Genomic DNA, 144,179 nt, shown 5'->3' with positions numbered 1-144,179 from the left:
CTTAAAACCACCTCGTAGGCCCTCAGTGGAGGGGGCCCGGGAAGATGACTTGATGGTTAGAAGCATTGGCTGCTTTTCCAGAGCACCCACATGACAGCTAACAACCATTTATAGCTCTAGTTCCAGGGGACCTGAAGCCTTCTTCTGGCCTCTGCAAGCAGTGAACACCCCCTTTGCATGGACATACACGAAGGCCAAACACATAAAATAAAATAATAAACCTTCAGGGGCTCTAGAGCACTTCCTTCCCAAGGCATGCTCTGCGGACTTCTTTCTTGGAGATAGTCCAAGGCCTCACCTTTGAAAGGGATGGCTACCTCTAAATATCACCACTGTGGAGACCCAGGGTACACTATATGAACGCTCACAGAGACACAAACTCTATTAAGAGTTTCTATTATTAGAAATAAACTTTTATCCAAGATGTGGAAATTACAATGGTCACCATTTTTCGTATAAGAATTTTAGCTCTATCATTACTGAGGAAATTATGAACAGCTGGAGTGTGCTACTAGCGTGTGTAGGACATAGAGTCCAGGGGCCTGTGTCCACATTGCAGTTACTCTAATATCCAGTGGCATTTTATTTGTCTTTTGCTAAAATGCCTTTTTAATGTACACATTTGCATTTTGTCCCAGAGGGCACTTGGGCCAATCCACAGGAAATGTCATCTCCTGTCTGCCAGTTTTAAATTTTATTCCAAGGAAGGGCTGCCATTATAGAGGTAAGCCAATAGCCACTAATCGCCATACACCAGGACTTTGAATTGAGCCTGGGAATTTGTGTGCAAGCGTGAATCTTCCCAGAAATTAACCCAGTGACAAGGTTGCGAGTTAGAGATGGCATTTCCCATCTCGTCCCAGAAGCAGTTATATCAGGGGAAGCTGAGTTCTGCCTGCTGCCGTTTGTCTTTTGTTTTGTTTTGTCCAACAGTGGACTATCATCTAAGTTAAACGACCTAACCTTTTTTTTTTAAATTTAGAGAATACTTTATTAGTTTTTGTAATCAAACCCACGTAGATAAGACCTTACATATTTAATACAGTGTGTTACCCCTGTACAAATGGAAAAAACTTAAGTTCAACATTTCTAGACCAATATGGCTGTTAATTTCTGTACAGTGCCAACTCAACACAGTAAATGGGGATACTTTTTTCCAAAGTTGACAGCACAGCTAAAGTTTCAAAAAATTCAAATTATATATCTGTATATATATATTTATATTTATATAAAAAGACCAATAATAGCAGTGTGTTATGCATCAACAGCAGCAACAGCTTTTCCAGGTTCTGCAGTCATCTGAACAAAACTGTAGAGACATCCAGCACACTCCTTTAAAAAAAAAAAAGTAAAAAAACAAAACCCGAGAAAACAGCACAGTTCTGTTACTCTTGTGGTACCTGGCACCATTTTTTTTAAAATTAGCTTCTCAATCATCATCTGGAAAGAAAACATTCTGAGCAACATCATTAAAAACAGCTCTGATAAAGCACGGTCACTACTACGTATCATAAAGCAGGTACAAGCTATTTTACATCCACAGAGGTATGATACAGTACTGTCCTACATCTATAATACTAGAGGATACAATTTAAAAGGCATTATTTGAGACTTGATTCTACTTTTCCAGCAGAGGGCCCAAAGGATGGTGTGACACAGCTTTGTAAAGAAACATACTCTAGACAGGATTTCCTTTCACTAGTGGCACAGTTCTAAGGATTCATTCTCTCCATGAATGTCAGCTAAAACCGTTATTAAAAAAATGAAATATCCCTAGAACAAAACCGTATAACCACCGGATTCACATGAAGATGACCTAGTGGAGACAAGCTGGACCTCACCTTACCAACAAGCTATCAAATCTGTTATGTTTAAACAGTGAGACCTCCAAGGAAGGAGATGCCAAGTAGTGCTTCAAAGCTTCGGACCACAATCAAACACAGCATCCTTTTCAACAGAAGCAGAAGCTCATCTGAATATGCTCAAGGATGCTGACATCAACATTTAATCATCTCCTCACTCATCCAGGAAGAAGGGGAGATCAGTTACTACTGTACTTCATTGTGTTCAACCAAATCACCATGTTACAAAAATAGCAAGCTGCCATAATAAAAAATAAGGCTCCTCTATCCAGCACCAGATAGCATCATTTTACTTTCAAGCCTAGAAATTGCACACTTGTATATAAACCAACCGAAGATGAGGATTGAGAGTTCATCTTGGTGGATTTTTCCTTTGATGAATATGAAGTGTCCTTCCTTATCTTTTTTGATGATTTTTAATTGAAAATTGATTTTATTTGATATTAGAATGGCTACTCCAGCTTGCTTCTTCTGACCATTTGCTTGGAAAGTTGTTTTCCAGCCTTTCACTCTGAGGTAGTGTCTGTCTTTGTCTCTGAGGTGTGTTTCCTGTAGGCAGCAGAATGCAGGGTCCTCATTGTGTATCCAGTTTGTTAATCTATGTCTTTTTATTGGGGAGTTGAGGCCATTGATGTTGAGAGATATTAAGGAATAGTGATTATTGCTTCCTGTTATATTCATATTTGGATGTGAGGTTATGTTTGTGTGCTTTTCTTCTCTTTGTTTTGTTGCCAAGATGATTAGTTTCTTGCTTCTTCTAGGGTATAGCTTGCCTCCTTATGTTGGGCTTTACCCTTTATTATCCTTTGTAGTGCTGGATTTGTAGAAAGATATTGTGTAAATTTGGTTTTGTCATGGAATATCTTGGTTTCTCCATCTATGTTAATTGAGAGTTTTGCAGGATACAGTAACCTGGGCTGGCATTTGTGTTCTCTTAGGGTCTGTATGACATCTGTCCAGGATCTTCTGGCCTTCATAGTTTCTGGCGAAAAGTCTGGTGTGATTCTGATAGGTCTCCCTTTATATGTTACTTGACCTTTTTCCCTTACTGCTTTTAATATTCTTTCTTTATTTTGTGCGTTTGGTGTTTTGACTATTATGTGACGGGAGGTGTTTCTTTTCTGGTCCAATCTATTTGGAGTTCTGTAGGCTTCTTGTATGCCTATGGGTATCTCTTTTTTTAGGTTAGGGAAGTTTTCTTCTATGATTTTGTTGAAGATATTTACTGGTCCTTTGAGCTGGGAGTCTTCACTCTCTTCTATACCTATTATCCTTAGGTTTGATCTTCTCATTGAGTCCTGGATTTCCTGTATGTTTTGGACCAGTAGCTTTTTCTGCTTTACATTATCTTTGACAGTTGAGTCAATGATTTCTATGGAATCTTCTGCTCCCGAGATTCTCTCTTCCATTTCTTGTATTCTGTTGGTGAAGCTTGTATCTACAGCTCCTTGTCTTTTCTTCTGATTTTCTATGTCCAGGGTTGTTTCCATGTGTTCTTTCTTGATTGCTTCTATTTCCATTTTTAATTCCTTCAACTGTTTGATTGTGTTTTCCTGGAATTCTTTCAGGGATTTTTGCGATTCCTCTCTGTAGGCTTCTACTTGTTCTCTAAGGGAGTTCTTTATGTCTTTCTTGAAGTCCTCCAGCATCATGATCAAATATGATTTTGAAACTAGATCTTGCTTTTCTGGTGTGTTTGGATATTCAGTGTTTGCTTTGGTGGGAGAATTGGGCTCCGATGATGCCATGTAGTCTTGGTTTCTGTTGCTTGGGTTCCTGCGCTTGCCTCTCGCCATCAGATTATCTCTAGTGTTACTTTGTTCTGCTATTTCTGACCGTGGCTAGACTGTCCTATAAGCCTGTGTGTCAGGAGTGCTGTAGACCTGTTTTCCTGTTTTCTTTCAGCCAGTTATGGGGACAGAGTGTTTTGCTTTCGGGCGTGTAGTTTTTCCTTTCTACAGGTCTTCAGCTGTTCCTGTGGGCCTGTGTCTTGAGTTCACCAGGCAGGTTTCCTGCAGGGGAAAAGTTGGTCCCACCTGTGGTTCCAAGGCTCAAGTCTGCTCTCGGGGCACTGCCCAAGTTCTCTCCGCGGCGGCAGCAACCGGGAAGATCTGCGCCGCTCTTTCCGGGAGCCTCCGCACACCAGGGCTCCAGATGACGCTTGGTGTTCTCCTCTGGCGTCTGGACGTGCACAGAGTGCAGCCTCCTCTGGTCTCCCAGGCGTGTCTGCCTCTCTGAAGGTTCAGCTCTCCCTCCCACGGGATTTGGGTGCAGAGAACTATTTATCCGGTCTGTTTCCTTCAGGTTCCGGCGGTGTCTCAGGTGCAGGGGTCCTGCCGCTCCTGGGCCCTCCCCTACGGGAACCCAGAGGCCTTATACAGTTGCCTCTTAGGCCAGGGATGTGGGCAGGGGTGGGCAGTGTTGGTGGTCTCCTCCGCTCTGCAGCCTCAGGAGTGCCCACCTGATCAGGCGGTGAGGTCTCTCTCCCACGGGGTTTGGGAGCAGAGAGCTGCTGCGGGCTGGGATCCGCGGGTCAACAGCCCGTTTTAAACAGTAACCAGAACTCTGCAGGTGCAGTCCTGGCTTTCACAAGCTGATGCTGATGAAGGGGAAGGGTCTGTCCTCAACCACCTTCAAGGCTGCTAACATCTAATTAGCTCTGTAAATACTCTGGGAAGTGTGTGAAAAGGTTGGAGATGGGTTAATGGTACTTTGGATTGGATAAATGAAGAGGTGGTGAGGTAGCCTCCTTGGAAGTGACCATCAGTCAGGAGGCCAAGAATGTAGCATGTTTGGCAGTGAGAAGAGGTTTATTGTAGGACTGGGTGGTCAACAGCTCTGTTGTCCTTGTTTGAGACAGGATCTTAACTATGTAGCTGTGGCCAGCCTGGAATGTGCTATCTAGATCAGGCTGGCCTTAAACCACTGCTGCTTAAATGTATTTCCTTCTTGAGGATACAAAGGAGAAGAAGCTATGCTGTTACCACTTGGGGTAGGCACACACATCTCTTGATTTGAATGTAATGAGTACTCACACTTGTGTTGCCTAACACAAATGCTACTCTTCTCATTGGTGGCCAAATGGCTGAGCGAGCGCCTGGCACATGCTGCTTGGGACCAGCCCAGCTCTCCTACTGATTGGAGACTTTAGCTGTTCTCATCGTATGTGGGACTCAGGGTCATCAGCTGCAGAACATATAAATTACATAACCTTCAGAACAGGATCCCCAACACAGGGCAACATCATCATCCCATGCTACCTGATTTTAATAAGCAATGCATTGACATGGGCCAAAAATAACTCAAATGTGCAGAACCAAGTCTCTGTTCTTTGTCCCACAGTCATCCAGTTTTGCATTTGACTGGTGGTAAGTTTCTGTTACCATTAGGGGTGTATTCCCCTCAGATGCTGACAGGGCTCTTCTGTGATAACAGCCGTGGCTGTCCTGAAACTCACTCTGTAGACCAGGCTGGCTTTGAACTCAGAGAGATCTGCCCCTGCCTCTCAAGTGCTGGGATTAAAGGCGTGTGTCACCATGCTGGGCTTCTGTGCTTACCTTTATACTTAATGTGTCACTGAAGTCATGCGCATGCGCATACCTACTAACTTTAGCCGCGCCATAGTCGACGGTGTAAATTTACCGTAACTTATTTTACTTCCGCTAAAGGGCATTAAGGTTCTTGTAAGTTTTGGGTCGTATTTATTACACCCTGGCCATGTGCTGTTTGCATACATCTGAGGATACATTTCTAAAAGGGGAACTGAGTCAAAGGCTGTGTGCATTGTTAGATTTTGTAGCCGTTGCCAAATGGCCTTCCACAAGCTTCTATTTACAGTTTTCACAACCTCTGAAAGCTGCGTTTGGTCCTAAAATAGTATGTTATCTAACTTTAGAGTATTTACCACATGGAGTGAAAAGTGGTCACTACGTAGCTTCGGTTTTACGTTTCTTTTTCCGTGAATGAAAAGATTGAACATTAAAAAGTATGTGAGCCAGGCAGAGTGGCCCAGGCGTTTAATTCCAGAGCTTGTGAGGCAGAGGCAGGAGGATCAGTATGAGTTCGAGGCCGGCCTGTTTGAGAAGCATTCTTATAAACTTCTGAAAACTAGTCTTTCGTACGCTTTGCTCATTTTGATGCTTTCGCTTTCATATTAATTTGTTGTTTGCTTTCTTTTTTTTTTTTTTTTTTTTTTTTTGGTTCTTTTTTTCGTAGCTGGGGACCGAACCCAGGGCCTTGTGCTTCCTAGGCAAGCACTCTACCACTGAGCTAAATCCCCAACCTGTTGTTTGCTTTCTTGAACATACAAAGTGTGGCTATGAAAATGGAAGCACGTACATGCGAAATTCAAGTTATGGATAAACTGAACAAGCTTATGTCTCTCACATTCTGACTCTTTAGGTATCACAATCCTGTTTTATTTATTTAATTTTTTTTGGCATTTTTTGGTATGTAATGCACATGCAGATGCCCCTTAGAGAGAATGGGTAGGTTTGCCATTCAGTTTCTGTTTATATGGATATCACCAGCCATATATCCATATATATATATATATATATATATATCCATTTTAATAACTGCATATATACACAGTAATGTCTTTGCAATTTATCTCAAGAGATCATAGGAGATGAGGAACGTTCAGATCACCTTTCACCCATATTTATCTTTAAAACTTAAACACCCCACACTTCTTTAGCATGCATTATATTGATCAAGTAAATATACATACAATTAAAATCTTCTTATGAGCATGCATGTGGCTGCCCCAGACCAAGGGAAGGAGCACACCATAAAAGTCTTCGGGGACAACAGCCATACTTCATTTAATCAGCTCTTCGTGAAGATGTATTTAAGCTTTCTCCTGGGGTGACTTGTAAGTATGTCCACAAGTGCTTTGGCGTTTGTCTTTTCAAAAGGTGGACAGAGCCTAATTTCCCCTGAGGGTGGGTCAGATGTGGTGACTGGCTTCTGAAGAGCAGCAGGTGGTAGAAGTGGAAGCTTGTGACTTTTGGGTAATACAATAAAAGGCATAAAACTGTGGTTTCAGCCTTGATCTCTTGGGTCACGTTTGATGGTTGCCATGTTTCAAATCATCCCCATGGAGAGCAGTGCAGGCTGTCATCAAAAACCGAGGCCAGGGCATGGGGACAGAGTCTTGTAATCCTAGCACTTGGATTACTAAGGCAGGATTGCAAATTTAAGGTCTACAGAAAAAAAAAACACATCAAAACCAAATAATAGACAGACCAGGAATAGGTCACTGGCAGAGAACTTACCTATGCATGAGGCTCTGGGTTCAGCCCCAGAGCAGCGTAGTTGAATTGTGCTCAGCACACAGAGGGGGCATCTTGGATGCAGGTCCTTCAGCATCTTTAATAAAGCCACCAAAGCACTGTAGCTCCAGATGGTACCTCCATTGCAAGTTCCTGAAAGACGGTACTTTAAGTCGCTCTCCTAAAGGCCTATGATGAAACCACAGCACGTTTTCCATGTTATCATTTACAGAACTGAATCACTGACAACTGATGCTTATCAAGTTTTTTAGCTCAGTGAGGGCACCACAGAAAACAGAGCCTCAGAGCTGGTGGCAGTGAGGAAGGATGGCTCTCTGCAGATGGTATTCTCAGTGACTTAACAAAGCCCCATGCATGATGGGCTCTGAAAAGAACAGTTGTACTGAATCAGAGGAAGGGGCTAGGGTCCACTGAGAGAGCCAAGGTGAGCAAGGCTTGGAACAAGATCATGGTAACACTGAATTTAGATTGAATAAAATAAACTCATTTCATTTGTAATTCATTGTAAATGCAATGATTTCCTCCTTGATACATATATACACATATGCATGTATGCACATATACACATATGCATACATGCACATATATACACATGCACATATACATATATGCACATATACAAATATGTACTTATACACATATACATATATACAAATATGTACTTATACACATATACCTATATACATATATGCATACGTGCACATACATATATACACATATACATGTATGCACATATACACATATGCATACATGCACATATATACACATGCACATATACATATATACATATATGCACATATACAAATATGTATTTATACACATACATATATGTACTTATACACATATACACATATACATATATGCATACATGCATATATACATGTGCACATATACATATATACACATATAATATATGCACATACACATAGATACATATATGCACATATACATATATGCATATATACATATACAGACATGCATATATATACATATACACATATACACATACACACACATACACACATACACACACATAATATTTAGAGCCGTTAACTGAATTTACATGTTATTTTTCATAAAACAAGGTATGAACAAGTATTGTCTTTGAAACCTTTGAGTCTTTTAAAGTTGCCTCAGTGATTTTTATTTTTCTATGAGAAAAATGCTATAATAGTGTGATGTACTTGATGTTTCCTTTGTGAGAAACTATTTCTATACCCATCGAGTGGAAGAGTATAAAAGGAGAGTCCTTTGGCCCGTGCCACATTCCCATGTAAAAGTAAGGCTTGATCCCTGTAGGTGACATCTGCCATACCTGGTACCCTTCCCCAAACCATATACGTACACACAAATCCAAGATGTCTCATCTTTATTTCCTTCAGCATATGAAGAATAAGAGAGCTTTTCAGTTGATTTCAGGTTCTTGTAATATCTGTTCAGATAACTAGGAAAGCGAGATTCCTATTGGCTCTGAAGGCCGATGAAACAAAACCAGGAAACGCTTCTGTGTGTAGGTCTAGTTTTCTTATCATGGGGTAGTCAGGAAGCTGAGAAACCTTTCTGATTGCTTTTACAGTATGGTGTGTGGTGAACCAAGTATATCTTCCCCAGTTTCAAAACTTCACAGCCCATGCTCTGAAAATGCAAGTGGGCAGTCCTTGTAATGCAGGGTATTTTTTTTTCTGGACTAGTTCTATTGAAAGCAGACTTTTCTCTGTCCTCAAAAGTATCATACTTAAGTTTATAAACTAAAATTTCTATTATAAACACAATCTCTGTGTTTTTCTACTTTCCGCAGCCATATAAACACTACCACTGGAACTGCCTTGTGAGTGAAGCCATAGGCTTTGAATAACTCCTGTGTTTCTCCAAATAGAAGGGTTTTTCTTTTTCTTTTTCTCTTCCTTTTCAGTTAGTATGAAGCACAGGTACAGTTTTGGCCAAGGAGTGTATTCAAAAGTCAAAGTCTTCTAGCTGCAGCCTTTTTCTTCAAGGTGTAAGGAAACCTTTTCCTCTGAGGGCTCCTGAACTGACGTTGCTTTGCATAAGAAATTGGAAGAGCTCTTCATGTTTCTGCAGTCAAAAAAATATATTCTGCATTCTACAAGACATGGGAATCCTCTGGGTATAACCCTGGCACCCAACAACCCTGTGCTTGACATACAAATTAGAGTTATTAAAGAAGAGGACCTCTGTTGAGAAAATGCCTCCATAAGATCCAGCTGTAAGGCATTTTCTTAGTGATTGGTGAAGAGGGCCCAGCCCGTTGTGGGTGGTGCCATCCCTAGGATGGTGTCCTGGGTTCCATGAGAAAGTAGTCTGAGCAAGCCAGGGGAAGCAAGCCAGTAAGCAACAGTCCTCCACAGCCCCTGCCTCAGCTCTTACCTCCAGCATCCTGCTCTGTTTGAATTCCTGTCCTGGAGGAGAATCTCATGAAATCCTTTCCTCCTTAACCTGCTTTTTGGTCATGGTGGTTCATGACAACAATAGAAACCCCAACTAAGACAACCCTCAAAATGTTTAACGCACCTCTCTGATTTTCCCGGACCTGTTTTATTCTTCATGCACTCAAATTTGTTTCCTAGTACAGAAGAATCCATCCAGGGAAGAGTCAGTCGCAGGATTTATTCATGGCTGGGAGGATCTTTGAATTCCTCAGGACAGAGCACACATGGGGATTGTATTAGGACTGGCTACAGTGTATTTGAGATCCAGCTAGACATTAAGAGCTTTGGGAACTAAAAGAGGGCTAGGGTGCAAAGACAGTGTGGGGACTGAGAAAACAAGAGAGATTTTGAATCGGATGTTGTAGAATTTATGCTTGTGACAGAAACTTGGTATATTATTTCACGCCTCTTTCCTTTGTCCTTTCCGTCTAGCCCTTTAGCCATGCCCCCTCTCTGTCTTTCTTTCTTTGCCTCACCTACCCCAGGCTGTTCTCAAACTTACTATGAAGTCAAGGATGACGCTGAATTTCCAATCCCCCTGCTTCTGACTTTAGGCATTCTTCATACTTGTTTTACATAGTGTTGGGGATCGAACCCAAGGCTTGGTGCACGCTAGGCAAGCACTTTGATCGAGCTACATCTGTAGCCCTACAACATGGCTTCTTACGAGGATTCTTTGGGCTTTACCAGTCAGATTTTTCTATATACAACCTAATAGCCTGTGTAACCTGTAACCTATAGCCTATATGTAACCTGTGAGTTACACATCATTTTCAAAAGGAAGCTTTAAAAAAAGTCCAGTCTGCATTTAGGATATTAGACAAGAAAGGAGATTTTGCTGGGAACGTAGACCAGTGGTTAAGAACTCGCCTGACTCCCACAAGGCCCTGCTTTCCATCGATAGGTGAAGGGAACGGCTCTTCGAATATCTTAGAAGGGATATTTAAAGGCTTGTGAGCAAGCAAGAGAAACAGAGCATACTGTTCACAGGAACGTGGCTAAGAGAGTCTCATGCTCTTTACTGTGAATATCAAGAAATTATGTTTCACTGAAGGTTCAATAAACTTTTCCATATACTCAAAATAAAAGACTTGGTACAGCATCTAAATATAGCATTCTTACTTATCCGGAACTGCCTTTTGATCACAACTGTGAAATTACGCATAGCCAGATGGTATCCTGAGTTTTATTTTTTCCTTTTTATTTTCTTCAGTGATGGTTCTCCATCTTCACCTCTTCCCTTGTTTTTTTTTTTACATTAAATTCTAATTAGTCTGATACAAGCATGCTCTCCTTTAAATTCTAAAATTATTAATTAGTCCCAGCTCCTGTTGGACAGCATCTAGTCTCATGGTCTCTACAGTCCACTAGATGCCAGCACTGTACAGAGCTACTAGGTAAACCTGAAGCCCTAACACTAACTTGTGTTATTTTAAGAGTCAATACAGTTAATTTCCGGATATCGTTTATCAATTTCTTGGTCAGTTGATTCTCATTTCTACTTCTAAGTTTCTTCCCCTTGCTGGCAGTAGCATCACTAATGAAGGTCTGTAGATAGGAAAACATTTCTCTTTTGAGCCTTTCTGAGTCTGAAATGTGTTATTTTTGTCTTCACTTTATAATGTCAGCTGCTTCACAGTTCTTTCCTTGGTGGAAATACTCCATTAACTTCTGCGGCTGATATTTCCCCCTGTTGTTGATATTCTAAGATGTGTATGGCCACGCCTGTGGTTATTCTCTTGGTGAAGCCTCTTCTCATTGAAAGCACGTAAGGATTTTGAAATCGGGAACGTGTTCTAGATCCTCTCCTCTCTCCCAAGTTGGAGGCAGTGTGTAGTAGCAGTCCAGTAAGAGCTGTGACCTCAAAGAAACATTGTCGTTGGCGTGGCCATGTGCTGGAGCATGAGAATTAATTGTGAGGGCTCAGCCATTTTGCCTCATTAACAATGTACCAGAGTATGGACTTTTAAAAGACATCGATTCTTCCTGGCACTCAGGCAGAACTTCGATCTTATGACTCGCATCTTTCTTAATTTTATGTGGCTCTCTGTGATTATCTTTTTATTTAGATTATATTTTTGAGAATTTATACATAAGTACTGTTCCATTCATATCGATTCTATTCCTCTCTGTCCTTCCTTCAACACCTCCCATGTCCCTACCCCACTCCCTGTAAAATCTATGACCTCTTTTTTATAATTACATATAAAGATATGTGTGTATGTATGTATGTATGTATACATCTTTTATCCTCTATCTATCCTCCTATCTATAACCCCCTGAGTTCATTCAGCATTACTCACATGTACATGTGTTTAGGGTGGACCATCTGGGACCCAATACTATCAGGGGCTTATCCATGTGGAAACTGGTTCTCCACCTCTCAGCAGCTGTTGACTGAATGCAGCATTCTCTCCAGGGTTGGACTGTATGAAAGTTGTCCTGTCCACATTGGTTATGTCATCTGGTGTTATCATGATGCCGATCTTATTTAGGCAGGCATATGGTTTGGATTTCATAGGTAAAAGCTTTTCTGTCATATCTAGAAGGTACTGTGTAGCCACAGGCATCCTCCTGGTCCCTGGGATCTTACAATCTTTGCATCCTTCTGTAACAGTTTCTGACTTTCAGGTGTAGCGTAATGCTGTAGGTATGTTCATTAGGCTAGTCATCTCATGTCACCTTTTCTCTGCATTTCGACCACTTGTGGATCTCTGTAGTAGCCTCCATCTGCTGGAGAATGAAGCTTTATTGATGAGAGCTACATTGATCTGTAGGCGTGAGTATTTAGAATACGGTTAGCCATTGGTTGAGGAAAATGGCGGTATAACGTTCTTTAGGGTCTATGGCCTCTTCATGCTTATGAGTTTGGCTAAGTTTCTGGTACCGGGATGAGTTTCCTCTTACGAAGTGAGCATTGAAGTCCCATTAGACAGTTGTTAAAAGTGTCACTGCTGAGCCATTGGTGAGAGCCTCCCGGACTGGTTAGTGTGGTCTGCCAGCTTTACAGCTGGGGGGATAACTGATTGCTTTCCTCCCTGGCAGGTTGTATCGTCTTCGGATATCCTGTGAGCCAGTCCTCAGGGAGGCATCTAGGTCAGTTCCAGCTTGATTCCTCCAAGCCTTGAGTCCCAGGAATGTGATAGCTTCAGAACAGGGTCTTGCCTTTGAGTTTTAGCAGGTAACCAATGGCAGTGACATTAGCCTATATTGATTTGTAGGTCTCTTGAACTTGCCTGACCAACAGACTCAAAGGGAGGTTTTATTTTATGACTGGTAATGAGGTTTTGTTTGATAGTCTATGACTTTCTGGGGGCACATTATCACCCCATGTAGCATAACTCCACTTAAAAAATATACATGCATACATACACACATATGTGTATATATATATATACACACATACAGGCATTTATTTATATTATATATGTGTGTATATATATTTTAAGAAAGCTTATAAAATAATGTTTCTCTATGGCTTTTACAAACATCTCTAATGTTATTTATTTTTCCTTCTCCCCCTCTCTATTGTTCTCCTTCCCCACTTCCTAGTTAAAATTCCTTCCCCGGTTATCACCTTCCTCACCCACTCAGCATTTGCATCTTACTATCCACCATTTTTTATTTTATTTATTTATTTATTTTTTGGTTCTTTTTTTCGGAGCTGGGGACCGAACCCAGGGCCTTGTGCTTCCTAGGCAAGCGCTCTACCACTGAGCTAAATCCCCAACCCCAAGATTTATTTATTATATACAAATATATATACAGACTGTAGCTGTTTTCAGACACACCAGAAGAGGGCATCAGATCTCATTACAAATGAGTTGTGAGCCACTATATGGTTGCTGGGATTTGAACTCAGTACCTCTGTAAAAGTAGTCAGTGCTCTTAACCACTGAGCCATCTCTCCAGCTCACCTACCCTCTACAATGTTTTCCACTCACCTTCCTGACTTCTTCATTCACTTCAGGTTATATACTGAAATCTAAAGATTTGAGGTTAGGATCGGTGAATGAGAGAACATGTGATGCTTGTTTTTCTGGGGCTGAGTTACCTCAGCATAACATTTTCTAGTCCCATCCATTTATATGCAGATTGCATGATTTCATTTTTCTTTACAGCTGAATAGAATTCCATCGTGAGCATGCACCACGTTTTCATTATCCATTGGTCAGCTGAGGGACATTTACGTTGTTTCCATTGCTTACCCTTTGTGACTAGGGTGGCAACGATTATGGCTGAATGAATACCTCTTTAATACAGAGTCCCTTGGATATACACCAAGTATAACTATGTGCTTGTTGCGTGTATGTGGACATGTATTTACCATGGCGCATGTAGAGGTCAGAGAACCTCTGTGTTGAATCACCTTCTACCTTGTTTGAGACAAAGTCTTGTTGTTCATCACGGCGTATGCCAGGCCGCCTGGACCATGAGCTTTTGGGGATTCTTCTGCCTCTGCTGCCTATCTCACAGTAGGATGATGGACGTGAGGTCCTACACACGGCTTTACCTGGGTGCTACCGATCTGAACTCTGTTCCTCATGCTTGTGTGGCAAATGCTTTATCTATTGGACCCTCTCTCCTGTCCTTGCACATTTTAATGGAATCTTTAAATATACGTTAAGACTTCTTCATTAATTTTTTAATTTACTTTCTTATTGTTTTTTTCATACAATATATTTTAATCATGCTTTCTCCTCCCAACTCCTTCCAGATCCCCCATCTCCATTCAACTTTATGCTCTCTCTCTCTCTTTTACTCTCTCTCTTAAACCCTCCCCACAAACCCCAAAAATGAAAATGAAAAATATATAAAGAACCAGCAAGACAAAAAAAAAGCTAAAACAAAATAAAATGAAGCAACAAGGACCCTTCCCTCAAATAAATACCCTAAAACTCATGAGTTTTGTTTTGTGTTGGCCAGCCACTGGGTATGAAGCCTGCCCTAGAGTATGGTTGATAAACCCAGTAACACTCCATTGGAGAAAGCTGATTTGACTCTTGCAAGTGGGAATCAGTTGCAAGTAACTTCTTGGTTAGGGGTACCCCATGTCTACGTCTCCTCTCAGTGTTGGAACTCTGTCAGGTTTAAACCTGTGCAGGTCTTGTGCATGCTGGGAGTTCCTATATACATCAGTCTGTTGTGTCAAAGACACTATTTTCTTTGAGTCATGCATTGTCTTTGTCACTTACAATCTTGTCTCTTTCTTTTATATAAATCCCAGAGCCTTAAGGGGAGGAGTTCGATGAAGATATTCCTCTTAGGACTGAGTGCTATGAAGTCTGGCGCTCTCTGTTAGCTGCTCAATTGTGGGTGTTAGCGTTAAATCTCCATCTACTATGAGAGAAAGCTTCTCTGATTGAGATTGAGTAACATACCGATCTATGGTTATAGCAGTGTCATTAGGAGTCATTTTATTGCTATGTTCCTTTAATAGAATAATAGTAGTAACTTTTCCTTTAGGACTATGATCTATTTAGTGTCCAGTTCTTGATGACTTTAGCAATATCATGTATGGCTTTCATCTCATGGAATGGGTCTTAAATCCAAGAAAAGAGTGGCTGGTTATTACTATAACATTTGTGCCACTATTATACCAGTATCTTGTAGGCAGGCTGCTATTGTGAGTTGGCAATGTTTGTAGCTGAGTGACCTTGATGACTAACTTTCTCCTTTGGTAGTATGAAGAATCCCTTCTTGCACCATGAATGTGCAAGTGGGGGTGAAGCCTCTAGTCAGGTACCAGCTTGATTTCTCTGTTTGGTGGCATAAGTAAATGTTGCCTTCAACAGTAGGCCATCACCACTGGGCTATGGAGAAGAACCAATAGCTTTGGCAATAGTATGTGATGTTCAGTGGTGATGGTGAGGTCTCTCAGACCCCTTTGGCCAACAATTCAACAAGACATAATCCATTTCACTGGAGGTTTTACTTGGTGGCCTAAAATGTTGAGTCGGGGCATTTTCTTCCCCCTTATATGGTGACTCTATTTATATTACCTACATTTACATTAAAGGAAGCCTCTTCTGTAGTAGGTTGTCATTTGATCTTTCAAAAGGTCTTTAGTGTTAGTTGCCCCTCCTCTTATTCTCACCTTTACCCTACTTTCCCATCCCCTTCCCATTTAGCCCTCCTATTTTACTTTCCCCTTTTATCTTTCTATCATACTATGTTCTATTTTCCTTCACTTGGGAGACCTTCTCACCCCACTGGTCCCTTAGTAGGTACCTCACCTCTGTGATTACTCAAATTTAGCATACCTATCAAACTCTTAAATGCTAATATGCATATATGAAAAATACAATACTTGTCTCTTTGGGTCTAGGTTACCTTCCTCAGAATGATTTTTTTCTCGAACTGTCTATTTACCTGAAAATTTCATTTTTCTTAACAGCGAAATGATCATATATTGGTTAATGCACCACACTTCCACTATCCATCCAGCAGTTGTCGAACATCTAGATTATTTCCTATTCCTGGCTGTTATGCATAGAGAGAACAGCTATAAACATGGATAAGAAAGCCTTTCCGTCGCAGGAGATAGAGTGCTTTGGGTGTATGCCAAGAGTTTATCTCCTTCTCTCATGGTGTGCTTGATATTTCCTCAGTTCTACCTTTCACTTTAGCAATTTTCTGTTTGACTAAGTCTACAGAATCATCTATGAAATCTTAACTTTCAGTTATTGAAATAGTCTCTCTTAGATAGAGTTTCTATTGTTGTGGTTAAACACCATAGCCAAAAGCAACTTGGTAAGGAAGGGGTTTATTTGACTTACACTTTCACAGCTCTGTTCATCATCAAAGGAAGTCAGGACAGGAACTCAAACAGTGCAAAAACCTGGAGACAGGAGCTGACCACAGCCCATAGGGGAGTGCTGCTTACTGGCTTGCTTTTATGGCTTTGCTCAGCCTGTTTTCTTATAGAACGCAGGACCACCACCAGCCCAGGGGTAGCACTACCTGCAATGGGCTGTGCCCTCTCCCATTGATCACTAAGAAAATCTCTTATAGCTGGATCTTTCGGAGACATTTTCTCAATTGAGGTTCCTTCCTTTCAGGTGACTCTAGCTTGTATCAAGTTGACATAAAACTACCAAGGATGTAGTCTCATTAGAAATTTGTTCTTAACTGATGGCTTTTTGGGTTTTAATTTATGAGCTTGTAATTTCATCTTTAAGCATTTTTTCTAATGATTTTATTCTTAGAGGATTTCATAACATACATAACATGTATTTTGATCATATTCATTCTCTATTTCTACTGTGCCGTAATTCTTCTTGGATCTCCTCAACCTCCTTCTCCTCCTCCTAACTTCATGCTTGCCTCCCCCAGATAACCCACGGTGTCTACTTCATGCTGCTTATGTATGCATGGGTGTGGGGCAACCCACCACGATCAACCTATTGGGGGCCATACCTTAAAGCAAACTGTCTTTCCTCTAGCAGGCATTAATTGTTGATAACTTCTCAGTTGTGAGTAGGGGCTCGTAAGTGCTTTCCCTAATCATCTTCACATCTTTTAAAGATATTTATTTTAATCTTCAGTCCTTTAGAAAAACGTATTTTTAGTTTAGTAGGCAAGTAGTTTATTTTGCCTGAAATAAATTTTCCTCATTGTAAAATAATGGTGGATTATTTTGGACCATCAGGTAAATGTTGAAAACATTGAATCCCCTTATAATCTTTCTATACAGTTTCTTGTATTTATAGATGGAGTTGTTCTTTTGCTGATACTTGTTAAGACTTACGGTCTTTTATCAAAATTATAACTTTAAAATGTTATAACTAAAATATGATGAGTTAGGAGTTTCATAAGAAATTCTCTTTCTGGTGCTGGGTGGGGTGTCTTAATTAGTAAAGTACTGGTCACGGCATGAGTTCTTAGGAGCAGTGGGCCTAGCGAAGTCAAAATGCTGGTTGCCAGAAGCTGGGTTTGTCACAAAACCTATGTGACCCCACGGAGACCCTTCCAGAAATCTCGTCTCCACCAGGAGCTAAAGTTGATTGGAGAGTATGGACTATGGAACAAACATGAGGTGTGGAGGGTCAAATTTACCCTGGCGAAGATCTGTAAGGATGCCCTGGAGCCATTGACGCTGGACGAGAAAGATCCTTGGCACCTGTTTGGAGGCAACGCTCTGCTGAGGTAACTTGTTCACCTTGGGGTGCTGGATGAGGGCAAGATGAAGCTGGATTACATCCTGGGCCTGAAGATTGAGGAGAGCCTGGAGAGACTGCTGCAGACCCAGGTCTTTAAGCAGGGCCTGATCAAATCTATTCACCATGACCGTGTGCTCATCCACCAGCGTCAGGGTCGGCAAGCAGGTGGTGAACATCACATCCTTCACTGTTCATCTGGATTCTCAGAAGCACATTGTCTTCTCCCTCCATTTTCCTTATGGTGGTGGCCGCCCAGGCAGAGTGAAGAGGAAGAATGCCAAGAAAGGTCAGGGTGGTGCTGGAGCTGGTGACGACGAGGAAGAGGATTAATTCATACCTTGCTACACTAGAAGATTGGTTTTCTAGTTGACAAATAAAACAGAATTGATACTTGGAAAAAAATTAGTAAGGTACTTACCAGAAACATATGAGAACTTGAGTTTGGGTTCTACCACCTCCGTAAATATCAAGTCCAGCACCTTTATTCTCAGCATTCTGGTGAGTCACGGACAAGAGGATCCTTGGAGTTTGCTCTCCAGCCAATCCAGCCAAATCAATGAACTCTAGGCTCAGTTAGAGACTCTGTCTCAAAAACGGAGGTATGGAGTTGAGGTGGAAGACATGTGATGTCAACCCGTAACCTTCATAAGGCCATGATGTGTGCACATAAATGTGTTCAGACCCACACAAACATGTACATATGTATGTATACATCACACACATGCCAGAAAATAAAAAGGACAGAAAAAGAAAAAAGTTCTTTTCTCTAACAATGGCTCCAGCTTGGTCTTACTGACAGCATGCATAGTCGTGCTTGTGGACATGCTTCCCATGAGGACATACGTAACACGAGTTGTCACAAGCTATTACTTCTGCCTTGTGATAGAATGAGGGAATACTGTCCCATTCTGAAACCGTGTCTTGTATGCAAGGTCCTCTGTCCCAATTGTACATACATGCGTACTTTAGTATCTGAAGCAAAAGGCATTTCACCAGCAGATGGCTAAACCAAGTAGTTAGTGGGTAACGCTAGAATCTTATTGAAATGTTACTTAATGATGGAGATCAAAGGACAGATGAATTGATTTCAGATTGGTCCTTTGGTTTCCCTGTGTTGTCTTTTTATCTTCTAATTTGATTTTGTTTAACAGAATCAAAATTAGATTACATATGACTCACGGAAGAGAAGCACCTTAGATATTGTCTGTCCAAACCCTTGTCATCTCAGCCCCATGGCATGAGGTTTGTTTCCCATATCTTATGTGAACATGGCTTCTAAAATCTACACAGGCCAGGACTGGGTTCTACGTCTTGTGGGAGTATTTCTTCCCCAGCCATAACTGAGGATTTATAGGAAGAAGTAACTCAGATCCACCTGCTAGCTTTAATTACACACCCCTACTTTTGTGGAGATTTGATAGTGTCTTATCATATCACTGAGGCCCTAGTCTCAACACCCATGGCTATACCCAAAGTCCTCAGAGTGCACACACAGCTCCCATTTCATGGTGGTCTTGTCGTCTTGACTTTAATGAAATTATATATGTATACATTGTACCCTTATCAAATTTATTCATTTTACCTTCTTAAGTGCTAGCTGCCAGAAGCAGGGGTGTTAATGTGCTGTCAGTATACTATTGTGGTACTCAATTAATGTTGGTAAACCACGTTCCATTTTCCTACAGCGAAGTTTGCTAGTTTTAAAAAGGTTTTGCTATACAGTTGACCTCTTGGGAGGCATAGAATTTAAATTTGGATGATAGACCTATTTTTCCCCACAGAATACTCTGGACCATATGTTCTTCTAATATTGACATTTTACTTGGCCATAACTGCTGACTTTAGTTGACCATTAGCTGGTTGTTTCCCTATTTGAGGCAAGGGATTACTTGTGGCTCCAAGTCCAACCATGCATATCCCTATCACAAGATAGTCCCTGGGGAGGTGAGTATTAGGACAGGGTATTTGTATTTTTATTAGAGGGCAACTGTTTAATCCATTGGGAGTGAAACCAATTTCCATTTTACTCATTATGTAAAGTTTCTTGTGGAAACACGAGTTAATTGGCTCCATATTTCTGATGCGTTTCCACTGTGTTGAGGGACCCTTTATAGACCAGATCCCTTGTAGCCGCCCTATGACCTATCTTTTAAATTCAGATCCACTTTCTTCTTTGAGTTTTCAAGTCATTTTGCTGTGAAGCCTACAGTTTAATGAAAGGAAAATACCATCAGTAGCTTCTGCTAAAACGGATGAGACAAGTCTTTGAGCTGGTGGACTGTCCTTGTAGTCTTCTCTTGGTAGCCGTTGATGTAATGTGATCTTTTCATTCTATTAATAATATGTTATGCACGGTCACATTCCTGGTTAATTAGACTTACAGTTTTCAATTAACAACATTTTTTGATGATACATTATTATCCTTATTAGTGAGGTCATAGACTATATTATAACAAAGACTGAAGACCCTATTGTCAGCATAATCTTGAAAGAGCCATTTAACTTTATAAAATGTATCTGGTGAAGGGACTTCATGCTTGGCTTGATGTATAATTTGACCCCTGTAAAGAACCAAGGCATTCCTTTCCCTTCCTCATCTCAAAGTGCCCAGTACTTGAGAGAATATGATTTTTTTTCAGTACAGATCCATAATGCTGTCAGAAAGTGAAATCCAAATTTTAAAAATTTGAGCAGATGAACAGTCAGATATTCATATTCAACAATTTATCGTGTCTTTGGATGAAATTTATAGTTCTATATGAAACTGATTAACTCCATTAAATTTTAATTATTGTTCTAAAATCAATACTCCTCCAGGCTTCAGGCAATTCCATTCACTCACCTGAATAAAGAGGTAGATTTGGGGTGCAAACACTTTTTTAGTTGACATTAAAAATCTCTGGTATGTGATTCCTACCTTGGTGATAATGGACTGAAGCTCTGAACCTGTAAGGCAGCCCCAATTAAATGTTGCCTTTTATAAAACAAATAATCTCTGCTATGAATTATTGTTATATAATTAAATCTTATTTTTTCTTTGGATAGAAAAAAGTTAAAGCCTATGGTAGGTATTGTGATAGCTATATTTTTTTTAAGTAATCAAAAGTCAAAGACATTTATTAAGAAACAGTTTTAGGGGTGGAAAGAGGGCTTATCATTTAAGAACACTGACTGCTCTCCCAGAGGACGCAGGCTCAATTCCCAGCACCCACATTGGGCAGCTCACGACCACCTGTAGCCTCAGCTCAGGGGATCAGACTCTTTTGCTTCCTGCTCACCCATGTACATACACATGAATAATCAAACAAGTGCACGTTCAAGGGCTGACATGCGCAGATCAGGGAAAGCTTAAACATTCAAATGGTGATGCTGTACAATGTGGATTCTGTACACGGGCTTTTTATGTTACTGGATAACACTGGCTTTCAGTGTCTCAGGAGTCATAGCGTCACCTTTGGTCATTCTGAAGAGCCTCTGTACCCATGCCAGTGGCTCCTGCCAGTTCTAGTTGGCCTCTGCTAGGTTTCGAGCCTTTCTCTTTTCCAGTCCGTTTTTATAGGCTGAAGTCTCAGCTTGTGCGTAAGGCCTTTCAGACCTCACTTGCTGCCGCCTTTCTTCCCTGCTACACAGATCTGCTGAGATCCGTGGTCCCAGAAATCTTCTTAGAAGCTGGACGATGATCTGCCTTCTTAAAACTCCTGCTATTGAGTTGTACTCTCTGCCCAAGAGTGAGAAACTATCTTTCATATTCTATCAAATGCCTGGGAAGGAGGCTCTGCGTCCCTTGCAGCAGGAAGTGATTAGAATCCCTGAATCAGAGTTTCCTCTGTAGCTGGTCAATCTGCCTACCTGGTTCAACTGGTGTCAGGAGATGCTGGCGTCCTGTGACACCCACCTGACGCTCCTGTCCCTGAATGAGGAATTTCACAGACAAATGGATAGTGGCGGGCAAAGAGAGGGAATTTATTAAGGAAGAATACACTTCCAAAGAAGGAAGAAAGCAGGCCAGACTTGAGAGAAAGTTTGGAAGCTCGAATGGCCTTGTAATTTGTATCTGAACTTACTGAAGTGTTCCAGCTTACTGAATGGGTGATCTAAGCCATCGTGAGAACTAATGCAGACTTCAGAGATCTCAGACTGAAATACAAACTCACTTAAAAGTACTATATTAAATGTATAGGTGTTTCACCTGCACATATGTCTGTGTACCATGTATACATGTCTGGTACTCATAGAGGTCAGATGAAGAGTGTGGATCTCCTGGAACTGGAGTTACGGACAGTTATGAGCTGCTATGTGGGTGCTAAGAATGGATCTGGGTCCTCAGGAGGGGCAGCCAGTACTTTAAACAGCTGAGTCATCTCTCCAGTCTCCAAACCTCTTTGCATTTAGTAAATAGCAAACAAGTATAGATCGTTTGGAAACCTCTATTTCGCTGGGTTCTATTTCTTACTGTATATTATATAAGATGGTAGGTTTCAGTATGCTGTAGAAGGAACTTAGCCAAGCAGGCCCAGCCGCTGATACTCCCTGCGACAACCGAGAATCTGCTGGCATGGCTAGAGACTGCTGAAGCTGGATCGGGCAATGGAGCGAGCCAATGAGAAAGAGACAGTGAGACATCTGGCTACTTGAGAGCCAATGAGATGCTGGGAGGGGAGTATAAAGTTTTGCGCAATTCCTGCATCAAAGGAGTCTGTTTTTGCCACTTGCCTGACTCCCGGAGTCTCTGTCATTGACTTTGCACCTTCTTATCCTATCCCCATGGGTCTTGATTGGGGTCGCAAGTAACAGTATGTCATTTTCATACATGTATATAAGGTACCTCCATTTTACCCCTCCCCCTTCCTCACAGCCACAATCTCCCTTCCACAATGTATTTTGTGGTGTATATGGACTGGTAGGTTTCTGATTCTGTCATATAAACTATATTTAGCTCATAAAATTATCTCCATGTTAGTCTGAACTTTTTCTTGTTTTACTGGGTGTGCTTAAGCAATACACAAATTTTTTTAATTTAGACTACCATGTTCAGTGTTTGTGGCAAAGGACTCCTTCACAAGCTGATAGAAGCTAGAGTTGATGGCATGTAAATCTTGCAATTTCTCTTAGAATAGGGCAGGGTGCACACATGCGTTGCAACGGAGGGGGCAGATTTGACCATATATAGTAGATGCCTTCTGTTTGTATGCTGGTACATGTCCTAGGGTTTTACTCCTGTGTAAAGACACCATTACCAAGGCAACTCTTATAAGGACAACATTTAGTCGGGGCTGGCTTACAGTATAAGAGGTTCTGTCCATTATCATCAAGGCAGGATCATGGCAACATCCAGGTAAGCATAGCATAGGAGGAGCTGAGAACTCAACATCTTGTTCTGAAGGCAAACAGGAGAAGACTGGTTCCCATGTGGCTAGGAGGGTCTCAAAGCCCACCTCCACAGTGACATCCTTACTTCGACAAAGCCGTACCTACTCCTACAAGGCCACAACTCCTCATAGTGCCACTCCCTGGGCCAAGCATATTCAAACTACCCCAGTACACTTGTGATTTCCTCACTATCTCACTGCTGTGTACAAAGGTGTATCTGTAAGATTGCATAGGTTGTCATTGTGGCTTAATTACATCCTTTAATTCTGTTATTGTCACTGGCTTTACACTATCCTTATTAATTCCTAACTGTGTTTTCAGTGTCCATTATAAAATTCTGAATGTAAGTTTGGCTCCAGTGAATGGCAAATAGTAATAAAGTGCAAAAAAGTATTAGTCAGGTGTTAGGCCAGTTTTCCTTCTTGAGTCTTGAGTTAAAATAGCAGTTGTATCATAAACAGCCAGATTGGGTAGTTGTTGGGGCACTCAGGACCTATAGAGGAGGTCACTTGGGACTGGGCTTGATGTCACGACAAGACAATGCGATCACCTGTGATTTACTTTTGTTCCAACGGGGTGGTATTACCTAAGAATTTTGCATGCCCAGAGGAGGGCTCTAGTTGGGATTTAGTTGGGCCTATATGCTTTAAATGGTGTGTCTGAGAACATGGGCCTTAGGGTTTAAGTCCCTCCCTGCCCCTTGGTAGATTTAATTATCAACTTGACACAATATAAAATCACCTGGGGGAAGAATGTCAGTGTAGGGCTGTCTATGTTGGGTTAGTCTTGGAGAGATGATCTTAGTTAATTGATGTGGCAAGACCTGGCCCACTGTGGCTGACACTGTTTTAAGGGCTGGTCCCCAAACTATGTACAAATGAAAAGCTAATTAAGCTTTCTTCACGGGTGCATTTATTCTCTGCTTTGAGATACGAAGCTGCCTCGTGTTCCCACCTTACCTTTTCTGCAGTGGCAGATCGTAACTTGGAACTGTGAGCGGAACAAACCTTTCCTCCCATACATTGCCTTTTGTTTGGGTGTTTTAGTACAGTAACAGAAATGATGTTAGGACAGTGGTGTGTAAGTGTACTTGTGTGCTTGTGTGTGTGTGTAGGCACACATGCTTGTATGTATGTGTGTACACCTAAGGAGTACTTGGAGTGCTTTCCTTTTTTTAATTTTTTACTTTGTCTGTATGTATGCTTACATGTAGATATATGTACCATGTGCATGCCTGGACCCTTGAAAACCAGAAGAGGGAGTCAGATTTCCAAGAATTGGAGTTTCTATGTGAGTGCTGGAGAGATGAACTCAGGTTTTCATGCTTGTGCACAAGCACTCTTACTCACTGAGGCCATCATCCCAGTCTCTAGGGTTTTAAGTCTTGACTCAATCAATGAATGGCTTCTCATCCTTCCTGAATTAAATAACTCCACTTGGCCACAATTTCCACATCTGTAAATGGAGGGCTGATAACAGTAGCTGCATCCATTTGGTTGCCTATGGTTACAAGACAGGTTAAAACTCTCATTCAGCTTTGGCTCTGGCAGTTAAACATTGTTCAATAAATGCTACTGATACTATTTTTTTTATCTTTCCTAAGTCTGTTGGCTCTCCAGTCATTTATCTCCCATGGAAGAGATGTAGCAATTTTCAAGAGCTAAGTCACCAAGGGCTGGCTCTACCTTAGACATGCGGTATAAGGCTTGGGTGATCTTTCTAAGAGCTGAAACCTTCACATGTGATAGAGGGGCACAAGGGAGGTACAATTCTACGTCTCTCAATTAGAAGTCAAGGCTGTTCTGATGTGAGCAGAAATGATAACCTATATGAGGATGAAATGACACAGATTCAGCACAGACACGTCAAGCTACTAAATGCAAATCTAGACACTATCTCATGCAATTCAGTCCTCTAGGGCAGCATTTTAATGACACTACTTTCCTACAAGTAACTCCTGTTTTAAGGTCCGGCCTGCTGTTCTTGAATGAGCCCAAGACTTTTTACATTCCTCACCTTTCCTGATATTTTCCTATATCAGGAAAACCTGATATAGAAGCACTGAAACAGAACCATATTTCATACATCTGTACCTACTTCTGTGTTTAATTGCTTCTAAAATGTACACGCTCACACATATGCTAAGTCACTTTGGCCTGCATGGGGCGAGTGTGCAGTGTGCAGTGTGTGTGTGTGTGTGTGTGTGTGTGTGTGTGTGTGTGTGTGTATCTTAGTTATAGTTCCCATTGCTGTGAAGAGACACCATGACCAAAGCAACACTTAGAAAGGACATTTATTATAAAGGGGCTAGCTTACGGATTCAGAGTTTCTGTCTATTATCAGTGTGTGGCAGCATCCAGGCAGGCATGGTGCTGGAGAAGGAGCTGAGAGTTCTTCATGTTGGTCCAAAGGCAAACAGGAGAAAAGTGGCTCCCATATGGCTAGGAGGAGGGTCTCAAAGCCCACCCCCACAGTGACACACTTCCTCTAACAAGCCCATGCCTACTTCAACAAGGCCACACTTCCTAACACTGCCACTCCCTGGGGCAAGTATGTTCAAACCACCACAGTGTGTGTGTGTGTGTGTGTGTGTGTGTGTGTGTGTGTGTGTGTGTGTGTTCTAGTACACATATCATGACATATGTGGTATTGGCCAGAAGACAACCTGATATAGAATGTTAGTCCTTAACTTCGATTTATTTGAGACATGATTGCGTCTTCACTTTGGAGTACATCAGGCTGGTCTGGTCTATGGGCTTCTGTGGAGTCTCCAGTCTCTGCTCCCATCTTGTAATAGGAGTACTTGGATTACAGAAGAATGCTAACAGTTCCAATCTTATCTGGGTCTGGGGGATTCAAACTGATATTTTTCACACTTGTGTGATGAAGACTCTCCCCTTCATCCCGTCTCTAACCCTAAAAATTTCATTTAGAGGGAACTACTCCTGAGGCCATAATAGCAGTGCTAATTTCTAAGCAGAACATGGATTTTTTGTTTGATTTATTTTATTCAATGGAGAGATGGTGACAGTTGAGTTGAAATAAAAGCTATTCTTATTTAGTTTTGGCTCTGTGGTATAACAATTCTCCTAATCTTATCTAGGCATCAGAAATTAGAGCATACACATGCGAGTTTGCATTTGAGGCAGGAGGTTTGGTTACCAGTGAATATCATGTCTCCTTCATTATTGCTAAAAGAAAATTTGTTTGAATTTAACATCAAGCAGAAGCACATACTGACAGCTCACAACCCCAGCACAAATATGTTCCCCAGTTATGAAAATATCTATTATCTTCGGCTTCTTGAAACACAACCAATTGTTTTAGCCCAGAATTCTGTAATCTAAAGACCAATCTGAAGGTCTTTAAAATTGTCTTTAAAATTTTGTAAACAACTTTAGATAGTGTGAGCTTTTTTCTTCTTCTTCATTGGACATAGGTAAATGTTTTGATTCAGAGGTCGGCCCTCCTGTAACATAAATAATCTGTCGTGGTGGGAGAAAAACAAGGAGAGCTTTGTGTTTCTTACATGGGACTTAGGGCAGGTGTGAAACATTTCTTGAAGTATTATCCTGGGCAGAGGAAATTAGTGCCTGAATACTCAAGGTGATACCTCATCTCAAAGAAAAACATTTCTACCCTTTTAGACGGAACTTATGTGAGGTCACTCTCTTAACCTTGATGAACTCCAGCATATCAGGGGGGAATGTTATAATTAAAATCTCATTTCACAGCAGCTGATTAGGCTTTGATTCACAATTATCCCGTCTTTCAAAAGCCTCGTCTATCTGAGCATTTGGAAAATGTGATAGCTTCATTATTTGTTATATTTCCAAAGTTAGAGCTTCGGAGGAGCGGCACAAACTTTCCTAATCATGCAGGAAGTCATGAATAAAACATGCATATCCAGAATTTTAAATTAAAGTAATTAGACCATATTAGAATCCCCCCCCAAAAAGATTTAACATTCATGTCAATGTGGAGAAAGATGCCCTTCATTAAACCCTCTCTTCCTGCCCAACATTTTAAACTGTCACTTTTAATGTAGAATAAGGAAAATAATTACTATGATCATGATGACTTTTTTAAAAAAGTAAATGTTAGAAAATTCAGTCCATAACATTTTTAGACTCGAGAGATTTTTTTTCCTGTAAATTATTTGAAATTGGATAAGCAATGTATTGAAATTGACACCAACATTCCAGGACTCTCAAAAGTAGATGGCGTTCTTCATCATTGTCTTTAATGCCACTAAATAAAGGTGTGTGTGTGTGTGTGTGTGTGTGTGTGTGTGTGTGTGTGTGCATGTGTGATGACATTGTCTTACCCTTGATGAATGATAACACACACATATATGCAAACATGGCTAACTGGTGCCTGGCTTGGGGGAATCTTCTCAGGATACAGCCCTCTTTGGCTGTACAACGCTTCCATCTACCCCAGTGGCACGGAATACATGGCTGTATCCATCTCCTCCACAGTGGCAGCCCTAGGCTATTGATTTCTTCTTACCACACAGTCTAGAAGAGGGTCCCCATTGCTCACCATGCCAATTCAGCCTTACAAAGTAGAGCTTTCTGTGTCTGTGCCAGATCTTGAAGAAATAAGATTCAAAAGTAAGGTGTGTGTGTGTGTGTGTGTGTGTGTGTGTGTGTGTGTGTACTCATGTTCACACACCTTTGAGTACATGATTACGGATGGCAGTGCTCTTGCATGAGTGTGAACAAGACCGTGGAGGCCAGGGGACAACCTTGGCTGCCATTCTTCATAAGCCATCTATAGTTTCAAACAATTTTTTTTTAAAAGACAGGGCCTCTTGCTGCCTGGCATGCACCATTTAGGCTAGGGTGGCCAGCTCAGTGAGCTCTAGGAAGCTGCTGGGATCATACATGAACCATTAAGTCCATTTTTTAAAAGTAAGTTATGGGAGATGGAACGCAAATCCTCATGCTCCCAAGGAGAACACTGGACTGACTTAGCTCTGCGCCTAGGCTGGGAAAAGTGAGTCGATGATTATACCCTCTGCAGTGTACACTGGCAGAAAGGAGTGCGGTAAAGAGTTTATTAACCAATGGCTGACAGTTTTGGAGAGCCAGTTGGCATCAAAGGGATGATGACTTCTTTGAATGCACAGAATTGGCAGCACTCGTCCTATCTGTGTTTGGAGTCATCAGAGTTCCCAGAGAGATCATCTCTTGGGCTGAGATGACCTGGCCAATAGAGGCTTAAGTGAAATGTTATTATCGCCAGTGTCTCTTGCACCTCTGAGAAGCCATGCATGCTCTGTTTCACATGTCGTTTTGAGTAGAAGGATGAAGCTGGTAATTATTCGTTCATCAAACCACTCAACATTTGAGTGTCTGGCTTCAGACAGATGCCAGCCTAAGTCCAGGGGGTGGGTACTCTGAAGTAGAGTTGGGAACAGGCCTAGAAGTTAGGATGGCTGCTTCTTACTCAATCTCAGCACCCCTTCCCCCAAGCTCACTTAGATACAGCAAGGACAGGGGTGGGAATGCTGGGTAAACTTAGAGCATGGAGGTAGGGTAGTTCCTGGGGGTGGGAACACCAAGCCATCCTCAACTATCTTTGTTGTGAGAGGTAGACAAAGGGTTCACCCTCTTAAAATATACTTGATCTTCATGAACTTGCACTTGGAATTGCCCAAAATGAGTGGCAAGGGAGTTCCTATGATGGAGAGTCCTGAACTACCCTGAAGTGGGGCAAGTTGGGATTTTAAAGAAAGTGTAATAGTACCCTTAACATTGTCAGGGATTGGTGCTTGCCCATGGGATGGGTCTCCAGCTAGGCTTCTTATTGCTTAGCTATTGCTTCAGTCTCTGTTCCACTCCCTCCCCGACTTTCTTGTAGACAGAATAAATTTTGGGTGGAAGCTTTGTGGGTTGGTTAGTGTTCCTGTTGCTCTACTGAGGCTCCTGCTTGGCCACAGGAAGTGGCCTCTTCAGGTTCTATATCCCCAATGCTATGAGTCACATCTAAGGTCACCCCATTAATTCTTGGCTCCATCCTCTATTCCACGTTTCTGGCATATCCTCAAGATGGTCCCCCACTTAACCACTACCACCAGCTGCAGATTTTCATTCATTCTCCTGGCCCTCTGGTTATCTCTCCTGTCCCTCTCACACCCGATCCTAACCTCCTCCCATCCTCCTCCCCTCCCTTCTCCCACCCTGTTCACTCCCCCCATCTGCTTTCTAGACTATTTGATTATCCCTTCTAAGTGATATTCAAGTATTCTCCCTTGGGCCTCCCTTCTTGTTTAGCTTCTTTGGGTCTGTAGAGTGTAATGTGGCTATCCTATAGTTCATGGCTAATATGAATGAGTACATACCATGCATGTTCTTTTGGGTCTGAGACAGGAGTCTAGCATGGCTGGCCTCTTAGAGGCTCTACCCAGAAGCTGACTCAAATAGATACACTCACAGACAAATAGTGGATGGAGTTTGGGAACTCTTATGGAAGAGCTGGGGGAAGGATAGAGAGCCCTAAAGGGCATAGGTATGCCACAGGAAGGCCAACAGAGTCAACTGACCTGGACCCTTGGGGCTCTCAGAAACAAAACTACCAACCAAAGAAAGCATATATGGTCTGTACCTAGGTGCTTTCCCACCCCACATGTAACAGATATGCAGTTTGGTCTTCATGAGTGTCCTGAACAACTGGAGGGGGGTGGCTATCCCAAAAGCTGTTGCTTGTCTGTGGGATGTGTTCTTCTGTCTGGGCTGCCTTGTCTGATCTCAGTGGGAGAGGATGAGCCTAGACCCACAGAACTTCATGTGCCAGGGTAGGGGTATACCTAGGGGGTCCTCTACCTTCTTAGAGGAGAAGGGGAGAGGGTTAGGAGAAGGATTGTGTAAGGGAGTGATTAGGAGTATGGCAGTGCAGTGAGTGGAATGTAAAGTGAATTTAAAAAAAGAAAGAAAGAAAAGCAGTAAATTCTAGGATGACCAGCCTGCAGCAATGTTTGCAGGGCGGGGGACTTGGAGAGTGCTATAGCAAATCTGTGATAGAAAGTGAGATAAAAGGTCTGTACCTAGATCTGCCTTCCACAAGCGAGTCAGGGCATGGAGTTTGGCAGCTTAAAGAATTCTGACACATGGGCTGAAGAAATGAATTTGCAACTAAGAGAGCTTGCTGCTTTTGCAGAAGACTGGTGTTTGGTTTCTAGTACCCAAGTTTTAGTTGAAGACACATGCACACATGTGTACACACATGCACATACAATATATGAATACACATACATACACACATATGTAAAATAAAACAAATCTTTAAACAATTTTTGGGTCACAGCAAGAGTCAGTTTCTTTCAGGATTTTAGGCAACAGCCTAAACATGTTTTTCAGTATCTAGAAATGTTACATCCCGTCTTGGGCCCAAGGCTGCTGGGAAAACCCTGCAGTTGCAAAGTTACACAGCAGTGGAGGCACCCTGAGATTTGGGATGGGGCTTATCACAGCATGGATGTTAGATTAATTTGCAACTCTGTGTGTGTGTGTGTGTGTGTGTGTGTGTGTGTGTGTGTGTGTGTGCAACTGCTCCAGTTTTTCTACCAGAGGTCCAGCAGCTCAGGATACTGTGTGTGGTGGTTTAAATAAAAATGACCCCTATAGAATCATAGGGAGTAGCACTATTGGGAGTTATGGCTTTGTTGGAGGAAGTGTGGCTTTGGGGTTTCAGATCCTATACAGGCCCAACCACTCTCTTCCTGTTGTTTGGCCATCTAGATGTAGAACTTCAGCACCACGTCTGCCTGTGAACCACCTTGCTTCCTGCCATGACGATAATGGACTAAACCTCTGAACCAGTAAGCTAGCCCCAGTGAACTGTTTTCCTTTATAAGAGTTGCTGAGGTCATGGTGTCTCTTCACAGGGACAGAACATTGGCTCTGTGAATCCTAGGCAAATCAGGCCAGTTGGGCATCCTTTATGTAAGCCCCAGTCAGAGTTACCATCCAGCACTTAACCCTCCTTCTTAAAGGAAGAGCGGTGTGGTTTGCCATGCATGAGAGCTCTAGAGAAACTAGTACTTCCAGGCACGTTTGCCCTGTAAAACATGACGTCGTCTTTTGCCGTGCCGTTTAAAATACTCTTCAACATTTTACATAGGGAAGTCAAGAGTCCCAAGAAACTGCAGAACATTAAGGAGACTGAATAGTGGATGAGTTCATATCCCATTTGGGAAAATGATGGATGATGAAGTCTGTGGGAGGTGTTTTCAAAGATAAACAAAAGGCAAGATGAAATAGAGTCCAGGGAACCCGAATTGTCACAGGCTGTGGACTTTGGGGCATTTGGCAGAAACAAACAGTTACAGCAGCAGACCAATGGAGGAGGGATAATGGGGAGGCCATGGAGTCAAGGTGAAGGGTGGGCTGATTTAACACAGGTGCCAATTGCAAAACTGTGGGGGTAGATTTGTTTTTAATGGCAGCTTAATGGATCCATACAAAACCACAAAGCAGAGAACTTATTAGCATTTTCCATTCAAATGAAATATGGATTGCAAAAAACAGGTGCCAAATATTTTCCAAGTGATTTTCCAAGTGAAGAGGGATGCCCTTGAGAGGTCGTCTTATTAAATGTGTACCTACAAATACCAGGAAGCAAGGATACACTCTCCTTCTCTCCTTCCCATCACTGGAAGGGCTTATTCTCCAAAAATAGCTTCAAGTCGGGAGGTGTCAGTCAATCGTTCAGATTCAATTCTGTTCCGACTTGGTGCCCAGGGGGCTCGGCATGCATTAAAGATATGCAATGATGTATAAAGGGTAACACTTCCTGTCCCCGAGTAACCTCGTCTAGTTGGAGGGAGAAAGACTGATGTCAGTGCAGAGATTATCAAGTGGATCTCAGCAGATCGATACATGGCCAACTGAATTAGAAATTACGAACCTGGTATATCGCGGCTCTCAGACTGCTGTCTTTATTACCCAGCCTTGGCTGTGTACATAATAGTCACCTAACATGTAAAATGGAATGCAAATTGCTCTTGCAGAAATGCTTCACACTGTCTTTATTTTGATCACAAATGCATAAATCACAGGTTGCCTCTTAAATGTTCATCTTGGGGGACAGTGTAACACAGCCCATTGAGCAATTCAGAATGGTTTGAAATCTCACCTAAAAACACATCTACTTTAAGGCAAGGGAAAATTCCTTTGGGAAGACTGAAATTGATTTGTTTTCTATATTTTGTTTATTAATTAATTAATTAATCAATTAATTAATTTAAAGACTCAAATGTTTCTTCCCTGTGTTTGAAAACTGCTGTTTTGCCCATAAACTTCAAGAAGTTTTAACTGAGCATGTGAGACTCAGCTTACATAAAACTTTGAAGAAAAGAAAGAGATAATACTTTTCAACTTGGAACCAGAGAACATTTTTCGGGCTTTGAAGAACATTGAAAACAACTTCCAGAAGGCATTTTTTTTGAGCTCCAGAAGGCATTATTTTTGAGCTCCAGAGCCCACAAAAGCAAAGGCAGGCGCAGGTTGCTTCCCATTCAGTATTGGCAAATGTCCTCAGGAAAAGCGCTCTCTGTATCCTCAAGGACTTTTCAGTAAGGGGATGTTGATCTACACGGATCAACATAGCAAGTGACCTGGAGGGTACAGTCAATGCATCATGAAGAGAGTGAGTGTCCTAAGAATGCTTCTTGGTGCATAATTCTAAACATTGCATTCCAGTGACCCATTTAGCTGTAACAGAACCATCTCAGCTCCGACTTGGGAAGAGTTAATTGCACGTCTGGACCAGGAGCAGCTTGGTCACACAGTGGATGGAAATGTTGGGTGAAAATGAGAGAAGGGCATTTCAGTTAGCAAAGCTGCTTCCCAGCAGAATGAAGCAGCCTCTGCCACACCCTTTAGAACACAGAAGGGCTGTTCTCCTTATGATTTGTCCACCATCAGGGGTCCAAAGAGAAGCAGGCTGAGGAGGCATGCTGGGGGTACCATTGGAAACTCAGGGGTCTACAGCTGCACTCCTTCCTTCATGGTTGATCACACCTCTGGATGCCATTAGATGTCAGAAGGAAGGAGAGAGGTTGGAGAACCTCAGGCTGAGAACTCAAGGACTTGCCACATGACCTTGTTGAAAAGCTTTAAAGTTGGTTTTTAGATTTACTTATTTACAATTACATTACTGAATAGTGTTTGTGTCCATTTGTATGGTGCCTTAGGAAGCCCAAAGAGGCCGCTGGATCCCATGTAATTGACGTTATAGGTGGTTATTAGTAGTATGACCAGGGCACTGGGGGCGGAACTCCAGTTCTCTGCAAGAACCATATGAACTCTTAACTGCTGAGCTATTTCCTCAGCTTTCTAAATGGCTGCACCCAGCCAAGTCAGCTTGGAGAGCATTGGCTTAGAACCAGGTTGTGTGGCCACCTATATAAGGGGGAGAGTAGAAAGCATTGAGACAAGCCGTCTGTAAAACCCAGGCAACGAAAGGAGCTTTGGCCTAGAATGGTTCTTGTATAGCCGGGTCACCAGGTCTTGATTTGCCTAGGGACTTTTTAGTCTTTCTAAGTTTGGAAGAACATGTTCTCATTTTCCCAGAATGAGCCAGTTTTATACCTTACCTCCCAGCACTCTATTTAGTATTTATCATATATTTCTCTTTTCACTTGATCATTTTAGCTTTTAGATGAACAGCATTAAGTAGGCCTCCATTTTGCGGTGTATGGCACATGCAAGTATCAGCTTAACAATGGATCTGGTGTCTGGCCTTTGAGAAGAGCATGTTTGGTTAAAATAGGTGCTCTCTTCAAAATAAGGTGTCTTTGCTCGTTAGTGACCAGGAACAGTCCTCTGCTATTTTGGGTGCTGGCGCAGAAACTGTTGCACCTTTGACTTGACATAATTAGTAAGCTAGGCCGTGACCAGTGATTGGTCTGGGACACCATGGAGCCACTAGACATTGGTCAGCAGGAAATTATGAATTTGGTACCTGTGAAACTGGTGCTGGGAAGACAGGAAGTGCATTTGTTCAGCATTCTGGATGGTCTTTTCCAGGGAGTTAGTTGTTCATTTTATGATATAAATCCAAACCTGATCATCTGATGGCACAAGCAACTGTGTAGCCAACTCCAGGGAGTGGATTGAGGAGCTCCAGGAATGGGAGTCTAGGTGTAATAAAAACTAAGTACTACAATTTTCTTAAGAAACTAATGTCTGGGTGGCAAATGCCCCACGAAGCTATAGTGGTACCATTGACCACTAGAAAACCAGACAGTATTGCCTGGGAAGAGACAGTCACAGCCCTGCTCATTGGTGGTTTTGGAAGGTTGTACCCATAGACGTGTGTAGCCATGGGGTTGTTGTTACTCTAAGGAGGATGAATTTGCTCAGATCAAATGAGTGGTCTGAACTTAACTTGCAATTTTTCAATCGCAATTTTTAATTCTTTTTGTGTGTGTGTACATAGAAAAGTCAACCAACGAACAGCTTTTAAAGTACTGACTCCATTAGCAGAAGAATTTTGCCAATGGCTTTGCTAAATTAATATTTTCTAAGTGTCACCATATGCTGCAAATAGAAATCTATTAGCTACTCAATTTTTTTTCATCTGTAGATTCAAGGTCAGTGGTACTTCTTTGCCACTTTAAGAAAATGAAATAGGTGATGTCGTTGGTAATGGTGTTGTATGATTCAACTAGAAAGTTGGACAGTGAAGAAAACGTTCCTATTTGCACTCATGATTTGAAAGAGAGTGTTATCATGGTACACAGATTGACGTAAAATGCTTTTACAAACTTAGGGATCCCATGAGGCTGCAATGAGTGAAGAAATAAGTGTGTACACATATCAAATTCATAATGCCAATAAAAAATCAGCCAGTGTTCTTCACATGTTTATGTAATGGAAATATATGTTGTGTGTACCAGTAGACATGTTGGTTCTTGTTCATAGCAGAATAGTCCCTAAGAGCTGAAGACTGGTAAAGCTCAGATCAAATACCCATCAGTAGTAGGACAGACACCATAATTTCAAGGCATTGATCCAATAGAATACCGCATAGGGAGATGGAGGGAGAGAACAACTGAGACAGCAGTCCGAGGAGTCATACAGCTGACATGTGGTAAGCAGAGATTCCATTCATAGGAACCCTTGAAACTGGTAAAGCTTGCCCAAGGTATCCACGGTTAGAGTGGTTACTCTGGTTGTGGGAGAGGGAAGGAAAGAACACAAATCCTGGAGGAAGGGTGTAGAGTGGCTTGAGAAGAGCTCCCAATGTTCTGGTTCCCAATGTGGGAATTCCATAAGTACGGTTACTTTGTGAGTATCTGTTAAGCTATGTGATAGTTACATGTGTTATGGTTTGCACACTTAGATGCATTCTATGTGTCAGTAAAGTGTTACTTTGAAAAACAGTTACCACAAAAGATTTGTTTGAAACAAATATCAGTTAGGAAAGGATCTTAGTGAGAAGACAGAGAAAGAGGCCGTTTTCATTAATAAAAAAATCCCAGAGACAAAGAAAACAACAACAACAATAACAACCCCCAACCCCAAACAAACAAACAAAAAACAAAACACTAAAAACCAAACCCAAACCCAACCATCCAAACAAAACAACAACAAAAGACCCTCAAAGTAAAAGTCTTCGTCACATATTTTGTGTTTAGCAGTATTACTTTTTAATTGCCAGAAAACTCAATGTTGTATTTCTTGACCAATTTTCATGCAAAGTAATGAACTTAACATCTGTGTATGGCACACAAAGATACAGAAAAACAAAATTTCCTGGGAGGGTGTGTGAGGGTTGATAAATGGTGGCGTAAGCATATAATTTCCTGCACTTGAGAGGTGGGGGCAGGAGGGTTGGAAGTTCAAGGTCACTTCCGGTTACATACAGTGCTAGAATTGGAAGATAGATGTGAGACCTTGTCTCAACAACCAGAACCAGAACTACAACCACTACAACAATTAACCAGGTAAGTAAGTGGTAGGCAGAGAAACTTGATATGTACAAAATAGAACCAGCACAATCCCTGAGCACACTTTTTCTTTTTACTGTCCATTACATTACATGTGTTTGAGCCTTTGAACGTCTACTTTTAAATAAACTTGACTATTTTTGTTAAAATAGCTTTAAAAAGAAAGAGGTGTACCTTTTATTTTATGTGTAAGAATGTTTGCCTGTATGTATTTGCACCGCCACCAGCAGGCAGTTCCACCAGAGGCCACAAGAGGGTGTTTGCTTCCTTGTATTTGGAGTTGGAGAGCCTTGTACGCTGCCTTGTGGATTCTGGAAACTGAATTAGGATCCTGGGCAAGACCAGCCGACGCTCTTAACTGCCAAGCCATCTCTCCAGCCCCGGACCTGAGTATTTTATAAGGAATTCAACATTTAAAGCATCTTCCTGGTATTCGCAAAGCATCTCTAAGTCTCAGCAGTTGAGAGTTGGAGCAGAGGATCTGCAGCTAAAAGCTACCCTCAGCCTTGAGCTGTAGGCTCGTCCAAGATTCATGAGGCCCTATGGATACACGAGACGCTATCTCAAAACAAACAAACAAACAAACAAACAAACAAACAAACAAACAAACACAAACAAACAACCCCACCAGGGGTTGGCATCCATGGTGGTGTCTCTGAGCACTTCCACTCTTCCTCCAGAGCGAGCCCGCTGACATCTGGAAGTGTCTCAGGTTTTCGCATGTTGGCGGCTTTTGTCTCATTTCACTTAGCCTTCAGCAGGGACTCATCTCTGCATGGCTAGGCTGCCTTGATTCCAAGAGCCCTACACTTCCATTCTTCCCTTTAGAAAACTAGCTAACTCCCCAGCGTTTTCCTTACATCTATAAGAGCTTCCTGGTCTTTCCACTGCTGCCAGAGATGAAACACTAAGTGGGGTTGTTTTTTCTTCCAGAAGCTTGGCCTGGGTATTGGTATTAGCTCATTAATTTGCCTAGCAACCTACCCATGAACTAAATGATTATATTTATTTAGCTTGCTCTCATCCACCCAAGACTTGGTGCATTAAATAGGAAACAAATCTTGGCTCTGTGCACCAAATTCTGCCCAGCTGTTTCTACAGATACAGTTGATACCTAATATCATATAAAGTCATTTATTTTAATTAGTCATGAGATTTTTTTGGGGGGTCACTTTAGTTTTTCATGTTATATAAACAACCTTGTATGTACTAATAATCGTTAGATGCATAGGTGTTTTGAGGGATTACATTTTTGTTTTGTTTTTTCTTTTTTTCTTTTTTCTTTTTTTCGGAGCTGGGGACCGAACCCAAGGCCTTGCACTTGCTAGTCAAGCGCTCTACCACTGAGCTAAATCCCCAACCCCGAGGGATTACATTTTTATTAGCGTATGTTACTTACACATAGTAGTAGGTCTCCTTACATACTTTATTCAGGCACACATTGTATTTAATCATAGTCTCATACTCGACTTACTACTCTTGTCCTTCCCCAGCCATTACCAGTCTTGTCCGTCTTCTTCCTGTCAAGCCTGTTTCTGTTGTAGAAAACCAAGTGGTTATGTCAGAGGCCATATGGCCTACAAAGCAAAAAATAGTATCTGGCTTTTCGTAGGAAACTTCTGCTGGCCTTTATTGCACAGTATTGGCAGGAGTTGAATAGCATCCCTTGATGCTATTAAATTTAAGTTACATTTTGAATAACACAGTGGTACTTCTTGGTGGGAATAAAGCAATGACCTTCTGAGTTCCCTGTAGCCACTTCACTTTTTTTAAATGATTAACCAGACTTTTGCATATGGCTAATTATTTGGTAAATCTTGGGTCTTGTTTGTAAAATGCTCTATATGCTGAAGAAGAAGAAGTAGGAGGAGGGGGGAGGAAGAAGAAGAGGAGGAGGAGGAGGAGGAGGAGGAAGAGGAAGAGTGTTCTGTTGTAGACCTTCTGATCTTGACTTGTCTTCCTAGTAACAGTGTGTTTTTCATTTAGCGTGAACTCTTTCTCCTTCCACTCCTAGTGACCAAGGCCTCTTATTACCCCTGTGACTTCTTAGCTAGGTCTGTTAGTGAACGTGAAATTAAGATTAGAATAATTTCTGATCATTTTAGGCATCATTACCAGCAGGATAAAATAGTGTAGCAGTCACTGAGATTTACATTTTGGTAATTGTAATATCATCTGGAAATATTTTAAGAAAAAAAATCACAAATAGTCATCCTTGTTTCAACATTTAATATAACTTTCACCTAGTTTAAAAAAAATGTAGCTGGTTGTGGTGGCGCACACCGGTAGGATTTGCTGAAGGAGGCAGAGGCAGGAGGATCATGAGTTCGAGGCCAGCCTGGGCTACACATTTTTGGGGTTGGGGATTTAGCTCAGTGGTAGAGCGCTTGCCTAGGAAGCGCAAGGCCCTGGGTTCAGTCCCCAGCTCCGAAAAAAAAAAGAAAAAAAAAAGAATAAAAAAAATGTAATTGGAGCTGGAGAGATGGCTCCATGGGTAAGAGTGCTTGTTATGCAAGTGTGAAGACCTAAAGTCAAAACCCACAGCACTCACAGCAAAAGACTGATGCTTGTCACCTCAGTAGAGTGGGAGGCAGAAATAAGAGGATCCGTATAGCTTGCTTGTCCTCAGCCAACCTTCACATACAAGGAGAGACCCTGTCTCAAGGGAGTACAGTGTATCTCTATATCTACCTATAGCTATACTTATACCTACATAGAACCTATATATTCCTTATATGTACCTATAGCTATAAGCTATACTTATATACTTATACCTATATAGAACAGGATACCTGACATCCTTCTCTGACCTGTGTGCACATCCTTGCAAACACAAGTGCTCACACATTTCCCCCAACACACAAATATGTAACTTCATGTAATTGAGGGCGCATTGTATTTCTTGTGCCTGATTTTATTCACACAGCAATGCATTATATTTTCCCATACTATTAAAATTCCATGGTCTCTCTACATTCCATATTATGATTTATAAGATGTAATTCATTACAACTATCATGGCATTTTTCCCAATTTTTAATGATGAGTACTACTGCCATGATAAACATCTTCCTGGTATTAGTATATATTTTGCTTTAATCTTTATAGCTTCTGAAAATTCTATTAGAATCTGGATAAAAAACAAAAAGCTATGCTATATAAAATTTTATGCCAATATATGTTTTCATATACACACCAGATTCATATATATTTAAAAAAATCTAGTGTTTATTTGGATATATGAGGTTTTTTTTTTGTTTTGTTTTTTGTTTTTGTTTTTTTTTTTTTAGCACAGTGGTTTGTATATAAAAGAGATGCAAAATTAAACACAGTTGAATTTGTCGTTTGTGGGTAACTTTTGGATGCTTTTGTACTTTAAAACATTTTTAGTTTTTTAAATGGTAAGTTTCTTACCTACATATCTGAATTGGTAGCTTATAAGCTAATTCGATGGCTTTGGGCTGACACTTCTTCAGGGCAAATGTCTGTTATGATTCGCAGTGGCTGCCCCTTTTATACAGGTCATGCTCCCCAATTTTCTAGGCCTTACAAGCTCTACTCCGAGGACCTTGCTTGGACCATGTAAGGATTCCGGTCTCTAATTTCTGACGTGGGATGAGTGTTTAGATGATGAGGGGCTCCCCGCAGATGTCACAGAAATAGGATACGTGAGGAGGTGAGACTGAAGGTTCCGTTCATCCTAACATAGTTGGCCAGGCTGGACCAAACGTCTAGAGAGTCCGACGTCAGGCGGTTCATTGCCAGAATATTAAACACGATATAATTTGGAAAGAAGTGTCCTGGGGTAATACAATCCCCTCTGTGTACAAGGAAGCAATATTTACATAGAAATTTAATTCAAAGCACATATCTTTTTTCAAGAAGATGGGTTACTCTAGAGGTAGGTTACCTGTACTAGCTTAAGGGTCTGGCCTTGCTACAGTCATATATATATATATATATATATATATATATATATATATATATATATATATATATATGCTATTAGCCATCTCTGGTTCTGGTTGTGGGAGCTTGGGGGAACCATTGTAACAATAATATAAGGGTCATTTTGATTACTAACCCCCCTTTGGTCCTGGTTATAAGGAGCTTGATATGGCCTAGCACAACAGGTAACGGAGATTACAAGGCTATTAATCACTTCCAGTTCCCAGCCTTCTGGGAAAACAGGTTATATGTCTTTCCCTTTCAAAGGACAATTGGGGGGGCTTAACATTCATGGTTTCCCAGAAGGTCTGTGCGCTAAAGCACCTTTGCGTTCCCAACAAGACAACACAGAAAAGCTTTTGATTCAGGAACTCATATTTCAGTTTAATTGTTTCTTTCTGGAATTCAGAGCCAGCTCAGGCTTAGGCTGTGTTTGGAAACAACCACAAAAGAAGCCACTGACAACTCACTTTTTAAATGAGTCAGCATAAACAACTCCAGAATGATGTGCCAATTACCTTGTGTAGAAAGGCCAATAGAGAGGGAACTGTTCCCTTCTTGAAAACGTGGACACTATTCTGGTATAAGAGAAATAAGAAGTTGGTAGAGAAGAATTATTTCTATGGTATTGGACAGAAATGAAGTCCTTGTGGTTTCAAGTATTCAAATACATTTGAATTGAAAACATATGGAAATACCTTTTTTTAATTTAAATAATGCCCCCTTTATGTTCTGAGCACGCTGAGATAAGTTAATACTGCTAGCCTTTTCCAGTTGATCATGCTCCCTGTAATTACTGAAGGGTAAGTGTAAGTCCGTCCACTTTAATGTCTTGCTTAGGACAGGGCTCACGTTGTACAATTCACCCCTGGAAAGAATGCAGTTCACAGTTGATCATGGTTTCAGACCTGTGCAACCTTCACCATCATCATGCCTGTGTTTGAGGCATTTCTTCACCAAGCACCTCACCTCCAAGAAATCCAATAATCCATCAGCAGTTAATCTTTCTTCTTTCTTACTCTCTACCTCCAAGATACCACTAGCCTCCTTTCTGCACTGTTTAATGTGTCTGAGTTAGTCAATTTTCTGTCATAAAAATATTTGAGATAATAACTAACCAAGTATGGGAATGATTCTTTTTAAAGGTTGGAGTCCATGACTGGTTGACTGTGTTGTTTAGGGCCTGTGGTAGTAGTAGGCAATAGACAACCAGGGAGAGAAAGGAAGGAGAAAGGATTGAGTCTCTGTCCCCTTCAAGGCCACATATCCAATGACCTGAAAACATCCCTTCAGGTCCGGGATGGCTAATCTTGTCAACTAGCCATCCTTGGAAAAGGAATCTCAAAGATCTGCTTCCAGCAGATTCCATGCACATGTGGGCATGTCTATGGGGCGTTTTCTTGATTGCTAATTGATGCAGGAGTACTCAGCCCACTATGGGCGCACAGGCCTGGGCCATACGAAAGAGGAAGTTACGTAAATGTGAGTGTAAACAAGCCAGTAAGCAGCCTCCCTCCATGGTCTCTGCTCCCGTTTCTGTCTTCAGGTTCTTGCTTGAGATCGTGACCTGCTTTCCCTCTGTGGTGAATGGTAACCTGTAAGCTGAAGTAAGTGTTCCACGGCCTTTGCTCATGTTTATCACAGCAACAGAAAACAAACCACAGAAAGGCCCTGCCTCTTGATGTTTTCAGCATTTTCCAGTGGGATAGTCCAGATGCAAACTCTAGGAGCATCTCATTTAGCATAATGTCTTCACACTTTGCCCATATCACAGCACGCTAGCTCACTTCTTTCCTACCTAGTAATATTCCACAATATGGATATACCAAGTTTGATTTATATAGTCCTCAATCAGGCAGCCACGTGTGCTATTTCTATCTTTGCACTTATATATGTATAACACTACAGTGAACATTCATGTACAATTTTTTTATGGTCTTAGACATTCACTTTCTGCTAGAAGAAGAGGAGCTGGAACACATGATACCTGCATAGTTGGCATTTTAAGAACCTGACAAACTATTGTCCATACTGACTGTGGTACTTCTCAGCAATGTTTCTTGACTTGCTCTGTAAAACTGGCTATTGTTTTAGATTGTAGCTATTCCTGTGGTTTTTTTTTTTTTGTGCCTATTTTCCCTGATAGCTAACAATGTTGGGCCTCCTGCTATGACTTATTTATTTATTTATTTATTTATTTATTTATTTATTTATTTATTTATTTATTCATTCATTCATTCACTCATTCATTCATGCCATGTCTTTGTTGGGTATTTGCGTATTTTCTTTGAGGAAATTCCTATTCAAGTCTTTTGTTTCCCTTCCTGGTCCATCTCTCACTGGGTCTCTCCCCCCATGCTCCCTCCCCTTCTCTGAGAGAATTGGACACCCCGTTACACATATATTCCCCAACCCTGGCACATTAACTCTCTGCCAAATGAGGCTCATCCTCTCCCACTGAGGCCAGACAGGGCACTCTTGAAGACTGAGCTACCTGCCTGCTACATATGTGCCAGAGGGCCTCGTTCCATCCAGTCTGAGTTGGTGGCTCAGATTCTGAGAACTAACAGGGGTCCAGGTTTGTTGGCTCTGTTGGTCTTCGTGTGGAGTTCCCATCTACTTCTAGGCCTTCAGTCCTTCCTCCAACTCTTCCATAAGTGTCCCTGACCTCTGTCTAATGTGTGGCTGTGGGTATCTACTTCTGATTCTGTCCATGGCTGGGTAGAGCCTCTCAGAGGACAGTTATGCTAAGCTCCTGTCTGCAAACATAACAGAGTATCGCTAACAATGTCAGGGATAGGTGTTTGCCCATGGGGTGGGTTTTGAGTTGGGCCAGTTATTGGTTGGCTTTTCCTTCAGTCTCTGCTCTCCATCCTTGCATTTCTTTTAGACAGGACAAATTTGGGGTTGAAAGTTTAGTAGGTGGATTGGTGTCCTGCCTGGCTACAGGAGGTGGCCTCTTCAGGCTCTGTATCTCCAGTTAGGATACTCAGCGGAGGTCACCTACATTGACTACTGGAAGCCTCCCCTTCAGATTTCTATTTATTCTCCTAGCCCACTGAACCTCTCTCTGGTGTCCTCTCCCACCCACATCCTCTCTTTCCCTCTGCTTCCTTTGACTATTTTATTTCACTTTCTAAGTAAGATTCAAGCATCCTTGCCTGAATTTAATCCTTCTTATTTAATTTCTTTAGCTCTGTGGGGTGTATCATGGGTATTCTGTACTTTATGGCTAATATCCACTTATTAGTGAGTACATACCATGCCTGTCCTTTTAGGACTGGGATAACTCACTCACAATGATATTTTGCAGTTCCATCCATTTGCTTGCAAAATTTATGATGTCCTTGTTTTAATAGCTGCATAGTATTCCATGGTGTAAATGAAACACATTTTCAGTATCCATTCTTTGGTTGAGGGATATCTGGGTTGTTTCCAGTTTCTGGCCATGACAAATAAGGCTTTTATGAACATAGTGGAGCACCTGTCCTTGTGGTGTGGTGGAGCATCTTTTCTATATATTCCCAGGAGTGGTATAGCTGGGTCTTGAGGTTGAACTACTCCAATGTTCTGAGAAATTGCCAGATTGATTTCCAGAGTGACTGTACAAGTTTGCATCCCAAACAGCAATGGAGGAGTGTCCCCCTGCTCCACACCCTCCTCAACATGTACTATTGATTGTGTTTTTGATTTTAGCCATTCTGATTGATGTACGGTGGAAACTCAGGGTTGTTTTGATTTGCATTTCCCTGATGACTAAGGATGTTGAACTTTTCTTTAAGTTCTTCTTGGCACTTTGAGTTTCCTTTGTTGAGAATTCTCTGTTTAGTTCTGAGCCCCTTTTGTAATTGGGTTATTTGGTTTGTGGGAGTTTAACTTCTTGAGTTTTTCATATATTTTGGATATTAGCCCTCTGTCTTATTTAGGGTTTTTTACTGCTGTGAGCAGATACCATGACCAAAGCTACTCTTATAAGGCCAATATTTAGTTGGGGCTGGCTTACAGGTTCAGAGGTTCAATCTATTGTCAAGGCAGAAACCTGGCAGCATCCACGAAGCCATGGTGCAGGAGGAGCTGAGAGTTCTACATCTTTATCTAAAGGCTGCTAGCAGAATACTGACTTCCAGGCAGCTAGTGTGAGGGTCTTAAGCCCACGTGCACAGTGACACACCTATTCCCATAAGGTCACACTTCCTAATAGTGCCACTGCCTGAGTGCGGCATATACAAACCATCACACACTGTGTTGGATGTAGGGTTAGTGAAGATCGTTTCCCAATCTGTAGGCTGCCGTTGTGACCTGTTAACAGTGTCCTTTGCCTTACAGAAGCTTTGCAGTTTCATGAAGTTTCATTTATCAATTGTTGAACATCTTAGGGCCTGAGCTACTGGTGTTCTGTTCAGGACCTTGTCTCTTGCACCAATTAATTCAAGGCTCTTTCCCACTTTCTCTTTTATTAGGTTTAGTGTATCCAGTTTTATGTTGAGGTCCTTGATTCACATGGACTTGAGGTTTGGGGCAGGGTGAAAAAAATGGATTTATTTACATTTTTCTCATGCAGGCATCCAGTTAAACCAGCACCATTTGTTGAAGATGCTTTCTTTTCTCCCGTTGAAAATCAAGTGTCCATAGGTGTGTGGGTTTATTTCTGGGTCTTTGATTCTGTCCATTGATCAACCTGTCTGTTTCTGTATCAATACCATGCTACCATACAGTTTTCTTTTTCTTTTTCTTTTCTTTTTGTTTGTTTGTTTTTACTCACTATTGCTCTGTAGTACAGCTTGATGTCTGAGATAGTGATTCCTCCAGAGGTGTTTTTTTTTTCAGGATTGTTTTTGGCTATCCTGGTTGTTTTGTTTTTTCATATGAAGTTGAGAATTGTTCTTTCAAGGTCTGTAAAAAAATGTGTTTGAATTTTGATAGGGATCACATTGAATCTGTAGACTGCTTTTGGTAAGATGGCCATTTTCACCAAGTTAATCCTACAAATTCACGAGCCTGGGAGATCTTTCCATCTGATATCTTCTTCAGTTTCTTTCTTCAGGACCTTGAAGTTCTTGTAGTACAGATCTTTTACTTGCTTGGTTAGAGTTACACCTAGCTATTTTATATTATTTGTGGCTATAGTGAAAGCTGTTGTTTCCCTGATTTCTTTCTCTGCCCATTTATCATTTGTATAAAGGAGGGCTAAATATTTATTAGAGTTAATTTTATATCTGCCATGTTGCCAAAGTTGTTTATCAGTTGTAGGAGTTCTCTGGTAGATTTTTGGAGACCACTTATGTATACTACCATATTGTCCTTGAATAATGATATCTTGATTTCTTCTTTTCCAATTTCTATTCTCTTGATCTTCTTTTGTTGTCTTATTGCTCTTGCTAGAACTTTAAGAACTATATTGAGTAGATACAGAGAGAGTGGGCAGCCTTGTTTTACCTGGGATTTTAATGGAATTGCTTTAAGTTTCTCTCCATTTAATTTGATGTTGGCTATTGGCTTGATGTGCATTGCGTGGCTTAGGTATCAGGATAACTGTTGCCTCATAGTATGTTTTGGGTAGTGTTCCTTCTGTTTCTAGTTTGTGGAATGGTTTGAGGAGTATTGGTATTAGCTTTTCTTTGAAGGTCTGGTAGAATTTGGCACTAAAACCATCTGGCTCTGGGCTTTTTTTGATTGGGAGACTTTTAAAAACTGTTTCTATTTGCTTAGGGGTTATGGGACTGTTTTGATAGTTTACCTATTCTTGATTTAAATTTGGTGTATAGTATCTGTCTAGAAATTCATCATTTGGTTTAGATTTTCCAGTTTTGTAGAGTACAGACTTTTGAAGTAAGACCTATTATCTTCCCCAGTTTCTGGTGTTATGTCTCCATTTTTATTTCTGATTTTTTTATCTGTGTCTTTTTATTAGTTTTGCTAAGGGTTTGTCTATCTTGTTTATTTTCTCAAAGAACCAGCTCTCATTTTGTTAATTCTTTGTATTGTTCTCTTTGTTTCTATTTGATTGATTTCAGCCCAGAGTTTGACTATTATTGTGTGTAATTAAAAAAATACTACCTCCTTCCAGGGAGCTCAGTCTCTCCCAATTCAAAACCATCTCCCAAATCAAGAAATTCAGGAGCTGCTGGCCACACTCCACGGGCCCCTCTTGGCTAGTTTCCCCAAGCTGCCAACAACTGTCCTGACTGCTCTCTTTCTCTTGCCTTCAGTGGAAGAACAACACTAGACAGTTTTATTGTTTTAAAACTAGCCAGATAACACAAATGCTGAGCCAACAATTTCCTGCCCTAACATTATCACCTAACCTATTTCAACCATCTGCAGGTGGCAGAGGCTGTCGTTTCTGGTAGCCCTAAGATCTTATATGGTTGTTGCATTCTATTCATTCCAAAGTCTGGTCTGAAGCCCCTCCTCTCTCCCTGTGTCTCTCTTCCTCCTCCTCCTGGGACCTGGAAATTCCACTTTTTCCTTTTGCCCAGCAGTTGACTTCTGCCATTTTTATTGATACAATCAAGAACCAATTAGGGAATCAGCACCTCCCTCTATAATTTCCCGCTGTTTACTCCTCTTAAGTGTGTTTGCTTTTGGTGTCCTGTTGTAAGTATGAGATCTCTCCAATATCTTTATGCTGGCACTCAATGCTATGAATGTTCCATTTAGCATTGCTTTTGTTTATTCTATAAGGTTTGTTGTATTCCATAAAGTTGGGTATGTTGTGCCTTCATTTACATTGAATTCTATAACATCTTTAATTTCTTTATTTCCTTCCTGACTGTCTAGTAGAGAGTTGTACAGTTTCCATGAGTATGTGGTCCTTCTATTGTTATTGAAGTCTAGTCTTAGTCTGTGGTGATCTGATAGGACGAAAGGGGTTATTTCAATCCTCTTGTTTTTGTTGAGGCTTGCTTTGTGTCCATATATATGGTCAGTTTTGAAAAAGGTTCCATGACCTGCTGAGAAAAAAGTATTTTCTTTTGTTTTAGGGTGAAAAGTTCTGTAGATATCTGTTAAACCCATTTGGTTTCACTGTTACTCTGTTTTGATGACCTGTCCATTGAAGTCTACCACTATTACTATGTGGGGTTCAATGTGTGACTTGAGGTTCAGTAAATTTTTTTTTTGGATAAATGTGGTTGCCCTTGCCTTTGGGACATAGATGTTCAGAATTGAGATGTCATTGTGGTGGGTTTTTCTTTTGAGGGGTATATGAAGTGTCCTGCCCCATCTTTAGATAAGTTTTGGTTGAAAGTCTATTTTATTAGCTATTAGAATGACTACTCTAGCTTGTTTCTTGGATCTATTTGCTTGGAAAACATTTTTCCACCTCTTTACTCTGAGGTAGTGTCTATCATTGTTGCTGAAGTGTGTTTCTTTTCTTTCTTTTTTTTTAAAGGTTTATTTATTTATTTTATATCAGTACACTGTCGCTGTCTTCAGATACACCAGAAGAGGGCATCAGATCTCATTACGGATGGCTGTGAGCCACCATGTGGTTGCTGGGAATTGAACTCAGGACCTCTGGAAGAGCAATCAGTGCTCTCAACCACTGAGCCATCTCTCCAGCCCCTGAAGTGTGTTTCTTGTATGCAGCAGAATGATGGATTCTGTTTATATATCCAGTCTGACAGCCTGTGTCTTTTTACTGGTGAATTGAGCCTGTTGATGTTGAGAGATATTAATGACAAATGATTGTTAGTTCTTGTTATTTTGATGTTGGAGCTGTTACTTAATGTGTATGATTCTCTTGGTTTTCTTGTAAGTTGATTAATTTTGTGTGTTTTCTTGGGTTTAGTTACCCTTTTTTGTGTTGGAGTTTTCCTTCTGTCATTCTCTGTAGAGCTGGATTAGTTGAAAGATATTGTTTAAATTTAGTTTTGTCATGGATTTTGGTTTCTCCATCTATCGTAATTGAAAGTTTTGCTGGATATAATAGTCTGGACTGACATCAGTGGTCTCTTAGGGTCTATAAGACATCTATCCAGGATCCTCTGGCTTTTAGTATCTCTGTTGAGAAGTCAGGTTTAATTCTGATAGGTCTGTCTTTATATGTTACTGGCCTTTTTCCCTTGCAGCTTTTAATATTCTTTCTTTGTTCTGTACAGTTAGCATTTTAATTATTATACGGTGGGAGGATTTTCTTTTCTGATCCAATCTACTTGGTGTTCTGTAGGCTTCTTGAATGTTTATGGCCATCTCTTTCTTTAGGTTAGGGAAGTTTTCTTCTATGATTTTCTTGAAGATGTTTGCTGGCTCTTTGAACTGGGACTCTTCACCCTCTTCTATTTCTATTATTCTTAAGTTTGGTCTTTTCATAATGTTCTAAATTTCCTGGTTGTTTTGACTTGGGAAATTTTTACATTTGGCATATTCTTTGATTGATGTATCCATTCCCTCTATGGTATCGTCTATGCCTGAGATTCTGTCTTCCATCTCTTTTATTCTGTTGGTGATGCTTGCATTTGTCATTCCTGTTTTCTTTCCTAGGTTTTCCATCTCTAGGTTTGCCTCCATTTATATTTTCTTTATTGCTTCTATTTTCATTTTTAAATCCCGTCCATTTCATTAATTTCCTTCACTGGTTTGATTGTATTTTCCTGTATTTCTTTATGAGACTTATTTGTTTTCCTTTTAAGGACTTCTACCTCTTTGATTGTGTTTTCCTATATTTCTTTAAGAGAATTATTTATACTCTCTTTAAAGGCCTCTATCATCTTCAAGAAATGGGATTTAAGGTGTGTTAGGATATCCAGAGCTTGCTGTAGTAGAAGAGCTGGTTCTGATGGTGTCGGATTATATTGGTTTCTGTTGATTATGTTCTTGTGCTTGCCTTTATCTAGTTGTCTCTGGTGTTGGTTGGTGTTAGTGTCCCATCTTGGAGTAGGCCTCCTAGGTGCAGGTAGATCTCTATGTCTCGGGTTAGAGCTAGCCTCTTGGGAGACAGGCAGAGTTGTGGGACGGGGTGCTGTGCACTGCTCTGATCTTACTGGTGCAGGTACAGATTGGAAGGAAGATGGAGCTCAGGCTGGGTGGGACAGAGCCCACCACTGCTAGGCTTGTTGGGGTCCCTGCAGGCAGTGGTATTGGGGTGGGGAGGTGGGGATGTGGGGATGTCTCACCTGTGTGTGTCAGGTTAAAGCTGCTTCTTTGGGGGCAGGTACAGCTGTGGTTTGGGGTGTGGTGCACTGGTCTGCGATTGCTGCTATGCAGGCGTGGAATGGAAGGGCTATTGTTATTTCTTTAATTCCATTGATTTCAAAATATTTTCCTTTTGGTATATTTGTACAGAGTCCATTTTTATAAGTTTATTGTCATGCATGTATAGGGTTTTGAAAGAACTTATTAATTGTAATGCTTTTATTAGAGAATGTCTTAAGACTTTCTAAACCCAGTGTCATACCATGTGTGACTATAGCTTTACTTTTTATTTTTTTACAGTGTAGGTATCTTGAACTCAGTAAATATTTTGATTGAGGCTCTGTGAACAGGAGGACGTGCCTAGTGGTTTGTAAGTGGGCTTCCCTGGGCAGAGAGAATTCCCAGAAGCCAAGCTTTGCTTGGCTATCATTAAGTCACAAACAACTTCCTTTCATGTCTGTATATTAGCTAAGAAGCCTGTCATATTGCCAATTCTCTGCCTGCCTAGAGCTTTTGTGGTTAGCCCTATGGGGGATCAGATATTTATTCCATACTTCGACGACAAAGAAACTGTGATCTTTTTCTGTGGACTGTCTCCCACCCCCTTCAAATGTACGATCATATTTTCAAGCAATTGCTTTTACATTCAACCTCAACACTTGCTGCCCAATTCTCAGAAGTTCCATTGCCAGCAGCCTGGATGTGGCAGAATGCTGATTTAGCTCATAGGCTACATTGAACCCCATCACCATGGTAACCAGCAGACAGACCTGAGAGATGCAAGGCTGCAGAGGAACTGTGGCTACAATCCAATAACAAATCAAAGAGAAGCGTTTCAGGAGAGCTTTCTAATTATCACACGTTTGTCCTCACTGCCAAACTGGGATGCAAAGGAAGTGGCACCAGCAACACTGGCATGTTTAGGTCACCAAATCCTGTAAACTCTCCTGAGCTCTTTGTGAACTCCACAGAGCCTGCTGCTGCCTGCAGTCTATTGAAATAGAGTCTTACACTGACCTTTTCCTTGGAGTTACCATCAAGTCCTTAGTAGTGAAAACTAAAATGCTGGGGGCTTAAGGTATTTTACGGGCAGCCAGGCAATTTAAAACAGTCTTACATCTGGGAGTTGGAGAACACACAGCAATGCTTCCCTGACATCCTGAAGAAATTGGCTCAATTCTCTCTCTCTCTCTCTCTCTCTCTCTCTCTCTCTCTCTCTCTCACTTTCAATGAAACTGAACTTCAGTAATCTTCAGTGCAAATACAGTACAGATGATATGCTTATGTGTAAATCTATGTAAATGACATTACAGAGGAGCAGGCTGGGTGACGGCTGGTCACAACTACACTTGTTTATGAAGGCATTGCTCAAGGGTGAGAGACCATCACTGACAATCTACTAATAATTTGCTAGGGACATGGTGGTAGGAATCTTTTTCTGGCTTTTAAGGGTGCTGAGATCAAGGCTGTTGAATTCTAAAAGCCAAGGACAGAGGTGATATTCAAAGACCTGTCATCACATGAATAAAATTCTGGTTGTCTTTGTTAAGAGGGTGTCTATGACCTCCTTGCAGTTAGAGCGAGCTGCACAGGCACCTGCATTAGTAGAGATCTTTAACGTATCTCTTCTGCATTAGTTCATATTTCTGAGTGGCATATGCTGGAGGCTGGCCTGCCTCACCTTTGTTTGATTAAGGGTGCATTTAAGGTCAACTACCACTAACCGCGTTGTTAAATATTGATTTAGCCATTTGACTTAATGTAATTTTTAGTCCTTCCACTGCTTAAGGTACGTAGGTATTCCTGTGAGCCAGGTGGATGGAAGATCAATACATGGAGCTCGGTTCTTGCTGAAGCTGGGCTGGGCTGCTTCCTGCTTGCTTATTACCATTATTCTTTTTTTCTGCCGATGTCCATGTAGTCAGGATAATGACCTCCTATCTCTCCTATTTGCTGTCTACAAAACCAAATGCATCCACCACTTCCTGAATGTTTCTGGCTCATTTGGTGGTCAACGTCTCTCTGGGTTCTGGGGCATAGGTTCCCTTGGTTAGGGAAATATAGATCGAGTACACTTAAAAAAAATGCAGACAAGAAGCTCTTCCAGCGTCCTGCTAGCAAAGACAGCATTGAATGGATCCATTACTGGTTTGCACTTGAAATGAGCCTGAAGACCACTCTACCTTGCACTCTCATTTTATTGGTGGCATAACAGGATTCAAAGGACTTTTCAAACTACTAGTAGGGAACTAGAGTTCTGGGTTTCTAAAAACTCTCTTTTTCTTGTATTTATCAAACTCTAATGCATTGGTCTTTCTGAAAACTGGGGCAAAACCAGGGATTTTGGGGGATTATACTCATTAAAAACATCACAAAATAGTTTATCTTAGTGGAGACTGAATGGAGATTCTACTAGTGTGGCCACATGGCTGGACCTTTCCACTTGGCTCCCTAATTACCAGGCAATACTGGCCCCAACCAGAAACGACGACTTTGAGACCATACTTCCTAGTTGGTATATGGTCTTTTCTTGCTTGGCTTTCAGTTAAAACCAGAGCTTTGAAAAGGGTCGTCTTTGCCACTGTATTAAAGAAAAGCTTCCTTTGGATTCAGGAGACATTTGAAGAAAGGCCCACAGGTGGAGAGAGAGGGGGGATTAACCTTGGCAACATGATATATCTACATCAAGCTATATCCAAAGCTGTGAGTACCCCCCAAAAGTTTATGCTCCTAAAATACATTTCCTTATCTGTTTGCTTAGAACTGTGTTCACCAGCCTCAGTTTCCCGGTTTGATGCAAGCTGACTTGTGCATTTGAGAAATACCAGGCTCCTGATGGGTGTAGCATCTAGTGTCCATGAAAACTTCCTGTAACATTTCTCAGTGTGTTAGAAGGGCTAGGTGGAGGTGGCAGAGTGGCGTACACCAACCATCCTTAGCTGTTTCGGCAGGCTTTTGAAAGAAGATCATGAGCTTCAGGCTAGCCTGGTCTTAAGCACAGCAAGGTCTACCTAAAAATTTTACAAAAAATAAAATAAAGCCATTAAGTAGTGTGCTTGAAGTGAGAGTTCACATGTGAGATTGCTCCCTTCAGTTTATAGCTAGACACGTAAGGATCACAGCATCAAGAGCAAGACATATTTTACATTCAAAGTCCTACCATAATGCTAGCACTTTGGTCAGTATGTCTTTGACTCTGGAATTTTTTTAATAATTATTTTATTTATTTACATCTCACATGTTGCCCACCTCTCCATACCCCCTTGAAGAGTTCTTTCCCCCTCCACTTCCTCTGAGAGGGTCCCCTCCTTCCCACTGGTATCTCCCCACCCTGGGGCATCAAGTCTCTACAAGATTAGGCACATCCTCTCCCACTGAGGCCAGACAAGGCAGTGCTCTGCTACTTAACTGCTGGAGGCCTAGGACCAGTCAGTGTATGAATTCAGTGGACCTCCAGGGTAATGGGTCTCTTGGTGGTGAAGCCTTGTAGCACTCAATGGTGCAAACAGAAACTTGATTTTTGAAGTTGTGGGATTGTTTGACAGCCGGTCATTGGCTTTTGTCTACTGCATTTTCTTCTACCTTCATGATCCGGATGGAATGTTCCAGCATGGTGCCGGGTACCTGTGTCATGACAGCACTGTGTAACGGGGTCGGGCATGGTTAGGTCCCAGTACTTGTGAGGTACACATTGTGTGTGCCACTGTGGAAGTCATAGTGAGACTAGATGCCAGAGTTCACCTGCGGTGATGACGTCTCAAACATCTGCCAGCCGAAAACTGTTTCCCCTGAAAACTTCTTCATCATCTTCAGCTGCAACACGACCTACCAGAGGCGGGTGGGGAAGTGTGCATGTGGAACAGGAGGAGCGTGTGGCCCTTTGGGGCGGGCAGGCAGTGTCACGACCTTGTACTCCCCATAATGTGCCTGAGGACTTCATGGTGCTCCATCTGCATTTGTTGCCACCCATGAAAAGAAGGCGGTCCCATAGTTCTTGAACAGAAAGGGGCTGAGAGTGGGCATGATAGAGGGCAATTTAAGCATGAAAATAATCCAAAACTTAAAATTAGTCTATACCTATGTGAAATTTTCAAATAAAAAGGAAAGTATAGGGGTTGAAATGGCAGATTTGGTCACTGGAGGAATAACACTACAGGTGATCCAGGACTGTGACTGGCCTCCATCATTGTACTGGTTAGCTGAGATCATCCTCACATTTCCACCGTAGTGAACTCCTGGTCTCCTTTCGTACACTGGGCAGTATGCTGGGCAATATTTCTGTTGTCAGGCTACTCGGGGTAGAAATACCTGACGTTTCAGTGATACAGGACAGAAGTACAATTTTCTGACATCTATCAATGTAATTTACTTTATACCCACATCTTCTAAATTCAACAAAGGTGTTTGTAGTCTTGGAAGTACTCAGGACCATCATTAGAAAACAGAAGTTAAAACTAAGCAAAAATAATGAAATGAACTAAAACCAACATGATACACAGAATCAAACCTTTTGTCTTGAAATGAGCTTACACAGTGAGGCCCAGAGATCAATGACAAAAACCAGGGCCTTTTTCTGTATCTCTGCCTCCGAAAGGCTGTTCTCAACCTTTAGAATGGTGCGACCCTTTAATACAGTTCCTCATGGTGTGGTGACCCCCAACCATGAAATTAATTCATCACTACTTCATAACTGTAATTTTGCTTCTGCTGTGAATTGTAATGCAAATATCTGATATGCAAGATATTTGATATGCAACCTCCAAAGAAGTTGCTGCCCATGGGTTGAGAACTGCTGTGGTAGTGGAAACAGATGAAATCATCTTGCTTCTTTGGACGGTTTTCTCTTGTATAACACAGACCACCCCCAGATACTGCAGTTCTGTGCAATTAAATGAACTCATGTATTGACATAGGGAGCTTTGAAATATGAAGGAGTATTAGATATTGATGGTTTTTTACCTCTTTTTATGTCTTGGATGTAGTGTATGTAGGCAGAGCAAACATCTGTAAGAAGGATTAGATTACATCAAGATTAGAGACAGTCTAGGTGTGAAGTTCATAGAAGAAAAAAAATACATACTTTTTCCTCTTAAACAAAGGCAGATGCTTTCTGAAGGTGGAGATCTCTTTTTCTGTGACCTAGGCATTTCTTTTCATTTTTGAAATCTTTTAAGTGCTACATGAGGTACCTGGGCCTGGAGTGTAAAGATTAAAAACACCTTGGGGTACCTTAATCCCCTCTAAAATCACTCGCCCCCCCCCTCCGAGAGAGAGAGAGAGAGAGAGAGAGAGAGAGAGAGAGAGAGAGAGAGAGAGTCAATCTCTATAAGCTCTATCTACCTAATGAATAACCTACGTGCCCCGCCCCCACTGCCCCTCCCCCTCCAAGTTCCGGAGCTCGCTGACAGATAGGTGGTGATTAAAAATTCTCCTCATGCCTGTGGGCTCTGTGCCCTCTCCTTTGTCACTCAGCAGTTGAGTATCAAAGCTTTAGTGTCTATGTTCTTTGAAGACTAAGCAGGTTGGACATGCAATTTAGATGAAAAACAATTACCCCGCGTTAGCTTGCTTTTGGCAAGAGTGTATTAAGGCTCATCTCGCTGATGGAAAACAAAAGCCTCGCTCCATCTTCATGAATTTCAAATGAGGGGGAGGGAAATGGTGCGTTTGCTGGCAGGAGTTTTCCGGTATAACCTTTCTCAGTTGAGTTGGTTAGTTTCTTGCTAGAATCCCCTCGGCACTATCTCAGATAATAATACCTCTCTCTCCCAGGCACAGACGGTGCCCGAGATCACACAGTGTGCCACTGGTGGGGAGCTTTGAAGCACAAAGAGAGGACTGAGTGCTTAGAGTACAGCCGTGGCATTTTCTGAACTTAGGAGCGGATGAGAATCAATAGCTGTATTGCCCTAGTACCTTTGGTTACAACTGTGGTTAGTGCCGAGAAAGCACGCGGGCAGTGAGCTGCTTTGTGGATCCTCTGGGCTTTAAATTAAGTCGGGCCTTAAGGAAGACAGATTTTTGTCTTCAAGGGACTGGTTTGAAAATCTCAGTTCAGGGAGTAACAGTGCATCGCCAACTTCTAAAGAATGTGTTGAGCATAATTTCTGATGTCAGAGAGAGTCTTGGATAGTGGCTGTCGAAGGCAGAGGTTTCTGCGCTGGGGGAGAGTTGCTGAGCGTGCACCCCATGTACTCCTAAGATACCTATGTTTGTCCACAATTGTGTCCAGTTTAAAAAAAACAACACTAAAGAGCAGAAGCAAGACAGTTCTCTGTGAGTTGAAGGGCAGCCTGGTCTATGTAAGGAGTTCCAGGGCCAGACAAAATTACATAGAGAGACCCTGTCTCAAACAAAGCACAACAAAACAAAACAAAACAAAACAAAACAAAACGAAACAAAACAAAACAAAACAAAACAAAACAAAACTCTAAAAAGAGAGGCTGGGAGACGGCTTGCTTGGTACAGTGCTTGCTGCACAGAGACCCTCCCCCAGCATCCATGTAAGAAGCCAGACATTGGACACACTTATTAATCCTAACCTTGAGGTAGGGGACAGAGACCGGACTGCATGAATGCATACATGCATACCTTCATACACACACAAACACACACACACACACACACACACACACACACACACACACACACACGCACGCACACACACAGAGAGAGACAGACACACAGACATACACATACACACACAGACAGACACACACACACATACGCATGCACAGAGAGAGAGAGAGAGACAGACACACACAGACACAGACAAACACACATACACACAGGCACGCACAGAGAGAGAGAGAGAGAGAGAGAGAGACAGACAGACAGACAGACACACACAGACACAGACAGACACACAGACATACACATACACACACGCACGCACAGAGAGAGAGAGACAGACACACACAGACACAGACAAACACACATACACACAGGCACGCACAGAGAGAGAGAGAGAGAGAGAGAGACAGACACACACAGACACAGACAGACACACAGACATACACATACACACACGCACGCACAGAGAGAGAGAGACAGACACACACAGACACAGACAAACACACATACACACACACGCACGCACATAGAGAGAGAGAGACAGACAGACACACAGACATACACATACACACACAGACAGACACACACAGACAGACACACACAGACAGACACACACAGACACACACACACAGACAGACACACACACAGACACACACATACATACATACATACATACAGACAGACAGACACACACACACACACACACACACACACACACACACACACCCAGCAAAAGAAGCATCAGGAACACTATTAAGGGGGAATTAAGGGGCTGGGGATTTAGCTCAGTGGTAGAGCGCTTACCTAGGAAGCGCAAGGCCCTGGGTTTGGTCCCCAGCTCCGGAAAAAAAAAAAAGAACCAAAAAAAAAAGGGGGGGGGAATTAAAATGTCCCTATCGTAGCAGACATTGCCTGTAGGAAAAGTGACTTGGGAGATTAAGGTCATCTTGTTGGGCTTCTCACCAATGTAGTCACTTAGGATCAGCTGTGTGGGGGTCTGGTATATGATTTAACACTCTGCTGTAACTCTACTGGAATGTGTGTCACCTTTGAACAGGAAGTCTGCATTGCCTCTGGGCACTAGACCCCCTCTGGGTCTAAAGAGAAAGATTTTATTTTGGAGGATGGAGGAACATGTCTGGGTAGCTGCTGTTGCTACTTTCTGCTACACATTTTCTTTCTTTTTTTTTTTTATTAACTTGAGTATTTCTTATATACATTTCGAGTGTTATTCCCTTTCCCGGTATCCGGGCAAACATCCCCTTCCCCCCTCCCCTTCCTTATGGGTGTTCCCCTCCCAACCCTCCCCCCATTGCCGCCCTCCCCCCACCAGTCTAGTTCACTGGGGGTTCAGTCTTAGCAGGACCCAGGGCTTCCCCTTCCACTGGTGCTCTTACTAGGATATTCATTGCTACCTATGAGGTCAGAGTCCAGGGTCAGTCCATGTATAGTCTTTAGGTAGTGGCTTAGTCCCTGGAAGCTCTGGTTGCTTGGCATTGTTGTACATATGGGGTCTCGAGCCCCTTCAAGCTCTTCCAGTTCTTTCTCTGATTCCTTCAACGGGGGTCCTGTTCTCAGTTCAGTGGTTTGCTGCTGGCATTCGCCTCTGTATTTGCTGTATTCTGGCTGTGTCTCTCAGCAGCGATCTACATCTGGCTCCTGTCGGTCTGTACTTCTTTGCTTCATCCATCTTGTCTAATTGGGTGGCTGTATATGTATGGGCCACATGTGGGGCAGGCTCTGAATGGGTGTTCCTTCAGTCTATGTTTTAATCTTTGCCTCTCTCTTCCCTGCCAAGGGTATTCTTGTTCCCCTTTTAAAGAAGGAGTGAAGCATTCACATTTTGATCATCCGTCTTGAGTTTCATGTGTTCTGTGCATCTAGGGTAATTCAAGCATTTGGGCTAATAGCCACTTATCAATGAGTGCATACCATGTATGTCTTTCTGTGATTGGGTTAGCTCACTCAGGATGATGTTTTCCAGTTCCAACCATTTGCCTACGAATTTCATAAAGTCGTTGTTTTTGATAGCTGAGTAATATTCCATTGTGTAGATGTACCACATTTTCTGTATCCATTCCTCTGTTGAAGGGCATCTGGGTTCTTTCCAGCTTCTGGCTATTATAAATAAGGCTGCAATGAACATAGTGGGGCACGTGTCTTTTTTATATGTTGGGGCATCTTTTGGGTATATGCCTAAGAGAGGTATAGCTGGATCCTCAGGCAGTTCAATGTCCAATTTTCTGAGGATCCTCCAGACTGATTTCCAGAATGGTTGTACCAGTTTGCAATCCCACCAACAATGGAGGAGTGTTCCTCTTTCTCCACATCCTCGCCAGCATCTGTTGTCCCCTGAGTTTTTGATCTTAGCCATTCTCACTGGTGTGAGGTGAAATCTCAGGGTTGTTTTGATTTGCATTTCCCTTATGACTAAAGATGTTGAACATTTCTTTAGGTGTTTCTCAGCCATTCAGCATTCCTCAGCTGTGAATTCTTTGTTTATCTGCTACACATTTTCAATTACTCTGTGGTACAACTTTCAGTGTAGCACAGTGTTGACTGCGAAATCTACACTGGAAATGTGAAATGCTCCAAAATCCAAATACTTTTTGGGGTGCTAGTCAGTTCCTTAAGGAAAGAGGTTGATGCTACTGCCAGGTGACAAGCGATAGGCAAACACATTTTCTAAAGTGATACTTTCAGTCTATGTAGGATGCACAAATGAATCTTGAGTTCTCTAACCAAGACATCTCATTGTGTGTTTGTGAATTTCAATGTCTGAAAAGTACCCCGAATCCAAACACTGCCACTCCCAATACTTCAAACAAGTGAGGTGCTACCCGCGTAGCCCATGTAGTCAGTCCATGGCAGCCCGTTTATGGTTGTCTTCAGATGAATGGTGGCTTGCTTCTAGCAGGTGTTGTATTTCTTTCCATTCCTTGGCTTCTCACATTTTTATAATTGAAAACACAGTGTCTCTGAGGCTCAAGGACTTGGTGACTTGTCTTCAAAATAGGATGTGGTTGTTAACTCCTGACTGATGTAGGACACCTATCTCCTAGGAAGGAAACATAGATTTCAATTTAGGCTATGAACAAAGTTTAACTTCTGCATGGCACCTACAGTTCTCAGTTAATTTCAGCTTTCTTCTTAGCCTTCAGGCATGCCCAGCCTGGGGATCACAGGCTCCATGCAGCCAAAGAATTACCTATGCATAAAGTGTCAAACATAAAATGTTAAAGTTTCTCCAAACATGGTGGGATTTTCTTAGTATATTTTTAATTTTTCATTCCTTTTTTCTTTTTGACAACATGGTAATGAGGTTTTCTAGACTGAGCTCTGGTGGTCATATCATGTCACAATGCCAAATGGTTAGACATGCTGTTGAATCAGTAGGCTTATGTTGGAGACTTGTTAAAGATCCCACTGAATTCCCAAATGTCTCCATACCATGTAGTGAAAAAGTAACTAAGGGTTTAATGAGATCTGCCTCAGGACAAGCCATGGTACCATCAGCAGAGACTCATCTGGGAGAGAAAAGGTTCAAATTCTGGCTCTGCTGGCTAAGAGCTGTGTGATTTTAGGAAAGTAATTTTATTACATTAAGACTTAGTTTGGTTTCCTCAACAAGCAAATGAGGGTGAGAATGTTATCTTTTAGGGTTCAGTTCATATTAAAGGAAATAACACAATTTTACTTGAACAGATTATGTACTTGTTTACATTTATAGATTTAATTATTGTGGTTAACAGGTATTGTTCCTATAGATTCATGTGTTTGATACTTGGGTCACAGGGAGTGACACTATTGGAGGTGTGGCCTCATTGGAGTAGGTAGGTGCGGTCTTGTTGGAGGATGTGTGTCACTGTGGAGGCAGGCTTTGAAGTCATATACACAAGCCATGCCCAGTATGACACAGTCTCCTGCTGCCTGCAAATCAAGATATAGAACTCTTGGCTTCTCTAGCACCATGCTGCCTGCATACTGCCATGATTCTCACCATGATGATAATGGTTTAAACCTCTGAAACTGTAGGCCAGTCTCAGTTGAATGTTTTCCTTTATAAGAGTTTCTGTGGTCATGCTCTGTCTTCACAGCAGTGAAACCCATCGAGAGTTCTTTGGCTTCTGAATCTTATCTCTTATTTAGACTAAGGTCACTGGTTGAAACCACTGGTCAAAGGAAGTTTCATTCTAAACCCACTAAGGGAGTCAATGAAAAGAATCTTGAGAGTAGTAACCTTACTTATCTCTGTATGTGTGTGCAGGTACATGTGTGTGTGCGTGTGGGCAGAGAGCAGAGCACAAACATGGGTGTTATCACTTCCTCCTTTATTTTCCTTTTTTGGAGTCAGAGTCTCATTAACTTTGAATTCACCAAGGAGTTTACACTGCCTGTTCAAAGAGGCTCGGGGATCTGCCTGGCTCCGCCTCCTGGACACTGGAATCACAAGGGCATAACCACACCCAGAATTTTTTTTTAACCTGGGTTCTGCTATTTCTCCAGTCCTAACACAACATATTTTTAAAGGTTTTATATAAAAAATTTCAAATGCTTTCCAGTGGGCTTAGCGGTATAGAGGCTGTAAATAGAAACAAGTTTTGGCTGGTTCTGAGTGGGTCTACTGGTGATATAAAGTTTCTCAAATTTCCACATGATATTATCCCCAGTGTAAAGTATAAGACAATTCTCCATGGGTGGTCGTGGCGCATGCCTTTAATCCCAGTACTTGGGAGATAGAGCAGGCAAATTTCTGAGTTCGAGGCTAGCTTGGATACTCACAGAAATCTTGTCTTGAAAAAACAAACAAACAATCTATCTATCTATCTATCTATCTATCTATCTATCTATCTATCTATCTATCTATCATCTATCTATCTATCTATCTTAGAATTAAGTAGCTCATATTTGAAAAAAGCAAGGAAACCATTTTCAACATGGGCCAATTTGGATATGTCGATTTAGGCATTCACATTGTCATTTTGATTTTCTAAGCGACTGAAAACATTTTCCCTTTGGTATTGAGGGATTCCATTAACTTCATCTATGAAAGTAATCCTAAAGTATGTGGCTTTAATCAGGAGTAAGGTTTATAAAGGTACGGTAGAGGGCTGGAGAGATGGCTTGGGGATTGAGAGTACTTGTTGCTCCTGCACAGGACATGGGCACAATTCTTAGAATACACATCTGTAACTCCAGTTTTGTGTATTTTCTTCAGAAGATTTCACAGGTGAAGCAGCAACTGTTCAAATTAACATTGTCTAGGAAGTATGATAGAAAATCAAGAAAATTGTCCTAATTATGAGAATTACTTTTTGCAAAATCCCAAAGCAAGACCACATATACCATGTGCATATTTTATGAGGATCAAGAACCATCCTTTTCTGAGAGTAGATAACAAGTAGAATAAACATCAATATGAAAGTGTTTCCACTGTGGCAGTTTCAAACGATGTGCTGAAAGAGTCATATTATGAGGCCTGGGAGATGGCTCAGCTGAGAAACTGCTTACTGTGAAAACACAGGGACATCGGTGTTGTTGTAAAAATATAAAAAGTAAAAAAAGTATTGTGGTCTTTTACCTTGCTAGGTCTGCACTGCGGTGCCCCAAGATATCTGCTAGATATCTTGGCAGAAACACATCCCAACTCCGAGGTGGCCCAGTGTCTCTTGTCACCACACACTTTCCTACACTCAAACCGTCACATAAAAGAACACACAACACAATAATCTTAGATCCAATTGATAAGATATAATTGCCCACTTAAACATACAAAGCCTGGTACCATCCATCCCTTAGGAACATTAATAACAACCTGTAAATACACAGAGCAGAATCTTAACATTACCTCCCATGGCTTCTCACCCTCTCCTCTGTCCTGTCTCTCCCTTTCTGTTCTAGTCTCCTCCTCTTCCTTCAAACTTTTCTCCTGCCCATCCTTCCTTCTCCTCCAATGACAGGCCTCCTTCTATCCTGTACCTGCCCCTCACCTGTACTTTACAAATTCAATGGGGAGGTGGTTCTGGTGAAGTCACCTGAGTTCTGAGTCCTGACTAGGCAGCTGTCCTTGGGGCAGTGGAATTAGCATCAAAATACAGATAACATCAGGGCAAAACACAACACATTGATGCCCACAGGAAAGCTTGATGTGCCCCTGTCCGTAATCCTACTACAGGGAAGCACAGACAGGAGCATGCTGGGACTTGTCAGCCTACTGAATTGGTGAGCGCCAGGGCTAGCAAGAAATCCTGTCTTAAAAGTTAAGGTGGAGAGATTGAAAAAGACATTTGATATTGACCTCTGGAGCACATGCAGGCACACACACACACACACACACACACACACACACACACACACACGCATACATGTGCACACACGCACACATGGGCACTACATGCCACTTCTGTGTCAACATATACCTACATTTTCCATTGGTGGATACACTTACCAAATGCATTTTATGTTTTCCAACGCACATATGTTTTTTAAATCAATAAATTATTTAAATGAGATGAATGGTTTGTGTGCTGAGGACAGAGACAGATGCCTATCAATCACTTTTAGAAAATTTATCACCCCTCATTTACAGAGGTGACTTCTTACTGGGAATTCCTGGCATCACTCAGGAAAAGAAACCATAGTGAATATTAACTAGAATAGTTATAAGTTCAATATGTTAGCTACAGTACAGGGAAAGGTATAAAAACACAGCAGCAGTTTCTGACCTTAAAAAAATCAGTTCAGATGTTTATATTTTATATCATCTCAGGTCTTGATTACTTAAGAGCTATTAATTTTGATAAAAGAGTTAGACCTGTTTTATATGCAACAGTCTGTCACTATAATTAAGCAAATGCTTTGAGTTTTCCGGTTGAATGGATATGACCAGGATCGGAGATCAAAAATTGTTGTCAAACGAAACACTAACAGTCGGTGACATCTGTATTTGCTCAGAAAATCGTATGCTTTTCTGTAAATCTGAAGTTTCAAAGAAGCTGATTATTTATTTTTGTATTGATTTTTTTTTCTTGTTTGATTTTGTTTAAGAAAACCAGTGAAGCTTGCTGATGTTGAACAGAGGGTCGCCTGAGGGCACTGATGAATCTAAGTCAGTGGAGTGCTCACTGAGAAGGCAAGGCGCTCCTAGCTCTACCCACAGCACTGCAGCAGCTTGGTGAGGTAATAAATGTCTGTCATTGCAGCACTGAGGAGTTGGAGGCAGGAGGACCAAGTTCAAGGCCATCCTTGGCTATAGAGTGAGTTCAAGACCAGCCTGAGATACAGGAGACCATGTCTCAGAAAAAGGCACATGGAAAAGATGGGGCATTTTCTAATTTTTCATTTCTATATCCCTGAAAGGAAAATTGATACAGAAAATGATATAAAACACAGGCTAAGGTAGTTTTGGAATCTGCTTTTTATTTTAGAATGGAATCTTAATATTTCTGAGAGTAATCAATGGAAACCCAGAGTATATTCTGGTTCTAACACTTCCTTCCTCCCTCCCCCCCCTCCCTCCCTCCCTCCCTCCCTCCCTCCCTCCCTCCCTCCCTTCCTTCCTTTCTTCCTTTCTTTCTCAATGAAAACCAGGTCTTGGAGGATAGAGAAATAGTTTGATGGTTAAGAGCACCAGTTCTTGCTAAGGACCCAATTTCAGTTGCCGCCCCGCACATTTCTTGGGACCTGGAGTTCACTATTCTGTTTTGTTTTTTGTTTGTTTGTTTCATTTGCCAGACTGGTGGGACAGTGAGCCCCAAGTCATCCTCCTGGATCTGCCCTGCCCAGCACCGGGGTTGCAGGCATGCGTGGCAACACCAGGGTCTGAGGTGAGTGATGGGGATTTAAGCTTAGGTCCTCATGCTTGCACAACGAACGCTCTTACCCACGGAGACTTTCTGTTTTTCAGCACTTGTGTCTTGGAACTTCATTGGTGTGGGGGAAGGTCACAGAGACCGGGACACAGTAAGACCCAATCTGGAAAGAGGGAGAGAGGGGAGGGGGTGGTATGGCAGGGGCAGACAGACAGACAGGTTGGAGGGAGAGGAGGAGGAATGGAGGGAGGGGGGAGAGGTTGCTCAGAGGCCTTGGCTGACAGAGGTAAACTCCCCCTCCTTACCAATCTTTCCTGTGCTTAGGTTCATTTCCTCTGTGAAGTGCTCTGGGTGAATGCTTAGCACGGAGTGGTGTGGTCCCCACTTTTCCTGCCGTAGGTTTCTCATTTTAAAGATTCAATTACCTCCAGTCCTTTTCTTGAACACTGCTGCGGGCCTGCTGACCTAATCATTCCCTCACTTCTAAATTTATGTCATTATCTGTGCTTGGAGCTGCAGGGCACATACTCCTGCTCCTGAGAGCTCATAGGAAGGAGAGACTGTCTCCTGTTCCTTTGCAAGAGGAAGTCCCTCGTAGTGTCTTGGTGCTTAGTTTGGAGGGCAACGGTACAGGTCATTTCCTCATTTCCAGTGACATTTGTTAGGTGCTATTGAGGACCTGCTCATGTCATCCCTAGTTCAGTGGCCCAGCTGCTCTGCTCTTTAGAATGCTGAGGCAGATGAAGCCTGGGGCGCTCTCAACGTCCATTGCTCTGAATCTGCGGGTTCAATAGCCGAGAATTTGCCTGCTCTAGATCAGCAGGTTCCCAAGGTGTGTGTTAGCCCACAGATTGAATATCAGGTAGCCCACATCTCAGACATTTACATTACGATTCAGAACACTAGCAAGATTACAGTTATCAAGTAGCAGTGGAATAATTTTATGGTTGGAGGTCACTACAACATTAGGGACTGTATTAAAGGGTCTCAGCATCCGAGGATTGGGAACATCTTCTCTCTCTGGTCCTCTTTGTGACTGCCAAAGCTATTTGTTATATAATCATTTTGATGGACTGTGGTCAAGTCTCTGCTAAATTGATAATTTGTTATTCTTGAGAACATATTAATCAGAAGAGAGTTCAGTTTTCTTGATAGTGTTTGAGTGTATATCGTTTTGAACTCCCATTTCTGGAAGATGTAATGCTGATAAGATATATTATTGAAACTATTGAAATATTAACAGCTAGCTGTTTTTGAGGGTCTCTTGTGTCAGACACTATTATAAGCATTTCATGTGTCTCACATATTTCAAGTTACACAATAACACAATAGTCCTGAATTTCATTTCAGTTGTACCTTTGAGCAGCTAAACTCGCAGGGTGGCAATTTTTTTTTCAGGAGACATTCTACTAGAGACAGGAGAAAGCCTTCTGGGACTAGCCTTCTCTGTCTGCAGAGAAGTGTGGCCGCAGGGATGTGCCTGTGAGTTTTCGGGGTCTATTTTGTTTTTTTTGGGACCAAGTACCTAGTGAAGGCAGTGGTGTTGCAGTGAACCTGAGCCCTTCTGCTTTTCAGCTGCTTTGGGTCCTCTGTCAGCGTGCAGTCTTCAAGGGAGCCTGTGAAGAGAACTGTCAGGCAGATGGGGCTTCTTTAAAATGTGCTCATTAGAAGATGCTACTCCCCTCTCTCCCTCCCTCTCTCCCTCCCTCCTCCCTTCCTTCTCTCTTCCTTCCTGTTCATTATCAGCACCCATGTTGTTGACATCGTTGTCGTCGTCATCATCATCATCATCGTCGTCGTCGTCATCATCATCTCTGAGCGTATGTGCTATATGTGTGTGAATATAGATGTGCACACGCCCACCACAAGCATATGGAGTCAGACGACCACTTTCAGTGTTCGTTCTCCTCTCTTTCCACTGTGAGTTTCTGAGACTGAACTCAGGTAGTCAGCCTAGTATGGTAGGCTGGGAGCATTCTTTCCACTGAGTCACCTCCCAGCACTCCCTTCTCTCCTTTCCACCACTGTCCTTATCCAAAAGCTTTTACCATCTGCAACAAAAAGTTTATTTTTGTTCAATAGTAAGGCCCCTTATCCGATGTCACGTTGCCTGGTAACCTGTCTCCGTGAATTTGCCTGTTCTGGCAGCTCTGTAAATGAACCATACAATAGTTCTTTGGTGTTAGACTGATTTAATAGGAATGTTTTCAAGGTTGATTCCTAGGATGGCATATATCAAAATCTCATTTCTTTTTATTGGGAAGCACACGGCTGTGTGTGTAGACCTGCAGTTGGTTCATTCATTCCTCTGTTGTTCATTGTTGTTCATTCAACTGTTAGCTCCTGGCTTAGCTTTTGATGGGAGGTCATTGGCTGATTTGCCAATTTTGATTTACTTTTCTGAATCCTCAGGGACTATCGTGGCACAGCCAAGAGCTGGTTTGAGGCAGTGTGTAGTGATTTCTGGGACTCTTACCTTTATGAGGGAGTGTAGAGAATAAAGACAGATGATCGAAAACCAGTTTCTACCAGATATTTATCGAAGTCCTAGTAGATGTCTGTTGTATTTGTCAATAGATACTCTCTATAGCAGTTCCAGCACCTACCCTCAGCAGCATCCACACACTTATGTCACATTCCAAATACCACTCTACTGCACACAAAGATCCTCCAAGAGCAGTCAAGTGACCATGAACTCACACATTCAGGTAAGCTACAGAAGACTTGGAAAATTCAAGAGAGCTCAGATGTCCTTTTGAGGGGCCAGGTATGTCTATGGGAAGAGACATACTTTGAACTAGAGCATAGAAGGTGGGTACAATTTAGGAAAGTGAAATTAGGGGTGATGTAGAATGTAGCAGGAAGAGGAAGCTCATTGGAGAGAGTTCCAGAATGCAGAATTGGGAAAGCAGGGCTATGTGGAGTGGGATTCATGGTGGACAGGTCATTTTAGGAGAGGAGTGAGGTATCACAGGTTGGGATGATAGCAGAAGGTATTGATTCTAGGCTTCACCTGGTACAATTTGCTAGCATTTGGGAGCTTTGGGGCAAGGCATGCTAAAGCTACTCTGATCACCCATAAGTTAAAAAAAAGTACAATCTACATTTGTTGAGAGTTCCTATGTTCAAGAGATGATATTGAGTGCTGAAAGGAACATCCAAGATAGAATCTAGGGAGGGCTGAGTTAGAATGGCATCACATACCTCAGTAGCTGGCGGAGACAGGATACTTAACAGAAGAGGACATTATTGCTTCTGTTATTACCAGAATAAAGAGAAGTCAATGTATCATTTTCTATTGGAAAGAACTAGTAAAGAGAGGTAATTTGATTAAATAGCCAGAAAAATAGTTAATGGGACAGGTTGTTTGTATAAATGACAGGTTTGAGAATTTTTCTTGGCAATGGGATACAAATGGGACAGAAGTTTGAAAGACGCCTGGGGCCAGGAGGCTATTGGGCAAACCTTTGATATAGCACTGAAGATGTCAGGGTATGAGAGACAGCTGGGCAGAAATGGAGTAGACATAAGCATGTTGATCAATGAAGCTTCAAGAAAAGGAAGGAGGAGATTTCTGCTAATCATTGAGAGGTGATTGATTAACATCATCAAATAATACTTGATTTGGCCTGGGATTTATTACAATTGGAACACGATTCATCCTTCAAAATGAAACCTTAGGTATTGAAGGCTATGTTCTCATCTGATGATGATGTTGAGAGGTGCCTAGACCCTGAGGTTGCTAATCAATAGATTACTCATTGATAAGTTCATACTAAATGAATGCGCTGTTCAGGGAGGTCGGGCCTAGTTGGAGGCATTAGGTTGTTGGGACTATGCTTTTGAAGATTATTTCTTGTCCTAAGTTCTTTCTTTCCTCCCTTCCTCCTTCTCTCTCTCCCTCCTTCCCTCCTTCCCTCTTTCCTTCCCTTCCTCCCTACCTCCATCTCTTCTTGTTTCTTGTCTATAATGAGGTAAGCAACTTTTCTTAGCGTATCTGCCATGATGTTTTAGCTTCAGATCCGTAACAATGGAACCAGACAGCTGTGGGCAGACATCTCTGAAAACACGAGTATATGGTTTCTACTTCATTCCTACTACTGTTCAGACTCACTCTGCCATGACTTGCCAAAGGCATTGACAGAAACTTTCAAGAAGCACCAGGTGTCGCTTCTCTTGGGATTACGACCTTCAATATTATATGATCTTCCAAAAACTCTGATTATTGTTCATGTCCTTCCTTCTAACTGCTCCCTCTTCCTTCCTTTGAGGGAAACGTCCTTAGAAACAGGCTGGGTCCTTAGGGAAGGGAGGAGAATTAGTGGCCATGTCTTCTGGGACTGTCTTCAAAGCTGGGAGAGCCTTGGGCAGCTGCACAATGTTCCTGTTCACATTATCATCTGGTCAGAGATGCATTTTCCCCTCCTTCCCCTTGCTTCTGACTCAAACTTATTTCTAGAGCGTTTTCATGACCTTGAACATAAAATGAAACGGTGATGCCACTCCTCTGGGGAAATGTGTTTAAGATGTGTTGGTTCATGGAAAAGAATCATCAGCAAGAGTTCTCCAAGGGCTTAACCTTCATTTGCTTTTCAAGAGAAAAGCTGCTTCCTTCCAGTCAGGCAGAAAGAGAACCCTCTCTCCAGGTCTCTTCCTCTATTTCCCAAGGCTTTCCTCTCAAGGATAGATTGTATTGTTTAAAATCCTTTGAGTCAGGTGGTGTGGGCACGATATTTGTACTTAACATGGTGATTTTTGTTTGTTTCATTTTTCTTTCTTGTACCTTCCTGACATCAGATCAGCTCGTCCCCTTAACAGAAAGGAAAGGTGAACATGTTGAAATTCTCTACCCCAAATGCTAATTCAGGTGTTTCTCTCATGTGAGTATGAGTTTGGAGAGCCTTGGCTTCTATAATATATTTTGGTGGTAATAGTGATTGTCTTCCCGTTTTATTTGTAAAATAAATTCCTTACCCTCCTGTAAGGAAGGGTCAAGGTGGGAATTCAGCCTATAAATACAACCAAGAGTTGTCTATTAAAATTATTTAAAAACTACCTTCTCTAAAATCTGAACAAATAGCCAAAACCCTCCACTACCAACAAAGGTAATGTGTTAGGGTTAAGAGCAAAGAGTCACACAGCTGTTTCTTCACAGCAAGCATGCCCGCCCTCACTACTGCAACCCCCAGCCAGCCATCATGCTGCTGTGGTTGCTTACAACTTAAATCTTAGTCTATAGATGTTTGAAATTCCCTCTGAAGACTTATCCAACTTATGATGAAAGGAAACAAAGTAGTAAGACCTTAAGTAGGACTGGATGAAGAAGCAACTGGGAAACTAGTAGAGCAGAAGGGTGGGGAAGGAGGTTAATTCATACTGAGCAGAATTGGAATTACCAAGATGACCGAAGCAGAGGCTATAGGGAGGACTGAACTGGGTTCCAGTGCTCACAAACTAGGCAGGGTCTTAGAAGGCCAGATATGGTGATTAGTCTCAAAGGGAGTGGGAGCTGTGCTCTCCTTGCTTTGGGTAATTTCACTTGCACTGCACTATGCACAGGAGAATTTAATCGATTGACTTAACTCCTGCCTTTAGGCCCAGGGTGTTAGGATTTTGGTTGCTAGCCAAAAAAAAAAAAAAAAAAAAAAAAAAAAAAAAAAAAAAAAGGAGCTAGAAGGAGAAATAATAAAAAGAAAAGAAGACTTAGTGATAGTGAGGATTTTTGACTGGCTGCCCTAAGGGAGGGCTTCTTGGGGCCAACAAGGCCTGCTGCCTCCACCTTCTTCCCTTTCATATAATCTTCCCTTTCATGCAAAATCTTAAAGAGCAATGGTGATGTCTCCTCCTTCATTTCCTACGGAAACACAGGGAGGGCAGATTTATAGTTCCTTTTCTTAAAATTGTGTGTTATGGAGCTACAGAAAGTAGGGTCCAAAGCTGGTTCTGAGGGATTGACTCATAGTCAACAACCTCCAAGCCTGCTAATACCTAACTAACAAGGCTTGTTCTCCTGGTCGGAATTCTATGGAAAAGTTGCTTTACAAAGCATTAAAAACAAACTTCTTTCAGAATAGATTCAACTGCAAGACCCAAAATTTCTAGGACGTTTTTAAAAGAAAATATAATCTCTCTCTCTCTCTCTCTCTCTCTCTCTCTCTCTCTCTCTGTGTCACACACACACACACACACACATACACACACACACACACACACACACACGAAGAAATTACATGCTCTTCCCCGTCCTTTCCTCATATGCAGCCGAAAAATAACCATAATAGAAATAATCTATAAGAACCCTGGCAAAGGTGTTAATTTATTTTATGTAGCCAGCATAAGGGTAATGGAGTGACTATGATTGACAGTTATTGCCTGGTATTGGTAAAATTCATTATCTGTGTGATGTTCCCTATACTGCCAGTAGATTTACTATGAACTGGTCCTGAATAGGCAGGCACGTGGGGGAAAATGTAGCTGCAATTTAGAAAGGAAATGGCCTGGGATGATAGCCCAGCTGGAAGTACGGTTGCTCAGGAGCTGAATCTTGGTGCAGTTAAAAGGATTTAGCAGCTAGATTATGAAGTTAATAGCTGGTGGGCTTAATCACTGGCCTCGGTGTTTCCTCTGCTACAGAGGCTTAAATTGGAAGGACATGAAACAGCCACAGTTCTCTGAGTGACACTGGAACCCCTCAAGTCAGCATCAAGCAGGCAACTGAAGATCCCTGATGTAAGCACTGTGTAAGCACAGGGTGTAAACATTGTGCTGTGGGAAGAGACTGGAGGCATCAGGGGCCACACGGGGCCATGTGCAGAGGAGAAACTGTAATCATAGTACCATTTGCTTTGGACAGATGTAGACCTTGCAGTTCTAGAGAATTCCTCTGGAATGCTAAATATGCCCTCTGGATTTGTAATCAATTTGAAGTTTAGGGTCTGTGGTGGGTTGAATGAGAATGTATCCCGTAGGCTAAGGTATTTGAACATTTGGTCCCCAGTTAAGTGAGGCGATGAAGCCTTGCTGGAGGAAACACATCACCAGAGGCAAGGCGTTGAGAGTTTACTCTCTGCTTTACACTTGGTTTGAGGATGTTATCTCTTAGCTTGCTGCTGTGGTCCTCTGTTGCCATGCCTCCTCCTTCCATTTGGACTGTCCCCCTGGGACCATAAGACCAAATAAATTCTTTCCTCTATAAGTTGTCTTGGTAATAGTATTTCATCATCTAGACAGTCTAGGGTTTATTGCTAGCCACACCTATAAGTTAAAGCTGTCTTTTTAAACATGAAGATGGCAGGTAGAAAGAAATGACCTTTGCTTTTTTTAGTTAGATGATGTAATTTTGGTGAGTGGATCTGCTTCCTGCAGCTCTCTGGGCCCGGACAATTCACCTAGCCTCTCTGTATGCCTGTTATTTTGTTTGTAATATGGCCGTTGTTTTACTTTCTTCAGGGGAGGCCATGACAGCAAAGAAGACTGTTACTAGAGAGTGTCACAACATAAGTAAACAAAACAGATCCCCCGTGAATTATCTCCTATACTGCCAGTAGGTTTACTACAAACTGGTCCTGTATATATATTTTTCTTTATTAAGTTTTTGTTCTTTTACCATCTTAATAATGGGGATGATTTTGTCATATAATAGGGATATACCATTGATCCTGGACATATTAAATCCTTTTGTTGAAATTATAGATTTATATACTTTAAAATGAGCTACACATATAAAGAACAGGGAGACTTTAAGTTTCATGTAGCCCTTTTCAGCGATGACTCAGGCAGCCAGGGTGACAGATAAGCATCAGACACTCACTCCAGGTCCAGTGGCTTCTAGATCCTGTCTTGAGAATGTGAGGAATAAATTTCAACGGAAGGGTGAGTTTCGTTGTTTGTGGAACTTTGGAGAAAGGAAGCAGGTCTTACAGCAAGAGTAGGCCCTAAGTGGGCCTTGCCACTGAGGGCCCTGGGGGAAACTGAGATTTTACTGGGTTGATGCATGGGGGGAAGAGGGAAAGTGAGCTGGTCATTCTAGTCTCAACCAAGCAGTCTTCACATGTTTCTCCATCCTGGTGGAAGGACATGATTTCATTCATACCACCAAGGACCATGAAGTACCTGATCACACATGTCCTCCAGGCAGCTGTGCTAGCTAGGTCACTGTGTAAAAGAAGAGCGATAAAAAGAAGGAGCTAGATTATGAAGCAGCACTCCTAAACATCCAGCCTGTGATTGAGACAAAAGTGTCTATCAAGCTAAGGGCATCTTTGGCCTTTGAGGAACATGGAAGCTAGAAGGACAAGAGGAAGAACTGCTCATTTTTTTGAGGATGATACCCTAAACTGGCTGACCATATTTTTTTCTCCTGCTTCTCATTACTACATCTAACAATTATGGATGAGGGTAGGAGAGAAACAGAAAGAGAGAGAGAGAGAGAGAGAGAGAGAGAGAGAGAGAGAGAGAGAGAGAGAGAGATTGGGACAGTAACATCAGAATTAACAACTGAAAGAAGCCACTTGGGCTACAAGCAACAGAGCACAATCATGAGAAAATCCACGAAAGTCAAGAAGGGGGGCATGTCAGCCTATGGGCTAGTACTCTTGAGTGGATGCCTTCTCTCTTCTTACCAGCCTTCTCTCTCTCTCAGGAGTGCTTTCTCTTATAAACTGCCTCTATTTCAACTACCTTAACCTGTGTTCCCCGATGCTGGCATTTGTCCTATGACAAAAGAACCTGGAAATTCAAGTGAGTGATCTCTGAACTCAGATCCACATCCACATCACCTCGTAGAACATTCTGAAGTGGGGCTGGAAAGAGGGCTCTGAGGCTAACAGCATGCTACCTGTCTTGCAGAGGATCTGTGTTGGATTACGAACATCCATGTCAGATGGCAAACAACCGCCTGCAACTCTAGTTCCAGGGGATCCAATAGCACCTCTGGCCTCTGCAGGTAAAGATAGAAGTCTTATGTGTGCGTGTGTGCGCATGCGTGAACACACACACACACACACACACACACACACACACACACACACACAAATAAATCTGAAAGTTCTGAAGTCTGCTATTTTAGGTGCTAGAAATACTCAGAGAAAACACGTTTCTAAAGCAATGATTAAATAACATTACATTTCCTCTGTTAATAACATTTTTGCCTCTAAACTAGAATAGTTTTTGGAGTATAATTTATGGACGTTGTTTAAGCTACTGCAGGAAAAGAGAAGGAGCGACATTGCCCCTGGTTTGTGTAGCATGGGGAAATAGGCAGTTCGCCTCTACCCTCTCTCCTGTATTTGTGTAGTGAATGGAGCGCTTGCTGCCTAGGAATTCAATCTTGAATCATGGTCAGGAAGTATTCAAAGCTCTGGCTAGTTATGCTCCCAGTGAGGTTGGAAATTCAGGCTCAATGGCTGAACTCCCTAGAAAAAACATGTCAAAGCCTCTATTAAGTTATGAAAGTCAAATCTCTTGGCCACCACCATGTTGGCTCTTAATGGAAGAGGCTTGATAGAAAGAGCTTAGGGCACTCATCACATTTCAGCATTCTCAGGATGGGACTGACTTTGGGAAGTTGCTGGAAATAAATAAGATGTGAAGGAGGTGATTGGAGCTGGAGTGGAAGAGCTTTGCAAGTGACAGCTGTGTGAGATCTGCAGGGAAAATGGTCAGGGAGAAATTCATGTGGACAAAACAGTCAAACAACACTCGGGAACTCTAGACGCTTATTGCATATGTTATAATTCCTCTGCAATTCGCCTACCCTAAGGAATAGGCTGTTAAATTCAGCATATTCTTTTAGTGTAGTGCTCTAGGGAGTGAAGAAAGGGAGAGATGTTAATTATATCTGGGCAAGGGCAGGATGTTCTATGGCTTAATGGCTGTGGCTTGGATATTAAATCCAAAATTAAAAAAAAAATAGGATAGCTAGAATTGGTATGCAGGCCTGTGTTCTTAGCTACTTAAGAGGTGAAGGCAGGAGGACGAAGAGCTCAAGGCCTGCACAGATAGTATCTGAAAGAGAACATGAGAAGGGAATCTAGCACAGCAGGGAACGCTTGTTTAGCATGCACAAGGCCTTTGCTTCTGTGTTCGTCACCTTAAAAATGAGAATATAACCATACAGGATTTAGATAGCTTGGCTCAGTCTGGAATAGAGGCACACAGATCCTACTAGTATCAGTGGGGAATGTACAGTGTTTATTAATAGGCATAATATTACTGGGTGATATAGATAGATCGTGTTTCTGGTAAATCAAATGGTCTTGGTTCAAGGAGATGAAAATAACTCTTGTCAGGTGGGCAGCAATCCATGTGATGCCTTCCCCACCTTCCCTTTCTTTCCAGGATGATTCTAAACAGCAGATATTCCCCTTGAATACTTCCTGTTTTTTTGTATCTATTGGCAACTTCATTTCAACATTGTCAATGTGCATTGTCTTAGTTGAGCTTCCATTGCTGTGATGAGACACCATGACCAAAGCAACTCCTATAAAGAACAACATCTAATTGGGGCTGGCTTATAGGTTCAGAGGTTCAGCCCATTGTTATCAAGGCAGGAAGAATGGCAGCATCCAGGCAGGCATAGTGCAGGAGGAGCTGAGAGTTCTATCTCTTATTCTGAAGGCAAATACAAGACTGGCTCCCATGTGGTTAGGAGGTTGGCCTGCAACCCCACCCCCACAGTGACGCACTTCCTCCTACAAGGTCACACCTACTCCAACAAGGTTATACCTCCTAATAGTGTCACTCACTGAGCCATGCACATTTAGACCACCACAGATGTGCCCACTCACTCTCACATATTGCTTGTGACAGCCTATATATTTTCTTTTTAATGAATAAGGGGAGTGAGAACATACTATACCTTTTGGGTTAGTATGAGTCATGATCCCACCTTTTCAAGGCATCTCTGGTCATATAGGTTTGCACTGTGCTAGTATGAGCAACTGGAAACCTGCAGATGATGAAATCCTTGATTCTTCCTTTCCTGACTTTTTCCTGATAGTTGTTGAATGACTTTCACCTCTGACTCTTTCTTATGAATTACTGCTCTCTAGCTAGATGCCCAGACAGTTGCACCCCATACAGCAAGCACATAAGGTCAACAATGAACTACCAAGTTCCCATGCCTTGTCTGGCCTCATTGAGAGAGGAAGTGCCTAACCTCCTAGACTTGAAGTGTCAGGGGGTGCCCCACCCACTCAGAGGAGAAGGGGAGGAAGAATGGGGGAAGGATTGTGTGTGTGTGGGTGACTAAGAGGGGGCAATGAGTGGATATAAAGTGAGTAGGTAGATAAAAAATTGAATTAAAAAAGATACTAATTTTTTTATTTTAATTTTAATTTTTTCAAAATTGAATGGACTCATTCCATGTATTTTAGAATCTGGAGATGGATTGGTTAAAATTTCTGTCCTGATGCTGAAGTTAGTTCACTTGGTTGACCCTCGGTGATTTAATTTATAAAGTAGATAATAGTAAGTACCAGTTTTCCATATTGTTATGAGCAAATGTAATAATATCTGTAAGATCTCCAACACATTAAGACATCAAATGAATGTGAATGGAATTTTCCTTGTCATTGTGTTTGACCATATTTGATTAGTTTAATAGGTTGGGAGGATTCAGGGGACATCAGTTTGCTTTCGTACCTCATAATATGCAAAAATATGTAACCTGTTGACATAACAACACTTGTGAGTAATTTTTTTGGGGTCATTATACTGGGTAGTGTATTTTTGATCTGCTTGTCAAGGGCTTAAGGTCTCCACTCCGTGACTGTCGTAGCTGAAGGTGAGTTACAGTGCTCGTGACTAGGCCAGGCTGCTGCACCAGCATCCGGGAGACAAGTGAAGTGCTGTAGCTGGCAGCTGTGGGAATTACATTTTGGTGGAATGGGGCCATTAATGGTTAACAAAAGAGCTGTATGCTTGAGTTCATCCTAATAGCTAAGCTCCTGCTGGTTTCTGGAGATGCAGAAGTCATGGTAAATTAAGTCACGTCTAATTCTAAGTAAAATTTATTGCAAACTGGTCATACAATTGATTAAAAAAGAAACATGCCTTTTCCCCTAAGGCAGCAAAGAGAGTTTTGAGCCAGGAAGATAACCACATTTCCCGAGTTCGGTCTGTTCTTTTCTATTATGATGTCACAATGACTAAACTTCCATTTAAAAGTAAAACAGTAGACATGCTTACCTGGATGGGGAAAGCCCAGGAGAGCTAAAGGAAACTAAGGGATGCTAAGAGTGGGAGAAATCATCTTCCTCAGCAAAGAGCCCACCTATTGATTATTCAATACCAAATGGTTGCCCCCGAAAAACATGCATATCAGTTACATTATACAGACTTAGCAGGTTGTACTCATGTAATTAGAGTCATGTATGTGTGTGTGTGTATGTATGTATGTATGTATGTATGTATGTATGTAACAATTAGTACTGAAAAAAGAAGCCATAAATTTAAAGAGATAAAGGAAGGATATATGGGAGGGTATAGAGGGAGAAAAGGGAAGGGGAAAATAATATAATTGTATCACAGTTTCAAACAATAAAGAAATACTTACAAACAAAAACAAAATAAAGTTTTGAGCTTGAATTGTCGTTTCTTCTCTTTTGACCGACATTGAGGACAACTTTACAGTGATTTGAAATGGAATTTAGTTTTCCATACACCTAGAGTTTTTTACTTTCTGCTCTAATTGAATGTGCCAGCTCACCGTGTTCTGACTAAAGTCAGGAATGTGCTTTATAAAATATGTGATTTTTGGTGACATTCTTCTAGAGCGTCACTTTCTTCTCCCTAAATAAAGATCTACCAAGTTGTTTTGAAATATAAAACTACTCTCAACATAAAGGTACAAATGCCTGGCTAAATTCACCCTTCCGGTCAGTTTTTACTGTGGCTTCCTAGAGCGATGGGGACTTTCTTCATCTAGAAATGTCCTTTGGATTGCGTGCATGACTATAAGAATTTGTATGATCATTGCACTTAAAATACAGTGCTCCTTGAGATCACATGAAAAATGGACGTGCTGGCTGTCATTAACTGCAAATACTTGTCTTTTAGGGCAACTAGAAATGAACTCTGGGTTCCTGTGCCACTTGAGGGTCCTAATGAGCCTGAGCTAACACTTTTCCTTGTTGAGGGGCTGCTGGTTGCTGCTTCTTCCAGGCCTGGGTGTTAGAAGATTCGATTAAGGCCTTTAGTCGTGAGAGTGTAGACATCTCCAGCCTCTTGCTCCTCCCATCTCCTGTACCATACCCCAGTCTGTGCAGATCTGGGCCCTCCCTAGTGTTCCACATAGCTTCTCTCATGACATGCAAAAAAAACCAGTCTATATAAACCGTGAGGTATATAATATAATAAAGTTGTCCTTTTGTTTGGTCCTCCAATTTTGGCATTTTATAGATCTCATGGATGATTTTAGTTTTGCTGTCCATATATAAATTATATAGAAAATGAGAAATTCTGCTCTTCAACCCTTCTCATGTGTTGAGAAACTCTTTAGCACAAAATCAAATGTGAATCTGTCTATCTATCTATCTATCTATCTATCTATCTATCTATCTATCTATCTATCTATCTACCTATCTATCCATCCATCCATCTATCCATCCATACATTCATCCCTCCCTCTATCTCTATCTATCTATCTATCTATCTATCTATCTATCTATCTATCTATCTATCTATCTGATGGACAAGCACAAAGAATTTATTAGAAGTAACTGTGGTAGGGTGGGGTACAAATGGCTTTTTAAAAAGAGTAGCTGTGAGAACTTTTTAATGCTTGATGAGTTAAAAATAAAGTTAGCTATCTAATATTTTGTCTTAACATGAAATAATTGGTACTGCTGATTTAATTTAAGGCTGTCTCTGTGGGCCAGGGAGATGACTTGGTCAGTAAACTGCTTGCGGCATAAGCCTCAGGACCTGAGTCTGACCCTAGCTCTACTATGAAATGTGTCACTGCATACCTGTAGCTCCAGTATCAGGGACATGGAGACGGGCTGATCCCCAGAGCTTGCTAGTCAGGCTAGTATAGGTGAGCCTTAGGTTCCAGAGAGATACTCTGTCTCAAAAAAAAAAAAAGGTGGATATCTTTAGAGATTCAGATCCCAGGGTTGACATTACACACACATGCAACACACATACATATTTGTTCATAATCCATGTATATTTCATGTTTCTAGGGAAACTATATCCTTCATATTTTCCATAATTACATTTTGCTGCCTGTGCTCTGGACTGCCTGCTGCCCGACTCTACTTGGCCTTGGGGGTTGGAGGTGAGGTGGTGTGGAATCAGTGGCACAGTATCTGGGAGAAACTCTGTTACCAGCTCCTTTAATACCCTTCACCTATGTCTCAGAAAGCATCTCTTCCAAACAGCAGTTCCTGATTGGCTGGCACTGTCTTTCTCCTTGGTCTCTTAGGCAGTCTTCAATTAGGTCCTCCTTCAGGAGATGCCTTTGCTGCTCTGTGGCCTCCCCACCCCCAACCTTTATGCAGAGATGGACACCACTGACCCTTCTACATTTTCTAATATAGAACTGTAATCACCAAAAGACAGAATATTGAAAATGAAAAATGTTATCTCATTAGCTGGATAAGATAGTAGTAATTAAAGCAATTGTAGAACTTCGAGTGTTTGACTTTAACTAACTTTTCAGACTTTTTTAAAGTTTGCTTTAGGCCTGTTCTTCCTGCAGTTAAGTGCTTAACTCAGCCTGACACCACTACATTATTCCCTGAGTGCCTTTCCCTAGAGACAACACTTGTCACTTGAGCACCTTCGCTGGTCTGGTCAGTTACTACCTGTGAATGGGACTGTGATGGCGAAACTTATATTTTATTTTTGGGTTGGTGTATCTGGTTGTATTACCACCAAACAGGTCTGATTATCAGGGTTTCCACTGCTGGAAAAGGTTTGTGAAGAATAAAGATGGAGAAAAAAAATCTATGGAAAAAAATCTCAGCATGCTTGTTGTCCCTTCATTTTCTTTTTCTTTTAATAAGCAAGATAGATGGAAGTGTAGAACCTGCCCTGGGTGAATTGTGTCCCCACCAAAAGATAAGCTGAAACCCTAAACCCTAATACCATAGAAGAAGTATTCTTCTGACTCAGTGGAATTTATCACAGTGAGATTACACTGGAGTAGTGGGGGCTTGATAAAGATAATCTTTTTGGATCCTATTTGTGACTCTCGTGCTGCTGCCATTGTGTAAATTTTGTAGGAGATGAGACAGCCAGGTCTTCACGACTTCCAATGTGTTGATGTACGTAGGCCCATAAGGAAATAGAAGCAGTCATTAAAGGTCTCCCAACCAAAAAGAGCCCAGGTCCAGACAGGTTTAGTGCAGAATTCTATCAGACCTTCATAGAAGACCTCATACCAATATTATCCAAACTATTCCACAAAATTGAAACAGATGGAGACCTACCGAATTCCTTCTACGAAGCCACAATTACTCTTATACCTAAACCACACAAAGACACAACAAAGAAAGAGAACTTCAGACCAATTTCCCTTATGAATATCGATGCAAAAATACTCAATAAAATTCTGGCAAACCGAATCCAAGAGCACATCAAAACAATCGTCCACCATGATCAAGTAGGCTTCATCCCAGGCATGCAGGGATGGTTTAATATACGGAAAACCATCAACGTGATCCATTATATAAACAAACTGAAAGAACAAAACCACATGATCATTTCATTAGATGCTGAGAAAGCATTTGACAAAATTCAACACCCCTTCATGATAAAAGTCCTGGAAAGAATAGGAATTCAAGGCTCATACCTAAACATAGTAAAAGCCATAAACAGCAAACCAGTTGCTAACATTAAACTAAATAGAGAGAAACTTGAAGCAATCCCACTAAAATCAGGGACTAGACAAGGTTGCCCACTCTCTCCCTACTTATTCAATATAGTTCTTGAAGTTCTAGCCAGAGCAATCAGACAACAAAAGGAGGTCAAGGGGATACAGATCGGAAAAGAAGAAGTCAAAATATCACTTTTTGCAGATGATATGATAGTATATTTAAGTGATCCCAAAAGTCCCACCAGAGAACTACTAAAGCTGATAAACAATTTCAGCAAAGTGGCTGGGTATAAAATGAACTCAAATAAATCAGTTGCCTTCCTCTACACAAAAGAGAAACAAGCCGAGAAAGAAATTAGGGAAATGACACCCTTCATAATAGACCCAAATAATATAAAGTACCTTGGTGTGACTTTAACCAAGCAAGTAAAAGATCTGTACAATAAGAACTTCAAGACTCTGAAGAAAGAAATTGAAGAAGACCTCAGAAGATGGAAAGATCTCCCATGCTCATGGATTGGCAGGATTAATATAGTGAAAATGGCCATTTTACCAAAAGCAATCTACAGATTCAATGCAATCCCCATCAAAATACCAATCCATTTCTTCAAAGAGTTAGACAGAACAATTTTCAAATTCATCTGGAATAATAAAAAACCCAGGATAGCTAAAACTATCCTCAACAATAAAAGGACTTCAGGGGGAATCACTATCCCTGAACTCAAGCAGTATTACAGAGCAATAGTGATAAAAACTGCATGGTATTAGGGGTTGGGGATTTAGCTCAGGGGTAAAGCGCTTGCCTAGCGAGCGCAAGGCCCTGGGTTCGGTCCCCAGCTCCGGAAACAAAAGAAAAAAAAAAAGAAAAAAAGAAAAAAAAAGAAGAAAACTCAAAAAAAAAACAAAAACAAAAACAAAACTGCATGGTATTGGTACAGAGACAGACATATAGACCAATGGAATAGAATTGAAGACCCAGAAATGAACCCACACACCTATGGGCACTTGATTTTTGACAAAGGAGCCCAAACCATCCAATGGAAAAAAGATAGCATTTTCAGCAAATGGTGCTGGTTCAACTGGAGGTCAACATGTAGAAGAATGCAGATCGATCCATGCTTATCACCCTGTACAAAGCTTAAGTTCAAGTGGATCAAGGACCTCCACATCAAACCAGATACACTCAAACTAATAGAAGAAAAACTAGGGCAGCATCTCGAACACATGGGCACTGGAAAAAATTTCCTGAATAAAACACCAATGGCTTATGCTCTAAGATCAAGAATTGACAAATGGGATCTCATAAAACTGCAAAGCTTCTGTAAGGCAAAGGACACTGTGGTTAGGACAAAACGGCAACCAACAGATTGGGAAAAGATCTTTAGCAATCCTACAACAGATAGAGGCCTTATATCCAAAATATACAAAGAACTCAAGAAGTTAGACCGCAGGGAGACAAATAACCCTATTAAAAAATGGGGTTCAGAGCTAAACAAAGAATTCACAGCTGAGGAATGCCGAATGCCTGAGAAACACCTAAAGAAATGTTCAACATCTTTAGTCATAAGGGAAATGCAAATCAAAACAACCCTGAGATTTCACCTCACACCAGTGAGAATGGCTAAGATCAAAAACTCAGGTGACAACAAATGCTGGCAAGGATGTAGAGAAAGAGGAACACTCCTTCATTGTTGGTGGGATTGCAGACTGGTACAACCATTCTGGAAATCAGTCTGGAGGTTCCTCAGAAAATTGGACATTGAACTGCCTGAGGATCCAGCTATACCTCTCTTGGGCATATACCCAAAAGATGCCCCAACATATAAAAAAGACACGTGCTCCACTATGTTCATTGCAGCCTTATTTATAATAGCCAGAAGCTGGAAAGAACCCAGATGCCCTTCAACAGAGGAATGGATACAGAAAATGTGGTACATCTACACAATGGAATATTACTCAGCTATCAAAAACAATGACTTTATGAAATTCGTAGGCAAATGGTTGGAACTGGAAAATATCATCCTGAGTGAGGTAACCCAATCACAGAGAAACACACGTGGTATGCACTCATTGATAAGTGGCTATTTGCCCAAATGCTTGAATTACCCTAGATGCCTAGAACAAACGAAACTCAAGACGGATGACCAAAATGTGAATGCTTCACTCCTTCTTTAAAAGGGGAACAAGAATACCCTTGGGAGGGGATAGAGAGGCAAAGATTAAAACAGACACAGAAGGAACACCCATTCAGAGCCTGCTCCACATGTGGCCCATACATATACAGCCACCCAATTAGACAAGATGGATGAAGCAAAGAAGTGCAGGCAGACAGGAGCCGGATGTAGATCGCTCCTGAGAGACACAGCCAAAATACAGCAAATACAGAGGCGAATGCCAGCAGCAAACCACTGAACTGAGAACAGGACCCCCGTTGAAGGAATCAGAGAAAGAACTGGAAGAGCTCGAAGCGGCTCGAGACCCCATACGAACAACAATGCCAAGCAACCAGAGCTTCCAGGGACTAAGCCACTACCTAAAGACTATACATGGACTGACCCTGGACTCTGACCTCATAGGTAGCAGTGAATATCCTAGTAAGATAACCAGTGTAAGGGGAAGCCCTGGGTCCTGCTAAGACCAGTGAACTAGATTGTTGGGGGGAGGGCGGCAAGGGGGGAGGATGGGGAGGGGAACACCCATAAAGAAGGGGAGGGGGAGGGATTAGGGGGATGTTGGCCGGGAAACCGGGAAAGGGAATAACACTCGAAGTGTAAATAAGAAATACTCAATTAAAAAAAAAGTTATTTGTGCAGTCATCCATGAATTGGACAGCGCCAAATCACGGGGGAATGAGGGGACTAAGGACAAACAAGAGGGAGAAAGTACCTCATAGGTTAAGGGGAGAGTGGTGGCTTTAGACTTCCTACTAGGGGTTTGTGGGCACTTTCCAAAAGCGGTTACGTGTGAGTTTCATTTTATCACTTACAGTGTGTTGTTTCCATTCATGACAAAGAACACTAGAAACATGGGCAGCCATCTTAACCAGTGGCCTCCCAGTTAATCTTCTAACCAGTTCCTCACTGAGACATGCCAGTCACCCTTGTAGGAAGCACACACTTCGGATTCAAACATGCACAGGCAGGTAGTCACATGAGGACAGAAATACAGAGTAGTTTAGTTTCTACAGTACATGCTCTCCTTGGTGGCTACTTGGAAGAGAGAATAATGAGTTCCCCACCCCTCATTCCCACCCTGAGGCTTTAGAAGGAACTTGGGCCCAGTGATGCCTTGATTTTAGACTTTTAGCATCGAGCAATGGGAGCCAGCTTTCTGTGGTTTGAACCTTTCTAGTTCGAGTACTTTGTTAAGGTAGCCATAAGAATCAAATATGGTAGCCACACAGATTACATGCACAGCCTTCTTGAATCACCTCCTGTCATAAAGCACTTTGGTGTAGTAGGCCGAGAGACTGACTGTGTGCACAGCTGAGGTGGCTGAAGTACACCATGGTTGTTCACATAGATGACCATTAATTTAGGAACTATGTGCTCCTCTGAAAATCTTGTGGGTGCTTTGGATACCTTACTGAGGAAAAACTGGAATCATGCAGAGAGACTTTATTTTGGGCTGAATTTTATGGCATTTTTAATCTCTGTAGGGCAGTGGCTCTCAACCTTCTTAATGCTGGGACCCTTTATCAATCTTTATGTTGTGCTGACTCACAACCATACAATTATTTCTGCTGTTACTTGATAAGTGTAATTTTGCTACTGTTATGAATCGTAATGTAAATATCTGATATACCGAACTATCTGATATGCTGCCCAAAGGGGTCATGGCCCACAGGTTTAGAACCACTGCCCTAAGGGATTATAATACCAGGTTAACGATTAAATTCTTGATGTTACTTGAGAAAACAAAGAACAAACAGGTAAACAGATGTTAAACAAGTGGCACAATCAACTTCCCATGTAACACGGTAATGGTTATTAGAAAGTACTGGACGGGGAGATCACCTTGGGGCTCGTATTTTTAAACATAAAACTTAAGGCACTTGATTTACATGTTTGTTTGCATTTTTGTGTGAACAAGAGCTAATTCCCATTGGAGTTGGCACTTTATGTGTTCTGGGTGCTGATGTAGGTGCCAGACATTTATTAATACAGTCCATATTGCCTGTGAGGGTGTGAGGAGGGCCATGTGACATTGTCTTGTTGGCATCAAGGACTTCAGATTGAGACTTTTGATATTATCTCCAAATCAGGCTATACAGACACAGGAGTATATGAGGAGAGTCTGAGAATTTGTTCATTATGCAGCAGGCCGATGGGGAATTCTGAGTGAATATTTGAAAATCTTGAGCATTCAATATGAGTAGCACACTTTTTAAAATGCATTGCTTCAGATGTTCGTTCTTGAAACATAAATATTTAAAATAGCTTAGCTCTCTTGCAGTCATATTTTCATATTCCCCCTTGCAGTGTGCTTGGAGTCCTAGATCCTGGCAGTGGTCTGGACCTTTCCCAAACTGGGGTTTTTGAGGTTCCATGGATTCAGAACAATTTTCTCCAAAGTTGTTCTCATCCTGCTGGTTCTAGTAGGCTTTTGTAGAGTTTGGACAATGGATTTAAGTCAGGAAAACATCAGAGTAAGGGGAGAAAGTAAAGCTTTGAACATTCCATTGGGAAGGGTTTTGCTCCTCCTACGTTACCGTCTTAGGGTCACCCTGTATAGGAGGCAGTGGTGCACACAGCTGGGATTTCCTATAAGGGTTTTCACTTAGAAGTTCTTAGAACAGTGAAAGTTAGTTGGCTTCAGGAAGTTCCTACCTAGCTCACTTGGTGTACACGCAAGGTCTAGAAAGGAACCTCAGGATCCAGTTCTGTGCCTGACCAGTTTACTACTTTAGCTCATGGCTCATTTGACACCATGAAAAGGAGAAATCATTGTGATAATTCTTTCACTGTTATAAGAGAAAATAATGTGTACAAATGATCAAACCACAGAAAGTACTAGAACAGAGAACAGCTAAATTTAATCAGCAACACACTAATGCAGCAGGAGGTCTGAGAGCAGAAGGGGAAGGACTCTCTGGCTAGATCATCTGAGTGGGGCAGGTGATGCTGAGGTCCATGTCCAAGGCCATTGCCCTTCAATAAGTAGGTATGGCATCTTGATCATCCACCTGGAAAGCAAGCACATTAGAAAAGTGCTTAGGGCAACGTCCCTGCCTTACGGTTAATTGTTTAAAGGCAGAATTCAGGATGACAAGGTACAGGGGCACCACAGAAGGTGATGTTTATTGGGCCTGACAGCTTAAAGCATCAGGAAATTGTGTAGCAATCAGAAACAAAACAGTGTCAAGCTTTCATTTGTTTAAGAATGCTTCTAGGGCAATGGTTCTCAGTCTGTGGGTCTTGACCTCATCAGGGGTCACATATCCAATATCCTTATCAGAAGTTTACATTCCAATTCACAACAGTAGCAAAATTCCAGTAATGAAATAGCAAGAAATAATTTTATGGCTGGGAGTCATCACAACGTGAGGAACTCTATTAAAAGATTGCAGGATCAGGAAGGGTGAAAGCCATGGCTCTAAGGCCCAGGAGTGTAGCTCAGTAGTCGAACACTTGCCTAGCATATATGAATCACTGGGCTCCTTTGGCCAGCACCACAGAAACACGTCAATAACAGCAAAAGAAACACCTGTTGTCTAGTGTTGAGAACCGATCTTATTCAGCAGATAAGTTGAGTGCACTGTGTGCATATGTATTAATATTCTGTGAAATGCAAGTCTGTTCTCTCTCACCCAGGAGATACCTCCCAGCAGCACAACAAGAGCCATGTCCATGGGAAGGTTTCCTTGGGAGCTGAGCCCATTATTGTCAAAATCGAGCCATCTTTTGTTTGCCTTTCTGGAGTGGGCCTCCCCTGCTTCTCTTCTTTTTGCTTTCACTGTTTGTACTTTGAATTCCCATTGGGGGAAAATCTTGCTCAAACCCTGAGTAGGGGAGTCTGAGAACATTATTTACACAATAAGGATAATATTTTTCTTCGAGACAGGATTCCAGGTATTGCTCTATAATGAAAGTTTAATTAGGCTTCGTATATATTCATCTCTATCTTTCCCTCATGTTTGAAAGATAACTGACCCCATTGTTTCCTTTTACCAAAGACAATGTTAAAAACCATGCTCTTTGTAGAAGAAGTAAGTCCACAGATAATTTTGTGTCCTATGAATGTACATAGGTCATGAAGTGACTATTATACTTTTAGAATTTTGTCTTACAGAATATATATATACATATATATATATATATATATATATATATATATATATATATATATGATGTACCACACATAGAATGCACAATGAATGATGGCATTGTGATGGTTTACATGAGAAGTATGCCTTTTAGGCTCAGATATTTGACTCCAGGTAGTAATGGTATTTAGGGGAAGTTATGGAACCTTTAGGGGTATGTCAGTGGGATGGGCTTTGAGAATTCACACCTTTGCCCACTTCCAGTTCACCGTCTGTCTTGTGATTATTATTGAAGATGTGGCCTTTCAGCTTCTTGCTTCTTCTACCTCCCTCCTTGAGCATTATGGACTTTCACTATGAAACTGTAGGCCCAAATGAACTCTTTCTTGTTAAAATTGCTTTTTATCATGACATTTTTTTAGATTTATTTTTATTTTATGTGCCTTGCCTGTATCTATGTCTGTGTTGAGGGTGTCAGATCCTCTGACACTGAATGGAGTTACAGACAGTTGTGAACTGATGAGTGGGTGCTAGGAATTGAATCTGGATCCTCTGGAAGATCAGACAGAGCTCTTAACCATGGAGCCAACTCTCCAGCCCTTCATCATGGTATTATGTTTTTAATCAAAACAATGGAAAGGTAACTAATATATTCTATTTATTTGTTAAGAATCTTTTGATGTTATAAAATATACTCCAAGTGTCAATTTTAATGCTAGAAGCACATTTCATCAGGAGGACCGCTTACACTACTCCATACTGGTGGGTGTTTAGTGTGTTTTCTAGTTTTTATTTCTAATGATAATAAAATGTCTTGTAGCTAAATTTTTGACATCATTTAATTTCTTTCTCCTCTTTTGATACTCTGTATTCTGCCACAACTTCCATAACAATAATTTAAACTTACTGATGTTTTCATATGGTTTGAGTATTTTATGATTCAACAACTTGTTAAAGCCATTTTTGAGTGTTTATCTTTCTTTGAAAACAAAAGGTTTAACTATTCTTTTTTTTTTTTTTTTTTTATTTACTTGAGTATTTCTTATATACATTTCGGGTGTTATTCCCTTTCCCGGTTTCCGGGCAAACATCCCCCTCCCCCCTCCCCTTCCTTATGGGTGTTCCCCTCCCAACCCTCCCCCCATTGCCGCCCTCCCCCCATAGACTAGTTCACTGGGGGTTCAGTCTTAGCAGGACCCAGGGCTTCCCCTTCCACTGGTGCTCTTACTAGGATATTCATTGCTACCTATGGGGTCAGAGTCCAGGGTCAGTCCATGTATAGTCTTTAGGTAGTGGCTTAGTCCCTGGAAGCTCTGGTTGCTTGGCATTGTTGTCCTTTTGGGGTCTCGAGCCCCTTCAAGCTCTTCCAGTTCTTTCTCTGATTCCTTCAATAGGGGACCTATTCTCAGTTCAGTGGTTTGCTGCTGGCATTCGCCTCTATATTTGCTGTATTCTGGCTGAGTCTCTCAGGAGCGATCTACATCCGGCTCCTGTCGGTCTGCACTTCTTTGCTTCATCCATCTTGTCTAATTGGGTGGCTGTATATGTATGGGCCACATGTGGGGCAGGCTCTGAATGGGTGTTCCTTCAGTCTCTGTTTTAATCTTTGCCTCTCCCTTCCCTGCCAAGGGTATTCTTTTTCCTCATTTAAAGAAGGAGTGAAGCATTCACATTTTGATCATCCGTCTTGAGTTTCGTTTGTTCTAGGGATCTAGGGTAATTCAAGCATTTGGGCTAATAGCCACTTATCAATGAGTGCATACCATGTATGTCTTTCTGTGATTGGGTTAGCTCACTCAGGATGATATTTTCCAGTTCCAACCATTTGCCTACGAATTTCATAAACTCGTTGTTTTTGATAGCTGAGTAATATTCCATTGTGTAGATGTACCACATTTTCTGTATCCATTCCTCTGTTGAAGGGCATCTGGGTTCTTTCCATTTTCTGGCTATTATAAATAAGGCTGCGATGAACATAGTGGAGCACGTGTCTCTTTTATATGTTGAGGCATCTTTTGGGTATATGCCCAAGAGAGGTATAGCTGGATCCTCAGGCAGTTCAATGTCCAATTTTCTGAGGAACCTCCAGACTGATTTCCAGAATGGTTTTACCAGTCTGCAATCCCACCAACAATGGAGGAGTGTTCCTCTTTCTCCACATCCTCGCCAGCATCTGCTGTCACCTGAGTTTTTGATCTTAGCCAATCGCACTGGTGTGAGGTGAAATCTCAGGGTTGTTTTGATTTGCATTTCCCTTATGACTAAAGATGTTGAACATTTCTTTAGGTGTTTCTCAGGCATTCGGCATTCCTCAGCTGTGAATTCTTTGTTTAGCTCTGAACCCCATTTTTTAATAGGGTTATTTGTTTCCCTGCGGTCTAACTTCTTGAGTTCTTTGTATATTTTGGAAATAAGGCCTCTATCTGTTGTAGGATTGGTAAAGATCTTTTCCCAATCTGTTGGTTGCCGTTTTGTCCTAACCACAGTGTCCTTTGCCTTACAGAAGCTTTGCAGTTTTATGAGATCCCATTTGTCGATTCTTGATCTTAGAGCATAAGCCATTGGTGTTTTGTTCAGGAAATTTTTTCCAGTGCCCATGTGTTCCAGATGCTTCCCTAGTTTTTCTTCTATTAGTTTGAGTGTGTCTGGTTTGATGTGGAGGTCCTTGATCCACTTGGACTTAAGCTTTGTACAGGGTGATAAGGATGGATCGATCTGCATTCTTCTACATGTTGCCCTCCAGTTGAACCAGCACCATTTGCTGAAAATGCTATCTTTTTTCCATTGGATGGTTTTGGCTCCTTTGTCAAAAATCAAGTGACCATAGGTGTGTGGGTTCATTTCTGGGTCTTCAATTCTATTCCATTGGTCTATCTGTCTGTCTCTGTACCAATACCATGCAGTTTTTATCACTATTGCTCTGTAATACTGCTTGAGTTCAGGGATAGTGATTCCCCCTGAAGTCCTTTTATTGTTGAGGATAGCTTTAGCTATCCTGGGTTTTTTGTTATTCCAGATGAATTTGCAAATTGTTCTGTCTAACTCTTTGAAGAATTGGATTGGTATTTTGATGGGGATTGCATTGAATCTGTAGATTGCTTTTGGTAAAATGGCCATTTTTACCATATTAATCCTGCCAATCCATGAGCATGGGAGATCTTTCCATCTTCTGAGGTCTTCTTCAATTTCTTTCCTCAGTGTCTTGAAGTTCTTATTGTACAGATCTTTTACTTGCTTGGTTAAAGTCACACCGAGGTACTTTATATTATTTGGGTCTATTATGAAGGGTGTCGTTTCCCTAATTTCTTTCTCGGCTTGTTTCTCTTTTGTATAGAGGAAGGCAACTGATTTATTTGAGTTAATTTTATACCCAGCCACTTTGCTGAAGTTGTTTATCAGCTTTAGTAGTTCTCTGGTGGAACTTTTGGGATCACTTAAATATACTATCATGTCATCTGCAAATAGTGATATTTTGACCTCTTCTTTTCCGATCTGTATCCCCTTGACCTCCTTTTGTTGTCTGATTGCTCTGGCTAGAACTTCAAGAACTATATTGAATAAGTAGGGAGAGAGTGGGCAGCCTTGTCTAGTCCCTGATTTTAGTGGGATTGCTTCAAGTTTCTCTCCATTTAGTTTAATGTTAGCAACTGGTTTGCTGTATATGGCTTTTACTATGTTTAGGTATGGGCCTTGAATTCCTATTCTTTCCAGGACTTTTATCATGAAGGGGTGTTGAATTTTGTCAAATGCTTTCTCAGCATCTAATGAAATGATCATGTGGTTCTGTTCTTTCAGTTTGTTTATATAATGGATCACGTTGATGGTTTTCCGTATATTAAACCATCCCTGCATGCCTGGGATGAAGCCTACTTGATCATGGTGGATGATTGTTTTGATGTGCTCTTGGATTCGGTTTGCCAGAATTTTATTGAGTATTTTTGCGTCGATATTCATAAGGGAAATTGGTCTGAAGTTCTCTTTCTTTGTTGTGTCTTTGTGTGGTTTAGGTATAAGAGTAATTGTGGCTTCATAGAAGGAATTCGGTAGGGCTCCATCTGTTTCAATTTTGTGGAATAGTTTGGATAATATTGGTATGAGGTCTTCTATGAAGGTTTGATAGAATTCTGCACTAAACCCGTCTGGACCTGGGCTCTTTTTGGTTGGGAGACCTTTAATGACTGCTTCTATTTCCTTAGGAGTTATGGGGTTGTTTAACTGGTTTATCTGTTCCTGATTTAACTTCGATACCTGGTATCTGTCTAGGAAATTGTCCATTTCCTGAAGATTTTCAAATTTTGTTGAATATAGGTTTTTATAGTAAGATCTGATGATTTTTTGAATTTCCTCCGAATCTGTAGTTATGTCTCCCTTTTCATTTCTGATTTTGTTAATTTGGACACACTCTCTGTGTCCTCTCGTTAGTCTGGCTAAGGGTTTATCTATCTTGTTGATTTTCTCAAAGAACCAACTTTTGGTTCTGTTGATTCTTTCTATGGTCCTTTTTGTTTCTACTTGGTTGATTTCAGCTCTGAGTTTGATTATTTCCTGCCTTCTACTCCTCCTGGGTGTATTTGCTTCTTTTTGTTCTAGAGCTTTTAGGTGTGCTGTCAAGCTGCTGACATATGCTCTTTCCTGTTTCTTTCTGCAGGCACTCAGCGCTATGAGTTTTCCTCTTAGCACAGCTTTCATTGTGTCCCATAAGTTTGAGTATGTTGTATCTTCATTTTCATTAAATTCTAAAAAGTTTTTAATTTCTTTCTTTATTTCTTCCTTGACCAGGTTATCATTGAGTAGAGCATTGTTCAATTTCCACATATATGTGGGCATTCTTCCCTTATTGTTATTGAAGACCAGTTTTAGGCCGTGGTGGTCCGATAGCACGCATGGGATTATTTCTATCTTTCTGTACCTGTTGAGGCCCGTTTTTTGACCAATTATATGGTCAATTTTGGAGAAAGTACCATGAGGAGCTGAGAAGAAGGTATATCCTTTTGCTTTAGGATAGAATGTTCTATAAATATCCGTTAAGTCCATTTGGCTCATGACTTCTCTTAGTCTGTCTACATCACTGTTTAATTTCTGTTTCCATGATCTGTCCATTGATGAGAGTGGGGTGTTGAAATCTCCCACTATTATTGTGTGAGGTGCAATGTGTGTTTTGAGCTTTAGTAAGGTTTCTTTTACATATGTAGGTGCCCTTGTATTTGGGGCATAGATATTTAGGATTGAGAGTTCATCTTGGTTGATTTTTCCTTTGATGAATATGAAGTGTCCTTCCTTATCTTTTTTGATGACTTTTAGTTGGAAATTGATTTTATTTGATATTAGAATGGCTACTCCAGCTTGCTTCTTCTGACCATTTGCTTGGAAAGTTGTTTTCCAGCCTTTCACTCTGAGATAGTGTCTGTCTTTGTCTCTGAGGTGTGTTTCCTGTAGGCAGCAGAATGCAGGGTCCTCGTTGCGTATCCAGTTTGTTAATCTATGTCTTTTTATTGGGGAGTTGAGGCCATTGATATTGAGAGATATTAAGGAATAGTGATTATTGCTTCCCGTTATATTCATATTTGATGTGAGGTTATGTTTGTGTGCTTTCATTCTCTTTGTTTTGTTGCCAAGACGATTAGTTTCTTGCTTCTTCTAGGGTATAGCTTGCCTCCTTATGTTGGGCTTTACCATTTATTATCCTTTGTAGTGCTGGATTTGTAGAAAGATATTGTGTAAATTTGGTTTTGTCATGGAATATCTTGGTTTCTCCATCGATGTTAATTGAGAGTTTTGCTGGATACAGTAATCTGGGCTGGCATTTGTGTTCTCTTAGGGTCTGTATAACATCAGTCCAGGATCTTCTGGCCTTCATAGTTTCTGGCGAGAAGTCTGGTGTGATTCTGATAGGTCTCCCTTTATATGTTACTTGACCTTTTTCCCTTACTGCTTTTAATATTCTTTCTTTATTTTGTGCGTTTGGTGTTTTGACAATTATGTGACGGGAGGTGTTTCTTTTCTGGTCCAATCTATTTGGAGTTCTGTAGGCTTCCTGTATGTCTATGGGTATCTCTTTTTTTAGGTTAGGGAAGTTTTCTTCTATGATTTTGTTGAAGATATTTACTGGTCCTTTGAGCTGGGAGTCTTCACTCTCTTCTATACCTATTATCCTTAGGTTTGATCTTCTCATTGAGTCCTGGATTTCCTGTATGTTTTGGACCAGTAGCTTTTTCCGCTTTACATTATCTTTGACAGTTGAGTCAATGATTTCTATGGAATCTTCTGCTCCTGAGATTCTCTCTTCCATCTCTTGTATTCTGTTGGTGAAGCTTGTATCTACAGCTCCTTGTCTCTTCTTTTGGTTTTCTATATCCAGGGTTGTTTCCATGTGTTCTTTCTTGATTGCTTCTATTTCCATTTTTAATTCCTTCAACTGTTTGATTGTGTTTTCCTGGAATTCTTTCAGGGATTTTTGCGATTCCTCTCTGTAGGCTTTTACTTGTTTATTAATGTTTTCCTGTGCTTCCCTAAGTGTGTTCAGGTCTTTCCTGAAGTCCTCCAGCATCATGATCAAATATGATTTTGAAACTAGATCTTGCTTTTCTGGTGTGTTTGGGTATTCCATGTTTGTTTTGGTGGGAGAATTGGGCTCCGATGATGGCATGTAGTCTTGGTTTCTGTTGCTTGGGTTCCTGCGCTTGCCTCTCGCCATCAGATTATCTCTAGTGTTACTTTGTTCTGCTATTTCTGACAGTGGCTAGACTGTCCTATAAGCCTGTGTGTCAGGAGTGCTGTAGACCTGTTTTCCTCTCTTTCAGTCAGTTATGGGGACAGAGTGTTCTGCTTTCGGGCGTGTAGTTTTTCCTCTCTACAGGTCTTCAGCTGTTCCTGTGGGCCTGTGTCTTGAGTTCACCAGGCAGCTTTCTTGCAGCAGAAAATTTGGTCTTACCTGTGGTCCCGAGGCTCAGGTTTGCTCGTGGGGTGCTGTCCAGGGGCTCTCTGCAGCGGCAGCAACCAGGAAGACCTGTGCCGCCCCTTCCGGGAGCTTCAGTGCACCAGGGTTCCAGATGGTCTTTGGCTTTTTCCTCTGGCGTCCGAGATGTGTGTGCAGGGAGCAGTCTCTTCTGGTTTCCCAGGCCTGTCTGCCTCTCTGAAGGTTTAGCTCTCCCTCCCACGGGATTTGGGTGCAGAGAACTGTTTATCCGGTCTGTTTCCTTCAGGGTCCGGTGGTGTCTCTGGCTGGGGTCCTGCCGCTCCTGGGCCCTCCCCCACGGGAGCCCAGAGGCCTTATACAGTTTCCTCTTGGGCCAGGGATGTGGGCAGGGGTGAGCAGTGTTGGTGGTCTCTTCCGCTCTGCAGCCTCAGGAGTGCCCACCTGACCAGGCGGTTGGGTCTCTCTCTCACCGGGTCTGGGAGCAGAGAGCTGCTGCGGGCCGGGATCCGCGGGTGTGGGACTTCCGGTAAACACAGAACGTGCCCGGTTCTAGAGAAATTCTGTTTCCGTGTGTCCCAAGCTCACCAGGCAGCTTTCTTGCAGCAGAAAATTTGGTCTTACCTGTGATCCCGAGGCTCAAGTTCGCTCGTGGGGTGCTGCCCACGGGCTCTCTGCAGCGGCAGCAACCAGGAAGACCTGTGCCGCCCCTTCCGGGAGCTTCAGTGCACCAGGGTTCCAGATGGTCTTTGGCTTTTTCCTCTGGCGTCCGAGATGTGTGTGCAGGGAGCAGTCTCTTCTGGTTTCCCAGGCCTGTCTGCCTCTCTGAAGGTTTAGCTCTCCCTCCCACGAGATTTGGGTGCAGAGAACTGTTTATCCGGTCTGTTTCCTTCAGGGTCCGGCGGTCGGTTTAACTATTCTTAATTCAAACCCTTGATCCTGTTGTTGAGCCTTGCAACTGAGTGGGAACATCTCATATATTTTTAAAAGGCATCTAGACATAAGTATCTTGTACCTGCTATTTTTTAGTGAGTATCCTCGGTGATGTGAGAGATTTTGGTTCAGCTCACAACCTACTTTGTCCTTTATTATCCCTGCAGAAAAATGTTCCAGTGGGACAAAATGAGAAGCAAGGTCGGTTTCTCTGCGTTAGCTTGGGTACCCTTGGCCTCCCTGTTAGGATATGGTAAATACTGTATGTGAAATAGAAAATCCTCACAAGTTTTTAGGCAACAGTGAAACAGTTATTTCGGGCAGGGGGTTGGCAACCTGATGCCCTTGAGAGGCAAGTCATGGCTTTTGTATTGGGTCTTGCACAACACCAGAAAGTAAGGGTTATTTGCTTGTCTTTGCTGTGTTGTTACCACTGAAGCCACGTGGCTAGACTTGTTTGAAAGGGCAGTAGGGTAGAGCTGAGTAGCTATGAAGCAAATTGAAATGGCTTGAGAATTAAACTTCAGCAGAACATGCACTGAAGCTGAGGCATTGAGTAAACGAATGCCCGAGAACAAAGATCCTCAAGCTTGGCAGTGGATGGAGAAAATGTTAGAAGATACAGGGAGGTCAGAAGGAAGAGCTGGAAAGGGGAGGGAGGTGATTCTGCTGATGCTTACAGGTGATGCTTGGAGTGGAGAGGGCAGGAAAGTCAAGACAATGAATTGGAAGGAGACAGAGACAGGGCGTGGGTCAGCAGTGCTCACTCAAGCTGTAACTCACATAAAGGGGATGAAAGTTGAGGAAGCCACTGAATTTGTCATCAGGAGAGAATTAATGGCCAACTTTGGGGCACTGGTTTGGTAGAGCTATAAGATAGAGAAAAATAGAAAAGGAGTTTAGTAAGGAGTGGGTGTTGCCAGTGGGGTTGGGGCCCATTGGAGGAATGTTACTGGCAATGTATTTTTTAAATATTGATGAAGGGAAGGATAGACATAGGAAAGGTGCTGAAAGACCAGGCTCATTGTGTACTGTGCTATGTGTGTTTCCAGGTAACAGGACGCAATCATGGACAAACCATGGACAGCCGGTCTCACCAAGCCTAAAAGCCAGATGATGGTGTGCTGGTTGGTTGGTTAATTGACTGATTATTTATTTATTTATTTATTTATTTATTTATTTATTTATTGTTAACTTGAAATAAACTAGAGTCACGTAGGAGAAGAGAATCACAGCTGGACAATTGCTTCCACCATATTGGCAACCAGATATACCACCAGTGGGTATATCTTTGGGGCATTTTCTTGATTGATGATTGATGTATGAGGGCCCAGTCCTCTGTGGATGGTACCACCTATAGGCAAGTAGTGCTGGGTGGTATAAGAAAACAGGTTGATCAAGGCACAGAGAGCAAGCCAGTAAGAAATGTTCTGCTGGCTTCTTCATCGGCGTTATCTGTGAGATGACTGCCATCTGTTTCGTGGCATCATGGTTGCTCTCCAGCCTCTGGTGAAGATCGTCAAAAAAGAGGACCAAGAAGTTTATCAGGCACCAGTCAGACCAATATGTCAAAATTATGCACTGGCAGAAACCCAGAGGTATCGGCAGCAGGGTTCGGAGAAGATTCAGAGGCCAGATCCTGATGTCCAGTGCCCAGCGGCTTCCAGAGGTTTCTGGTCCACAACGTCAAGGAGCTGGAAATGCAACTGATGTGCACCAAGTTCTATTGTGCTGAGGTTGCTCACGATGTTTCCTCTAAGAACCGAAAAGCCACCGTAGAAAGAGCAGCACTGGGACCATCATGGTCACCAATCCCAACGCCAGGCTGTGCAGCAAAGAAAATGAATGGATGGCTTGCGTGCATGTTTTCTGAAGAACTGAAGAGGAGAAGGGAAAAGAAAAGAAATGTTCCTCCATGGTCTTTGCTTCAGTTCTTGCTTCCATATTTCTTCCTGGAGTTCCTGCCTGGCTTCCCTCAGTGTATATAGTATAAACCAAAACACACCCTTTCCTTCTCCAACTGTGTTTTGGTTAGTGCTTTATCCTAACAGCAGAGAAACAAACGGATGCCAAGTCAATAACTGCAGTAAGTTGAAGGCTGGACAAGCAATCTGCTGGGAGAGAGTGACGCCTCATGGTCTAACACAGATGTGAATACCAAGGATGGCATGGGAATGGAATAAACTGAGGTGGGGTCAAAGGAAAAGGAGAAGCATGGGAAGGAGGCCGTGGGAAGGTGCAGGACAATATGGAAGGACCTAGAGTAGGGGAGGATCAGAGTTGGATCTGGCTGCATGGTGCAGCCCAGAAGCTGAGGCATAATGGAAGGTCATCCTTTTCCCTATTTGAGGTTCTCTATCCAGGGTCAATTTTGTGGTTGCAAAACAAGCCTTCATTTCAAAGAGGATAAAAGTTAGTTTATTCTGGATCCAAGTATGAGTGACCAGGGCTCAGGAACACAGGCTTAACCCCCACCCCCAGATTCCATGGTCCAATATACAGACAGTTTCATAAGGTTTTCATAGTGACAGAACATCAAATACATCTGTAGTAACTAAGTTGGAGCTTACATGAAAGCAAAGAATCTTGGCTATTGGCTACAGATACTCTTACGGCACGCTTGGTCTTTTGGTTGTTAGAAAATATAGCTTTTTAAGTTGATACATTCCAAGCGGTCTCATCTGTTAGTTACAGGGTTTCAGACACGGGGGCTGGGGGTATTGGTGGTGGTGGACAAGGCAGGTTACAGATAACCCAAGATAGATTGTAACTAGAATTTGAAATTTCAACATTTCAGCTTCTTCTCAATCCCTGCAGTTCTAATCAGTCAATCAGCCTTGCAGTAGGTCAGAAAAGTACATAGCTTCTTCCTGGAAATGTTGTTTTTATAATTAAAGAAGTAGATTACGGGTCTGCCTGGCTGGCGTCAGCCATCACCAGTAGGGGAGGCAAATGGAAGCCTGTAAGAGTCCTGATTCTCTGGGGAGAGGGGAAGAGGTGGGGGGGGAGGACTGGGGAGAGTGGAGGGAGGGGAAACTGGTCGGAGTGTAATGTATGAGAGAAGAATAAAAGGAAAAAATCTAAAAAATGAAACAACAGCAACAACAACAGCAGCAGCAACAAAACAACAACAACAACAACAACAACAACAACAACAACAACAGCAGCAGCAGCAGCAGCAGCAACAACAACAACAGCAGCAATGACACATTACACATTCAAAATCCAACAGGGAGTCTGGTTTTTAAAGGACACCTATGGAATATCCTTTAATCAAGAAGCGGTCTTTTTTGTTTGCTTGCTTCTTTAAACAAATATGTTTTGCAAACTTCTCCTCTATGGAATGAAGTGTGAGATCAGCCGTGCTGGACAGCTTACTTACTCACCAATTCTTAGGACTACCAAATAAGGACTGTGAAAGCAAGAACCCCTCCCTCTAATTCCTTGGTTGGTAAATACCTTAGAAGGAAAGCCCTGACTCAACCTTACACATCTTATTTTTAGAAGGTTCTTTGATGTGAACGGTCCCTGGTTTCATTTAAATTGGAGATCACAACTTAAAGTTCTAAGGAAACGGTGTCAGATGAATGGGCCATGTGCCTGTATTTTTAAACACACACACATTTCTTCATGTTCTGCGAGTAGCGGCTCAGAGAAAGAAATGATGTCTTTGTGGAAGGCAGGGCATCTATCTCTGAGATTGCTCTTTCCCTGGCAGCCGAGGTAATAAGACTTCTGCAATGCTAGTCAGCTGTGGTACAGTTGTGTTTCTGGGGTCTCCCCAGGTGACATTTTGCAGACATTACCCTGGAGAAAGATTGTAATTTTTTTCTTCTTCTTTTCGTATTTACTTCTCGTTCTACTCAATACGGGATTTATCCAGAGAAGAGGACTTTGCCAATTGCTTTTCTTCTGCTGAGAATTATAGATCTCATGAGTTCTTTGTCTAGCTGAAGGTTTGCCAAGACACTTAACGTTTGATTAAGAATAAAACACAAACCACGCACAACCTTTATTCAGCAGGCATGATAAGTGTATTTTACATGCTTTCAGCTACAGAGAGCTATATTAACAACCTGTTACTGGAAAAATGTCAAGAGTATTTCCTGTCTCTTGGGATGATTATTTATCTTCTGAAAGTATAAAGACTTGTTTTTAACACTCCTGACAAGAAGTAAAAACGAATTGTACATTTTAGGGAAATGTTTACTTTTCATGTATCTTCTTTGAGATTAGTTTAAAAGCTGTGGAAAAGACATAGGGATCATGATCAGCAATACACAGATCTGATTCAGTCTCTTTTCTCAGTTTGATTTTTGCAGAGGACTTCTAGGACTTCCTCTTTAAATATTATGCGTGTGTGTCTGTGCATGTGAATGCAGATACCTGCAGTCGCCACAAGAGAGCATCAGCCCCCATGGAGCTGGAGCTACAGGTGGTTGTGAGTTGCCTGATGTGAGTGCTGGGAACTTTAGTCCCCTGTAAGAGCAGTACGTACTCCTAACCACTGAGCCATCGTGCCAGCTCCAGGACCCAGCTCTCTTGATTTTCAGCTGCTCTGCTAACACTGATTTCACTTTCTGTAAACAGGTTTGTCATTTTAAAAAGAGCAAAGGAAAGGTTCCACATGTGTGTAAGAAGAAAGAGACAAAATTCTTACTCTTCTCTTTATCTGGACATACACTCTTCTTAGGCACAGTAAAGTAAAAGATTTGATTGGAAGTTCCAGGCTTTCTTAACTTGCTTGTACCTGGGCACAGATGCCTTTCTTGTGGCGAGGTAGCAGGACCTCATTACTATATGATAGTCAATAGCTCTTGAGTTGAATTGTAGCTGCATTTATATTAAAAAACCCCCAGAGAACCCATTATTAAATGCAAGCAGGAATATTAATAAAAGGGAGTCTAGGAGTAGAGCTCAAGTCAAAGAAAGACAGGTGGGAATGTTTGACTGTGGTTACTTAGGGCAAGAGGAGACAGAAGCTCATTACAAACCTCTTTTGGAGCATTAAAACTGAGCAAATTCCATTGTTCCTGTGACAAAGAACAAAGGACTGAGGGCTGGAACAAGGCTGTATAAGAAGTCTGTGAGTACTTACTTTAAGCTTAGCAATTTGCCTTCCCATGATCTATGTTTTGTCTCGAGGTTTATGGTTGGGGGTGTAGTCTCTTGTGTGGTGGTATTGAGATGTAGGATAGAAATTTTAGGGGTTGGGACTTAGAGGGACAAATCCTCTCGGTCTCACTGGAGCTCCTGCTCTCAAAAGAGACTGTAGGACTCATTTTTCTGCCTCCATGTTTGATGGTGGTATTGCTTGCTTCTTGATGTGCATCTAGCACTACTACTCAGCTAAAGGTGGTTTTTCATGAGCACCTTTACAATGCTATCTGGATACTTAGCATCTAAAATTGTGAGATTAATCAACCTATTTTTCTTCTAAAGTTAGCCTGACTTAGATATTTAATTATAGTAATGAACCATATCACAATTCTTCACTCGTTCTCTCCAAACCAGGGTCCCAGTACTTACTGCTGAACTTAGAGCTCTAAATTAAACTGTCCATCCCTCTCCCTCTCCCTCTCCCTCTCCCTCTCCCTCTCCCTTTCCCTCTCCCTCTCCTTCTCCCTCTCCCCCCTCTCCCTCCCTCCCTTCATTCCATGCATTCATTTAAATGGATGGCTGCATTGTATAACTGAGGAAGTAGGAAGAAGCTGAACGTTGAGGGGCCATAACTATTAGCCTATTTAGAAATGTCATCCAACAAGACAAGGTAATAGTCTAGATATTTCTTCACACTGCCACAATTTGAAAGAGACAGGTTTTCACCATGGCTTTATAATGCACCTTTTCAGGAGACTGGACATAGCCATTGACCACTTGGTAACAACCCAAGAACCAAGAAACCTAAAGGAGTGATGAGAACTTTCTGGGTTTGTGGAAAGAGAATGAAGGCCAGTAGGTTAATTTGAGTACTCCTATCAGTCAAGGAAGAGTCTGTCAAAGTATTCCTTCCCCACAAAAGAGTTAATATTGTGATAGGGTAGACTGATGAGTGTGATTTCTCCCACAAGGCGAAGCCATTTGGTCTACAGAATACTTGAGGATAGAAGGTTTCAGGATTGGGGAGGGCCAAGGAAGACATAAGGCCATGAGGTACTTACAACTTCAGCTACTTTTCTATTGCTGTGACAAAACTCCATGACCAAGGTAACTTATAAAAGGAAGTATTTAATTGGACTTATGGTTCTAGAGGGTTAGAGCCCATGATGGTGGAGTAAACGCACAGCAGTAGGAATGGCTGAAAGATCACATCTTGATCCATACCAGGAGGCAGAGGGCATGCTGGAAATTACACCAGTCTTTTGATGCCTCAAAGCCCACCCCTAATGACATATCTCCAAAAAGGCCACACCTCCTAATCCTTCCCAAATAGTTTATACAATGGTGACCAGGAATTCAATCCCATGAGCCTGAGGGCCATTGGCATTCAAACCAGCACGTTTACAAAGAATGTAGCATAACTTATTTTTACCAAAGTAATAAGAATTTCCAAGGGAAATAGCTAAGCTTGTGGTGTTTTTTAAGAAATCTCTCTCTCTCTCTCTGTATGTGTGTGTGTGTGTGTGTGTGTGTGTGTGTGTGAATGTGGTGTGAAGAAGGGGGTCTCCTTAAGCTCTCTGGAAGAAGTAGAGGCAGTATCTTCCCGTCACTGGAGCCCCAGTCAGGTATTTTTTACTCTTTATAGTGTTTCACCGACTCAGCAGGCACCAAAACCCACTGACTGAATCAGAAACAGTAGACCTGCAGAGCAGCAGAAGAGAAGACAGTGTACTCACAAGAAGAGTTAGGTGGAGGCTTTTGAGAATGGGTTAGGGGCCAGGGAGTGAGTGGGAAGAAAAGAGAAAGGAGATGAGGGTAGAAAAGTGCAGCTCTGGAAGTTTTGTCTGTAGTAAGAATAGAGCTGCTGGCTAGAGGCAAACATTAGCTTCCTCTGCTTCTTTACCTTCCTGGATCACTGGTCCAGATGACTGTGCTGCAGGCTCAGGGCTTCCAACCCAAGCTGCTGTCTTGTCATTCTCCCATCTGAAAATGGTTGCTGGGGTGCTTAGTGCTGGGGTCAGACTTGCTTCTCTGCTAATAGCATGTGAGGAACCATCTGAGTGTGACCTCTGTCCAGACGTCCATATGCACCCATGTTCAATTCCTTGCAAGGGGGTTTATTGAACTGCAAAATAGATCGAATGGAGAATCATTAAGGTCCCCCCAAACTTTCTTCCCCCAGTAGTATTGCTGGAAATAAACTTCTAATGTATAAAAAGATAAACATAGAGAACAGCTGATAATAAGGGTTTTATAAAAGGTATAATAAAGAGTATTATAAAAAGAACCCATGTCATAGTTGAATCACTGTGTTGTGACTAGTGCTATTCTAGTATATGACATCATCTAATTTAACTCTTCAAACAACATTTGTGTTTGTAAGATACAATATCTTATCATAGATATAACAATGTATCTTAAAGAAAAAAATGGACTACAGATAGGTAGGGTGATCTAAGAAACACCCATGCCAAATTACTTAACTGCAAAGTACTGCCAACATTGATGACCTGAATCATTCACTCAGGGACTGTCTGTGCTTTTCACTGTGACATCAGTCCCTTGCAGACAAGATCCTTGTCAAACTTTCTTAGCCCAGAGTTTCTGGTTCCCAGGATGATGAAAAAAAAAAAAAGGAGGTACTTTACAAACACCCAATGAATGCTTGGTCAAGCAAAGGCTGTCATGGTGTCTGGAAGCCCCAGAAAATAACAGAATATTAACATGTTTCATTAGTCATCTTTAGCATCTACTCATTATTTTCTGCACGCAAACCTTTATTGTGTGCTACAGTCTTTATATCCACCCCCGCCCTGTCTGTAATCTGCAGTTCTGTTGCCTCTCAGTTGTGTCTGTGCTCTAGCCTGCACAGGGAAGTGAGATGATCACTGAGCCTATTGTCTTGATCAATCTAGAAACTTCTCACTTCTCCTAAGTTCACTTTTCTGAATGTATCCCAGCAAAGAACACTGTACTCTGGAAACAAGATTCTGTCTTTTACTACTACTACTATTAATAATAATAATAACAATAATAATAATAATAGGATATTTTCTTTACTTACATTTCAAATATTATCCCCTTTCCTGATTTCCCCTTTGGCATTCCCCTATCCCTCTCCTATCTCCCTGCTTCTATGAGGGTGCTCCCCCATCCACCCACCCACTCCTTCTCTTCTTCCTGCCCTGGCATTCCCCTACATGGGGCATTGAGTCTTCACAGGGCCAAGGGCCTCTCCTCTCATTGATGCCCAATGAGGCCATCCTCTGCTACAAATGCAGCTGGAGCCATGGGTCGCTCGATGTGTACTCTTTGGTTGGTGGTTTAGTCTCTGGGAGCTCTTGGAGGGGTAGATCCTGTCTTTATTTATTTTTTTTCTTTTCTTTTTTTGGAGCTGGGGACCGAACCCAGGGCCTTGCGCTTGCTAGGCAAGTGCTCTACCGCTGAGCAATCCCCAACCCCCGATCCTGTCTTTAAATATCCCCTGGGGCCATCAAAGCTGGGCCACACTTGGAAAAGCCCAAGCAAAATCTCTCAGAGCTGTTAATTTTGCAACTCTGAAGAAGCCCCAGACTGTGTAATTTTTTTTTTTTTGGTGAGGCAGATAATTGCTATTACATACTTAAAGAGCTGGAAGGGAAGGCAAGAGATTGGGTATTTATGTGATTCCAAAGTGCAGAACTGTAATTGGGGCAGAAATCTCTGTGGAGGCAGATTTTAGTTCAGCATACAACATAACTTTGAAATAATTGAAAGTTTGTGAATGGAACAGGCTGCTGGGACAGTGGATGGGAGCAGCTGAGCATGTTTTGAAGGGGATCAAACATCTGGTAAGCCATTGAGCTGAGGGATTGTGCATTCATATCACAATCCGTTGGCTCAAAGCGCCTCACTGTGATGAACATTCTGACACACATCCTGTGCATAAATGTGACCGTATCGTTTATATTCAAATTGAGAAACTAGGGTTAAGAATAAGCTCGAGTGTGTAAAACAGCATTAAAACAAAAGGAAAACTGAGAGGGAAGAGGGTCGAGTCCGAGGGAGGGGGCAGGCAGCAGGAGGTGGAAGAGCATGTGAATGGGTTTGTGGGTAAGATACAGAAGCAAATGTCAATTCGATACATGTTACTCCTTCCTAAAGAGTTTACATTCTGTGCATCCACTGTGCTGTCCTCATCACAGCTACTGTCGGAAGAGAGTTTCTCCCAAATATGAGAATCAGGGAGAGATCGCTGAGCTTCTCCTTTGGCAATCCTAAAACCCTGGGGAGTGACAGGATTTGTGATCACAGCAATGGGGAACCCGTGTTAGCAGGGTTCATCAGACTCTGGCTTGTGCTGTATACTGTGAAATTAATACTCAGCTCCAGAGTACTCATAATGATTGCCTGGACCCCACAGCATTGTGACAGTAAGCGGTGTCTTTGCCAGGTCAGAGAGGAAACAGTAGAGGGATTTAACGTTGGGCGTGGGCGACAGGACTCAAAGAGAAGCTCAAGTACCCTGGCTGGCAGTTTCATGCTGTGTTCACCCAGCATTGTAAGAGAACCATTGACACTACTGGATGGAACAGAAGTGCACTCAGGTGTTTTTGAAGTTCATGATGGTGGCTATTTCTCACTTGGTCCTTCCTTCCTTTTTATTCTCAATAGTAAGTCTGTCCTTCCTTCCTTCCTTCCTTCCTTCCTTCCTTCCTTCCTTCCTTCCTTCCTTCCTTCCTTCCTTCCTTCCTGCCTGCCTGCCTGCCTGCCTGCCTGCCTGCCTGCCTGCCTGCCTGCTTGCCTGCCTGCCTGCCTGCCTGCCTGCCTGCTTGCCTGCCTGCCTTCTTTGAATTCTGGACTTTGTATGAGTATGTTCGTGGAGACTGCTTGTTTTTGTGTGCAAGCATGTATTCTAGAATGCCTGATCCACCCACCTATCCATCCATCCATCCATCCATCCATCCATCCATCCATCCATCCATCCATCCATCCATCCATCAATCCTTTACCCATGGTTCCTTGCTTTCTACTTTCAGAGAAAGACTTCCTCACTGTAGCATTTCTGATAGCAACTTTCTGATCGTGAATAAGAGAAAATATATTGCTATACTTCCTGACATTTCTGGCAACCCTTTTTCTACCCACAATGGGAAGTTTTGATAAAGTAAATTGTCTTTTGTGCAGAATCTTTCTTCTCTGTGTTTCCCAGTGCCTACCATTCTCTCTGTTTCCTATTAAATGACGATTTCTCCGCATTACTTTACAAGTTGTAATTGCTTTGTTCTCTGGAAGAGAAAGGTAGGTTCATTTTCTCCCTCTACCAACAAATATCTGGGTGAGTGAATAATAGCACTGCTCATTACAGCATCTTTGCTCAGTTTTTAATGACAATTGCCCTTGTCACTCCTTGTAGACTATAGAAATTGCTCAAGAAGAGTGGGATTAACAAGTCAGAATATATTTTCAAAATGAACTGATAAGAAAATTTCGTGCTTCATTTCAAAGCATTAATTAAATGACAAGGAACTCAAGAAGTGAAATAAACAAAGAGTGGACAGGCACAACATTGACGCAGCAAATGGAGAAGGGAACCGGGAGCGCACGCTGAGCAGAGAATAGGGAGCTAATTCTTCAGTTCTCAATTTACAGTCTCTTTGAAATCGTTAACTCCTGTTTCTGTTTTTCACATGGGTGCTTGGTTTTCACAGTTGTCTTCTTTAAAAGTCAGTTTTCTCTCTGAGTTTGCACTTGTGGGTCTGTCTTTTATTTTCAGGATTGTTCGTTCTAGTCAGCCTAAAAGGGGCAGGGCATTTAACAGCTATCAGCTCCACACTGCCCTCCTCCGTCAAGAGTAGGCATTGCCTGTCAAATCAACAAGGATTTGAAGAGAAGCAGGACACAATTTTGCAGCTATGTTCCTAACCCAGGGGTGGGGGAGCGGGGGCAGACGAATAAAGCTCATGAATTTCATGATCAGGATTAACCATAGGGTGGCCTTCTAAGGAAATGGCTTTGCAAATTTCTCTATTTTCCCTTCTTGCTTTACATTTTCTTTTAAGTTAATTAATTAACATCCCAACCGTCCCCCCCTCCTGACCCCCCCCAGTCCCAAAGTCTTTCCCCTCCCCCTCCCTCTTTCCTCTGAGAGGGTGGGCTCTCCCTCTTACACTTTTGCATCAAGTTTCTCCTGGATTAGTCACATCCTCTCCTACTGAGGCCAGACAAGGCAGCCCTGTTAGGGAACAGATACCACAGTCAGGCTAAAGATTTAGGGAGAGCCTCCGCTCCAGTTGTTGGGGGACCCACATGGAGACTGAGTTGTATGACTGCCACATAGCTACATATGTGTCTGGGCCACAGGACAGCCTGTGTTCGCTCTTTGGTTGGTGGCTCAGTCTCTGAGAGCTCCCAAAGGCCCAGGTTAGTTGACACTGTTGGTCTTCCTATAGAGTTCCCACCCCCTTCAGGGCCTTCATTCCTTTCCCCGACTCTTCCATAAGGGACCCCCAACCTCTGTCCAGTGTTTGGCTGTAGGTATCTGCATCTGGTTCAGTCAGCTGATGATTAGAGACTCTCGGATGACAGTTATGCGAGGCTCCTGTCTGCAAGCGAAACCGAGTATCAGTCTTAGTGTCAGGAATCGGTGCTAGCCGATGGGATGGGTCTCAAGTTGGGCCAGCTATTGGTTGGCCTTTCCCTCCATCTCTGCTCCATTTTTGTCCCTGCTTTTCCTTTGATAAGACAAATTTTGGGTGGGAAGTTTTGTGAGTGGGCTGGTGTCCTTATCTCTCTACTGGGGTCCTGTCTGGTTATAGAAGGTGGACTCTTCCAGTTCTCTGTCCCCACTATTAGGCATCTCGGCTAAGGTCACCTGTATTGAATTCTCTCCCACTATAGGTCTCTGGGAGGTCCTAGCGATTCCCCCAATTTCCACTCCCAGCAGCTGCAGATTTCCATTCATTCTCCTAGCTCTCTGGGCCTCTCTTCAGTCTCTCCCCACACCTGATCCTGCCCCTTTTCCTCTTCTCCTCCCCCTCCCACTCCGGTCCCTCCCTCTCACTATCTCCTGTGACTATTTGTTCCCCCTTCTAAGTGAGATTCAAGCATTCTCTCTTGGGCCTTCTTTCTTGTTTAACTTCTTTGGGACTGTGGGGTGTATTATGGGTATTCTGTACTTTATGGCTAAATAAATTCTGTACTTTATGGCTTATCAGTGAGAACATATGATGCCCGTCCTTTTGGGTCTCACTAAGGATGATATTTTCTAGTTTGCCTGCAAAATTCAGAAGTTCTTGTTTTTAGTAGTTGTATAGTATTCCATGGTACAAACGAACCACATTTGCTGGGTCCATTCCCCGGTTGAGGGACATCTGGGTTGTTTCCAGTTTGTAGCTATTACAAATAAAGATGCTATAAACATAGTGGAACACATGTCCTTGTGGTATGGTGGGGCATCTTTTAGGCTTATGCCCAGGAGCAGTGTAGCTGGGTCTTCAGGTAGAACAATTTCCAGCTTTCTGAGAAACCATCAAATTGATTTCCAGAGTGGTTGTACAAGTTTGCAATCCCACCAGCAATGGAGGAGTGTCCCCCTTGCTCCACATCCTCACCATGTGTTGAGGTTTCGATCTTAGCCATTCTGACAGATGTAAGATAGAATCTCAGGGCTGTTTTGATTTGCATTTCCCTGATGACTAAGGACATTGGACATTTTTTCAAGCACATCTCAAAGAGTAGAGATTTCTCTGTTGAGAATTCTCTGTTTAGCTCTGTGCCCCATTTTTAAAATTTGGGTTATTTGGTTTGGTGGTGTTTAATTTCTTGAGTTCTTTCTATATTTTGGTGCTCTGTCAGATGCAGGGTTGGAGAAGATCTTTTCCCAATCTGTAGGCTGCCATTTTGTCCTATTGACAAAAGGCTCAGTGTCCTTAGCCTTGCAGAAGCCTTTCCTTTTCACAAGGTCCCATTGATTAATTTTTGATCTTAGTGCCTGAGATATTAGCAGTCTGTTCATGAACTTGTCTCCTGTGCTAATGTGTTCGAGAAAATTCCCCACTTTCTCTTCTATTAATTTTAGTGTGTCTGGTTTTATGTTGAGGCTTTTGATCTACTTGGACTTGAGTTTTGTGCAGGGTGATAGATACAGATTGGTTTGCGTTCTTCTAGATGGAGACACCACAACACCGTGAGTTCAAGAATGCAACAGCAGCATCATGCCCAGAAGAAGCGTTACACAGCCTCCTGCTGCTCCCTGTCTGGGTGTTTCCTGAGCCAAATAGAGATGTCTCATTTAGAGTTGAACACTTAACAGTCACTTATTCTCCTCACTGTCTATCAGTTACGAATCTCTGAAGTTACTACTGACCTCTGCAAAAGAAAATTACCTAAAAAAAAAAAAAAACACCTAAGAGCGGCACTGATCTATGGTTATAAACACAATTATTTAGAAAGCGATTTAACTGGTGTACCATGTCCTTTTAAAAACATAACAGCAGAAGCTTCACCACTAAGCTTTATGAGTGCCCCAGCCTCGGGCTTTTGACCAGGTTCACAGTACCAGAAATGAAATGCCTTCTGTGGAGCAGGTTTTACTTGAAATCAGTGTTCAGTTACCTCCCATAACATAGCTGCCGCTATTACAGCAGTGGGCACAGCTTGCCTGGCTGGGTGGTAGTGTTGTGTGCAGGACCACAGCTGAGTGAGACGCTCAGTGACAGTTCCCCCAGCAGCCTTTGCAGCATCTTTGGCAGCAGGTGGGTTAGTCAATAGGGAGGAAGCTTCCAGCTTCTAACCTGGTTCCAGTTTGATTTCTCTATGTCCCGTGACTAGAGTCTGTGATGTCCTAAAAACTAGAGTCTTACTGGCTAGTTTTGTTGGGTCTCTAACAGCAGCACCAATTGTCTGTATTCTTTGTGGGTAGGGGAGGGTGGTACCAGGGGTCTGCCTGATCAACTCATAGGTAGCCAGCCCACTTGGCATTAGTATTATCATTTAATAACCCATGGCTTTTGGCTGCAGCTTCACCCTGGCTATTGTTTAATGTCTTTTTATTCAAATCGTACTTTTTTGTTAAAAAAAGTAAGAACATAATAATTTAATAAATTATATATAATCAACATAATTAATTTGTGTGTATAGGGGTACCGGGAGATGGGCAGTGACAGAGATGTAAAGTGAATAAATGAATAAATCAATGGAAAAAAATCTTCATTGGCAAATTTTATTTTCGATTAGCTTATGACCCAGAGGGAGAGGAAGGCTCAGGCTATGACAATGGCTGGTCTGACAGAGGAATCTAACAGAACCTCATCAGTATTTACTGAATAAATAGATGGAAGATAGACTTTCTGGTCTTGGGTTCTTAGACTCAGATGAACGACTTTGTCTTCTCAGTGAGGAGATCCCAGTCTCCAATCTGCAGTCTCTCACAGTATTTCCCTGGTCCCTAGGAGCCTGACTCGCACACATGGAGTTTTTCTTGTAGAGCAGCCCTGTTCTCCTCAAGTTTCTCTTTGGAACAAATTATTATTATTATTATTATTATTATTATTATTATTATTATTATTATTATTATTGTTAGTGCATTCTTTCTATGTCTCTGAGCCACAATTCTGTTTTTTTAGCAAATGATTATTTTCTCAGTTACAACTTGACAAGTTGCAATCACTCTGCTCCTAATTGCTCTCTACTCGAAACTACCTACTGCTTTTCTCTCATGATGTAGGTCCATTGACCATCTGCTTCTGAGCTGGCTCGTGGAAAGCCTCCCGAAGTGTGAGTGGTCCTCCCTGTCAGAAGTGCAGATCCTCTCTATTCAATCCTAACTCTTTCCCCACGAGCAACATTGACTATTTCATCTCTCGCACCTAGCACGGAGCCTAACAGAGCCTCAGCACGACATATTTATTGAATAAATAGATGGAAGATATACTTTCTGGTCTTGGGTTCTTAGAATCAGATGAAGGGTTTTATCTTTGTGGTGGGGAAGGCTGCAGATTTCTGTCTTTACACTAATCCTTGCCCTTAAACTTGCTACAAGTTTACTCAATGGATGCTTTGGGCTTTTGTGACATTTTGATGTTGCTCAGACATCCGAGCTAACATCTGGAGATAGTTCACAACAGAGACATGTGCAGCATGTCTGTGCCCACTTCTCCCTGTAGTCTGCAGTAATAAATTACTTCCTTGCAGTAACCAGAGGCAGATTTGGACGGAGGGCTGTGTCTGGTCACATGTTTGTTGCTGGCTCCAGGACTCCCTTCAGCTTGCTGCTCATTTGTAAAGCAGGCATGCGGCATTATCTCAAACCAGCTGAACCAGAGCCTGCGGTGTGTCCTGTCTGCTTGCACACGCGGGTGTGTAGGCTTCTTCTGAGAACAGGCCCATGTCGCCTTTTCTAGACATGCGCTGTCGGCTATCATTCTCACTCGGACTGTAACTGGTAAAGCTAATGTCCTGCAGCTTCTTTTGTTGTTGTTGTCCAGAGGAGGCAAACCTAGGGCCAAGGGCCTCATTCATGCTGTTTTACCGGTTCTTGAGTTGCTGGGATACAAGGCTACATCACCAGGCTCAATGCCTTCAGTTCAGTGCTCTCTTTCTGGAGTTTGCCTGTCTTAGCCTTTTTAGCCTACACTTTTTCAGGGTTGGGGAATGATGTGTTATCCTTCATTTTCATTTTTTTTTCAATGACACAGGACTCAGCTGATACTTTCAAACCTTAGAACATTATAAGAACACTTTTAATATTGAAACATTTCAACTATATACACAAGTCTAAAACATGCATTGAGTTCCTGCTTAACCCCCCCTCCCCCCAGCTCCCCTCAGCCAGTGCTTTGCCCGGTCGGTTACCCATCTCCTGATGGTTTGCTTTTCACAGAACAAAAACAAACCAGAAGCTCTACATCATCTGAGTTATAAAGCATTCAGTGTATGTCTGCAACACACAGCGACTTAAAAATAGTCCAGGTGGTGTCAGCACACCTGTTAAAGCCACGCCTTTGGACCACTTTGGAAATCAGAGTGCACACAGTTTCCTGACTTTGTTACTGACTTTGGAATGCAGGTGTCCCCTGTTAGATTTTTTTTTCTCATACAGATCTGGTAGGTTGAATGCTACTGGTATGTGTTTGACATGCCCTCTGTTCCCCAAATTGTCGGGTATCTAGAGCAGAACTCTCTGGTAGAAATATATAGGGAAAGTCATGTAGGTACCTTAGTGGGTTCTAGAAAATTTCTAATTACTTTCTACAAGAGGCCTTCCTGTTATAGCACTATTTGGCAAGGGCTTGCAAGCAGTAAGATGAACCGTCAGACTTGAGAATTCAGGTCTCTTGAGTTTGTAAGAGAGAGTATTGCAGTGTAGATTCATAGGAAATGATTCACTCTTTCAGTAAGAGCAGGCAAGCATCTTCTGTTACGTCTAGGGGCTGCTTCCCTGTCTTCTGTGAACTTCTGTATGTTTTGTCTACGGCCTAGTGGTTGGTGATTTTTTTTCCAAAACAATGTATTTTATTTTTATTTTTTAAATTGTCTGTATGTGTCCATGGAGGCCAGAAGAAGGCATTAGATCTCCTGGTATTGGAGTTATAGGGGGTTGTGAGTCATCTGTTGTGGGAGGTGACTGGGAATTGAACCAATTTTATTTAACCTTTGAGCCACCTTTCCAGTCCTATTGATCATTTTATTCATTTTTATTCTCTCTCTCTCTCTCTCTCTCTCTCTCTCTCTCTCTCTTTCTCCCCCTCCCTCCCTTCCTCCCTCTCTCTCTCTCTCTTCCCCTCTCCCCCTCTCCCTCCCTCCCTTTGGCTGAATATTCACATCGTGTATGGGGCTCAGAAATTACCCATGTTCACTGTTTCTGGTACATCTTTGCTTGTGTGGTTCTTACTATGTGCAGTGTCTGTAGACTTGAAACCTGAGCCTGCTGAAATCTGGTCCATCTCTTCAGGCTCATTCTGAACCAAGGCTACTTTCTCTCAGAATAATTTCTGATTTCCTCAAGTGGACTCTTTCTTTCTTTCTTTCTTTCTTTCTTTCTTTCTTTCTTTCTTTCTTTCTTTCTTTCTTTCTTAATTTGAGTATTTCTTATTTACATTTCAATTGTTATTCCCCTTCCCGATTTCCAGGCCAACATCCCCCTAACCCTTCCACCTCCCCTTCTTTATGGGTGTTCCCCTTCCCATCCTCCCCCATTACCACCCTCCCCCCAACAATCACATTCACTGGGGGTTCAGTCTTAGCAGGACCAAGGGCTTCCCCTTCCACTGGTGCTCTTACTAGGATATTCATTGCTACCTATGAGGTCAGAGTCCAGGGTCAGTCCATTTATAGTCTTTGGGTAGTGGCTTAGTCCCTGGAAGCTCTGGTTGGTTGATATTGTTGTTCATAAGGGGTCTCAAGCCCCTTCGAGCTCTTCCAGTTCTTTCTCTGATTCCTTCAACGGGGGTCCCGTTCTCAGTTCAGTGGTTTGCTGCTGGCATTCGCCTCTGTATTTGCTGTATTCTGGGTGTGTCTCTCAGGAGCGATCTACATCCCGTTCCTGTCGGCCTGCACTTCTTTGCTTCATCCATCTTGTCTAATTGGATGGCTGTATATGTATGGGCCACATGTGGGGCAGGCTCTGAATGGGTGTTCCTTCTGTGTCTGTTTTAATCTTTGCCTCTCTATTCCCTCCCAAGGGTATTCTTGTTCCCCTTTTAAAGAAGGAGTGAAGCATTCACATTTTGATCATCCGTCTTGAGTTTCATGTGTTCTGTGCATCTAGGGCAATTCAAGCATTTGGGCTAATAGCCACTTATCAATGAGTGCATACCATGTGTGTTTTTCTGTGATTGGGTTACCTCACTCAGGATGATATTTTCCAGTTCCATCCATTTGCCTATGAATTTCATAAAGGCATTGTTTTTGATAGCTGAGCAATATTCCATTGTGTAGATGTACCACATTTTCTGTATCCATTCTTCTGTTGAAGGGCATCTGGGTTCTTTCCAGCTTCTGGCTATTATAAATAAGGCTGCTATGAACATAGTGGAGCATGTGTCTTTGTTATATGTTGGGGCATCTTTTGGCTATATGCCCAAGAGAGGTATAGGTGGGTCCTCAGGTAGTTCAATGTCCAATTTTCTGAGGAACCTCCAGACTGATTTCCAGAATGGTTGTACCAGTCTGCAATCCCACCAACAATGGAGGAGTGTTCCTCTTTCTCTACATCCTCGCCAGCATCTGCTGTCACCTGAGTTTTTGATCTTAGCCATTCTCACTGGTGTGAGGTGAAATCTCAGGGTTGTTTTGATTTGCATTTCCCTTATGACTAAAGATGTTGAACATTTCTTTAGGTGTTTCTCAGGCATTTGGCATTCCTCAGCTGTGAATTCCTTGTTTAGCTCTGAACCCCATTTTTTAATAGGGTTATTTGTCTCCCTGCGGTCTAACTTCTTGAGTTCTTTGTATATTTTGGATATAAGGCCTCTATCTGTTGTAGGATTGGTAAAGATCTTTTCCCAATCTGTTCGTTGCCGTTTTGTCCTAACCACAGTGTTCTTTGCGTTACAGAAGCTTTGCAGTTTTATGAGATCCCACTTGTCGATTCTTGATCTTAGAGCATAAGCCATTGGTGTTTTGTTCAGAAAATTTTCCCCAGTGCCCATGTGTTCGAGATGCTTCCCCACCTTTTCTTCTATTAGTTTGAGTGTATCTGGTTTGATGTGGAGGTCCTTGATCCATCCTTTCTTAGAGTCTTTTTATAATAATTCTCCTCTCTCCCAGGGCTTGCCATGAATCTCCTTTCCTCATTTAAATTTATTTCCTGTGCAGAGCTTAGTGTGGGGCCGCAATTAAAAGCATATTTATTGAGTTAAAACCAAATCTGTACGATGTTGTACTTGATGCATTTTATGTATGTAAGTAACCTTTATATTTCCCATCTTAGTTCCTGTTATAAGCTTCTTGAAGACACATCAAATTAGACCCGAAGACTGGAAACATTTCAAATACTCGATTAACACCTTATTAAATATAAATTAAGCAGCTTTATAAAAATAGACCGTAATAATTTTAGTGTTAGTGGCAGGACTGACACGCATTATTTTAGAGACGCTAATGATGCAGCTGGAAGGTACTGTTTCTGGCCCAGGATGAGCCTTAATTGGCAGATAGCAGTTTAATTGAGTTACCTGGAAAAGCTGCTTTCGTGGTTTGAAAGTGATTTCTCTTCTTTTGTTTATTTATTTTTCCCTCTGCTTAAGAAGTGGGTCTGAATTCATGAGTTACTTACACTGTTTGGTTGTTTGGTTTACAAGGTATTACTTTTCATTCATTGTGTAGAGATACTAGCTTGCTCGCTATTCTTCACTGTGGAGAACCGTGTTCAGTCCTGAACACCCCGTGGTGCATGCTTGAATGTTGGCTGCGTCTCTTCAGATATGCATATAGCCTTTTAAATTATCTAAAATTGTTTTGCAGAACTTTGGTATCATCTGTGACTATTAATTAGGGAACAAAGACCATACATACAAGATTTAAGACTAATTCTTTTTTTTTTTTCTTTCAGAGCTGGGGACTGAACCCAGGGCCTTGTGCTTGCTAGGCAAGCGCTCTACCACTGAGCTAAATCCCCAACCCCTTAAGATTAATTCTTAAGGATCCTGCCCACTGTTTTAAAAAAATATCTTATTTGTATTTCATGTCTCTGAATATTTACCTACATGTATATATGTGTACCGAGGGCGTGCTTGGTGTCACAGAGGCCGTGGAGGGAACTAGAGATTGTGAGCTCCCAAGTGGCTTCTGGGAACCAAATTTGGGCCCTCTGGAAGAGTAGCAAGTGCTCTCAACCATGGAGCCATTTCTCCGTCTCTGGTTCTTGTCTGTTCTTATTTGTTACTTTGTGCTACTGCTTTTGACGAAAGATACACATGCTGTCTTGATGCTCCCAGGAGGAGGATGACCACTGTCTCCAAATGGCTGATTTTAATATAATATTTGTGAAGATATTTTTGTTTGGTTTGATTTTGGAGAACCATAAAGAAGTATAATATGCCAGCAATCTAAAGTGGAATTCTGTGGAAATCAATTAGGAATGAACTTAAAGTGCAAGTTCCTTCGATCTGTTAAGAGATTTTTGAATGACAAACTCTACGGCGGGTGATTCCTGAAGTGCATTGGAAAGCACTATTGTTTCTGCTGTCAAGTGATGTGAGAAAGGTTAGACATGGAAAGCAGATCTCTCCTCTTTCCATCATAACTCTGCTAACCGTGTTTGTTATCTTAGACATGTTCACTACAATACATTTCAATAGTAGTTTTTGGAACATGCAACCTCATGTAGATTTGTAAATGAGTTTCCACAAGGAATGGTCTCTGATTAGCCTATTCAAACAGACATTACTAGTCGTTGTAGAGATGAAATAGAAAAGCATCAGATGACATGTATTCACGGTTGCTGAATAACAGGGTCTGTTATTCCTGGATTATTTGTCTCATTCCGCTTGATCATAGGACATTCAAATCTGGAAGAGATGTGTTTGTGCTTAAGAAGGACTAATATAGGGGTTGGGGATTTAGCTCAGTGGTAGAGCGCTTGCCTAGGAAGCGCAAGGCCCTGGGTTCGGTCCCCAGCTCCGAAAAAAAGAACCAAAAAAAAAAAAAAGAAGGACTAATATATTTTCCTTTATGGAAAAAGCTTTGTGGATGGAAATAGTTTCTCAGATTTTGTTGTTGTTGTTGTTGTTTGTTTGTTTTTGAGACAGGGTTTATATTTGTCTGTGTGTAACCCTGGTTGTCCTGGACCTCATTCTGTAGACCAGGCTGGCTTCAAACTCAAGAGATTCACCTGACTCTGCCTCCTCCAGAGTGCTGGGATTAAAGGTGTGCACCACCACCACCTGCGTTTTGAAGATTTTTGGTTTTCTCATTTTCATGTTGATTGGGGTAAGAATTGGTTGAACCAAAAAGGTTTGTATTTAGATTTTACACACACACACACACACACACACACACACACACACACACACACACAGCACACACACACACACAGAGAAAGAGAGAGAGAGAGAGAGAGCGCACATACACACACATACACAGACAGACAGAGACAGAGACAGAGAGACAGAGAGAGGGGAAGAGAGAGTTTGGAGATGGATTCTACCTGGGGAAACTATGGAGCTACTAGAGGAAGGCTTTGTGAAGCTCTCCTTAGTGAATTTGAAATAGAACTTTCAGCTGTGTTGCCAGCATGTGCCTGGGGATGTGCTGGTGGGTACATGTTTGTACATCTCTTTCTCTATTAAGCTAAAAGCAAAACAAAAACAAAACAAAACAAAACCAAAAAACAAACAAACAAACAAACAAACAAAAAACCAAAAAAACCTCCCAGAATCTGCTTTTTGGTGTTATACAATATTGATTTTTTTTTTGTATAATTAAATTCTTTCCACAGTCCAGGGACCGTTACCGTCCATCTCTTTCACTCTTGGCTCCCCTGTGATTTGTTTGGAGGTAGTATTTTAAATGCTCTTCTCTGTACTTGGGCATTGAAATTGTAGTTATTTGTCTGTTAAGAACTATGCTGTCCAATCTTGGTTGTAGGAAGCTGAGAGGTTTTCTTTGTTGTTGTGTGACTTAGGCTGGCCTTTCAATTGCTGCTCTCCCCAATCTCTAGTGGCTTTATTCTTTTTGATCAAGTCATTAATGGTATCTAAGAGCGTATTTAGGTTTGTATTTTGCTGATAAATGTAGAAGCTCATTTGGTTTTTGAATTTTTCTTTTAATCCACACTATCAACTCATCACCCCAAATCTTAGTAGAATGTACAGTTAGGCCTCAGGGGTACCAAGTTGCTTAATAAATACGATTTTATAGCAACTAAAGAGACTTTTTTTTTCAGCAAGGCATCAATGTTCACTTTTCAGTAAGTCGTCAATGTTCAATGCTAACCCTCATGTTTCTATGGTCACTTATTAGAAGTACCAAAGCATCCTTTTGAATTCATATTGTAAAGTTGGAAGTCAGCATCACCTTCTGTGGAGAGATGGCCCTTTGGTTTGTCCCTTAATGTGCTTCTCAGAGTGCAGCGACAGAATATATAGCTGAAGTTACTTGGGGAATCTCATTTTGATGGAGAAGTGGGGAATCAAGTATATAAGTGGTCAAAAAAGTGCCTCATTGGGAATAACTGGCTTTGTCACTTGACGTGATTTTGTCTGTGAAAGGATTAAGCGGCATAGAATAGGTGCACTTTAGACCAGATCTCAGTCAAAAGGTTTTTCTAATATTAAGAACTGTATAACAATATAAAGTAAATGTCAATAGTATTTTATTTGACATTAACAGACCAATTTAAGCTTTAAATTATGCGATATAATTTTCCACATAATATTAATTGAAAAATGCCTTATGACTTACTGTCCTTGATACTTTAGCTTAGGACTAAGTCAACTACAGCTTGTGACTTTTGAAGAATGTTTTTAGTTTATTCCATATATGTGGTTGCTCCAACCCATGTGGTTGGACCAATTAATGTCTTAGTAGTATAGCTTGTTATATGTATTTTTTTTGGTTCATGTTTGGAAAGGATGATTAAAATTAAATTTACCATTTGCTCTATATTTTGGCTCATTGAATACACACATTGTTTTTCCAGACTGAATTTTCTTTTCTTTCCTTTTTTGTTGTTGCTTCAGTGTCTCACCCTGTAGTCCTGACTAGTCTGGAATTCTTTATGTCGAGTTCCCAGGAACTCCCAAGCTGGCCTCAAACTCACAGAGATTTGCCTGCCTTTGCCTCCTAAATAACAGGATTGAAGGAGTGTGCCACCATGCTCGGTTTAGACTGAACTTTATCTGACTATAGGGGCCATGGAGTAGCCAATGCTAGATCTATGTTGTGTGTCTGTCTGTCTGATAGTCTTGGATAGATTTCAAAGAGATAATTGTGTCCAATCTGTGGAAAAGGGTTTATTGAGGGAGGAGGGAGGGAGGGAGGGAGGAAGAGAGGGAGAGAGGAACAGAGAGAGAGAGAGAGAGAGAGAGAGAGAGAGAGAATATGGAAAGTAGTTTCTGGTACTTGCATTAATTATTTTCCATTAGCCAATCCCTTGCTAGATCAAGTCTGTTTTCTACACCTGGTTGTGGTTTTGACCTCAGTCAGCATTTCAGAAGTGGAGACAGTTGTTATATCTTCAATACTTGGCTTTTGGCTTTCACTGTACTTTGTTATAGTACACAAGTACTTGAGTTTGGATCTTAAATTTCTCCTACTGACTAGTGCATTGAAGACTTGTTTCCTGGAGAGGGGCTGGCATGGGATCTATAAGATGCTGTACCTAGTGACAGGTGTTCTGGTCATGGTGTCTACTCAGCCAGCTTCCTTTTTCTATCTTTCTTGTGCCCTGGTCATGTTTGTCGCGGACTTCCTGTCATGATGTGGTTTGGTGTCTTGCCATGGACCCCTCCCTTAACAGTGGGACCAGCTAATCCTGGATGGAGATTCCCCAAACTGTCAGCCCAAACAAACATTCTCTCTTTGAAAGCTGTCTTATAGTATTAGCTATGAGTCATAGTACCAGGAAACAGAGTAACTCATTAATTAAGTGATATTCCCAGAGGAAAATATCAAGGCCACTAAGAGCTCATGAGGAGGGAAGAGCTCCAGCTGGTCAACTCACACTCATTTCCACCAACACCCCTTTTCACCAGTTTTCAAAGTGTTTCTGGTATTTACTTCAATAAAATTTGTCAATTCTAGATTTACTGACTACAGGTAATGTCCACTACTTAGTATGAAAGATAAATGCTTGCCTGACTCACCCACATGCTCATTTCCTAATCCCAACACATTGATGATCACATAATGTAGCTAGTTTTCTTTATAACTTCGGGAAATGTGTCAATGATTCTGCTTCTTTCTCCTTTTACTTAAGTCAGTTGGTTTGATTTTTCTGTAAGATGGAAAATTAGTCCTGCTACCATTTCCTCTCTCTCCTTCTCTTCAGATTAATTTTTGCTCCATGTTGTTGAGAACATTCTGCAATTACAGCTACAATTTTTTTTGGTTTTCTGTTTTATGATTTTTGAGGTGAAAAAAATCAATCTTTGTATTACTATGCATATAATAATAGTTATTATTATCATCATTATTGTTATTTTGCTGTCAGAACTCGTAGCGTGCTATGCTTGCATATCTCTGACTCTGGATTCTGTCCCCTATCCCTCTCATCAAGTTAAATTTGATATCTTACTTTTACATCTGTTTTCTTTTCATGGGATTTTTGTTAATAAGATGCTGGCTAAGCTGAAATAGTTTATATAGTTCTCTCTGCTTTTGCTCGTATTTAACTTTTGCCTTGTTCTGCACTCTGGTACAGACATACAAATTTATTTTCCATCAATCTCACTGCATTTTAACATTCCGGCAGTCAACCCTGCTGTTCTCTTTCCTCACTGCTTCTAGAAGCTATCACGATGAATAACACTTCCTGTTTCAGTTTCCTTCTAACCATTCCCAAACAGGGCTACCTCCGCCAGGGAAAACCAAGCTGTCTTATTCAAGAAACCTGTACAATTATCTGATCCATCAATGTCCCACTCAGTCTCAGGATTTTTTCATAATTTATTTATTCACTTTATATCCAGGTAGCAGCCCTCCTCCCTCCTCTCCTCCCAGTGTTACCCACACTCCTTCCCTCAATTACCCCTCTGAGAAGAAGGGAATGCCCACTATGGGTACCAATCCATTCTGGGACATCAAGTCACAGCACGACTAGGTGTAGTCTTTGACACTGAGGCCCAATCAGGTAGTCCAGCTTGGGGAAGAGCGTCAAATGGCAGGCAACAGAGTCCGAGGTAGCTCCCACTCCGATTCTTAGGGGACCAAGTTGCACACTTGCTACGAATGTGTAGGGGACCTATGTCCAGCCCCTGAGTGTTCTTTGATTGAGGATTCAGTCTCTTTGAGCCTCCAATGGGTGGAGACTTTCTAGGTCTTCTTGTGAGGCCCTTGACTCTTCTCGATCAGTCACTTTTATTCCCCACTTTTCCACGAGACGCTATGACCTCCAACTGATATTTGACTATGGGTTTCTGCATATGTTTCCATCAGCTGCTGGATGAAGCCTCTTAAGAGACAGTTATGCTAGGCTCCTGTCTGCAAGCAAAACAGTATCATTAATAATGTTGAGGGTTGGCTGTCTCCCATGGAATGGGTCTTAAGTTGGGCAAGTCATTGGTTGGCTGTACTGTCAATCTCTGCTCCTCAATCTCTGTCTCTATGCATCCTGTAGGCAGGACCAATTTCAGGTCAAAAGTTTTGTGGGTGGGTTGATGTCCCTGCCCACCACTAGAAGTCCCACGTGGCTACAAGAGGTGGCCACTTCAGTCTTCAGGTCCACAACAGCTAGAAGTCTCAGCTAGGGTCACCCCCGTAGACTCCCAGATGCCTCCTCAATCCCAGGTCTCCAGCTAGTCCCAGAGATGCCCCCCACTGATTTCCATTCTGTCTCCCAGCCCTCTCTCCCAGTACCTCCTTCCACCTGCTCCCCATCTCTATTGCCCTCCTCACCCATTCTCCCACCCAGTTCCTTCCCTCCATCCATCTCTGATGTCTATTTTGTTTTCTGCATGAGATTCAAGTATCCTCCCTTGGACCCTCCTTATCGGTTAGTTTCTTTTGCTGTGTGAATTGTAGCATGGTAATCGTGTACATTATGGCTAATATCCACTTATCAGTGAGACATAGGATGCGTGTTTTTCTGGGTCCATCTTACCTCACTCAAGATAGTATTTTCTAGTTCCATCAATTTGCCTGCAAACTTCATGATGTCTTTGTTCTTAACAGCTGACTAGTATTCCGTTGTGTAAATGTAGCACATTTTCTGTATCCATTCTTTAGTACCTAGGTTGCTTCCAGTTTCTGGCTGTTATGAATAAAGCTGCTATGAACATAGCTGAGCATATGTCCTTGTGGTATGGTGGGGCATCTTTTGGGTATATGCCCAGGAACATGGTAACTGAGTCTTGAGGTAGAACTATTCTCAATTTTCTGAGAAACCATCAAATTGATTTCCACAGTGGTTGTACAAGTTTGCAGTTCCACCAGCAATGGAGGAGTGTTCCCCTTGCTCTACATCCTCACCAACATGTGCTATCACTTGAGTTTTTGATCGTAGCCATTCTGACAGGTGTAAGGTGGAATCGAGGAGTCATTTTAATTTGCATTTCCCTGATGACTAAGGCCATTGAACAGTTTTTTTAAAAGTCCATCTCAGTCAGTAGAGATTTCTTTGTTGAAAACTCTCTGTTTAGCTCTGTACCTCATTTTTAAAAATTGGACTATTTGGTCTGCTGGTGTCTAATTTCATGAATTCTTTCTATATTTTGGATATTAGCGCTCTGTCAGACACAGAGTTGGTGAAGATCTTTTCCTATCTGTAGGCTGACATTTTGTCCTATTGATGGTATCCTTAGCCTTGCAGAAGCTTTTCATACAGTCCCATTTAATGGTTGTTGATCTTCGTGCCTGAGATATTAGTATTCCATTCAGGAGCTTGTCTTCTGTGCTAATGTGTTCAAGGCAACCCCACACTTTCTCTTCTATTAGTTTTAGTGTGTCCAGTTTTATGTTGAGCTCTTTGGACTTGAGTTTTGTGCAGGGTGATAAATATGAATCTACTTGCATTCTTCTACATGCAGACATCTGCTTTCTTTTTTCCATTGTATTGTTTTGATTTCTTTGTCAAAAATTGAGTGTCCCTAGGTATGTGGGTTTATCTCTGTTTTTTCCCATTCTATTCCAGTGATCAACCTGTATGTTCTTAGTGCCAATACCATGTGGTTTTTACTACTATTGCTCTGTAGTACATCTTGAGATCAGGGATGGTGATACCTCTAGAAGTTCATTTATTGTATAGGGTTGTTTTAGCTACCCTGGGTTTTTTGATTTTTCCATATAAAGTTGAGAATTGCTCGTTCAAAGTCTGTTAAGAATTCTGATGGGAGTTGCATTGAATCTGTTGATTGCTTTTGGTAAGATAGCCATTTTTTACTATGTTAATCCTATCAATCCATAAGTATGGGAGATATTTCCCTCTTCTGATATCTTCCTCAATTTTTTTCTTCAGAAACTTGAAGTTCTTGTCATACAGGTCTTTCACTTGCTTGGTCAGAGAGGTACAGCAAGATATTTTATATTATTTGTGGCTATTGTAAAGGATGCTTTTTCTCTAATTTTTTCATCCCATTTATAACTTGTATTAAGGAAGGCTACCAAATTTTTTAGTTAATTTTGTGTCCAGCCACTTTGCTGAAGGTGTTCATCATCTGTAAGAGTTCTCTGGTAGAATTTTTGGGGTCATTTACATATGCTATCATATCATCTGTGAATAGATACTTTGACATCTTCCTTTCCAATCTGTATGCCCTTGATCTCCTTTAGTTTTCTTTTTGCTCTAGCTAGAACTTCAAGAACTATATTTAATAGATACAGAGAGTTGTCAGCCTTGCTTTGTCCCTGATTTTAGTGGAATTGCTTTACGTCTATCGTCATTTAATTAACTGAATTTTGTCAGTTTTTCAGCATCTAACGTAATCAGTTTGTTTATTTGGTAGATTTCACTGGTAGATATTTCTATATTGAACCATCAATTTTGTTGTTATCTGTTGAAACTTGCTTTGTCAGTTGCTATGGCTAGTTTTGAAGAAGGTTCTGTGAGGTTCTGAGAAGAAGGTGTATATATACATACATATATATATATATATATATATATTGTGTGTGTGTGTATGTGTATTTGGGTGAAATATTCCGTAGATATCTGTTAGGTACTTTTGATTCATAACCTATGTTATTTTCATTATTTCTCTGTCTAGTTTATGTCTCAATGACCTGTCCATTAGTGAGAGTGGAGTGTTGAAATCTCCCATTATTATTGTATGGGTTTTGATATATGATTTAAGCATGAGTAACATTTCTTTTTCAAATATGAGTGCCCTGTTTTGGGGAATAGATGTACAGACTTGAGATGTCATTTTGGTGCATCTTTGCTTTGATAAGTATGATGTGTCCTTCACTTATTTTGATTACTTTTGGCTAAAGTCTATTTTATTAGATATTAAAATGGATACTCCAGCTTATTTCTTGGGTCCAATTGCTTGGAAAATATTTTCACACTCTTTTACTCTGAGGTAATGTTTATCTTTGTTGCTGAGGTGTGTTTCTTATATGCAGCACAAAGAATGATCCAGTTTTGGTATCCATTCTGTTAGCCTGTGGGAATTTTTATTGAGAAATTGAGTCCATTGATATTGAGAGTTATTAATGATCACTAATAGTTCATTTCTGTTATTTTGATGTTGATGGTAGTGTGTGTTTCCCTTACTTTGGCTTGCTGGTGTAAGGTTATTTATTTTCTGTGTTTTCTTTGGTGTAGTTAGCATTTTTGGGTGGCAGTTTTCCTTTTAGTATCTTCTGTAGGGCTGGATTTGTGGATAGATATTGTTTAAATTTGGTTTTGTCATAGAATATGTTGTTTTCTCTATCTATGGTGATTGAAAGTTTTGCTTGATATCATAGTCTGTGCTGACATCTGTGGTCTCTTAGAGTCTGTAAGACATCTACCCAGGCCCTTTTGGCTTTTAGAGTTTTCTCTTGAGACATTAGGTATAATTCAAATAGGTATGCCTTTATATTTTACTTTGTTTTTTTCCCCTTGCAACTTTTAATATTCTTTCTTTGGTCTGTACATTTAGTGTTTTGATTATTATGTGGCAGCAAGATTTTCTTTTCTGGCCTAATCTATTGGTGCTTTGTAAACTTCTTGTATGTTTTTAAGCATATTGTTTTTAGGTTAGGGGAAATTTTCTTCTATGATTTAGTTGGAAATATTTTCTTGGCCCTGTAACTGGGATCCTTTTCCTTCTATTCCCATTATTCTTAGGTTTGGTCTTTTCATAGTGTCCCATAGTGTCTTGGATGTTTTCTGTCATGGACTTTTTAGATTTACCATTTACTTTGACTAATGTCTTGATTTCTTCAATTGTTTCTTCTGGCCTGAGATTCTCTGTTTCATCTCTTGTATTCTGTTGATAATGTTTGCATTTGTAGTTCTTGTACTCTTCCCTAGGTTTTTCGACTCTAGGATTCTCTCATTTTGTGTTTTCTTTATTGCTTCTTTTTCCATTTTTAGGTCTCAGACCATTGTATTCATTTCCTTCACCTGTTTGAGTTTATTTTATTTAAGGAATTTATTCATTTTTCTCTTTAAAAACCTCTATTATCTTTATAAGATTGGACTTAAGGTCATTTGCTTGTGCTTAGGTTGTGTTAGGATAACTAGGGCTAGCTGTCGTTGGATAGGTGGGCTCTGGTGGTGTCATATTGGTCTGGCTCTTGTTGATTGTGTTCTTACTCTGTCCTTTAGCCACCTGGTTGTCCCTGGTGTTAGCTGGATATTCTGGATGCCTGCAAGACTCCTTGGGGAGGCAGACCAAGCTGTGGGTCGGACAATGGATCTTTAGGAACAACACTGTTGCTCACCTCTGCTGGCTGTGCCCCAAGTGGACATGACTGGCTGGAGATTGGTGGTGGAGGGGTTTAAGCTAGATATTCCTGGGGCCCCTGCAGGCCTCCTCAAGACAGTGGCCTAGAAGATGGAGGTCAGGAGACAGTATGTATCTCAGCTTTGCTGGCTGTGGCCCAGGTGGACCAGGTTTAAGCTGGATGTTCCTGGGGCCCCTGTAGACCTGCTCAGGAAAGCAGGGAGAGCTATGGGCTAGACATTGGAATTCAGGGGACAGCATTCAGCTCACCTCTGCTGGCTATGCTCCGGTGGACTTGACTTGGTCTCAGACTTTTTATGACCTCTCTTCCTCGAGTCTTTTTAAAACTTCCTTTTAGTGAACTTCAAAGGAGAAGTGTCAATGGCTTGTGCTGTGTCTACCATCTTGAACTATATTCTGCTGAATTTTCATCTCACTGTTGAGTTTTCTTCCGTGAAGACACCTCAGACTGTCTACCACTTTAAAATAGAAGCCAACACATTTCATAGCTTTTTTCTTTTCTTCCACTCAGGATGACAATTCTTGAATAGTTGGTTAGAACTGGGGATCTTATAGTAAAATGAATGCATAATTTTTGTAAGTTTTCTTCAAGCCAATTTAATTTTTTCTTTTCACACACTTCAATATATTTAAAAAGTTTGATTGCCTACAGAATTTTCAACATGCCACCCAAATTCGTTTTTTCCCTATCACACGTCAGTCATGGATTTCCCATGCACTCACTCACTTAGCACAGTGTGCCCAGGCTTTTGCTTTGTGTTTGTTTCCTACTGCGATTGTTTGAGGTGAATTTCTCTTCTGACATATTTTTGCACTCATTTGTAATTAGCAATTCTTCGTTTACAGGGATGCTTTAAGCATGCCATTGCATACTTTCCCCCAATTTACTTCTGGGTGAGAAAATATTTTATATGTTGCTATAGATTACCTATTTTTTCCTCTCTTTTCATCCTCTGTCTTTCTCAGTTATTTTTGTAGTGATGCTGGTATGGGCGGAACTGTCCAGTCCCCTGAAAAGTCATGTGTTAAAGCCCTAACTCCAATGTGACTATATTTGGATACAGAAATGTTATAGAAAGAGTAAATTTAGATGAGTCCATACGATGTGGCCCTGAAATGACATGATTAGTGTACTTATAAGAAGAGATACCAGAAAGTGTCCTACACCCCATGTGAGGACATAGAAAGAAAACAGTTATCTGTAAGACAGGAAGGGAACCCTTATAGGAACTGAGCAGGCTGGCATCTTAAGTGCTTTTTTTAAAATGATTTATAATTCTTCCTTCCTCCCTTCCTTCCTCCCTCCATCTCCCTCTCTTTTATTCTTTCTTACTTTCTTTTTTTACTTTCTATTGGTTCTTTGTGAGTTTCACATTACGCATCCCAATCCCATTCATCTCTCTCCACTTATATCTGCTTTCCACCCTTGCAAACCACTCCCCAACAAAGAAAAAAAATCTCATTGTAGAAGCTGCAGTGTCCCCCCCCCCCTGCACTTCTTTGCTTGCAAATGTTAATTGCAAACGCTCATTGTTTTGGTCAGAGGCCTCTCTGGCTTCTACTCTATCAATACAGGATCCTCACTGGGACTCCTCTCAGATATCCTGTTGTTGCCCTGTGTGATGGAGATCCTGTAGTACGACCAGACCCTTCATATATTACAGCAGTTTATAGATAAGGTACAAGTTGAGCTAGGCCCATTCAAAGCCCTGGATCTGGGCCTGAGAGGCATGTTAGCTGGTCAGCCTGTTAGCTCCCCTGTTCTCAAGCCCTTGGAGCTGGCTCACCAGCACCCCTCCCCCAACACACCGCCATGGTCACCTCTATCTTGCTGCCCAGATGAGGTGCAGGGTCTGCTCTTCCTAATGTTGCAGCTGGTAAGGGACATGGCTAGTTCTTCCACTCTCATGAACCCAAATCAGCTTTCCTGCCTGCCATAGGCGGTAAGGGATGAGGGAGGGGAAGTGGGTAATGTTGGTATTCTGTCTAAGCTCCACCCCCACAGCTACCTGACAGCAAACAGGTATGCTCCGCCCCACAGTCCCCTAGCGACAGCCAGCTGTGCCTGACTGTATAAGGGGCTGCTTGCCCCTTCCTCTCCCTTTTACTTCTCCCTCTTGTTCTTTGTTCTTCTCTGCTCTTTCCCTCTTTCCTGTCCCTTTCCCCTTCCCACGTGCCCATGGTCGGCCTCCTTTCCTTTCCTCTTCTCTTCTTCTCTCATTAAACCTCTCCATGTGGAACCATGTTGTCTTGGTGTGTTCTGTCCTGACATGAAGCGAGATTTAAACCCAAACAGGTATTGCTCCCTAAGCTACACTGCTGCACAGCAGACAAGAGGCACGCTGGTTCCCCCGCAACCACCATGTCCAGAGCCAGCTCTACTATGCTGCCCAGGTTGAAGTTCAAGGCCTGTTCTCCAGAGTCCTGCAGCAGATGATGGATAGGGCCAGCTCTCTCTCCAACAATAGGTGGCAAGGACAAAGGAGAGGAGAGACGATATCTCTACAGCCAATGCCATTGAACAGCAGATAAGAGGCAGGGTCAGCTCTCCCATGCTCATGCCCTTGGGACATGCTCAGCCGCAACCCCCACATCTAAGGACAGCTCTACTGTGCTGCGCAGGAGAGGAATCAGGCCCAATCTTCCAAATGCTGCAAGTGGTGAGGGGCAGGGAGCTCTCTTGCTTTCATGACCCCAGTGCAAGATCTCCCACTTGCCACAGATAGGTATCTGTGGGAAGGAGGGTATCTTTCTCTTGTCCATGCCACTGCATGGGAGATGAGTGGCAAGGCCAGCTCTTTCCTTCTCATATTCTTGAGGCCAGCTCACCTGCAGCTCCCACAATGTATGGAGCCACTCTCCAGAGTACTGTAGCTGGCTAGGGGGTGAGGTCAGCTCTCCTCTCACGTCCCTAGGGGAAGCTCTCCCGTGATGCCCATATGAGGGGTGGGAACAGTTCTGCACAGCCCTCAGACATTAACATGTTCCTGGATGGCAGCCCAGCCCAGAGACATTCACCTGGCCTTGGGTGGTGTCTTAATTAGGGTCTTATTGCTGTGAACAGACGCCATGACCAATGTAAGTTTTATAAAGGACAACATTTAACTGGGGTTGGCTTACAGGTTCAGAGGTTCAGTCCATCATCAAGGCAGGGGCATGGCAGCGTCCAGGCAGGCATGGTGCAGGAGGAGCTCAGAGTTTTATATCTTCATCCAGAGGAAGCCAGGAACAGATTGAGCATCCTCAGGCAGGTAGGACGAGGGTCTCCAAGCCCACCCCCATAGTGACACACTTTCTCTAATAAGGCCACACTTTCTAATAGTGCCACTCTCTGGGCCAAGCACATGCAAGCCATCACAGGTGGTAACAGATCCCTGCTGCTGCAGGGCCAGGGGTCCAGACATGGCCCCTGGTGGCAGGACAGGTCTGGACTCCATCATGGTCCCAGCAGGCATCATCAACTACTCGAATCAGGCTGTTGCTTACTATCCTTGCATCTCCAGTTTTGCCTCTGTTCATTGTGCCCACATCCTTCTGTTTCTCTCTCTCTTCCATATCGCTACTTGATCCTCTTAGGGATGCCTGGGGTCTCTGAGTGCCTGAAGTTGTCTCAGGAGTGTCCTATTTGCACGTTATGGCTCCAGGCAGGGGTTGTCTCAGGCATGGTTTGTCTCCACCAGGCTTGGGTGGTGCCTGACTGGAGGTCATCTCAGGCTCACTCTTTTCAGGGAGTGTTAGGCTACTAATCATTCTGATGTTCACAGGTCAGAACCCTCAGGGTAGACATGTCTCTTGTCACCTACTAACACACAGGAGACCCAGCAGCCACACCTGCAGTGCTTCTAGGGGGTGCTGAGTGTTCGCATTTCTTCTCTGTGCCTTTCAGCCTAGGTTCTGACAGAACTAGTAACATGGTTCATCGACAGAGCTGATCTGGCTTAACCAACAATGGCTCTCTCTTCTGTTACCACACTTCCTCAGAGAAAGTTTTTTCCCCATCTCTGGGAAGTCTGCAATTTTCTGATCTTTGCATGTATAAAAAAATACTCCAGTTTAAAGTGGCTTGAAAAAGTCCATCTAGGGGATGTTTAGCAAATCACTCACTGCACACCGTGAGGACTCGAGTGTACATCCCCTGAGACCATTGAAAAGTAACAGTGGTACATGTCATCTCTGTTCTTCTATGACGAGATGCGAGATGGAGACAGAAGGAACTTCAGAAGTGTGAGAGCCAGCTACCCTGCCATACGCAGCAGCAGGTAAGACCCCCTATCTTACACAGATATAGAGGTGATCATTGCTCCTCGAGGTTACTATTACATCCACATGTGCCTTATGCCGAGTGTGTGCTTGCATATGTGCATGTGTGTGAATGCACATCACACATACAAACATGTGCGCATGCACGCGCGCGCGCGCGCGCACACACACACACACACACACACACACACACACACACACACCCCTTATTTCCAAACTTCAATTTTCTACTCAATCCACAGGTTTTAGATGCCTTTGCTGAAGAGCCTGTAGCTTCTCAATTCCCTGTGTGCTCTCCTGAATTACTTTCCTTGTATGCTCGGTGCCTTGCTGCCATCAGGGCCAGTACTATGGGGAGAGTAAACTTAGAAGAAGGACAAGGAATGATGAGGCTGCTGCTGTTACCTGGTCATTGATGCCTCCTGCTTGCACCGGGGTTCACGCAACATCCATCTCTCCATCCTTTTCTATAACTCTTTTCTCGTAGAGGTCAGTGCACATGGCCTCACTACAACTCAGGATCTTTATGAATTTGGTTTTTCCAGCTACAGACAGAGAGCAGCTTACCTTCTAACAGTTCTGGAGGCTGGAAGTCCAAGATCAAAGTGCCAGGCAATTTGTTTTCTTCCTGGCTTGCAGATGGTTGTGACCCTTCCGGCCTGATGATATACACAGGCTCTTCCTGCTGGCCAAAGCTTTTTCAGCAGTGCACTTGTTCAGTGTGGGCCTTTCAAGGCAATTTCTTTCTTGCTCCTGTCTAAAGTGTCCCCTGACCACAGGAAACATCAAACACCATGGCTGATGCTTCAGTAAATGCTGCTCTCCTTTGCCCTGTAATTTTTGTCCTGTCGTCATTCTCCAGAAACTGATTCCCATTTTATGCTTTTAAGGGCATGGGTCTAACAATGTCTTTGCTGAGTGAATTTCCACCCCAATTTAGAGATTTGTACTAATTTCTCCTCAAGAATTTTCTGGCGTTCTGTATTAGTAATTTGCATAGGACTGACTGCTTATAAATGTATCAAGAAACGATCTGCAAGGCCTTTCCCCTGTCTAAGGAAAGTCCCAATTACCAATGAATTCTTTTTTTTTTCCTAGAGATTGTGCTCCTTATGGGTGGCAGAAAGGAGGTCACTGTACCCAACTTTTTCTGTCTCTACACATACCCTTTAAATAACACCTTAATTAATTTCTGCATTTCTTTTATATGGCTAGAGGTAGGATACGGGACACTGGTGGACTGTGTTGTCACCAAGTCCTTTGAGACTAATGACTAGTCTAACACCTCTCTGTAGATAACAGGTTTTTATTTAACCACCTATTACTGTTTTGTGTGTGTGTGTGTGTGTGTGTGTGTGTGTGTGTGTGTGTGTTGCTATTTCTTCTGGAATTCTACAATTGCGAAGGAATTTCACTTAACATCTAACAGGATGCATGCATTTGGTTTGACTCGGGAAGGACTTTCTTTCCCCCGCAGTCAGACAGTATGAAAATGAGTAGAAAGCTAAGCACGATTCTCTCTATGGATATCGAAATTCAATGAGTTAATTTTGTGTTCATTTTTGTTTTCCTAGCTCTCTGTGTGATGTGTTCTGACCAAACATCCTTCAGTTGAACAATATGCGAACAATATTTATTCCTTACCAAATAGTAGCCATTTAACTCTGATGTCCCAAGCCCATAGCAAGGCACATAGCCGATAGACAGTGTGTAAGTGTCCATGGGTGATTGGCCATGATCTGAGGCAGATATGTAGTGGTCATTCGGAAAGATATCTGAAGCTTTGAATGCTTGATGAACCTGTGGGAAGCAGGAGGTCGTACTGAATGTGAGCACTGAATGCAGAAGGGAAGGGAGCGCTGTGTTTATTTGGGCAGAGAAAGGTTGAAAAGGGAAATCCATCTCTCATTTTAGCTAGCACCTCAAAATATTCTCAATTTAGAATGGCCTTGAACTCATTTATATGACTGCATTTATCTAAAAAAATGCACTTCACAAACCTCAGAGATCAAGTACCACAAAGATACTTTTCTGTATTACAGAGGTCGGTTGGAGAATCACCTAACACGATCACATCTCCACCTGTGCTCCACACTTAAGAGATCTTCAGATCATGCATTCTAGCTAGGAAGAGAGCTATGCATACTCTGCTTATGTGAAAATGACAAGACGGGCAGCTTCTTCTGATGAATGCGTGGCACGATATTATTTCCCATGGTAACAGAATTTTGTACTAACAATATGGGAGGAAATGTTGCAGCAAGTTCAAGTAGAAGTGCCTCTAGACTTCCAGGAAAGCTTTAGATTTTTTTTTTTGTTTTTTTTCTGGAACTGGGGACTGAACCCAGGGCCTTGCGCTTGCTAGGCAAGCGCTCTACCACTGAGCTAAATCTCCAATCCCTTAGTTTTTGTACGCTTTAGATTTTTTTTTTCTTTTTTGACTTCCAGGAAAGAAGCCGTTATCTAAACACAGGGATTTGCAGCAGGTACAAACCCAACAGAGAAGATGACATTCTGTAGGGGACACTGGTACACTCAGCTTGCTCCAGCTTACAAAGACTTCATGAGAAGTCAAGTTCAAATAACCCAATGGGAGGAGGTGGGGAGGATCCGAGTCAGAATGGAGGGAAACGCCATTCTCAGAGAGAGTGAACGGAAGAGAGAGATTGCTGGTGCTTGTGGGGAGGGAGAGAAGAGAACGTCTCTGCTTATCAATGTTGAGAAAAACCAATGGCTGTAGCTTCTACCCTACCTTCCAGTATCAAAAGGGCAATAGGCTATCAATGTTCTGTTTATGCAAATATAGAAGCATCTGTTGAAGAAAGACATGTATTATCATACTCTTAAACATCTGCTCTTGCAAAGCACTTGAAAATAATTATGCCCCAACAGGGCTAAAACAGCTGCGCCTGAATCCATAGTCACCAACCGCTCTTGCGCCTGGAATGTATGTATGGCAAACAGCAGAAATGGACCCCGGGGGTATTTGAATCAGCAGACAGACTATTGATTATGCATATTTTCCCCGTGAGCTGTTGTTATTTAGCTATGCGGAATAGACTGTGCCTGGAGTCCAAGGGAAAGCATCTACCAGGGATGTGTTACTTAAAGCCTTTTAAACTAACTCTTTTAAAGTAACGCACAGGCAAAAAGCACTCTCAAGGGATGTTGACAAGGCACCAAGAGGTGATGGATCTGAAATTAAGTAGAACCATGGAGGTGGAGAAGTGACTAACCACTTTCCTCTACCTCATCACCTGCACAAAATAAATCCCAAGGTTATGTTCTGTTCTCTCTTCCCTGTGTGTCTCCCACTGCCCCCGTCACTCCCCCTATAGAATGATTCCATCATTTTGCATCCTGTATAGAAATAGCTGTCACATTAAAACCAGTAGAGAGGCTTGGGAGATAGCTTAGGGGGTCAAATGTTTGGTACACAAACACGAGGACCCGGGTTCAGGTCTTCAATGCCCGTGTAAACACCCAGGCATGTGGCATATGTCTGTAACTCCCTTGCCAAAGGTTGAAGACAAGCATATTGCTGGAGTCTGGTTGGGCAGTCTAACCAATGGATGAGCTCTTGGTTCATTAAGAGACCGTTTCTCAAAAATATGGTGTAGTGAATGATTGAGGAGGGCGCTCCTCATTGACCTCTGGCCTCCATGAGAACGTGCACACATGCACCTGGATGCACATGTTGAAAAGATTTAAGCCCAGCACTTCTTTTCCTGGGCAAGAGAAAATGTTGTTCAGGGAGTGAATCCCATCTATTCTTTCCTCGCTGTGTTTAAAATTGTATCTGGAAGTGCTCGCTCTTAAAAATCATTTGAAGAGAAACAACCTATTATTCAAACACTATGATTACAGTTAACACTTCAAAACATATGGAGCAGCTCATGTCCTCCAGGTACTGCTAATAATTTGGAAGAGGATGGAGACGTCTCTGTAGCTTCTCCCCCCCTCAATGCTGGCTGCACGCTGTGATGCATAGATTGCCGGGTACAGAGCGCTGTAGTACACGTTCCATCTCCATGCTGTTTTCCTTGTGTTGAAAGAGCATTCCAAAATTTATCAGCCTTCACCAGATTCAATCAGGCAGCCACTCGAAGCTGCTCAAGGGAGAGTTGTGCTGTTCAGGACTGACATGTGGAAAAGCAATCAGACACTGAATTATATGGCTGGCTTTCTTTGTCTTCATCTGTTTAAAGTGCTCAGTGAGCCCCAGTGAAATAATAGAGCTGTGTGTAAAAGCCCTTGGAAAACCTCATTCATCACCAAGTTCGTAGAAACTGAGCAAATAGATGAAGGGCTGCCATCACAAAGGGCGATGACAGACAGTGTTTTTATATTTTCAGGGATCGTGCTGTGAACAAGGTTTTGCCTTCTTCTAGCCCACTGCTAATGTTCCAGACCTTAAACATTTGGACCCTAGACTTTTGTCAAAGACAGACAGACAGAAAGTGGGCAACTCAGAGGGTAAAAACTGTGGCAGCTTAAATAATAACACTTAGGCATGTCTCATCACTTTGAAAGCCTTAAGTACATTATGAGAAGAACTCTAATCATATGTATGACTATAGTAATATATATTCATTTTCTCTTAGGACAGGCCACAAGCAAGTCTAGCTATGATTATTTAAGTAGAAGAAACTAGATTGGCTGGACCACGGGCAAGAACAAATGGTGACTCAGAGCTGGTCCCTGTGGGGATTAACACTTAGGAGGTTATTGTTAGTGGCTTGAAATTTCAGCATAGTTTTCTTCTAGGACTCAGTATGATTTTGAATTATTTCCAGATCTCTTCGCTTAGGGTTTAGGCTTAAATTAGTGTTTGAGAAAATTATATGTAATAAATATTACAATTTGGTTTTTTAAAATAATGTACTGTAAAACCAAAGGTGTGGTTATCTTTTAAAGGTTATTTTCAGTTTTGTACCCATAGGAGGGATTCTCTTCAATATTATAATTTGAAGTAATTTTAAAAGGGTTAGAAATGAATTCTGAGTTAGCCATCACCTTGGAAGAGAAGAGTCATTAATATGTGATTTCTTAAGATATAATAGTATCCCTTCTATCTAAGGACAGATAGAGTTAAAAAACAAAACAAATCAACAACAAAAACAAAATAAAAAAAACCCAAACAAGACAAAACAACCTTTCCCCCCAAAACAACCAATCAAGCAACCAAACAGCAGCAGCAGCAGCAACAACAACAACAAAAGACAAAAACAAAAACAAATAAAAATAAAAAATAACCCAGGGCTAAGAGAGCTAGGAGAGATGGCTTTCAAGTAGGCTTTCTGATCTGAATTTACAAGACTTGTGGATGTGACCTGGTTTTTGTGTGTGTGTGTGTGTGTGTGTGTGTGTGTGTGTGTGTGTGTGTGTGTGTGTGTGTTTAAAGACATAAACATGTACACTGCAGTGGGGTCGGGAGCACATTCCTGAAATCCCCATCTTCTTCTCCTAATAGTTGTCTTATCTTGTTTCTTCTATATTGCTGCCATAAGACATTATGGTCAATTTATTTAAAAAAGTGTTTAATTGGGGTTATTATTCCAGAGGCTAGAGTATATAGTGGAGTGAAGACATGGCTGGAACAGTAGCTGAGAGCTTAGATCTGATCTATAGGCAGGAGGTAGAGAGTACACTGGCAATGGCATGAGTCTTTTAAAACTCAAAGCCCACCCCCCAGTGACACAACTCCTAATCCTTCCCAAACAGTTCCACAAACTGAGTATAGAAGAAGTATTCAAACATAGGTCCACAGAGGCCATAGGCTTGTGGTTCTATCATAATGCAAAATATACTTATTCCAACTTCAATAGTCTCCATCATCTTCAGTCTCAATAGTTTTTTTAAAAAGAACTAAAGCTCAAGGCAATCTCTTAATTTTAACTGTTGTATATTAAAAAAGAAAATGATATACTTTCAAAATAAAATGGCATAGAACATACACTATAACTGGAAAGGAGGAATTGGTGCATATGAGGAACTACTATAGGAAATCAAAATCAAAACCTAGAAGGCAAACTCCAAATCTGGTCCTTCAATTCTTTCTTTTTTTTTTTTCAGACTCCTTTATCCTTTAGTTTTCCCCTAGCTTTCCTTCTTTCCAACCAAGGAAAAGCCAACCATTACATTTGAAGACAAAAGTCATACACTATGCAACATTTTTTCTTATATAAGCCCACATATTTTTAATGAAAAAAAATCTATCTATACTGTTCATTTTCCTCATAAAAATCTCATTATTTTCAAATTGGCTTTTGTCTGTCCTATATCTTTTTTTGAAGTTTTTTCTTTTATTGGATTTTTTTACATTTCAAATGTTATTCCCTTTCCCAGTTGCCCCTCCAGAAACCCACTATCCCATCTTCCCTTCCCCTGCTTCTATAAGGGTGCTCTCCCATCCACCCACTCCCTCCCACCTCCTCACCCTGACATTCCCTGTACTGGGGCATTGAGTCTTGACAGGACCAAGGACCTCACCTCTGCCATCCTCTGCTACATATGTGAATGGAGTCATAGGTCCATACCTGTGTACTCTTGGGATGGTGGTTTAGTCCCTGGGAGCTCTGGGGAGTCTGGTTGGTTGATATTGTTCTTCTTATGGGGTTGCTCCTTCAATCCCTTCAGCTCCTTCAGTCCTTTCTCTAACTCCTCTACTGGGGACCCCATTCTCAGTTCAATGGTTGGTTGTAAGGATCTGTGTTTGTTAGGCTCTGGCAGAGCCTCTCAGGAGACAGCTATATTAGACTCCTGTCAGCATGCACTTCTTGGCATCTGCAATATTGACTGGGTTTGGTGGTTGTACACGGGATGGATTCCCCAGGTGGGGCGGTCTCTGGATGGCCTTTCCTTTACTTCTGATGACAGAGGCTTAGCTGGCTCAGCCCTTCCTGCTTTGCTGCTTGTAGGACACTATTTTTTGGGGACTGAATCCATTCCATGTCTGTAGCTCCTTTTGTCAGATATCTCATTGCTCTGATTGACCAACATCATGTGGTCTCCAATTCAACTCAGGCTTCACTTTCACAGTTTCACACAATGGCCTCTTTGGGCCTTCACACAGAGATTCCTCTGACACACACTGGCTTCGGCGGTGTTTCTTAACTGTGGAAGGAGAGCCCACAACCTTGATACTCATATATCCTTCAGGATCTAAAGCTAACACCACATGAACAACACCTTTGTTGTGTCTTCCACTATTGAATCACATTTGCAGAAGCTTTTATTATAGCTTTTTAGGAGGGGAAACTTCTCTAGGCCCTTTCGTCTTACAAGTTGGCTGCTTGGTTGGGTGGGGTCTTGTCTGAGGCCACCCTTCTCTTCATTGAAATTTGGATCAAGCCTCTCCTCCATCTCTTAATCGCTTTTAGCACAAGCCTTGGTTCTAACACTAAGTTTTTGGGGTCTGGTTTAAACCCTCAAACTGTATAGTTTGTATTTATTTTTGCCCCAGTTGCTCTTTTCCATTGTAGACCTGTAAAAGAGGGATTGCTAGTAACCAAGTGACAGAGTCAATATTTGGATTGTTTTGAAATCTCCTCCACCAGGGAATTGAGTCCATTATTTTTCAATTTAGCTACAAGCAAATTCTTAGGACAAGGGCAGAAGGCAGCTATGCCCTTTGCCACAGTGTCACAAGAATGTTCTCTAGCCCAGTCACTGATAGTTTTCCTCTAAATATCTCTTGAGCTAGGCTTTCGTACTCCATTTCTCTCAGCCCTATTGTCTCTTGAGCCCCTATGAGGATGGGCCATTAAGTTCTGCTTACAGCATTCAACCATTTTCCCAGTCTAGAGTCTCAATGTTTTCCACATTTCCTCCAAAATACAACATAGTCAGGTCTGTTATGGCCATAGCCAATTTCCTGGCACTAACTTTTGTCTTGGTGTCTTCCTATTGCTTTAATAAGGCACCATGAGCAAGGCAAAATATATAAAAAGTTTAATTTGACTTATGATTCCAGGGGCATGGGTTTTATGATAGGAGAGTGTAGGCATAGCAGTATACAGCTGGATCAGCAGCTGAGAACTCATATAGAATCATCAAGCAGCAGGCAGACAGCACTCTGGGAATGGTAGGTGTCCTTTGAAACTTCAGTGCTTGCCCCTAGTGACATGCCTCCTCCAAGAAGGACATACCTCCCCTTCACCACCTCAGTGGTATCCTATAGAAAGCTAGAATTACTTCAGATGATTTCATTTCACTACATTATTCCTGTGAGAGCACGAAGGGCTTAAGTCAGTGAAACCATTTTAGGAAGCTCTGTGATACATTAGTGTCAGCTATGACACGATGCTGAAGATAAGCGAGCCTGAGGAACCCCACTGAAGTACAAACATCCTACAGCGTTCACAGTTGTTGGGTGCAGGCCAGATAGTTTATAAAGCCAGGAAATCATGTATCTGGTATGAAGGTGACATGAAGCTAGGAAAGTGAATGTGTTCACACACAGAAGACAGTGCTTGGGCAGTTCTGGAGGAAATCAATTTCAAATTTATCCAAAATGGAGACTCAACAACAATGGCTGCAAAGAAACCAGGAGTCGCCACTGACAATTGAGTGCAGTTTTATCATGGATTACTTTACCCAATCATTTAATATGTTAGTCATTACCCCAAACTATGTTCGAGTCTTTTAAGGAAATCCTTTGCTTTGTAGGGTTCAGGGCTAAAAATATAGCCTAGCTTCTATGCATGCATATTGATGAACTGAGTTTTATTAATGTTCTGGAGTTCAGAGTGGGAAATCCAACTATGTAATGCTTTTCAAAAGGATGTTTCTGAAATGAAGAGCAGTTCTTCCTGGGGATGCTTTAGTATGAACTGGTCATATCTTCATGTGCTAGTCTTTGAGCTGTTTCTTGGTTTACTCTGTCTTTTCCTAACTTTCCCAGCATGGTCTATCTACCCTAGACCTAATAAGTTATGAGACCACCAAGTAACAAAACATAATCCAGAATAACCTTTTCTTAAGGCTTAGATTTTTCAAAACCTACTTTTTATTTTTATTTTTTCAAAACCTACTTTTAATAAGGGGCTATTAAATGCTTTAACCTCCCTTCTAGCCCACCACCCATCAGAAGTAGTGGGAAAGAAAGGTTAGTGGGATATGGGGAAAGTGAATCTGTTTTGAAATAGTTCTTTGGAGCAAATCCAGTCTGTTTCCAGAATATCAGCAGTTCAGTTCACGCGTATCAGCAGCAGCAGCTTGACCCTGAAGAAATTTTGAGGCTCAGCTGTATGCTGTTTTGAGGTAGTTCTTTGGGGAGATTTCAGTGTCTAATTGCCAGGATACCAGTAATCCAGTTCAGTAGTATCAGGATAGCAAACACAAATCAGCAGAAGTGGTACAACCCAGCAGAAACAGCCAGTCATCTACCAAAGCTGCACAAGTCAGGAGGAGTGACCAGGATCAGTTAGGGAGGCCACAAGTTCCTGCCTTTGCTATGCCTCTCTCTAAGAAGTGAAGATCAGCTGAGACGAGAGACCAGTGGAGCACTGCAAAACTAGCTGTGCAAGCCCGCTGTCATTGTCTGTTGAGTCCTATTTATACTCCCTCCAAATATCACATGTCCTACCACGGGTTTTGCCTGAGCAAAACGCCATGTGATTTTGTCGTAGCATAACTCCCTGTGAGTCTCTCTTAGCAAAAGTCTATGTGAGTCTGTATCAGCTGACATATCCAGAAACTTCCACCTCACTCTGCCAATTGGCCTGAGTCCTTGGAAGTAACAAGAACCTGCCAGAGCACCCCCAGAAGTTTTTGGTGTGTTTCTCTCTCTGGAGTCATGACAAATAGTGACCAATAAACAATCGTAAGATGTACCAGTACCATCCAGCATCATCCACTGCCTGTGGGGTTATATTCATATTCCTTCTAAACATTATTGTAGGGCTGTGGGCTGTGAAAGATACCCTGATTGCTGGTTGAGATAGGTTGAATCCCCAGGGACCCTCAAAGGGATGGCAGGAGAATTCCCAGTCTCCCAAGAGATGAGGCCCTTCTCACATAGCTACAGCACCCCCCAACCCCGTGTAGAGAGGTTTGAGACAGATCAATCACAGTAGGGCAACAGCCCAGCCCTCCCCCAACTCCCTCCACAGGTAAGAATGTGGCCACAAGTTGTGTAGCTCAAGACAGATGAGTTGAGTAGAAAGTAGGGCCACGCCCCCAAATATGTAGATGAGGTATTCCCAAGCTCTCAGGCCAAACCAATAGGAAGTACCCATTATCACTTGACCCGTCCCCAAAACTGTTTTTAAGAATCCTATTCAGAAGGATTAAAGGTGTACAGGAACTATTCCATCGTCTGAGAGCTTCTGTCATAAGAGCTGTAACACTACTGCTTGGGAAAGAGATCTGCTTTCCCAAAATCTCCACTAGAAGCTCCCCTGCACCCTTCACCGGCTTGCCAGTCCCCTGCTGGCTCAGACCCACCAGAAAAGGAGGTGGGGCAGCACCAGTGGAGGTGGTGAAAAGTCATTCCCCTCCCTGCCAGACTTCTCTCCCCTTCTAATGAACCTGCGAACCTAGCCAGACCAGAGATCTCCGAGAAGAGCCCCCAGAAAGCAGCCCCACACATCATGTGTCCTTTCATGTGTCTGCGTTAGCCAAACACCATTTCACGTGTGTCTGCTTCAGCAAGAAATTCTTTCACGTGGCTGCTTAAGCAAAAGCATGGGTGCCCCACCTGTGTGCTCCAGCAAAACATCATTTAACATAACTAATTTTCCGAAGAAACCAGAAGTTTCCACTTCATAAGACAATGTCGAAAATATTACTAATCTATAATAGAGATAATACTCAAAATAATTAGCGCATGTAGCATTGTGGGAAGGACATTGAACTGAAAGACATTCAAATCCCTGCTCTGCTCTGTTAGGTAATGAGTCACGGTGGTCTCCTAACTCATCTGAATATCATTTCCTCATTGCTAAATGAATGGATTTTTAAAAAGATAATGGCAATTCATCCCTTATTCATAGAGATTATGTTCTAAGACCCCAAGCAGAAGCCTGAAACTATGGATGGTACTGAGTCCTGCATATATATACTAGATGTTTTCCTATAAAGTTTAATTTATAATTGTTATAATATGGTAATAAAGTTTAATTTGTAATTATAATTCATTTATAATTAAAATGTATGACTAAAATTTATTTATAATTTATAATTAAAAGTACAATTTGTGATTTTTATTAATTTATAATTATTACAAATAAGGGAATGATAAGTAATTGAAATGTTAATCAAAAACTCAGATAACACACACATGTTTTGGGACCATTACTGCTTGGAATAAGGGTTATTTACAAGCACTGTGGAGCCATGATAGTCAATCTGGTAGGTGAGAAGGCTACTAAGAAGATAATGGGTGAATAGCATCTCTGACATGTTTACACTTGACAAAAATGATTGTATCCTGTGGAGGACCAGGGCAGTGTGAAATGTTGTGTCACTCAGTATGGTGTGATGTAAGATGTCTACTAGAGGCTGATTGATGTGTTTGAACGCTTGGTGTCCAGCTGATGTTGCTCCTGCGGGATTGTGGAACATTTGGGAGGTAGGGTCTAGCTGGAGAAGACCTAGAGATTTAGCAAGTGGTCATGAGTACTGTCCCATCTTTGCTTCTTGATCCATCATGACATTAGCTGTGATGCTAAAGGCTTAAGCTGTAGTAGGAACCACTGATATTGGAGATGCCAGAAACATGCCGTGTCTGTTGAAGAAGGCTGCAAGCACTGAGTGGATCTGGCCCACGAGAGGTTACTGTACCCTGGGCAGCACAGCTGGAGGGATATGGTGGGGGAAGGACTGCTCAACCCAGTTAGGGTCTAGGTTGTGTTATACTGAGCCCCAGATGCTAAACTCAGCTGCAGCTGCCCTGGTTAGTTTTGATCTGATCTTCACCTGTTAATTCTCCACTCCTTTCTTAGAGGATAGGAAGGCTTACTCTGTGCTATGTATGTAACTCAGTTCTCTTTTCTAATGTTACAGGAGCTCACAGGTAGGAGATTGCTTCATGTCTCAGAAGCAACTTTAGAATTCTGAACGGCACTGAAGTGCAAGATTACAGCGGCGGTCGGAAGTTGACCGGGATACGTTTTGCATCAGGGAATGTCATTAGTAATGGAAACTAGAGGTGAAATGTCATCATTTGAATGTGAACTGCAGATTGTGTCATTTGCTTGGTCCCCAGTTCATTGTACTATTGTGAGAAGGGTGAGATGGGACTTTAAGTTGTTTTTTTGTTAGGCATTTGGTCATAGTGGTGAGAAAAGTAACCGATGAAGGATGCGATAAGATTAAGGGAGCGATTAAGATGCTTACGTTACTTCTGTAATTTTCTATTTAGTATTTACAGACAGGGAAAATTTAAGGCTAGGTAAAATTGCAGAAAGATAAACCAGATGATGGGAGACTACTGTACATTTTTATCAAATTTCTTTTTCTGCTTAAATCAGGAAGTGGCACCCTTCCTCCATTGTTCTTTAGAATTAAAAAAAAAGCTGAGTATTTTCTCTTTAGCTAAGTTATAATCAACTGATTAGAGCCTTTAGCTTTAAAAATTTATATATATATATACACACACACACACATATATATATATATATATTCACACATTTACATAAGGTTGCTCTGTAAGAGTTTGGAACTTTTTAAAATTTTTAAATAAAAATGTATTTCATTTATTTGTTTATTTGTTTGTTTGTTTGTTTGTTTGTTTATTTATTTGCAGTCCAATCATTACCGACATCCCTGTCTGCCCTCCCACAGTTCCTTATCCCATTCCTTCTCCCTCCTGTCTCTAAGAGGTTGTTCCCACCTCTCCCACCCTGCTGCCAGGCCTCCCTAATCCCTGGGGCCTTAGGTCTCTCAAGGGTCAGGTGCTTCTTCTCCCACTGAGGCCAGACCAGGCAGTCCTCTGCTGTCTATGTGTTGGGGGCTGGGGGACTTAGACCAGCTTGTGTATGATGCCTGGTTGGTGGTTCAGATAAGAGAGATCTCAGGGGTTGGAACTTTTTGGAACTTTTTTCTTTTTTATCACTTTTCCCTTTTGTAAGAGTGATTCAGAAAAAATTTCAAGGTGGAATGTTAGGGAAATAAAAAAAATTCCTGCTCAAATATATAATTAGGGTTTGGCTGAGCCTCTAAAAGGTATGGGGAACAGGGGTTATAGTTGGGAAACCCTGTGCAGGAAAACACTTTGGGAAAGAGGACGAAGATCCAATCCTGGCCTGAATAATAGGCCAAAAGCATTGCTGATTGTCTAGTCGTTGGCTGTGAATACGACTGCGCAGTGCGTGGTGAGTCCCAGAATGCGTAGAATCCGTGGATAGCCGCTGTTACACTTTACGTGAAAAACTGCAGTGCTTCCTCACAGTAAACGGGCTCCAGCTCCAACTGGAAAATGCTGTGATTATGTCATAAAACAAAACGCAAGCCGCCCTCCTCCAAGCCTGAAGACCAGCCATGAGAGTGACTGCTAATAGCATCTTGTCAGTGATGGGAAGTTGCTGCCCTTTAGGTGTCAGAGCTGGACCTTTTCTGGATTTATTATAATATCCACAGAGGGGAAATGCTCATTCATTACTAGCGCTCAGAGCATCTGTTAAGGTAACCTCTAATTCTGCTTAAATGGAAATTGACAAAGCAGGTGCGTGTTTTTCTGGTTCTCTCTGGCTACTCCCAGGAGGTGGCTCTTCCAGTCCAGCATTCTTGAATTATTTGCCATCATCAGAACAAGGCTGGGACATGAAATGGCACTCGATGGTTCAATTGGTGTAAATAAATCTAAGCTGTGTGACTTGGACACAAATTGCTTCATTCAGTGAATTGAATGATTGCAAAGGACTGGTGTGGTCTAATGCTGCCTTATTGTTATATTGGCATTGTAGATCTAAAGCCCTGCTTAGGCAAGGAGGTGAATGCCCTTGGCCATGAGGTGTTCAGGTTACACTCTCAATACATAACACTCTCTGATTGCATTAGAAACCCCGCAGAGAATATAAAGGCTGGAGTCGAAAACAATTCCTTTCATTAAGGCAGTAATAAATGCTACATATAAGGACTCATTAGGCTTTTCCTGTTCTTAAGGATATGCAGGCAGCAAATAGTTGTAGAGGAGAAAAAAGAAGAGTTTTCTAAATTTCTCATGTCTTAACAATCCATTAAAAAAACATTGATTCATCAAGAAAATAAAATTATACAAATCTGTAGAGGGGGAAAATGCCTTCCCGTCAGCATTGTGGAGACTTAGGCTGGAATACAAGTTGGACAGATTAATGAACAAACTTCACTAGTTATGCATGCAAGGGAGTCCTCACAAACTGTCAGACACAAAGGGCTGATTGAAGTTCAAGAAAGCTCCTGAGCTAGCAAAGGGCATTGGAATTCTTCTCAGCAAGGCCCACCCTCATGTCCTCTTCAGTGAGCTCTTCCCTTCACGTCTTCTTTGTGTGTTTGGCTACTGGGTTTAATTACTTTCTTTCAAGCTTGGGTGAGGGTAATTTACTGAGGTAAATTACTGAGGGTAATTACAGTGGTCACACCACTAAAGAAAATGCCACCCCTCCCTCAAAACCCATTAACTGCCAATAGTCCTGAGGGAGAGATGACGGCTCATAGTTCCCTTCCCCACCTACCATGAAATATCCACGGGCTCACTCGTGTGCAGATAATGTCCCCTGTAAGTCCATGGCTGTGAACAACTGTGCCTTCTCCAGAAGACGTCTTTTGTTACATATCTGCCTATCCCCTGCCTCTTCTATTCTTCCTGTTTCCGTTCCACCAGTGTTCCCTGAGCCTGGGTGGTGGTGGTGGGTGTGTGTGTCACATAGCTGTCCTATTCAGGAATGAGTACCTATTCCGCCTTTATCTTTTACTTCTTGACATATGGCCTGTCAGGAGACTTCACCAGCTGCAGAAAGACACCTCTCTGATGAAGGCTGGGCACACTTATCAAATTGCCTTATGAAAGAACTGAATCTTTATGCCAAGGTTCAGTGATGTATGTATTTCCATGTAGAAAACTGACAGACTAGGGATCGAGTTAATAGTGGCAATGAATTTGAGAGAGAGAACCAATCAGAGCTGTTTGTTCAGATGCTTCTTGGCCTGTCTGTGTGACATTTCTTCCCCTTAGCTATGGGATTAGACCCTGCTGGGATGACTGGGATATTTTAAGGACAAAGCCAAAAGAAAGCAGTAAGTGTTGTAGTTTGCATGTGAAGTGTCCACTGTAAGTTCATGTGTCTGAACACTTGGGCCCAGGTGATCATATGCTTGGAAGGTTAGGATAACTGAGGCCATGCTGAAGAAAGTGGGTCACTAGTGTTGAGCCTCAAGGTGTTTCTGGCAATACTTTTGGTCTGTTCTTTTTTATTTTCCTTGTGAACTCTTTTTAAAAATTTATTATTATTGCTTTTATTGGTTATTTTATTTATTTACATTTCAATTGTGTCCCCCTTCCCAGTCTCCCCGCCACGATCCTCCCACCCCCCCCATTTGCTTCTAAGAGGGTGCTCCTCCACACACCTACATACTTATCTCTCTAACATCACTGCCTAGCATTCCCCTATGCTGGAACATCAAGCCTCTACCAAGGAGGCCAAGGGCCTCCCTTCCCATTGACATATGAGGCAATCCTCTGTTACATATGTAGCTGGCATCATGGACCCATCCATGTATATATATAGTCTTTGGTTGGTGGTTTAGTCCCTGGGATCTCTGGGTGATCTGGTTAGTTGATGTTATTTTTCTTCAATGGAGTTTCAATACCCTTCAGCTCCTTCAGTCCTTCCCCCAGCTCTTCCATTGGGGACCTGGGCTCAGTCCGATGGTTGACTGTATCTGCATCTGTATTAGTCAGGTGCTGGCAGAGCCTCTCAGGGAACAGCCATATCAGGCTTTTGTCAGCAAGTGCTTCTTGGCATCAGCAATAGTGTCTGGTTTAGTGTCTACAGATGGGATTTTGGGGTGGTCTCTGGAGGGCCTTTTTTTCAGTCTCCTCCTCCTCCTCCTCCTCCTCCTCCTCCTCCTCCTCCTCCTCTTCTTCTTCTTCTTCTTCTTCTTCTTCTTCTTCTTCTTCTTCTTCTTCTTCTTCTTCTTCTTCTTCTTCTTCTTCTTCTTCTTCTTCTTCTTCTTCTTCTTCTTCTTCTTCTTCTTCTTCTTCTTCTTCTTCTTCTTCTTCTTTTTGTCCTTGAATTTCCTTTAGACAGGAGCAATTCTGTTCTCTGTTTCCTGGGTGTGGTATAACCAGCTGCCTTGTGCCACCATGGCTCCATTGGCATAATGGACTCCATCCTTTCTTAAAACATTAAGTAAAAGTATCACTTGGTGTCAGGTATTAAGTCACAGCAATGACAAAAATTACCATAGATCTTCCCAGGTCTCATGACCTGCTTTCACAGGGAGGAATTCCTGCCTAGGAGAAGGGGAATTCTGGTCTCTGAGACTTGCTCAAGGGAAATAGGAAGGCTGGAGAGTTGGGGAGTAAGGAGGCTGCTCATCCTGCTGTAGTTCCGTGTTCTCAGCGGGACAGATACTGTAGTTTGGGGTAGTTTTTCTGAGTCCCAACATGGTAGAGTGTTAAGTGTTGTATCTCCTAGGTGTCAGGGAAGACTAGTCCCCCACCTCAGTGTGTGGCCAGCCATCAGCCAAGGCAACTTGCACAGCTTTCTTACTAAAATGGCAATACCAGGGTTTAATCCATAGTTGTACCCTTTTAGGTATAATATTTGTGAATTTAATAACATTTAATGTAATTTTCTCATAT

At 41.9% G+C, this 144,179-nt stretch overlaps 1 long non-coding RNA gene and 3 pseudogenes across 3 annotated transcripts; 3 read left to right on the top strand and 1 right to left on the bottom strand.

Moving 5' to 3' along the window:
- The first annotated feature begins 17,518 nt into the window (after positions 1-17,518).
- Rps9-ps6 (ribosomal protein S9, pseudogene 6) lies at positions 17,519-18,098 on the top strand (annotated as a pseudogene).
- A 44,704-nt stretch (positions 18,099-62,802) lies between these two features.
- Positions 62,803-140,102, top strand: LOC147999801 (uncharacterized). Of its 3 annotated transcripts, XR_015642565.1 has the most exons (5): positions 62,803-63,011; positions 63,490-63,581; positions 72,414-72,510; positions 93,668-93,701; positions 94,553-94,729. It is a non-coding gene; the product is annotated as an uncharacterized LOC147999801 (long non-coding RNA). The 3 variants fall into 3 exon arrangements; XR_015642566.1 differs by lacking the exons at positions 93,668-93,701; positions 94,553-94,729 and adding an exon at positions 139,400-140,102 and having other exon boundaries at positions 62,856-63,011; XR_015642567.1 differs by lacking the exons at positions 93,668-93,701; positions 94,553-94,729 and adding an exon at positions 106,749-107,786 and having other exon boundaries at positions 62,856-63,011.
- LOC102553660 (60S ribosomal protein L32-like) lies at positions 94,988-95,372 on the top strand (annotated as a pseudogene).
- LOC120098393 (small nucleolar RNA SNORA17) lies at positions 126,861-126,979 on the bottom strand (annotated as a pseudogene).
- Positions 140,103-144,179: the final 4,077 nt, after the last annotated feature.

The sequence above is a fragment of the Rattus norvegicus genome, chromosome 18, assembly GCF_021556685.1.
Source record: "Rattus norvegicus strain SHRSP/BbbUtx chromosome 18, alternate assembly SHRSP_T2T, whole genome shotgun sequence".
Classification (NCBI taxonomy): domain Eukaryota; kingdom Metazoa; phylum Chordata; class Mammalia; order Rodentia; family Muridae; genus Rattus; species Rattus norvegicus.
Note: the sequence above shows the minus strand (reverse complement) of the source record. Positions and strands in the feature narration are given on the sequence as shown.